Source organism: Choloepus didactylus, chromosome 3 (genome assembly GCF_015220235.1).
Source record: "Choloepus didactylus isolate mChoDid1 chromosome 3, mChoDid1.pri, whole genome shotgun sequence".
Taxonomy (NCBI): Eukaryota; Metazoa; Chordata; class Mammalia; order Pilosa; family Megalonychidae; genus Choloepus; species Choloepus didactylus.
In genome coordinates, this window is record NC_051309.1 from 150,924,166 (window position 1) to 151,068,344 (window position 144,179).

Below are 144,179 nucleotides of genomic sequence, written 5' to 3' on the forward strand. Positions count from 1 at the left end.
GTCCGGCGCCGCCCCGCTCGACCCCTGTTCCCCGGCCGGCGAGGGGAGAAACAAGGGATGAGAGAGAGAGAGATGCAGACCACGCAAACTGACCTGGCTGGAAGTCACGACTCGAGCCACACGGCGGTTGCGAGAGCAAGTCTTTTACTGAAGCTAGATAAGCATTCTCTGTTACAGGTTTCCACGCGGGGCAGAGTGCCTCGCGGGAGAGCAGCCTCGATGTGGCCGTCAGGTACGGCTCCTAGTGGGCTGTCTCCCCGAGGTTCGCTTGGGCAAACTCTTAAGTACTCTACTCATAACCAATGATCTAGCGCCGCGCATATGCACTCAATTGGCAGATAGGAATAGTGAGTGTGCACGTCATAAGCGGAAGCAGGATATGGGCGCCATCTTGGCTCATTCGATGGGCGGGGGGACTTTGGAGCAGGTTTACAGCGCATGCGCTATGCCCGTCCCGGGAGACGGCTCTCCACATCTCCCCCTTTATTATTTATATCGACCCAGTGTCCCCAGTGATGAGTGTGCTCCCGTGAACCCAGATGGCTCACAATTTGTTCCGGTGCTTTGGGGAGTCTGGACTAGGTCTCAGCCATTTAGCGGCGGAGCCTCTAGCACCGACCAGAATGCTCACCTCATATGGAGACAGGAGAGTCCGTGAGCTGGAAACAACATGACTCTCCCTGCAGTGCTTTGCCTTGCAACTGGGGGACAAAGGCGGGGGCAGGGATAGCATTAACCAGAGTCGGAGGCGTCACTAGGCGTCCCTATGCATTGGCTAGAGTCAAGTCTGGCCACAACTATGACTCTGCCTTAGGGATCTACCTGAGACAAAAATTATGACTGCTGGCGTCGCCCGTTATACCCGGGACACAGCTGCGCGCTTAGCTACAAACCTCGCTCCCGAGTGCCCCGCCCGAGGCGGCCAGGATGGGGTATGGCCATCAGAATGGTCGCTGTTGGGGGTATCAAAGGTGGAGGACATAGCCATCATAGTGGTAACACGGTACTGCCGCGCTTGAAACAGGCGTTCTAGCAAAGATTTAACAATGACTAATCCCACCAATAGTCCCACCATCAAGAGAATCCAATTAGTCAAATTGGGCCAAGAGAACCAAGAGGTGACTTGGTCCCACAGATTTTTTACAGTCTCGCCCAGTGTGGAAAGGTCGAAACTAACAGGCTTCAATTTCCTAATGTTCTCAAGTCCCTGAAGGTCGGATTTCACTTGGTCGGAGAGATTGGTGAAGTTGGGGAGATAAGTGTCCTTGAGCCACTCGGCGACATTCAGGTTGTATATTCGTTGGCGTTTCTGACAGCTGTTCCTTGGCTTCTTCAGGTGATGTCACGGTTCTCACCAGTCTTTCCGGAACCCACACTGGTTGACGTCCTGGTTCCTGGGGAAAAACACAAACAGAGCCTCTGGCCCAGCTGAGCACCGGGTCAGGGCCTTTGTGGCAACGGCCACACGGCCTGGTTACTGCACCTGGTTCGCCAAACCGTTGAGTGGCAGGGGGCTGACGTCTATTGGGACAATCTCTCTTAAAGTGCCCTGATTGGCCACAGCCATAGCACCCGTTAGACTTTGCTCCTAAGGTTCTCGGGCCTTTTGTAGCCACCTGTAGGGAGCTAGCTAGCATGGCAGCTAGACCTGCATTAGTTAAAGGGCTGCCAGTATCTCTACAGAGCCTGACCCACTCTGTCAAATTTTTTGCTCTGTTTTGTGCCAGGATAACTTTGCACTCCTTGTTGCACTGCTCAAAAATCATTTGCTTAACCACAGTCTCTGCTACTCCTGGATCTGAGAAGATTCTCTCAGCTGCGGTTTGCATCCTGGCTACAAAATCCGCAAATGGTTCTGTGGGGCCTTGGTGTATATTGCTGAGTGAGGCCTGAGCCTCTCCCTTACCTGTTAGCTTTTTCCAGGCACCCACAAAACAGCGGAAGATCTGGGCGTAGACCTCTTGTGGGAAACCCGTTTGGTTCTGGGCATGGGCGCCTCTCCCCAACAGCATGTCAGCATTCCACCCGCCACGTCTCCCCGCCGCATTCCTTGCGGCCTGCTCTTCAGCTAACTCCTCAAACCATGCTTTCCAATCTATGAATCGGCCTGACGGCAAGCAAGCACGGGCTAGCTGAAAAATATCTGCGGGTGTATGATTTAGAGCAGAGAGGTTCTCGATCATGTTCAAGGTATAAGGGGCATTGGGGCCATACTGATGGACGGCCTGCCTCAATTCCCTCAATAGTTTGTAATCATATGATTCGTGCTGATTGCCACCTTGGGGATTGATAATAACCGGGTACATTTCTGAGACTGGCTGCGGCTCAAGTGGCTGGTAGCCACCCAGCATGCCAAAAGGTCTAAATGTTGTGAAAGGGTTCCATCTCCAGAAATGTCTCCCACCACTACCTAATGGCAAAGGGTCCTGAGGGCCTGTGTACTCGGGCGGGGGGTACGGCAAAGGTTGCCCCTCCCCTGACTGGCCCATCGGGGTTTCCGGGTCTGGCAGCAAAGGATAATTACATTTACTGGGCATGGCCACTAGAGGGAGCTCTCGGCGAGGTCCTTTGGTGGGACCGCCCAAGGCGTCAGTTGGGAGCTGGGGTGTCCCTGGGGGTGCAGCGGTAGACATTGGCGGGGCGGAAGGCCGCACGGGTGTGGCGGGAGGCTCCTCCCACTCAAGTAGCGGGGATGCTTCCGCCTCCTCGCCAGTATCGCTATCTGACTCTGAGTCAGAGTCACTGGACTCCGGCGGTTTGCCCTTATAGGAGCCGTCCGCTGACGAAACTGACTGGGTTTCTTGGAGCGCGCACCGTGCTTCTTGCAAGGCAGAGGACGGGCTTAGGCCGGCAGCCGATTCTAGTTCAAGGACCGCACGGACGGTCTCCCATATGGGTACTAGAATCGGGTCCATACACACGCCCGTCTGGCGCGCTCGGTCTATGTCGCGACCGAGCTTCATCCAAGAGGGTAGGCTAAGGCTGCCGGTGCAGGCAAACCAAGGGGCAAAAGTATCAACATCATCAAGAAAACGCTGAAGGGAGCTTTTCCTGACCGAGATACCCCGTTGTTTCAAAAGGTTCTTTAAGGGAGCTAAGAGAGGTGAACTTCCGGACTGCCCCATGATTGCAGTCGGCACTATACTTCAGTCACTCGGAGAGCTCTTCCGAGTCCCCCGGGGTCACCTGAAAACCCACGGGCCCTAACTATCATGTAATAAGACGCACTCACCTTCTCGCGTTGATCAGGCGCGGGAAGTCCGCCGTAAGCTCGATGCGCAGCGCTGCTCTCCTCACAGAGGGACCGTCGAGAGCGAGGCAGGAGGAGGAGCGTTCCCCGTACGGGCCACCACTTGTCCGGCGCCGCCCCGCTCGACCCCTGTTCCCCGGCCGGCGAGGGGAGAAACAAGGGATGAGAGAGAGAGAGATGCAGACCACGCAAACTGACCTGGCTGGAAGTCACGACTCGAGCCACACGGCGGTTGCGAGAGCAAGTCTTTTACTGAAGCTAGATAAGCATTCTCTGTTACAGGTTTCCACGCGGGGCAGAGTGCCTCGCGGGAGAGCAGCCTCGATGTGGCCGTCAGGTACGGCTCCTAGTGGGCTGTCTCCCCGAGGTTCGCTTGGGCAAACTCTTAAGTACTCTACTCATAACCAATGATCTAGCGCCGCGCATATGCACTCAATTGGCAGATAGGAATAGTGAGTGTGCACGTCATAAGCGGAAGCAGGATATGGGCGCCATCTTGGCTCATTCGATGGGCGGGGGGACTTTGGAGCAGGTTTACAGCGCATGCGCTATGCCCGTCCCGGGAGACGGCTCTCCACAATACATCATGAAAGAACATTCGTATACTTGTACTATTAACTATAGTCTATCAATTACAACAGTATTCTCTTGTGTTATGCAGACCTAATATCTTTTAGTTTTTTCTAGTATCATATGTATGACCTAAAATTTCCCCTTTTAACAACATTTGCATGTATAATTCAGTGCTGAAAATTACACTTACAATAATGTGCAACCAGAATGACCATCTGTTTCTAAAACTTTAAAATCAACTTAAAGAGAAATTAAACATTAACTCCCTCCCCATTCTCTACCCTCAATTCATCCCCTGATAAACTATATTCTAGATTCTATAATTATGAGTTTGCTTGATATAATTAGTCCATATCAATGAGATCATACAAAATGTGTCCTTTTGTGTCTGGTTTATTTCACTCAGCATAATGTTGTCAAGGTTCATCCATGTTGTCACGGTTCATCCATGTTGTCACATGATCAGGACTACATTCCTTTTTACAGCTGAATAATATTCCATTGTACGTACATACCACATTTTGTTTATCCATTCGTCAGTTGATGGACACTCAGGTTACTTCCATCTTTTGGCAATTGTGAATAACATCACTATGAACATTGATGTGCAAATATCTGTTTGAGTCCCTGCTTTCAGTTCTTCTGAAAGTTCTTATAGTGGGATTGCCAGGTCATATGGTAATTCTATATTTAGCTTTCTGAGGAACTGCAAAACTATCTTTCATAGCAGCTGCACCATTTTACATTCTCACCAGCAATGAACAAATGTTTGTATTTCTCGACATCTTCTCCAACACTCGTAATTTCCTGTTTTTTTTTCTGTAGTAACCATTCTAGTGGGTATGAAATATCTTGTTACTGTTTTGAATTGCCTTTTCCTAAAAGCTAGTGCTGTTGAGCATGTTTTCATGTGTTTTTTTAAAATCCATTTGTATATCTTCTTTAGAGATATGTCTATTCAAGTCTTCTGCCCATTTTATAATTTGATTGTCTTTTTCATTGTAAAATGTAGGATTTCTTTTTTTTAATTCTGTATATTAAACCATTATTGGATACGTGGTTTCCAAATATTGTCTCTCATTGAGCAGGTTATCTTTTCACTTTTGTGATAAAGTCCTTTGATGCACAAAAGTTTTTATTTTGAAGAGGTCCCATTTATCTACTTTTTCTTTCATTTCTTGTCCTTTGGGTGTAAAGTCCAAGAAACTATTGCCTGACACAAGATCCTGAAGATGCTTCGCTACCTTTTCTTTTAGGAGTTTTGTACTTCTGGTCCTTATATTTAGGACTTTGATCCATTTTGAGTTAATTTTTTTTATATGGTGTGAGACATGGGTGCTCTTCCATTCTTTTGCATATGGATATCCAAATCTCACAGCACCATTTGTTGAATAGATTGCGCTTTTCCAATTAAGTGGACTTAGCAGCCTTTCAAAAACCAATTGGCCATAGATATGATGGTCTAATTCCAAGCTCCCCATTTTATTCCATTGGTCAATATATCTATGCTTATGCCAGTACCATGCTGTTTTGACCCCTGTGGCTTAGTAATAAGCTTTAAGGTTAGGAGTCCTCCAACAACTTCATTCTTCTTTTACAAGATATTTTGGCTATTCAGGCCCCCTTACCCTTCCAAATATATTTGATAATTGATTTCTCCATTTCTGAAAAGTAGGTTGATGGGCTTTTTACTGGACTGCTTTGAATCTGTAAATCACTTTGTGTAAAATTTACATCTTAACAATATTTTTTCTTTCAGTCCATGCACACAGAATGACTTTCCATTTATTTAGCTATTCTTTGATTTATTTTAGCAATGTTTTGTAGTTTTCTGTATATAAGTCCTTTATATCCTTGGTTAAATTTATTCCTAGATATTTGATTCTTTTGGTTGCTATTGTAAATGAAATGTTTTCCCTATTTTCTTCCTCAGATTGCTCATTACTAGTATATAGAAACACTATTGATTTTGATCTTGTACCCTGCACTTTGCTGAATTATTTTATTAGCTCTATTAGCTTTGTTATCAATTTTTTGGGACTTTCTCTCTATAGCATCATGGCATCTGCAAAGAGGGAATGTTTTGCTTCTTCCTTTCCTTTATGAATACCTTTTATTTCTTTTTATTGCCAAACTGCTCTGGCTAGAATTTCCAGTACAATGTTGAATAACAGTGATCACAGGGGGCATCCAGTCTTGTTCCAGATCTTAGAGGGAAAGCTTTTAGTCTTTCACCATTTATAATAGCTATGGGTTTCTTATATATGCCATTTATCACGTTGAGGAAGTTTCCTTCTATTCCTATTTTTCAAAGTGTTTTTATCAAAAAAGTATATTGGATTTTGTCAAAAGTCTTTTCTGTGTCAATTGAGATAAGCATGTGTTTTTTTTTCCCCTTCCTTTTGTTAATGTGGTATATTATATTAACTGATTTTCTTATGTTGAACCACCCTTGCATACCTGAAATAAAACCCACTTGATGATGATGTGTAATTTTAATATGCTGTTGGATTTGGTTTGCAAATACTTTTTTGGAGGATATTTGCATCTATATTCATGAGAGAAATAAGTATGAAAAAAATTTTTTTTGTAGTATTTTTAACTGGCTTTGGCATTAGGATGATTTTAGCTTCATAGAAGGAGTTAGGTAGTGTTCTCTCCTGTTCAAATTTTGGAATAATTTGGCAGGTTTCATATTAATTCTTCTTGGAATGATCAGTAGAATTCACCTGTAAAGGTATTTGCTCTAGGTTTTCCTTTTTTGGGAGATTTTTGATGACAGATTCAATCTCTTTACTTGTAATTAGTCTGTTGAGACCTTCTATTTCTTCTAGAGTCACTGTAGGTTGTTCATTTGTTTCTAGGAACTTGTCCATTTCATCTAAGTTGTCTAATTTATTGGCATACAGTTTATTTCATAGCAACTTCTTATGATGCCTTCTATTTCTATGCGGTCAGTGGTAATGTCCCCTGCCCCCCTCTCATTTCTGATTTTATTTATTTGTGTCTTCTCCCTTTCTTCTTTGTCAGTCTAAGGGTTTGTCAATTTTATTGATCTTTTCAAAAACCAGATTCTATTTTTGTTAGTTCTATTTTTTTAATTCTCAATTTCAATTATTTCTGTTCTAATCTTTGTTATTTCTTTCCCTTTGCTTTCTTTGGTATTAATTTGTTGTTCTTTTTCTAGTTCCTCCAGGTGTGCATTTAAGTCTTTGATTTTAGCTCTTTCTTCTTCCTTTTTTTTAAATTCAGTTTTATTGAGATATATTCACATACCATACAATCACTCATGGTGTACAATCTCTTTCTTCTTTTTTTAATGCAAGCCTTTAGGGCTATAAATTTTCCTCTCAGCACTGCCTTCAGTGCTTTTTACATGGTTATTTAATTCAAATTGTTTTGTCTCACATTCACTGAAATCTCAGGCAGTACCTATTGGTGCCCCAAATACAATGAAGGGTAGCAGAAAAGTTCACCATAATTCAGATGTACAGTGTACATATTAGAAGACATTGTTGTATAGAGTTTAGAGAATAATAAAGAAGTCATTAATGTGACCTATACTTAACCATTTTGACTATATTTTGGGCATCATTTCCACTTACATTTAAATGGATAAATAACAATGTTTGTAAATAAAGTACTACAATTTGACAATCTTGTTAAATGTGTAAAGTATAGAGATACAGCACATGTTTATCAGTCTTATGAAGGGCAAAAAGTTATTAGGTCAATTTCTTTAACCCCACTCAAATAGTAAACCTGATCCTTAAGAGAGTCCCAAAGTGCACTTGGATTTTGGGAATATATACAACATATATATTCGTAATGATTCATTCTTAATTTATAGAAGGTGTTTAGGATGATTGTAACATATCAGGAAATCTTCTGCAAATTAGAAATTTGTACAGATGCAAAATGGATCTGTTTTTAAGGCTGACTTACTCCAGAGTCAAGGCACAATTTGTGAAAAGCTAGGCTGACAGTTAGCTAAACTGCTTTACAAATCCTTGTAGAATCACTTCTTTCTGTGAAAAATCAGGGCCAGCAGAGAGTTGACAACAGAAGGGTAGATGGGAAAAATCAACACATGGCATACTAGGGACTATAATTGATAGGAATACCATACTCTATAAAAGTTTCACTCACTAAGTTTATTCATCAGAAATGTAAACCCTTCAGAGTGCCCCTATGTCAGCTAAGCTCCAAAACCTAGAGGCAATAGCCTCCTCAAGAACATCAATATGTTCCCTTTGCTTATAAAGTTGACTCCTCTTTTCAACATGAACAAGTTAGAGTGGTCGCTGCCTAGACATCCCTGATGATTGGGAAAGTGATTAAAGGAAGGAGTAGCAACAGACTAGGTGGAATTTAACAAAGGATTATGAATACTGTATCTTTATATGATTTTCTTTTCCTTAGTTGCTAGAGTATTAGAATAGTTAGAAGGAAAAAATTGAAATTGTGGAAATGTAACCAATAACATCCTTTGAAATTTGACATATAGCTACTTGTTAAATTGTAATTTGAAAGCTATACCTTTTTGAATATGTTAGATTTCTGAAACTATGGTACTATAACTCATAATAAATTTGGGATTTCCTATGTATCTACTAGTTAAATCATGTTTTGGAAGATAGTACCTTTTTGTATATATGTTATATTTCATAAGAAGGAAACAACTGGAACTGTGGAATTGTAACCTATTATATTCTTTGAAATTTGCTCTAACTACTTGTTAAATTGCACTTGGATAGCTATCACTTTTATTATATATGTTATATTCTATAATAAAAATATGATAAAAAAACAAAAAAATCAGTACCAGTTATTATTGTATAATGTTGATACAATCTTCTTCCATGTAAAATAAGCATACAATTTTGTCTTTCTCCCCTGTGAAATTATAAACTCTCCAAAGTCAGGGATTATAAAGAATAAAAAATAATTACTTGTTGAATGAAAAATGTACAGTACCATTTTCGAATGAGCATCCTATTTTTAAACTTGAAAATGTAATTACTTTAATTTTTAGCCTTTCATATTTTACTTAAGATTTCATATTCATTATTCTATACAATCCTACAAGAAGCCTATGTTATAGGCAAATTGTATGTATTATTGCAATTATAAAAAAATCACACATTTGGTACCCACAGGAACCAGGTCTATACACCAAGACTTTTGATTACCAGTCAGCTGTGCTTCCCTTTATAACAACTTGCCATGAAAAATCTACTATTAAAACAATGTGACTATTGAAGGATAGTTTTAAATAGTGGTTTTGTTTAGAAAACTTCTTAAAAGTGAATTCAGAGGCAGCTTCTAAGTTCAAGAAATGCTTAACTTTTGATATATAAATTCAGACTTGATGATTCCTTCTATCCTAAAGAAACCCCAAAACAGTTGTAAATGATGTCTAATGACTCAGAGGGAAAGTAATTTACCCCCTAATTTTTAATTGAGAAATAATCTCTGAGGGCTTTATTCCTGAGACAGCCATTTTGTAGATGCATTTGTTTGAGAATTTACCAAGTAAAAAATGCTAACCTGAAATAGGGCAAATTAGTTACCGTTCATATTCCCACACAAAGCATTACCTGTCCAGAAAAGACCAAAATAATGTCCTCCTTTTTCCTCTGATGTAAGCCTCTTGAAGTCACAGATCTCCTCCTATGGATTGTTATTCTTCTACCACTAAAAGAGTATGTGGCATATAGAAAAGACTCAATAAAAGTTTGTTTAAATTAACTACAACTTAAAAACAGCCATTTAAAAAATTTTACCCAAAGTTTTTATACAGATTTTAAGCTTTCACTCTTATTCACAGATGAAAATGGCCTTAATGGGATTTATTTTTATTTTATGATTAATTTTCCCCAAATTGTGAATTACATATAGAATGATTAACTAGATAACTAACAGAATGAACAAATAAAAATACTTCTTTATGTAAAAACTTGGCAATTTGAACTTAATTTTCAGTTGCTTGTTTTCAGCCAAATATATTTAAATTTATACTTTATTTAAACTTTACTTAAGCTTTGTAAGCACTACCTCAAATCACTAATGAAATACATTTGTCCTTCTATAATGCCTTCTCATTCTTGACTGTTCAAGTTCTACTCATCTATCGAATTCCAACAAATATAACTTCTCTGTCACAGAATCTTAAATGAAAGCAAACACCCACACAGTCATCCATTATTTAATGTTTAGATATTCCCATATGACTAACATTTAGCTTTCTAAACTTTTGAATACATTTTAGTTTTTATTTTATGCATAAGTTAAAGTTCTTTACTGCAAGTAACTGCACCAACTCTAGATGACTTCAGAAAAAGAATCTACATGATCAATGAAGGCTACAGTATCAGACTACAGATACTGGCAGAAACCGAGGGGAGCTAAGAAACAGGAAAAGAGCCCAGTCTGATTCCACAATAGTGAATAAGACCCACTCTCTATCTCCACTGCCACAAATATTGTCTTAACTTCCATATACATTTGCTTCAATCTCTCAGGATTCAATACCTCAGCATGCAGTGTGTCCTCTTCCCAGCAATGAGAAGAAGGAATATCTAGCTCTCTTAGCTTCAATATGTTGGGCAGTGGAGCTTTGACTCTCAAGACCATCTATAGGTCTTCTCCTAAATGGTGGAAATGTTCAGATTTGAGGGAGCTAAAAAACCTAGAAATGTGTACCATATTTTTCAATATGTAATATAAATTCATTGAGATTACAGATCAATTTCTAGATCATTCTTTGCATTCCTCACTTTCCTAAAACAATGTTGGTTATAAATTGCATTTCAACATTTGCTGCCAGATTGATGAGGAGGGTAACCTCTTTTGAGACCAAATTCCAGGTTTCTGAAGCATGATCCAAGTAACTGTTCTTATGTCCCTAGGACTTTCATAATCAGACAATATAATATATGCTACAAAATAGCTTTAGTCATTGAAACCTATCTGCAAACATATTTGTGCATGCGTAACTCTAACATGTGCTTTAGGGAATCTGAAGGAAGTATATGACACAGTCCAGAACCAAAGATACAATAATGATACAGAGATGAAACTTCCTTTTGGAAAAAAACTTAAAAAACAGCCCAAGGCAGCAACATGCAAGTGCATATGTGTACAGAGAGCCTTGCATAGGTGCTAAGAAAATACCAAGTAACCAAAAGATTAATGTGAACTGTGTTTACTTCAAGATCATAAGTATAATTTGACTTACACTGCCTAAACACAAGGTCTGGTAACATTCTCAAAAAAAAAAAAAAATCTGTTGACTAACAATATCATGAAGCATTTTGACTTATACAACATTAATCAAAAATCCTTATAATGTGTTGTTAAAATAGGCTTTATAATATCAACTGGCATCCTTTAATTTAATGTATTAGCAATCTTTTTAAAAAAATTAAGACAATAGACTTATATTATGTTCATTACCTGGAGAAATTCAAAGAGCTTAGCATTTTGAAATTGACAGATTTAGTTCATTAATTTGGACTTTTTTGAGATTTTGCTTCATAATGATCATTGCATTTTTAATAAAATAATTTGTTGAAAACACAGAAAAAAATAAAACTGTTACTGAATGAGAAATTATTTGGTTTTTCCATCATTTCACTAAAAAAAAGAAAATAAAGAAAATATTTGTGGTGTTTGAAGAGATTTAAAGGTTGGGCTTTTATCTCAAATTTTCCTAAAATTATCATGTTGGAAATTCTTTGAGAAAGTTGATAGTTTATACTGTGGTTTAGGGCATAAAAGTAAGAAGGAGACTCCCATTTCTATTATGATTCTGACAGTGTCATCGTGATGGTCAGAGAAGACTTGGCTTACTTAAGGTAACTGGGGAATCATCATTACGGCCTCTTGAACAATATTGACAATAATTTCCAATTTGAATACATTACAATTAATAATTTATGAAATATTTACCTTCATTGTTAAGATTAATTAAAATTTGCAGAGATTGTCAAATACTGCATTTAGCAATTAAGTCTATGTTTTCTTATTTGACAAGTTTGTTATTGTCTTCATCTGTACTTAGTTTTATTTCATTTAAATCAGTAATTATACTTTGTTTTCTTATATATCTCCACAACCAGAACTTAAGATAAACATGGGGATTCAGAGAAGGTAATCAATATTCTCCAAAACATCTAAATCAATAATAAATACTCTCTATATTGAATCAAGGAAAATAATGCATTTTATTTATTGAAGAGTTTTTACATATACCACACAAAAGCTTCTTTTTAAAAGGTCCCAATAGAAAACAGATTGAACGCTGACATTAGGGTTATTCTAGAACAGTTTAACAAAGAGGGTATTTATAAACAAGTGTGCAGGGTATGCAGTAGAGAATCCATTAGGGATAGTACAGGACCCCAGGGCCAGTAACATTTGTTGCTACCTGATGGCTAGGCCTGAATTATAGAAGACATTACAGTTGCAAACAAGATCTGTCTTGAGAGGAGCTGTATTTTACTTTCCAAAGACACAGCCAGCCTGAGACAACCCCATAGCTCCATCTCCCGTTCCTCCTCCTTCCAATCTCCTGCTTAGGTTGTCCAAACCCTATTGGAAGCTCTTGCTGTTGTCCACTCAATTCAGCCTTCTGGGAACAGAGAACAGAACAGAAAAGAATGAAAGCTGACATGGAAGGGCAAATGGGATTAATCCAGCATGAAGACACTTACTGAGTTTATTCCACAATTATTGGCCTGTTATCTAGCAAATAAACATGTTGCCAGGGTGTTGCTAAGGAAAGAACCCATGTTAAAAGGATCCATGACAATCTGTAATAGCAGATTTTACTGTCTTATAAGAAAACAGTAAGGTTAATAGACATTAAGAGATTAATAATGAGCCTATTTTTAAATCAGTGAGTAGAAAGAAGAATTTATTCACCTGTATGTTTCCTAAGAGTTTGACAAAGTTTTAAAGATATTTTTCAAAAACCAATTTCAATGAAAAAAATTTTTATGTAGTTAAATTATGTTTCATAATTCTAAATTAATAGCATTATATATTCGCTCAGTTATCAATCGAGAAACATTTAATGTAAATCCACTATGTGTTGAGTACCATCAACCCTTGGCCTTTGGGAGCTCAGTATGGTCAACAGATTGTAATGGAAGGCAAACTTCACTGAACAAATTAAGGTCATTTAAAACTTAGTACTGATTTGGTTAATCCTTCTAAGTGTAAGTTCCTTCAAGTCATTTACCCTTCAAAGGAAAGTAGGACATTTTATTTCCCTCTATATTTATGGCTGATTGATCTGTGCTGAAAATTGGCATTTCAAGGATCAGTTGGGTGAATGGCTTTACCTTTTTTTGTAATATTTTGAGTTATTTGGTCTGTACATCTTCAGAGGTTTGGAGTATCCATCAAATTGCAAATTTCTCAAGGTCAGAAATCATGTTCTTTATTTCAGTTACAAATTTATGCATCCTGATTAAGGAATATGTACTTTCATGTCTCACATTCAAGTTCAGTATTTTATTGATTCATGTGCTAAAGTGATTGAATTGAGTTATGCCTAATCTTTTGGATATATACCAACATCAAGCACACCATTGCCAAAATACTTCATTCTGATTACATCTACTCCTTTAATAAAATTAGATTTTTCACTTTCTATAGTGTTCTACCAGAGAATCATTGCTGTTAAGTTAAATTAGTTGAGTCCATAGTTTTACAAATTTTAATGACTAGAAACTTTCTCAATACAAAAGCTTTAAAAGAATTTGGTTTAATTTATTTACTACTGCATTTAGAACAGAAATAGAATATTCTACTCTCACAGTTGGGATCTGGAAGGAAACACTGCAGCAAAATTCTGGGAATGTATCTCGAAACACATGTGCCTAACCAAGACCATAAGATTTTTCAACTTAAAAGTCACCTGGCATATTATCTTTCAAAGAGCAGAAGTTTTAAATTTTAATGAAGCCCAATTTATATTTTTTATTTTATTTCATTTTATGGATCTTGCTTTTGGTGTTGTGTCTAGGAAATCTTTCCCTAACCCAAGGTCACAAAGATTTTTCTTTTATGATTTCTTTCAGAAGTCATACATTTAGGTCTATTCTCCATTTTGAGTTAATTTTTGTATATGGCACAGCAAATAGATAGATCAAAGTTCATTTTTCTTATATGGATATCCAATTAAGCAAGTAACATTTGTTGAAAAGTCTATCCTTTCTCCACTGAATTGTTTTTACATCTTGTTGAAAATCAGTTGTCCCTATTTATATGTCTCTATTTCTAGACTTTTTATTCTGTTTCATTGATCTGTTTTTCTCTTTTTAAGCCAATATGAAACTATCTTGATGACTAGCTTTAAGTCTTGAAATCAGAGAGATTTGGTCCTCCAATTCTGTTTTTATTTTTCAAAGTAATTTTGGCTACTTTAGATACTGCAAATTTCTATATGAACTTTGGATTCAGCTTTCCAGTTCCTATACAAAATCTGCCTGATTTTAGTTTGGGGTTGTGTTTAATCCATTAATCAATTTGGAGAGAATTAACCTCTTAGCAATTACTTTTGAGGGATTTTTATAATTTATTCATTCATTTACTCACGGGCCATTCATTTATTTATTCAGCATTTACTTAATGAGTACTTTGCGTATGCTAGGCACTGTAGACGAAACGCTGGTGAACAAAACATACCAGTGAATAAAAGAGACAAAATCCCTGCCTTCACGGACTTACTTTCTGGCTTGGAAAGCAGGGATGAGGGTGAAGGTGAGAACCAATGTTAAACTTTATAAATAAGAAAATGATATAGTATCTTAGAAATTTAGAAGTGCTGTGGCAAAAAGAAAAAAAAACATAAGAAAGGGGGAGAGAAGATTAAGGGAGGCTGGAGTTGGGTGTGGATGCAGATTGCAAAGGGTGCTTAGGGAGACTTCGTGAAGAAAGTGACCTTTGAACAAAAACTTGAAGGAGGTGGTGGAATTAACCATGGACGTATCTGGATGAAGAGCTTTCCAGGTAGACAGGAAAGCCAGTGCTTGGTGGGAGTACACAGGAGTGTTTGAAGGATAGCAAGAGCCCTGTGGCTGAAGCGGTAACATCAGAAAGAAAAGGGGTACGCCTCCAGGCCACGCAGGGCACTACAGGTCACTTAAGGATATCAGCTTTTACAGAGTGAAATGGGGTGTCATTGCACGGGAGAAATGCAGTAATGCTAAGGAAAGAGCAATTTTGAGGAACATCACAGAAGAAGTAAAAAAAAGAATAGGTGAGTGACAGGGTGTGGATGTTTAGTAAAAATAGAGAGAAGTAAAGATGGCCCCTCATATCTACACAGAGGTGACCAGCAGCAGTGATTCTGAAAAAGGTCAGAAATAGGAATGCAAGATAGTTTCAAGTAGAGAAATAATATATACTATAGCTATATAAAATCAACAAGGGATATAATTCTGGAAGAAGTTAAGCTTTAAAGAGCCAGGGTACAAATCCAGTGAGATATAGAATATTAATATGCCTGAAATTTTATTCAGATTCTAGCTAATATTATATTGCCACCCTTATACTGTTATTATGAAATGGAAGGTGTATTAGTTAGGGTTCTCTAGGGAGACAGAATCAATGAGAGATGTAACAAACTGTCAACTCCAAGGAAGATGTCCGATGAACTCCTCGGGGAACGAACCGACAACTTCGACCAACTCCTCAGGAAACGAACCGGCAACTTCGACGAGCTCCCCAGGAAATGCTTCACTGGGCAGCCGAAGAAGAAGTGAACATTCTCTAACCGTCCCGCTTATAAGCCTTCAACTGATCACCTGGACCAAATCCAGCCAATTGCATTCTCTCATTGTGGAAGGCACTCCCCTTGATGAATCATCAGTCAGCTGCAGTCAATTGACTGATGATCCAACAAACCAGCCCGTTGGTTTATTAACCAGCCTCAAATATCCTCACAGCAATCGTCAGGCCAGTGCCCGCTTGACCAGACAGCTGGGTCACCTAGCCAAGTTGACACATGAACCCAACCATCACAGAAGGAAAGACAATAATGTGAATAACAAAGTGTTAGTGTTGCAGAATAGCTAATTCATCAGCATTGAAATTCTGCACATTTGAATTCATATTTGCTAGGCTAGTTGTGTGAAAAGAATCAATGAGGAACAGATACGTGGTATTCAATGAACTGATGGGAGGCAAGCACATATAAAGGTATGTGAGTAACTTACTGGGGTACAGCCTGAAGCAACACATCACACTTTGGAAAAGACAGTGACTGCAGCTGAATGAATATGGGGTTGGGAGGCAATCATCCACTCAATCATTTTAGCAAAATCTTTGAGTTTTGCAAAGAGACAAAGAAATGTTATTACTCTCAAAAACAGGCCATGTAACTGAAAGCCTAAGACATTATCACAGAAAATCATCTCTAGACATAGCAATTTTGGAAGTGACTCTGTTTTAATGACAGTAGCACCTTTAGCCATCCACATGCCTAAGCAAAAGTTTTTCACAGAATAAATTTAAACTAAGAGAGACTTCAAATTCTGATGTTATACCCTTACAGCTAGTTTTCCCTTTTACCAACAAATATGTCTTTCCAAGAGGCAAATAAGTAACATTTCAATGTGAGGAACTCACATTTCCATGTGAAATGTAATCGGTATGATTTTAACCATGTTGGCATTGATATTTATGATGCTCGAATATACTATTGGTATATCCTGATTGACAGTAAGCTATCACACTTTCCTCAGTTAAGCAGTTGACTGTTGTGTGTCACTCTCCAAATCAAGTAATGTAATTCTTAAAAGCTAGCCAATGATACTTTTCTTTGTATGCTGGATAGATCATAAATGCATTTTTAAAATATATTTTCTAGCTATGTAGGAAGAAGAAAATTCAGAAATTAGATTTGGAGAATGGTTTGTAGGTTGGTTTTATTTTTAGTCTGTGTACAAATGAAACTACAGTGCTCAAAAAAATCATGTAATAGTTCCAAAAACCATTAAGTGTGGCTCTAATAATTCTAAGTCTGCATAAAATAAATTAAAATTATATTTTTCAATATAATCCCAACCTTAAAAAAGTCTGAAACTAAGAGCTTATCCTCTGTCCAAGAACACCAATAGAATTTATTCTGTAGTATAACCTGTTTTTACTTGATCGAAACTAAATTGAAAAGAGATTCTATTTCCTGGGCAAAGAAAGTTGTGTCAGATGTGAGAATAACAACAGCAAATAAAAGGATCACATCTAACAGATGACATTTGTATCATTTTTATTTCATATCAGTGGAACGTGATAGAAACATTGACACTGGCAAGATAGACTAACATAAAAACCAAAAAAAAGCTAAGCCAGGATATTTGAAATCTGAAATTTTAGGGAAATATCTCTAGTTATCTCCAGACAAGTTATTCATTTTGCAAATTAAAGGGAGAACTACTTGATGGGTGGTGGAGTTTGAGGTATACTTTTCTAATAAAACTTTCATTGTGTTGAAAAATGAAGAAGGCATTTTCTCTCAAACTACATATCTTAGAAAGTCTAGACTCACATAACCATATATTTTCATAATCTAATATTCCTGGCTACCCAAGAATGGCAACTGGCCATTCTTGTTGAGAAACACAAGTAAAATAGTTTAGTCTTTAACTCTTAGTAGGCACATGAGAGCATAATCGTTAGGCTGAAAGAGAGTGTAAAGCAGTATTACTCCTAGTGTCTACCACAGACCAGTGCTGGTCTGATCAATCAATCAATTGATCAATCACATCTACAAGCTAAATTCAGAAATGAGAATAAGCATTAGACTCTTGTAGAGCAATGTGACATTGTTGTGATACTCAAGTATGTTATAGTCAGTAAATGTGGCTTGGAGTTTAAGTTTTAGATAAGAGTCGCTTGTGATGGTTCAGCTACAGGACAGAAAAATACTTACTAGTATACACTCAGATTAAGGAGTTTGCAACAGAATGTAAATCGAAACATTGCTTCCTTCATCAGGAGATTCTGATGAAGGTCACCTAAATTTAACAGGTGTTTTGTAGCATAGTTAAAAAATGTGAATTATATGAAGTCTAATACATGAAATTAAAGATTATGCTCTTTATTATGTGGTAATATGGAAACTGTTCATAAATGACTTTTGGTTGCATGCTGGGATATAATGGTTATTGAGAAAAATTCGAAGGAGAATGTTTGAATCATGGAATTCTTAACATATCTGGAAATAAATCATTCAATTTTAACACAAATAAAAAAGGTTCTTAGCATGTCTGAAAACAAATAAGTTTTGTCCAAATTAATAAACATGTTACTTGGTCAGCAGCACTTTACTTATTTGTGTGATATCTTAGGTATTTTTAAAATTATTTTAATACTTCCATGCGAGGAAGGAATGTGTCACATATTTTTTTTTAGTGCAGTTAATATTGAAGTACTAAAACGGAAGTTAGAATTGTAGAAGAACAGAGATTCCCATCAATTGTCAGTGAAATAAAGAATGCAAATGGAGTAGATGATACTGCAGCTTATGAAAGCTGTCATTGACAATTTTAAATTTTATTTCATCAAAAGAAGATCCACTCATAAGGGATCCAGAATCCACTTATTTCATCTATAGGTAATTTAAATTTAAATATAGTTTTAAAGGATAAATTGTTGGAAATGACTACTGCTAAAGGATTTAAGATGGGTTTTGAAAATATGGCATCACTTGCCCCATTTTGGAAAAAAAATAACAATAATATCTCGAGCTTTCTGAAATTGCTTTAAAATCTCTTCTTGTATTCCCATCAACATCCCACTGTGAGATTGTTTCTCTACTGTCAGTGCTATTAAAACAACACTTACAAAAACTTTGCATTACATGAGTTATGAAGCAAGAAGTTACACTGTGTCATATTTAAAACTTGAAATACTGCTATACAGGATTTTCTCTCAAAGTTCTCATCTAAGCATTTCATAGGAGGAATTGCTATTTTCTTTATAAATTTTTGCTTAGGTGCAATTATGGAAGGAAGGAATTACAAGTGTAATAGTGATCCTCCATGTTAATCAGCTATAAGCATTCTTTCAATTAAAAATCTATACAACTTCTGTAATTTTCATCTTTTTCCTGTGTTTTACCTGTATTAATTACATTTATTAAAATGTAATTTTATGTGCATTGAATCTAATATTACATAAATGAAGCTAATACTTTCTGTATCTTTGGTTTATTTTATTTTTCATAAAAATATTTGTTTGCAATAACTGACAATTAAAATATTGGCGTTTCTCAATAATTTCAGAAGCGCTGGTTTAAAGTGAATGCATGAAATCATACTTTATTACCAAAAATAATATTAATTTTTCTTCCATGCTAAAATTTCTGGGTACAGAGAGTGAAAATCCACTGGCACCTGTCATTTCCAAGACTCATTTCTACAATCCAGGATTTTATGCTATGTAAAATAGCAATTCTGTTTTTGGCGATTATGAATAAAGCTTCTATGAATATGCATGGACAGATTTTTGTGTGAACAAAAGTTTTCGTTTCTCTGGGATAAATGCCCACGAGTGCAATTGCTGGGTGATATGTAATTGCATGTTAGGTTTTTTGAGGAACTGCCAAACTGTTTTCCAAAGCGGCTGTACCATTTTAAGTCACCACTGGCAATCTATGGGTGATCCATGTTCTCTGCATCTTTGTCAGCATTTGGTGCTGTAACTATTTTTAGTTTTCCTCATTCTGAATGAAATGTAGAGATATTACTTTGTGGTTTCAATCTGCATTTTCCTGGAAAATTTTGTACTGTCTTTTCCTACAAGTTTTATGGTTTTACATTTGATATGTAAGGTTGTGATCCATTTTGAGTTAATTGTTGTATAAGGTGTAAGATTTAGATCAAGGTTCATGTCTTTTTTGATTATGGATAATGGATAATCAATTACTCCGGCACATTTGTTGAAAAGGCTGTTCTTTCTCCATTGACTTTTTTTTGCACCCATATGTCCTTCAGTGAATCATGGTGAAACAAACTGTATACATCCATACCATGGAATACTACTTAGCAACAAAAAGGTAGAAACTCATGTAGGACTGCGGCAGAAAATATACAAGATGAACCTAAAGCCTTTTGAAGTGTGGAAATGTAAGGAAGTGCTTAAAAAAACAAACAAAACCCACAATTATAGGGTATGTCAAAGGGATAGAGGAGTGAACTGAAAGTGCTCCAAAGGCCAAAGCTGGAACAGTTAGAGCAAAAAAATAAATAAAGTCTTAATATTGTCAACTATCCAATCAGCTTTGAAATTTCCCTGGTTATCTCATAATTTGTTTTCTTTTTATTTGGTTTCTTTAGCTCAAGATCCAAACAAAGCCAACATGTTGCAATAGATTTATATGTGTCTTAAATCTCTTTTAATCTATCACTTTCTCTTCCTCTTTTTTGCTCACCAGTTATTTTCGAAAGACACCAGATTGCTATCCTGTAAAGTTTCCATATTTTGAATTTTGCTAATTGGATCTCTGCTGTATCGGTTAATAATAAACAATCAGGCAGTATTACTGAGGTATAACTGATGTACAATTAACTGCATATAGTTACAGTGGGGAACGTGATATGTTGACTTGTTGATATATGTATAAACATACGAAACTTCAACCTAATCAAGATAAAGAACACCTCAAAAATTTCCTTGTTTCTTAGTAATCCCTCCCCTCTGTCCCTTTCCACCTCCCCATCCCAAACCAGTGATCTGCCTTCTGTCAATATAGATTAGTTTGCATTTTCTAGACTTTTATGTAAATGGAATCAGTAATACATAATATTTTTGTCTGGCTTCTTTCACAGTGTAATTATTTGGAAATTCATCCATGTTGTTCCTTTATATTGCTGATGGGCATTTGAGTTGTTTCCAGCATGGGGCTATTATAAATAAAGACTCCATAAACATCTTATGCAAGTCTTTGTGTGGATGTAGGATTTCATTTCTCTTGAGGAAATATCTAGCAGTGGAATGGTTGTGTTATACAATACATACAGGTTTACCTTTTTTAAAATTTGCCAAACTATTTTCCAAATTGTTTGTACCATTTTGCATTCTGACCAGCAGGGTGTGAGAGTTACAGTTCCTCCAAATACTTGGAAACACTCGGTTGGTTGGTATGGTCAGTCTTTAATTTTACCCATTCTAATAGATGTACAGTGGCATCTCACTGTGACTTTAAATTGTATTTTCCTAATGAATAACGATGTTGAATATCTTTTGATCTTTGGTGAAATATATTCAAATATTTTGTTCATTTAAAAAAATTGGGTTGTTTCTATATTGTTATTTTGAGAGTTCTTTATATAACTTTTACCAGATAACTGATTTGCAAACATTATCTTCCAATCTGTGGCTTGTCTTTTCATTCTCTTAACAGTGTCTTTCAAAGAGCAAAAGTTCTTAATTTTAATTGTCCAATTTATCAATTTTTTAAAAAATAAATTACATGTTGGTGTTGCAAATTAAATAAATAAATAAAGTTCTATTAGTTTATAATCTAAAGAATAAAATAAACATCCATGAATCAATACTGATATAAGCAAATGATTGAATAAAAATAAATAAGGGAGAAGAGACAAATCACCACTGCAAAAAAGAATTCCAAATAATTTAATTTCCCAATCTTGAAGTGTGGGCTGGATATAAAGACTTCCTTCCAAAGAGTACAAAATAGACATGAGAGGGGTGAAGGCAAAGTGGAGACACCTGACAAACACTACCCAGTCAGGTGATCAAGGTAAACATGAATAATGATAAGTCATGTTGATGGCACGTACCCTTGATATGATGTGATGAGAATAGCACATTCTGTCTCTGGTCTTTCTCCCCAAAATCCATAACCCTAGTCTAATCATTGAAAAACATCAGAAAAATCCCAGCCAAGGGACATTCTACAAAATACCTGCCTGGTACTTTCCTCAAAACATCAAGGCTGTCAAAAACAAGGGAAGTCTGAGAAGTTGTCACAGCCAAGAGGAGCCTAAGGAGACATGACAGCTCACTATATTGTGGTGTCCTGGATGGGATCCTGGAAGAGAAAAAGGGTATTACATAAACACTGAGGAAATCTGAATAAATTTGGATTTTAGTTAATAATAATGTGTCAATAATGGTTCATTAATTATGACAAATGTACTATATATCTATTAATAATAGAGGAAATTGGGTGTGGGGTATATGGGAACTCTGTTCTATCTTTGAAATTATTCCATAAATCTGAAATAATTCTAAAATTTAAAAATTTATGAAAGAAACAGAAGGAAAGAGAGAGAGAAGAAAGGAGAGATTGATTGAATGCTGCAAGTGAACATAAAATTATTCAAATAATCCAATTCAAAATGTCTCTGTTGTTTTTTTTTTAAGCACAAGCTACTGATACATGCAACAACTATGGCAAATCTCAAGGGAATTATGCTGAATGGAAAAAAAGCCAATTGCAAGAGGTTAACACTGTATGAATCCTTTCATATAATATAATTGATATGACAAAATTGAAGAGTTGGCTAGACAGATTATTGGTTGCCAGGGCTTAGGAATGGAAAGAAGAGAAGGTGTGATTACAAAAGGGCAGCTCTAGGGATTCTAGTGGTGATGGTACTTTTATCTTGACTGTATTAGTGAATAAATGAAACTATCCATGTGATAAATTTGCATAGAACTAAATGCACACACAGAAATAAATGCATTAAAATATTAATAAGGTTTGTGTATTGTATTAATGTCAACTTCCTAGTTGTGACCCATAATATTCTTTGAAATTTGTTCTCTAACTACTTGTTGAATCATGCTTTGAAAGTTATCACTGTTATATATAAGTTGAAGTTCACAATGAAAAAATGGATTAAAAAAAAATCCAAAGAGGTTCAAGTCAAAATTTGATGAGGAAGATTCTAGAAAGTTATCTGGGCAACACTGTATGCATTAAGTTGAAAAATTTGAATACAAAATCCAAGATGAAAAGCATGACTTTGCAGTTTACACCCTTCCTCAAACCTTCCAATCCAGTCAGAATTATACACCAAGAATAGCCATATTAACCTACAGTTCAAATTCAGTTATTCTGGTCATTGAGCCAAGATCTCACATGCCTACCCAGAATCTTGGGCCATAACACACATCTGTAACTGTATTTTGGCACCAAATATGAGACCAAAAGACTTTTGCCAATCTGAGATCCTAATTCTAACCCCCTTAGTTGTTTTATAAATCAGTTTTTAATCTCAGACAGTATAGAAATAAATATTAAAATGGTAAAGGAAATCAGATCAATAGTATTAATACTTTCATATTAAACTTAGTAAAAGGTTTTCTATCATAGTGATAAATTTGTTTGTAACATAAACATTTGAAATATTTAAAAGAATGCGACATACATGAAAACTTATCATAAATACACTTCTGATTTAATTAATAATGTATAGGAAAATTAGCTTAAGTTTTCGAACTGTGCTTGGATTGATGAAATAATATTAATTATATCAATGAATTTAGACATTAACTTGTAAGTGGGATTTAAGTGTTTAAGTAGATTTTATTTGTCAGATTTGTATTGCTCTTTTGTTATGGAAAACATTGAGAAATTCAGATATACTAAATCTGTGACTACAGTTGGAAATGTATTGATAAATTTAATCAATTATGTTAGTGGTGCTATACATTTAAGAAGATTTTAATCCTTCAAAATAATTGAGTTAGTTTAACAATGATCAAGGAATAACTGAAAATATTTTTTAATATTTGCATAAAAGTTACCAGATTTATACATTAAAAATGAAAGTTATATGTCATAATCAAACTTGATCAAAGTAGTTATTAAAATCTGCAGCTTTAAAGGTGACTATTAATTTAAACACAGGTAATTGCAAAAAAAATTCTCTTTTTTTTTCTTTTAATTTTTATTGGGATTGTTCAGATACCATACAATTATCCAAAGATCCAAAGTGTACTATCAGTTGCCCCTGGTACCCTCATACAACTGTGCATCCATCACCACACTTAATTTTTGTTCAATTTTTAGAATCTTTTCATTACTCCAGACAAGAAATAAAGTGAAAGATGAAAAAAGAAAAAAAAAAAAAAAAAAAAGGAAACTCGAATTCTCCCATATCCCTAACCAACACCCCTCAATTATTGACTCGTAGTGTTGGTATAGTACATTTGTTACTGTTTATGAAAGAATGTTGAAATACTACTAACTGTAGTATATAGTTTGCAATAGGTATATATTTCTTCCCTATATGCCTCTCTATTATTAACTTCTAGTTGTATTGTCATACATTTTTTCTGGTTCATGGAAGAGGTTTCTAATATTTGTACAGTTAATTATGGACATTGCCCACCACAGGATTCAGTTTTATACATTCCCATCTTTTGACCTCCAACTTTCCTTCTGGTGACATATATGACTCTGAGCTTCCCCTTTCCACCTCATTCACTCACCATTCAGCACTGTTAGTTATTCTCACATCTTGCTACGGACACCACTGTTCATTTTCAAACATTTAAGTTCATCCCAGTTGAACCTTCTCTTCATACTAAGCAACCGCTCCCCATTCTTAAGCCTCATCCTATATTTTGGTACCTTACATTTCATGTCTATGAGTTTACATATTATAATTAGTTCATATCAGTGAGACCCTGCAATATTTGTCCTTATGTGTCTGGCTTATTTCACTCAGTTTATTGCCCTCGAGGTTTTGTCATCAACCCATTTATTTTTTAAGATGGTTTTGTTCACTCACCATACATTCCATTCTAAGTAAACAATCAATGGTTCTATGTATTGTCACATATTTATGTGTTCACCACCTTCACCACTATCTGTATAAGGACATCTACATTTCTTCCACAAGGCAGGAGGGAGAGTCAAAGAAGGTAGAGAGGAAAAAGAAAGAGGGAAAAAAAATGACAGCTAGGAAGTAGCAAAAGGAAAAGTAATCTTTTAAATCAAAGTAGAGTAAAGAGTCAGACAACACCACCAATGTCAAGTGTCTAACATGCCTCCCCTATCCCCCTCTCTTATCTGCATTTACCTTGGTATATTGCCTTTGTTACATCAAAGGAAGCATAATACAATGATAGTGTTAGTAACAGTCTCTAGTTTATGTTGATTGCATCCCTCCCCCAGTGCCTTCCCATTTTTGACACCTTGCAAGGTTGACATTTGCTTGTTCTCAGTCATAAAAGAACATATTTGCACATTTTATCACAACTGTTGAAAACTCTTGATTTCACCAACTTACACAGTCCTGTTCTTTATCTTTCCTCCTTTCTTCTGGTGTCTCACATGCTCCCAACCTTCCTCTCTCAACCATATACATAGCTATCTTTGTTCAGTGTACTTACATTGCTGTGCTACCATCTCCCAAAATTATGTTCCAAACCACACACTCCCATCTTCTCCTATCACTCTGCAGTGTTGTCTTTAGTATTTCCTGTAGGACGGGTGTCTTGCTCACAAAGTTTCTCATTGTCTGTTTGTCAGAAAATATTTTGAGCTCTCCCTCATATTTGAAGGACAGCTTTGCTGGATATAGGATTCTTGGTTGGTGGTTTTTCTCTTTCAGTATCTTAAATATATCACACCACTTCTTTCTTGCCTCTATGGTTTCTGCTGAGAGATCCGCAGATAGTCTTATTAAGCTTCCTTTGTATGTGATGGATTGCTTTTCACTTGCTGCTTTCAGGATTCTCTGTCTTTGACGTTTGATAATCTGATTATTAAGTGTGTTGGCATAGGCCTATTCAGATCTATTCTGTTTGGAGTACGCTGTGCTTCTTGGATCTGTAATTTTTGTCTTTCATAAGAGATGGGAAATTTTCATTGATTGTTTCCTCTATTATTGCCTCTACCCCTTTTCCCTTCTCTTCTCCTTCTGGAAGACCAATGATATGTACATTCTTATACTTTGTTTCATCCTTAAGTTCCTGGAGATGTTGCTCATATTTTTTCATTCTTTTCTCCATCTGCTCCTTTGCATGTAGGCTTTCAAGTGTTTTGTTCTCCAGTTCTTGAGTGTTTTCTTCTGTCTCTTGAGATCTGCTGTTGTATGTTTTCATTGTGTCTTTCATCTCCTGTGTTGTGCCTTTCATTTCCATAGATTCTACTAGTTGTTTTTTTGAACTTTCAATTTCTGCCTTATGTATGCCCAGTGTTTTCTTTACATCCTCTATCTCTTTTGTGAAATCCTCTCTAAACTTTTTGAATTGGTTTAGCATTAGATGTTTAAATTCCTGTATCTCAGTTGAAGTGTATGTTTGTTCCTTTGACTGGTCCATAGCTTCAATTTTCTTAGTGTAGGTTGTAGTTTTCTGTTGTCTAGGCATCTGACCTCCTAGGCCACCCCAATCAGGTCTTCCCAAATGAGAACAGGCTCAGATCACAGAAAGAGGAAATATTCAGTATCTGGTTTCCCTGATGGTTTTTCTTAGAGGATTGATATACCTGTGCTTTTCTGCCCAGCAGTTGCACCTGTCAGCCTGTCACCAGCTGGTGTAAGAGGGTGTGGCCTGTGGCTCACCTCCCCCAGGCTTTGGGGTCTGGTTCTGGTAAGGCAGGCAGTAGAGCTTGGCCCCTCCCTTTCCTCTTGGGAAGCTATGCCCCCTCCAGAGAGGTCATCTGAATATCAATAAGTTCTTTGTTTCTCTGACTCTGCTGATCAAAGTGTTCTGATTTTAAAATGGCTGAGGCTGTCTTTACTGCAAGGTGCTGCAGGCTGAAAATGACTGAGGTTTTCTCCACAGAGAGAGAAAGGGAGAGAAAGCTCCCAGGTTCACCCGTCAGCCAGAGATAGCACCCGATCCTCTGGGCTCCCTGCCCTGAGACAGATATGTCCCCTGACTCTCCCAAGGTCAGTTGTCACCAAAAGCCTCTGTCTGCTTGTTGAGGATTTGCTGTCTGTATTGAGAAGTTAACATTAAAACCCCAGTTGGAGCTGGGCTGAGAGAGTGCTGCTCTCTAGCACCACAAGGCTTCTGTGAGGGAGGGGCTCTCGGCTCTTGGCTCTCAGCGTGGGTCCTCAGTTTTTACTTACAGATTTTATGCTGTGATCTCAGGCATTCCTCCCAGTTCAGGTTGGTGGATGATGACTGGACAGTCACATTTGTCTCCCCACAGTTATTCCAGGTTATTTACTAGTTTTTTGGTCATTTATGAATTATTCTGGGGGGGGACTAACAGTCTTCCACTCCTCTCTGTGCCACCATCTTATGCTCCTCCCTCTATGCTCCTCCCTTGCAAATAATCTTTTTATGCACAGAACTTCTTCTCAAACATGAAAATCTAATTGAAAGGATTTCTCTCACATTGATTTCTATCAGTAAGAAACACAAAGTGAATATTCTTTTTAAAAATAATAGGAAACCAAATTATTAGCTATGAGTTGATAATCTCTTGAGAACTCAAACTTAGTTAATTGATTGAAGACACCAATGAAAGCATCCTGATGTTAAGAAACAAAAACCTGGAGATACAGGAAGTCCAGTAGAGGAAATCCTCTGCCTACATAGTTAATACTTTTAATGTGTATAACAGAGATCAAAGGCGGTATGAGCATGGGCCACACATTCCCATGAAGGCTGCCTTGTGGTTCTGAATTTTCATGGGAAATAATTTTCTTCCTCTTGGGAAAGATTGCCCAGATTCCCCTCTGCTCTCTATAGAGGGGGCCACCCTTTCACTGAGGGTATAGTCCTTTGGGCCTTATTGCATGTCTCTTAGCAGATAGTTTGTCTTGGGTAGAGCTACACTTTGCCTCCTGTAATCTGCACCCCATGCAGCTGTGTGGCTGTGAAAACAGAAGGGCAAAGTGACCAACTGGAGATTGTACATTCTCTCATCTCACCTGCTTATCTCACCAGATCCTGGCTTTTAATTCATTTGTAACCCTAAAGGAGTTTCCTTACTTCCATACAAGGTCAGATATGAAAGTAAAATATATTTTAAAATATTCTTCATAATAAGAAAAATTAAAAAAAAGCATTTTTTACTTGATATTCTCCTCTTCATTGAGAGTCTGACTTATCAAGATGGCAGCTTGTACAATTCAAACTTAAAAAGAGAGAAAAAAAAGGACCAATTAAAAAAAACATATACTTTGGATATTTTTACAAATTTTTACTAGAAAAAAAGGCACATCATTAGTAATTCTACTAGGTGAACTGTTTTTTTTCCAACAAGTAAGTGATGAGAAAACAACTGGTTGATTGTTACTGATGAAGCTTTTAGAGATAAAAAACTAACTCAGTGTCTATGTAGATATTCTGGGCAGAAACCAGTATGTGTGAAAAAGTCAGCCCAAATCTATGCTTGTAAAGCAACCAAAAATACCTGTAACTTAGTCAAAATTTTTTACTCCTTTCTGAAATTACAAGAACAATATGCTAAATGGAAAAACTTCAGCAGGAGGTAGTGGTTGCTATTTGTCCTTACGTATCCAGTGTCTTGGCTATGAGACCTTGGCAAGCCATTCAGACTTTTTGGGACTCAGTCATCCCATCTAACATACAGGATTAAGTTATTGCCACCCTGAGACCAGGATGCAAAACAGAGGATTGATGGAAATCTCTTAAAATTTTCATGCCAATAATGTGTCATAGTAACTTTTCTTTCCTTCTTTCTTTCTTTCTTTTTTAACTCCCCTCTGCCCCACGTACACCCAACTATACGGCAGTGTCTTAATATTCGAGCCCTGTCTTCCAGGACACATTTTGGTTTACAAAGGAATAGTCACCTACAGGCACTGACTCTTTCTGGAAGACAATGGCTGAGCAAAACTCTTACCTACACATGAAATAAAGGTTGATTTCAGATGCCTATGATGACATTAATTTCCTCCGATGAGAAATAAAATGAACAGACAATTACTGCAGGTTTCTACGTCAAGCAGCATTATGACCAAAAGTTCTTAGGGCCTCCTCTGTCTTCAGAGGTGAACAAAAATGCAGCAAGAGACTAAATAAAAAAATCGGGAGGGAGAGAGAAAGCACATTCTGTGTTCTAAAAATATATTTTACAATCAGTTCCTCTGTAATATGAAGTCATATTCTTGGATTTCTTATAACTGGACTTGCCAACTAGAAAGCCCTGGATATTATTAGCTTACTTGAGTAGTTCAGTTTATATTTCATTGCCTTCTCAATCCATTAAACAGAGTAATTTTGCTTAGCCGAAAATGATTTTATAGTGTTTTTTTAAAAAATCCTAATTATAAAGAAATATGCAGTGATTGCTTACAGCTACAGTCTTGTTCATGATTTATTTTACTGGTCTTTCCTCACAGTTCTTTGCTAAATGACATTCTTTGTGTTTTATTACAACTTTCTTCCATTGCGTCATATTCTCAGTGGGATGGTACGCCTGTATTTTATTTTACTTTTGCCATTAATTACCTGTGGGCCTGTATCAAGTCTCCCTCAGACCCATTTATTATAATGGTACCTGCTGGTGTCCCTGCAGCCAGCAGTTTGTCAGCATTTCCATTAGAAACCCCATTTCACAGGGGCTTAAAATTCAGCTGTAAAATTGTGCTTTAGGCTGCACATGTATGGCATACATGGAATGAGCTATGAAAGTCTTTATTTTTATCTCCAAAAAGATAAATTTGGATAAAAGCTGTTTCAAAATTGATGTGCATGTAGGCTCTAATTTTTATGATACAGAGAAAAGGTTTTTTGCCTAAAAACAATGAAATCCTATAAAATTTTATAGAATTTTATTTTGATTTTTACCAAACAGAAACATATTTCTACATAGTTTAAGGGAAATTCAGTATAATCTAGGTGAGAATTATACTTTCACATTTCTTTATTTCTTCATTTTAACATACATCTTAAAAGCATATCTGAATGGTAATTTTTTAGGAATTTTGAAATGTGTGTTTATTCACTGAGAAATCTCAAGAAATATTATATTGACCATTTATCACTGGTATTTGAAAATGTTAACTATGGAGCCATTCAGAAAAAAGTCTTCATGTATGAACATTATTTTCCATGAGAAGCACTTTGGAATTCAGAACTCATAAATTGGTAGAAAATCATTAATCTCAAGAGAAACTAAAATTACCTTTATCTTGAGATTGATAGTAGGGTTGTCAGATGAAATATAGGACCCCCAGTTAAATTTTAAGTTCAGATAAAGAATTTTTTTTTTTTTTACTGTAAGTTTGTGCCAAATATTACATGGACATTACTTATGCTAAAAATGTTGTATATCAGAGATTTCAATTTTGTTGGATGTTTTGTATTTTTATTTGCTAAATCTGGTAACCCCAGATATCAGTGATTAGTTTTTATATCATGTTCTCTGCACCTAATATAGAATCCAATATAACAGAACATCTGAGGAATAAAAGAACAGGAAAATTGTGCTGTGCTGGTATCTTTTTAAAAAGTAGCACAGTCTATAGTAATGCTCCTTCAATGAGTAAGTTTATTGCTTGGAAATAACAGATTCCTGTGGATAGGGGAAAGGGGGAATAATGTGACCAAAGGAAAGAAAAGATAAACATGTCCAACAGAAAGAGATCCCCTAGGGGATGGAAATCGAAACACATGAACACAAAGGCACTAAGGAAAGAAAAGCCAGTGACAAAGAACTAAATCTTACCTGAATCTACAGTGCCCCTTGTGAACCTTATCATAAATATTTGACTTAATCATTGAATACCCAACTGTTTAATATTTTAAGCACTTATTTGCATCCAAGAATTAAAATTAACTTGGAGAAAAGGCTCTATTTGAAAATAAATATCAAACTATTTGACTCACTCATGCAACCAAAAATTTTCTTCAAGTTTCTTAAGGAGGCTGGATGGAAATAAATGAAACTAATTGTCAAGGACTTGTGAGGAAATTTAAGATGAGTTGTGCTGGCATAACAATTACTAGGTATGAAAAGAGCCAATTATAAAATGGTGTTTCATAATTCATTAAGCATTAATATGCCTAAACAATAATATTCACATAGGATATCATAACACAACAGAAGGATGAGAAAAAACTTATTTTATAGCCAGACAGTGTAGGTAAAAACTGTTGTTCTTGAATGTGAATATATGTGCAAGGCAAAAAGAAAAGAAAACCATATGTATAAGAGAAGCGTTACAATGAAACATTACTAAATAAATGTGCGTGCACGATCCAGAAGTATAGACTAAGATATAGCCCTTACTTTCAAGAATTTAAAACATAGTTGAGGCTGTAAGACCTGAACTAATTCAAAAGCATATATAGCCACATATATTCTGTCAGAAAATGGTTGGTTTTTCAAATGATTTTTTAGAATGCCTTCTTCACCAGCATATATTGACCTTCTTCCACTACCACAGAATATTCTCACTTTGTAACAAACCCTTATATATTAAGGGTAGATTTGATTTTTAAATAATGTTTTAAGTTATTATACTTAATAAAGTGATTCTTGAACCATGTAATTCTTTCCTAATCAAAAAAATTGTTTAGAAATTCCATTCCAGTAACAGTGTAGTAGCTTATCTCATACTAATAGTCCTTACAATGTCAGTTAAAACTTTGGAAAAAAAAATATAAAAACAGCTGTTGAAAGTTACTGGACAGTGGCCAAAGTGTAGCAGAAACCTTAGAGGATATGGCTCTTGACAAAGAAGCAGCACACTGGTTGGGACCCAGAACTCTTCAGGCACTCCTGGCTTGATGGCTTGTGGAAGTGAGAGCTCGAGCACAAAGCATTCTCGGAGGGCTCAGAAGTCAGAAGTTGGATATGTTTGCTACCAGAAGTGAAAATCGCAAGGGAAAATCTTGGAAAGCAGAGACCCACAGAGTGAAGAACCCTAAAATCAGCATGTAAATTCCCCTCAAATTTTTGACTGACTCAAACTGTGCATGTGCAGAGACAGCGAAGAATCCAGCTGAAAGCAGTATCCACCCAGTATGGAGGAGGTAGTTTGGAGACCTCACAAGTCCCACCAAATTAGGGAAGCTTGGTAAACAACGTGAGTATTCAACAGTAAACCCCCCAAAAAACAGAGTTAAGAGAAAACAATATATAACTCAGGGCCACCCCATGTTAAGGTGCAAAACTGAAATTGGCCTGCACTAATGAACCCTAAAACCAAAACCAAATGCCTATAGGATGAAATCAATCTTCTTTAGAAGAAAATAATATAACATAAAATCTTTGCAGCATACCATCACAGTTTCTAGTGGAGAATTTGATATTTTAGCCATGCAAAGAAGCAGGAAAATATGACCCATTATGAAGAAAGACTGACCTGCAGAGGAACTAGATACTGGAATTAGCTATTATAACTATTATAAATTTCTTAAAAATATACAGGAAAATCAAAGATATAATAGATTAAGCTATGAGAAATTACAGAAGAGATAAAAGATTTTAAAACCAGAAATCACAGAATTAAAATACAATATCTAAAATAAAAAATCATTAAATGGACCAATAGTAGATTAGACTCTACAGAAGAAAAGATCAATGAACTTGCAGACATATAAAGAAAAATTATCCAAACTTAAGCATATGGAATAGTAATAGTAATAATCATAATCATAATCATAATTGAACATAACCTTAATAACCTGTGAGACAGTAACAAGTAGTTTGATATTCATGTTGTTGGAATCCAGAAACAGAGGATGGAGAGAATATGGCAGGAATTTAAAGAAATACTGGCCAAACTGTCAAAATGTGATGGAAAACAACAACCCTCAGATCCAAGAATCTCAGTTACATCAAGAAAGGTAAAGACAAACTGCACACCCGAGCATATCATATCAAACTGCTGAACACTAAAGACAAAGAAAAAATCTTTTTAAAAACCTGAGTAAAAAAGACATTACATACAAAGAATCAACAATAAAAATGATGACTGACTTCTCATTGGACACAATGGACTCTGACCTCCTCTGCCTCCCTCTGACACTAAGGATGCCTGTGAATACATTGGGTCCACCAGGATAATACAGCATAGTCCCTCTATCTGCTGTATAGTAACCATAACTCTATCTGCAACCTTAATTCCTGCATGCAATGTAACTTAAGATATTTACATATTACAGGTAAGGGAATGACCTCTTAGGGGTCATTATTATGTCCACAAACAGCATAATTTTATACTCCATGGATATTATATTCATAGTTTATATAAAACTTTGTATGTGGAAACTAAAAAAATGACAGAGGCTCTGACCAATTTCTTTGGTCATTCCATGTTTGGTGAATTTTTGCTGCCTATTGCAATTCTGTGCAATGACTTGAATTTGTTAATTCATTTGCAATAAATTAAAATAATGGTTGGAAAACTGAGTATTAATACTATGCTCTAGGAAGAATGAGTCTTTATTGTTTTAATATTTAATGAATATTCTGGGTGTATTATCCCACATTGATTGTTTAAGAGACAGTCTCCAGGATTAAAAAGAAATTAACTCTATAGAATGGTGCATCTATAAAAATGTGTTTTAGAGATATTTCTAAGTGATAATGATACCAAATTCATTAGTCAGTATATGGCTGGTTAAGCTGAAGCAAGAAATACACTCAAAATATCTCTGTGGTTTAAACAGCAAGAGTTAACTCTTCTTTCAGACAATATGTTCATTACAACTCAGCTGTGCATTTTACTCTGAGAGGTTAATGGAGCAAACTTTACCTGGACCGTGGCATAAGGAAAAGATAGCAAATCATTCACTGAGTCTTAAGGTTTCTTCCCATTTATGTTTCATCAGCCACATATAACTAAAATGGGGCAAAGAAATACAATGAAAAAGAATAGAACTAGAATATTCTGAACAGTCATAATTATCATCTCCTGTGCTGGTTTGAATGTATTATGTCCCCCAAAACGCCGTTATCTTTGGTGCAATCTTGTATGGGCAAATGTATTAGTGTTGATTAGATTGTAATTCTTTGATTAAGTGTTTCCATGGAGATGTGACCCACCCAACTGTAGGTGATAATTCTGATTATATGATTTCCATGGAGGCATGGCCCCACCCATTCAGCCTGGGCCTTGATGAGCTCACTGGAGCCCTATATAAGTTCATACAGAAGCAGCAGGCTTGCTAAAGCCAAGAGGGACACTTTGAAGAAAGCACAAGAGCTAAGAGAGAAGCTGCAACTTACAGAGACAATTTGGAGATGGCCTTTGAAGTAGACTTTTGCTCCAGAGAAGCTAAGAGAGGACCAAAGCCCCAAGAGAAACTGAGAGTGACATTTTTTGAGGAGCTAAAGCCTAGAGAGGAATGTCCTGGGAGAAAGCCATTTTGAAACCAGAACTCCAGAACAGATGCCAGCCATGTGCCTTCCCAGCTAACAGAGGTTTTCTGGACACCACTGGCCATCGTACAGTGAAGGTACCCAATTGTTGATGCATTACTTGAACACTTTATGCTTTAAGATTGTAACTTTGTAACCAAATAATCCCCCTCTTATAAAAGCCAATCCATTTCTGGTATTTTGCATCCCGGCAGCATTAGCAATCTGGAACATCTCCATATGTATTTTTTAAAATAAATTAAAATAAAAAGGTAGGCAAAGATTTATTGGTCAAAAACATTTTTTAAATAAATTAAAGTAAATAAAAGGGTAAGCAAATATATTTTGGTCAAACTCACAAATAATATCAAAGAAGGTATTTTTAATGACAATAGAAACCAGAACAAAATCAGGACAAACAGAATAAATGAGACAGACAAGACACTTTATGCCTTTAAAATGTAAAAGCAATTAATGCTACTATAAAAGTAATTAAGTTATTACTATAACTTGAAAATGGCTTAAATGGCAAAACTTATGTTTATATCTTACCACAATAAAGATCAAAATAAGTAAATTTCAAATGCCAAGTTTATGCTAAGAAGCATATAAGTTCTCAAATGATAAATGAAATAGTATCAAAACTTATGAAGCAAAAATTATTAGAAATAAAGTGAGAGATATAAAAAATTTCACTTGTAATGATATCAAAAATATCATGTTACAAAAGAGATAAGGTGAAAAATAACTAATATAATTTGAACACATAATTAAGTCTGAATAATCAAGTCTATGCCAAAATGTGTTCTCTAACAAGCATATACATTGCAAGGGTCTGTGACATATTTTTTATATATAACAGCTTTATTGAGATGCAATTTTCACATTTTAAAATTCAATGTAGGAGAGGGGTGGGGCAAGATGGCAGAGTGGTGAGGTGTGGGTTTTACTTACTCCTCTGGGGAAGCTGGTAGATAGCCAGGAACTGTGTGGTATGGACACTGCAGAGGAATCTGAGTTTGGACACATGTCATACAATAGTCATGAGTGTGTGGAGGAACTGAGACCAGCAAAATCTGTAAGTTCCTGTGGCCAGGGGGCCCATGTCCCTCATTGCCAGGCACAACAGACTGTTTTGCAGCTGGTTTTCCAAGGGAGGAGGGGCTGTTAGTGCTGGGAACCAGGAGGGAGAACTGCAGTTGGAGAACTGATTAACAAACTCAGACTGCTGAAAAAAAAACTCCAACCATAGATAAACTGAGACCAGACACTGGAGAATCAGGGAGCAGTCAGCCCAGCAGAGAGGAGATAGGGCTAGCAAAAACAGCAACAAAACAAGACAAAACAAAACAACAACACCAAAAAAAAAAAAAAAAAAAAAAAACAGAGACTTTTGGAGTTGGAGGTGAACAGTGAACATAATATGAAGAAGGGCTGAGCTCAAACAGAATCAGGCACATATGCAAACCTGGGAAGCCAGGGCCTTTCTCTGAAAAGCCGGTTTTTCTGGTTTCTTGATTGCCCCTAAATTGCTCTCCAAGTCCTTGTCTTTTTGCATTTTAATAGTCAATCAGAACTGCGAGGACAAAATTAAAGTGCTTTTCTTTAAACAGGCTATACCACGCTGTTTTTTTTTTCTTTTTTTTTTTTATCTTTTCTCTTTTTTTAAAAAATAACTATTCTAAGTGGCTCATTACAGAAAGCCTAAAAGGCTTACAATTTGGGCCCAGGCAAGAGCAGAGCTAAGATAGCTCTGAGACACAAAGCAGTAGTCTAGTGCGGGACAAAATTTGCTAAAGACCATAATTTCCCCAAGAAAAGAGGGGCATAGCCCAGGTCCAGTGACAGCCCTCCTTTGGGGAACTCAGACCCCAGGGACTGGAATTCAGAAACCAACTTCAGTCAGCCATGCCCCAGAAAGGGTCAAGGTCACCAGGAGAACTAAAGGCTCCATGCCTCCTTACACTATTGGGGGAGCTGCAGGTTGGCAAGCACCACCTGATGGGCAGGATAGGAAAAGCACAGAATCTAAAAGCCTCACAAGAGGGCCTAATTCTCAAGGAAACTCCATAACCTCTGTTCTAGTTTGCTAATGCTGCCAGAATGCAAAACACCAGAAATGGATTGGCTTTCATAAAAGGGGGTTTATTTGGTTACACAGTTATAGTCCTAAGGCCATAAAGTGTTCAAGGTAATGCATCAACAATCGAGTACCTTCACTGGACGATGGCCAGTGGTGTCCAGAAAAACTGTTAGCTAGGAAAGCACATGGCCAGTATCTGCTCCAGAGTTCTGCTTTCAAAATGGCTTTCTCTAAGGACATTCCTCTCTAGGCTTCAGCTCCTCAAAAAATGTCACTCTTAGTTTCTCTTGGGGCTTTGGTCCTCTCTTAGCTTCTCTGGACCAAAAGTCTGCTTTCAAAGGCCATCTCCAAAATGTCTCTGTAAGTTGTAGCTCCTCTCTTAGCTCTTGTGCCTTCTTCAAAGTGTCCCTCTTGGCTTTAGCAAGCCTGCTGCTTCTGTATGAGCTTACATAGTGCTCCAGTAATTTAATTCAGAACCACCTTGAATGGGTGGGGCAACACCTCCATGGAAATTATCCAACCAAAGGTCTTGTCCACAGTTGATTGAATCACATCTCCATGGAAATGCCCAAAGGATTCCAAATTCTAATCAACACTAATATGTCTGCCCACACAATATTGCATCAAAGTTAATGGCATTTTGGGTAACATAATACATTGAACTGGCACACCCTCCTTCTGACACCTGGGCTTCTCTGGACTGGGAAAAACTGATGGGGGTTGACCGTATCTGAGAAGACCCTCACACAAAAAGGCCACATAGAGGCAGGGCAAGAAACAAAAACAAGAGGTGAAAAACTCCAACCAACTAAATAGAACCTAAGTTAGAGGCCTATAATAAGCAGTACACCAAAGGTTAGAGGACAAAGCCAACCAACAAGAAAACCTTATGTAAAAGAGTGAAAACAATCTCCAGAATAAACTAATCAAGAAAGTCAGATGCCTAAAGAGCTTAAAATAATGAGCCACACTAGGAAACATGAAAATATGGACCAGCCAAAGGAACAAACTAATAGTTCAACCAAGATACAGGACTCAAGGCAACTAATGCTAAATCAATTCAATGAACTGAAGGAAGAACTAACTAAAGATGTTCAAACAAATATCATAAATCAATTCAAAAATCAACTCAATGAACTGAGGGAAGATGTAGTGAAAGAGATGAAGGATATAAGGAAGACACTCAATGACCATAAAGAAGAATTCATAGACATGAAAACACAGATGGCAGAACTTATGGGAATGAAGGGCATAATGGAGGAGATGAAAAAGACAATGGAGGGATACAACAGTAGATTTGAGCAAGCAGAAGAAAGGATCAGTGAACTGGAAGACAAGACATTTGAATTCATACACACAAAAGAACAGATGGTAAAAAGAATGGAAAAATATGAGCAAGGTCTTAGGGAGCTGAGTGACATCATGAAGTTCATGAATATACATGTTTATGGGTGTCCCAGAGGGAGAAGAGAGGTGAAAAGGGGCAGAAAGAATAATGGAAGAAATGTTCACTATTCCCAACTCTTATGAAAGACAGAAAATTACAAATTCAAGAAGTACAGCATACCCCAAACAGAATAGATCCCAATAGACCTACTCCAAGACACTTACTGATCAGATTGTCCAATGTCAACGGCAAAGAGAGAATTCTGACAGCAGCAAGAGAAAAGCAATCAATCACATACAAGGGAAGCTCCATAAGACTATATACAGATTTCTCCACAGAAACCATAGAGGTGAGAAGACAGTGGTATGATATATTTAAGATACTGAAAGAGAATAACTGCCAACCAAGAATTCTATATCTGGCAAAACTGTCCTTCAAAAATGAGGAAGAGATTAAAATATTTTCAGACAACAGAAACTGAGAGAGTTTGTGAATAAGAGACCAGAGCTACAAGAAATACTAAAAGGAGTGCTACAGGCTGATAGGAAAAGACAGGAGAGAGAGGTTTGGAGAAGAAGGTAGAAATGAAGATTATCATGAAGGGTAAAAGGAAAGAGAAGAAAAAATAAGACATGACATGTAAAACCCAAAATACAAAATGGTAGAAGAAAGTACTGCCCTTAAATTAATAACACTAAATGTCAATGGATTAAACTCCCTAATAAAAAGACACAGACTGGCAGAATGGATTAAAAAACAGGACCCATTTATATGCTGTCTATAAGAAACTCACTTTAGACACAAGGACAAAATAGGCTGTAAATGAAAGGTTGCAAAAAATATATTTCATGCAAACAGCAACCAGAAATAAGCAGGAGTAGCTATATTATCATCAGAAAAATTAGACTTCAAAAATAAAATAATTAAAGGAGATAAAGAAGGACACTATGTATTAATAAAAGGGTCAATTCATCAAGAAAACATAACAATCATAAATATTTATGCACCAAGCCAGTGTGCCCCAAAATTCATGAGGCAAACACTGAGGAAACTGAAAGGAGAAGTAAATACCTCTCCAATAATAGTTGGAGACTTCAATACACCACTCTCATCAGTGTAAAGAACATCTAGACAGAGGATCAATAAGGAAATGGAGAAGTTGAATTATACAATAAATGAACTAGACTTAACAGACATTTATAGGACACTACCCCCCACAACAGCAGGATACACATTTTTCTCACGTGCTCTTGGAACATTCTCTAGGATAGACCACATGTTGAATCACAAAGCAAGTCTTAACAAATTTAAAAAATATTGATATTATAAAAAACACTTTCTTTGATCATAATGGAATGAAGTTGGAAATAAATAACAGGCAGAAGATTTTAAAATTCACAAATATATGGAGACTAAACAACACAGTTTTAGAAAACCAGTGGGTAAAGGAAGAAATTACAAGAGAGATTAGTAAACACCTTGAGGCAAATGACAATGAAAACACAACACATCAAATTTTATGGGATGCAGCAAAGGTGGTGCTGAGAGGGCAAATTATTGCTCCAAAAACCTATATTAAAAGAGAAGAGAGAGCGGGAGGAAGAAGATGGCAGCATAGGGAGGAGTGGAAGCTAGTTTGTCCCCCTGGAACAACTAATAAACAACCAGGAACAACTAGTAAATAATCTGGAATAACTGCTAGGGGACAAACGTGACTGTCCACTCATCATACACCAACCTGAATTGGGAGGAATGCCTGAGATTGCAGCATAAAATCTGTAAGTAAAAACTGCAGAGCCAAGCTGGGAGAACACTCCCCCATGGCCAAACTGCAAAGCTTCGCAGTGCTAGAAAGCAGCACTCTGCAAGCAAGCGAATATAGCTCAGCAGACCTCCAACTGGGGTTTTAATTAACAAATGTGGACTGCTCAATACAAGCTATAAATCCCCAATAAGCAGACAGAAGATTTTAGTGAGCCAGAGGGTGGCCACAGACTGGCCCTGAAGGGGGATTCCTGTCCCCTTTTCAGCTCAGTGGAGAAAGCCTCAGCCATTTTCAGTTCCCAGTGCTCTGACCCAGAAAAGGGTGGAGATAGCACAGGCAGAGAGACTATTCAAATGTAAATAACCTCTCCCTAGGGAGTATATCTTCCCTAAGAGGAAGAAAGTGGTGCCAACTTCTAACACATGCTTTCCATTCAGAACCAGACCCCAGAGCCTGGGGGAAAAGAGTCATTGGCCACACCTCCTTTCATCAGTCTGGAGCTACAGGCTGACAGGTTCCACCAGCTGGGCAGAAAAGCACAGCAACTTGAGGCCTCATAGTGTGTACCAATCTTCTAAGACACCCTCAGGCAAATCAGATACTATTCCCTCCTTTCAAGACCTGAGCCCATTCTGGTCTGGGAAAACATGATTGGGGTAACTAAGGAAACCAGGTAAGTACAAGATAACAGAAAAGTACAACCTACCCTAAGAAAAATGAAGTTATGGCCCACTTACATTTCAACTGAGATACAGGAATTTAAACAACTAATACTAAATCAATTCAAAAAGTTTAGGGGACTTCCAGAAGATGGTGGTTAGGAGAGACAGGGCAAAAAGCACCCCATGAAAGATACTAGATAAAAGCCAGAAAGTGACCCAGAACACCAGTTCCAGTGATGCACAGCTGGACAAGGTCTGCTAAATCCACAGGGACTGTGCACTTGGTGAAACTGGGAGCCTGCGTTCTGAAATGAGTAAGCCTGCTGAATATCCAGCAGCCACGCTGCAATGTGGGGAAACCGTGGGTTGGCATTTGGAGTCAGACTAGTTCTTTTTTAAAAATCCAGAAGCAGCTGTGAATAATTCAGTGAGAACCATGCAGTGAAGCACGGCAGGAACGGGCTGTGGGTATGCCTCAATATCTGGCATGGACAATAGCCTTTCACACACCTGCTGCTAATTGTTTTGGAGCAAGGAATGCAGAAGTGGGTCAAAAAGGGAAAATAACCACACCTCTTACAGCTATCCTCCTGGTGGGCTGGGAACACTCCTGCCCAGCGCCAGTGCCACAGCCCAGAGCTGCGCCAAAAACCCAGTGTGACAGAAAGTGTTTCCAGCAGCACACACAAATGTCACAATATCAGGCATGGACAATAGTCTTTTCGTACCCACAGCTAATTGTCCCAGACCTAGGAAGGTGGAGCTGTATGAAAAGGGGAAATTAAAATGCCCCTTACATCCATCCTTTCAGCAGGCTGAGAATGCCCATACACAGCCTGGCAGCCCAGAATTTCCCTTGAGGGACAGTGTGCATTTGTGACATAGCACAGCCTTCCCTCAGCAGAGGCCCTAGGCAGGCATGGCTTGGAAGAGGGGCCCACTCGGATATCCCAGGAGCTATATGCCAATACCAAGGATGTGTGGGTCAGTGGCAGAGACAATCTGGGATGAGACTGATCTGAAGGTTTAGACTCTTGTAACACTCTTAAATCTCTGGGAACACCTGGGAGGTTTGATTATTAAAGCCACCCTCTCTCCCTAACCACTCAGACACATGCTCCACATTCAGGGCATACCACACCAACAACACATCCAAACTTAGTAAACCAATTGGACCCCCACAAGAATCAGACCCCCCCCAAATGACAAAGACAAAGTTGGGGAGAACTGGCCTGAGGGGAATAGGTAGTTTGCAGATGTCATCTGCTGGTTAGTTAGAGAAAGTGTATGCCACTAAGCTGTAGATCTGACAAATTAGAGATCGGTATTTTTTATATCCGGAAAGAACCCTATCAAGTAAAGCAAATGCCAAGAGGCCAAAAACAACAGAAAATATTAAAGCATATGAGAAAACCAGACAATATGGATAACCCAAACCAAAATGCCCAAATCAAAAGATCAGAGGAGATGCAGTACTTGGAGCAATTAATCAAAGAACTAAAGACAAACAATGAGAGCATGGCACAGGATATATGGGACATGAAGAAGACCCTAGAAAAGCATAAAGAAGAAACTGCAAGAATAAATAAAAAAATAGATGCTCTTATGGAAATAAAACAAACTGTTGACCAAATTAAAAAGATTCTGGATACTCATAGTACAAGACTAGAGGAAGCTGAACAGTGAATCAGTGACCTGGAGGACAATAAACAGAAAATGAGAGAACAAAAGAAGGAATGGGGAAAAAATTGAAAAAATCAAAATGGACCTCAGGGATATGATAGATAAAATAAAATATCCAAATATAAGACTCATTGGTGTCCCAGAAGGGGAAGAGAAGGGTAAAGGTCTAGTAAGAGTATTCAAAGAAATTGTTGGGGAAAACTTCCCAAACCTTCTACTCAACATAAATACACAAAGCATAAATGCCCAGTGAACTCCAAATAGAATAAATCCAAATAAACCCACTCCAAGACATATTCTGATCAGACTGTCAAATACTGAAGAGAAGGAGCAAGTTTTGAAAGCAGCAAGAGAAAAGCAATTCACCACAGACAAAGGAAGCAACAGAAGACTAAGTAGTGACTACTCAGCAGCCACCATGGAGGTGAGAAGGCAGTGGCATGACATGTTTAAAATTCTGAGAGAGAAAAATTTCCAACCAAGAATTCTTTATCCAGCAAAGCTCTCCTTCAAATTTGAGGGAGGGCTTAAATTTTTCACAGACAAATAAATGCTGAGAAATTTTGCTAATAAAAGACCTGCCCTACTTCAGATTCTAAAGGGAGCCCTACTGACAGAGAAACAAAGAAAGGAGAGAGAGAGATGGAGAAAATTTCAGTACTAAAGAAATTCAATATTGGTTCATTAAATAACAATAAGAGAGAAAGGGAGAAAATGTGTCTGTCAAGCATAAACCAAAGGATAGGATGGCTGATTCAAGAAATGCCTTCACAGTAATAACATTGAATGTAAATTGATTAAACTTCCCAATTAAAAGATATAGATTGGCAGAATGGATCAAAAATATGAACCATCAATAGTTTGCCTACAAGAGACTCACCTTAGACACAGGGACACAAAGAAATTGAAAGTGAAAGGATGGAAAAAATATTTCATGCAAGCTACAGCCAAAAGAAAGCAGGAGTAGCAATATTAATCTCAGATAAAATAGACTTTAAATGCAAAGATGTTACGAGAGGCAAAGAAGGCCACTACATACTAATAAAAGGGGCAATTCAACAAGAAGAAATAACAATCATAAATGTTTATGCACCCAATCATCGTGCCAAAAAAATACATGAGACAAACACTGACAAAACTAAAGGAAGCAATGGATGTTTCCACAATAATCATGAGAGACTTCAACATATTACTCTCTCCTATAGTTAGATAAACCAGACAGAAGACCAATAAGGAAATTGAAAACCTAAAGACCTGGATAAATGAATTTGATTTAACAGACTTATATAGAACATTACATCCCAAATCACCAGGATACACATTCTTCTCTAGTGCCCAAGAAAATTTCTCCAGAATAGACCATCTACTGGGGCTTAAAACAAGCCTCAATAAATCCTAAAAAATTGAAATTATTCAAAGCACATTCTCTGACCACAATGGAATACAATTAGAAGTCAATAATCATCAGACACTCAGAAAATGTACAAATACCTGAAGGTTAAACAACACACTCCTAAACAATCAGTAGATTAGAGAAGAAATAGCAAGATAAATTGCTAAATATATAGGAATGAATAAAAATGAGAACACAACATATCAAAACCTATGGGAGGCAGCAAAAGAAGTACTGTGGGTAAAGTTTTTAGTGCTAAACACATAGATCAAAAAGGAAGAAAAAGCTGAAATCACAGAACTAATGGAGCAACTGAAGAAGCTAGAAAATGAACAGCATACTAATCCTAAACCAAGTAGAAGAAAAGAAATAACAAGGATTAAAGCAGAAATAAGGACATAGAGAACAAAAAAACAATAGACAGAGTAAATAACACCAAAAGTTGATTCTTTGAGAGATCAACAAGATTAACAAGCCCCTAGCTAGACTGACAAAATCAAAAATAGAGAAGACCCATGTTCTAGTTTGCTAATGCTGCCAGAATGCAAGACACCAGAGATGGATTGGCTTATACAAAAGGGGGTTAATTTGGTTACACAGTTACAGTCTTTAGGCCATAAAGTTTCCAAGGTAACACATCAGCAATTAGGTATCTTCACTAGAAGATGGCCAATGGTGTTCAGAAAACCTCTGTTAGCTGGGAAGGCACGTGGCTGGCATCTGCTCCAAAGTTCTAGTTTCAAAACAGCTTTCTCCCAGGATGTTTCTCTCTATGCTGCAATTTCTCAAAAATGTCACTCTCACTTGTACTTGGGGTATTTGTCCTCTCTTAGCTTCTCTGGAGCAAGAGTCTGCTTTCAATGGCCATCTTCAAAATGTCTCTCATCTGCAGCTCCTATGCTTTCTTCAAAGTGTCCCTCTTGGCTGTAGCAAGCCCACTCCTTCTGTCTGAGCTTATATAGTGCTGAATGGGTGGGGCCACACGTCCATGGAAATTATCCAATTAGAGTCATCACCCACAGTTGGGCGGGGCATATCTCTATGGAAATACTCAAAGGATTCCAATCTAATCAGCACTAAAAAGTCTGCCCCACAAGATTGTGTCAAAGAACATGGCTTTTTCTGGGGGACATAACACATTCAAACTGGCACAACCCACAGAAACAAAACGATGAATGAGAAAGGTGACATTATTGTGGATCCAAAAGGAATTGAAAAAATTATAAGAGGATATTATGAACAACTGTATGGCAACAAACTGGATAATGTAGAGGAAATGGAAAATTTCCTAGAAACATATGAACAACCTCGAGTGACCAGAGAAGAAATAGAAGACCTCAACCAACCAATCACAAGCAAAGAGATCCAATCAGTCATCAAAAAAACTTCCCACAAATAAATGCCCAGGGCCAGATGTCTTCACAGGGGAATTCTACCAAACTTTCCAAAAAGAATTGACACCAGTCTTACTCAAAATATTTCAAAAAATCAAAGAAAATGGAACACTACCTAACACATTTTTTGAAGCTAACATCAATCTAATACCAAAACCAGGCAAAGATGCCACAAACAAGGAAAACTACAGACCAATCTCCCTAGTGAATATAGGTGGAAAAATCCTCAACAAAAAACTTGCAAATCAAATCCAAAGACACATTAAAAAAAATCATACACCATGACCAAGGGGGGTTCATTCCAGGCATGCAAGGATGGATCAATAGAAGAAAATCAATCAATGTAATACAACACATTAACAAATCAAAAGAGAAAAATCAAATGATCATCTCAATAGATGCTGAAAAAGCATTTGACAAAATCCAACATCACTTTTTGAGAAAAATACTTCAAAACATAGAAATTGAAGGAAACTTCCTCAGTATTATAAAGAGCATATATGAAAAACCCACAGCCAGCATAGTACTCAATGGTGAGAGACTGAAAGCCTTCCCTCTAAGATCAGGAACGAGACAAGGGATACCCACAGTCACCACTGTTATTCAACATTGTGCTAGAAGTGCTAGCCAGGACAATCCAGCAAGACAAAGAAATAAAAGTCATCCACATTGGAAAGGAAGAAGTAAAACTGTCATTATTTGCAGATAATATGATCTTATATTTGGAAAACCCTGAAAAATACACGATACAGCTACTGGAGCTAATACACAAATTTAGCAAAGTAGCAGATACAAGATTAATGCACACAAGTTAGTAATGTTTCTATATGCTAGAAATGAACAAACTAAAGAGACACTCAAGAAAAAGATACCATTTTCAATAGCAACTAAAAAAATCAAGTACCTAGGAATAAACCTAACCAAAGATGTAAAAGACCTATTCAAAGAAAACTACATAACTCTATTAAAGAAATAGAAAGGAACCTTAAAAGATGGAAAAATATTCCATGTTCATGGGTAGGAAGGCTAAATGTCTTTAAGATGTCAATTCTACCCAAACTCATCTACAGATTCAATGCAATCCCAATCAAAATTCCAACAACCTACTTTGCAGACTTGGAAAAGCTAGTTATCAAATTTATTTGGAAAGGGAAGATGCCTTGAATTGCTCAAAACTCTCTAAAAAAGAAAAACAAAGTGGGAGGACTTACACTCCCTGACTTTGAAGCTTATTATGAAGCTACAGTTGTCAAAACAGCATGGTACTGGCACAAAGTTAGATATATTGATCAATGGAATTGAATTGAGAATTTGGAGATAGACCCTCAGATCTATGGCCAAGTGATCTTTGATAAGGCCCCCAAAGCCACTGAACTGGGACAAAACAGTCTTTTCATCAAATGGGGCTGGGAGAGTTGGAAATCCATATCCAAAAGAATGAAAGAGGACCCCTACCTCACCCCCTACACAAAAATGAACTCAAAGTGGATCAAAGACCTCAATATGAAAGACAGCACCATAAAACTCCAAGAAGATAATGTAGAGAGACTTCTTCAAGACCTTGTATTAGGAGGTCATTTCCTAGACCTTACATCCAAAGCACAAGCAACAAAGGAAAAAATAGATAAGTGGGAACTCCTCAAGCTTAGAAGTTTCTGTATGTCAAAGGAATTTGTCAAAAAGGTAAAGAGGTAGCCAACTCAATGGGAAAAAAAATTTTGGAAACCATGTGTCTGACAAAATACTGATATCTCGCATATATAAAGAAATTCTACAACTCAATGACAATAGTACAGACAGCCCAATTATAAAATGGGCAAAAGATATGAAGAGACATGTCTCCAAAGGGGAAATACAAATGGCCAAGAAGCACATGAAAAAATGTTTAGCTTCATTAGCTATTAGATGCAAATTAAGACTACAATGAGATAGCATCCCACACCAATTAGATTGGCTGCCTTTAAACAAACAGGAAACTGCAAATGCTGGAGAGGATGTGGAGAAATTGGAACTCTTATTCATTGTTTGTGGGACTATATAATGGTTCAGCCACTCTGGAAGACAGTCTGGCAGTTCCTTGGAAAACTAGATTTAGAGATACCCTTCGATCCAGCAATTGCACTTCTCGGTATATACCCAGAAGATCTGAAAGCAGTGACATGAACAGATATCTGCATGCCAATGTTCATAGCAGTATTATTCATAATTGCCAAGAGATGGAAACAACCCAAATGTCCTTCAACAGATGAGTGGATAAATAAAATGTGGTATATACACACAATGGAATACTATGCAGCAGTAAGAAGGAATGATGTCATGAAACATATGACAACTTGGATGAACCTTGAAGACATAATGCAGTGTTAAATAAGCCAGGCACAAAAAGAGAAATATTATATGCTATCACTAATGTGAACATTGCTGGGGGAGAATGCATGGGGAATTGGGCTTCCCCACTTCAATGGGTGCTGATGTGCTCACAGACATTGGAGACTAGTGGTTTGATGGGCTAAGCCCTCAATCACAGGACTTGCTCTTGGGAAGACTGTTACTGCAAAGGAGAGGCTAAGCCTGCTTATAATTGTGCCTAAGTATCTCCTCCTGAATGTCTCTTTGGTGCTCAGTTGCGGCCCTCTCTCTCTAGCTAAGCCAACGTGGCAGATAAAATCACTGCCCTCCCCCCTACATGGGATCTAACACCCCAGGGTGTAAATACCCCTGGCAACATAGAATATGACTCCCACATAGGAATCTGGACCTGGCATTGTGGGATGGAGAACATCTTCTTGACCAAAAGGGGGATGTGAAAGGAAATGAAACAAGTTTCAGTGGCTGAGAACTTCCAAAAGGAGCTTAGAGGTCACTCTGATGGGCACTCTGACACACAATATAGATAACAATTTTTAGTTCCAATGAATTGGAATAGCTAGTAGTAAATACCTGAAACTATCAACTACAACCCAGAACCCATGAATCTTGAAGATGATTGTATAAACATGTAGCTTATGAGGGGTGACAATGTGATTGGGAAAGCCATATGGATCACACTCTGCTTTGTCCAGTGTATGGATGGATGAGTAGAAAAACAGGGGCAAAAAAAAAAAAAAAACAAAACAAAAAAAACAAAAAAACAGCATTCTTTTTTACTTTAATTGTTCTTTTTTGCTTTAATTTTTATTCTTATTACTTGTGTGTGTGTGGTAATGAAAATGTTCAAAAATTAATTTTGGTGGTGAATGCACAACTATATGGTGGTACTGTGAACAACTGATTGTATGCATTGTATGACTGCAATGTATGTGAATATATCTCAAAAAATTGAATTATTAAAAAATGTTTACGGAAGATATGGCAAAAGAGATGAAGCAAAGAATGAAAACACTGGGCATACATAAGGTAGAAATCAAATGTTTGAAAAAACAACAGGCAGAATCTATGGAAATGAAAGGCACAACACAAGAGATGAAAGACAAAATGGAAACACATAACAGCAGATCTCAAAAAGCACAAGAAAACACACAGGAATTGGAGAACAAGGTACCTGAAAGCTTACGCACAAAAGAACAGATAGAGAAAAGAATGGGAAAATATGAGCAACATCTCCAGGAACTTAAGGACAAAATGAAATGCAGGAATGTACATGTAATTGGTGTCCCAGAAGGAGAAGAGAAAAGGGGCAGAAGCAATAATAGAGGAAATAATCACTGAAAATTTCCCATTTCTTATGAAAGACATAAATTACAGATCAAAGAAGCACAACGTACCCAAAAGAGAACAGATCTGAATAGACCTACTTCAAGACACTTAATAATCAGATTATCAGACATCAAAGACAAAGAGAGAATCCTGAAAGCAGCAAAAGAAAAGTGATCCATCACATAAAAAGGAAGCTTGATAAGACTATATGCGAATTTCTCAATAGAAACCATGGAGGCAAGAAGGAAGTGGTGTAATATATTTAAGATACTGAAAGAGAAAAACCACCAACCAAGAATCCTATATCTGGCAAAACTGTCCTTCAAATATGAGGGAGAGCTTAAAATATTCTCAGACAGACAATGATAGAGTTTGTGAACAAGAGACCTGCTCTACAGGAAACACTAAAAGAAATACTGCAGACAGAAAGGAAAAGACAGGAGGGAGAGGTTTGGAAAACAATTTTGGGAGATAGTAGCACAGCAACGTAAGAACACCAAACAAAGATGACTGTGAGCATGGTTGAAAGAGGAAGGTTAGGACCATGTGGGACACCAGAATGAAAGATGAAAGATAAAGACTGGGACTGTATAACTCGGTGTAACCTAGGGTGCTCAACAATTGTAATAAAAGGTACAAATATGTTTTTACATGAGGTAGAACAAATGAATGTCAACATTGCAAGGAGTTAAAAATAAGGTGGGATTGGGGGAAAGTATAATCAATGCAAACTAGAGACTATAATTAACAGAAACATTGTATTAAACTTCCTTTTATGTAACAAAGGCAATATACCAAAGCTAAATGCATATGGGGTTGGGCGGGGGAGACATAGGGGAAAAGTATGGGACTCCTGGCATTGATGATGCAGTCTGACTCTATTCTACTTTAGTTTAATGCTATCTTTCCTTTTGTTGCTTTCTAGCTGTCGTGGGGTTTTTTTGTTGTTGTTGTTTTTATTGTTGGTTGTTTTTTTTTGTCCCTCTCATTTCTTTTTCTGTCGTCCCTCTAACTTCTTTGACTCTTCCTCCTTCTTTGTGGAAGAAATGGAGATGTCCTTATATAGATAGTAGCAATGATGCTGAATACACAAATACCTGACTATACAGGGAACCAACGATTGTTTACTTAGGATGGAATGTATGGTGTGTGAACAAAACTGTCTTAAAAAATGGGTTGATGAAGAAACCTTGAGGGCACTATATTGAGTGAAATAAGACAGACACATAAGGACAAATATTGCAGGGTCTCACTGATATGAACTAATTATAATATGTAAACTCATAGGCATGAAATATAAGTTACCAGGATATAGAATGAGGCTAAAGAATGGGAGCGGTTGCTTATTATGAGCAGAATGTTCAACTAGGGTGAACTTAAACATTTGGAAATGGACAGAGGTGATGGTAGCATGTTGTGAGAATAAGTAACAGTGCTGAATGGTATGTGAATATGGTGGAAAGGGGAAGCTCAGAGTCATGTATGTAACCAGAAGGAAAGTTGGAGGTTAAAAGATGGGAATATATAAAATAGTGAATCTTGTGGTGGACAATGTCCATGATTAACTGTACAAATATTAGAAATCTCTTTAATGAACTAGAACAAATGTACGACACTATAACTAAAAGTTAATAATAGAGGGGCAAATAGGAAAAAATATATATACCTATTACAAACTATATACTACAGTTAGTCGTATTTTAACATTCTTTCATCAACAGTAACAAATGTACTATACCAAAATTACAAATCAATAACAGTGGGAGGGTGGTTGGGGTATGGGAGGATTTGAGTTTCCTTTTTTTGTCTTTATTTCTTTTCTGGAACAATGAAAATGTTCTCAAAATTGAAAAAAAAAATGTTGATTTTGGTGATGGATGCATGGCTGTATGGTGGTGCCATGGGTGGTTGATTATACACTTTGGATCTTTGGATGGTTGTATGGTATGTGAACAATATGAATTAAAAAAGTAAATTACAATCAATAATAAAAAGAGAAGAAAGAATAAAAATTGAGGACCTAACTCTCCACTTGGAAGAACTAGAGAATGAACAGCAAACTGGACCCAAAGCAAACAGAACGAAAGAAGTAACAAGGATTAGAACAGAAATAAATGTAACTGAGAATAGGAAAACAATAGAGAGAATCAACAAAACCAGAAGTTGGTTCTTTGAGAAAATTGACAAAGTTAAGGGACCCCTAGCTAGGGTAACAGAGAGAGAGAGAGAGAGTGCGTGCAAATGCAAATAAATGCAATCAGAAACAGGAAAGGAAACATAACTTCTTACCCTGCAGAAATAAAGGAGATAATGAGAAGATACTATGAGCAACTATACGCTAATAACTAGACAACTTACATGAAATGGACAACTTCCTAGAAAAGCGTAAACAACCAACATTGACTCAAGAAGAAATAGATGAGCTCAACAAACTAACCACAAGTAAAGAGATTGAGTCAGTCATCAAAATGCTCCCCAAAAAGAAAAGCCCAGGACCAGATGTCTTCATATGTGAATTCTACCAAGCATTCAAGAAAGAATTAGTAACAATCCTGCTCAAAATCTTAAAAAAACTGAGGAGGGAAAGCTACCCAACTCATTCTATGAAGCCAACATCACCCTAATACCAAAATCAGACAAAGGTACTATGAAAAAAGAAAATTATAGACCAATCTTTTTGGTGAATATAGATGCAAATATCCTCAGCAAAATACTCTCAAATCTAATCCAGCAGCACATTAAAAGAATTATACACCATAACTAGGTGGGGTTTATTCCAGGTATGCAAGGCTGCTTCAACACAAGAAAATCAATTAATGTAATGCATTACATCAATAAATCAAAGCAGAAGAACCGCATGGTCACCTCAATCGATGCAGAAAAGGCATCTGACAAAATTCAAAAAGGCATTTGACAAAATTGTTATTCAACATTGTGCTGGAAGTTCTAGCTAGAGCAGTTAGGCCAGAAAAAGAAATAATGGCATCCAAATTGGAGAGGAAGAAGTAAAACTTTTACTCTTTGCAGATGACATGATTCTGTATGTAGAAAATCCAGAAAAATCTACAGTAAAGCTATTAGAACTAATCAATGAGTACAGCAAAGTGGCAGCCTACAAGATCAACATGCAAAAATCTGTAGCATTCTTATGCACAAGTAATGTGCAACAAGAGGAAGAAATCAAGAAAAAATACCATTTACAATAGCAACCAATATAATCAAGTATTTAGGAATAAACTTAACGAAGGCCATGAAAGACCTATACAAAGAAAACTACAAGAAACTGCTAAAAGAATTCAAACAGTACCTAGAAAGAAATGGAAGAACATAACATGTTCATGGACTGGAAGACTAAATATAATTAAAAGATTAAATATAATTAAAATGTCAATTCTACCTAAACTGATTTATAGATTCAATTAAAATCCCAACAATTTCCTTTGCAGAAATAGAAAAACCAATAACCAAATTTATTTGGAAGGGCAAGGTCCCCCAAATAGCCAAAAATATCTTGAGAAAGAGGAATATAGTGGGAGGTCTCACACTACCTGACCCTGAAGCATATTACAAACCTACAGTTCTCAAAAGAGCATGGCTCTGGCATAAGGATAGATACACTGAACTGAGTGTTCAGAAATAGAGCCTCGCATCTATGGACAATTGATCTTTGATAAGACAGGCAAGCCAAAGCAACTGGGACAGAGCAGCCTCTTCAATAAATGGTGTTTGGAGAACTGGATATCCATTTCCAAAAGAATGAAAGAGGACCCCTATTTCACACGTTATACAAAAATTAACTTGAAATAGATCAAAGACCTAAACATTAGTGCTAAGACCATAAGACTCTTAGAAGAAAATGTAGGGCAATTTATTAAAGATGTTGTGATAGGAGGTGGTTTTCCAGACCTTAAACCCAAAGCACAAGCAACCAAAGAACAAAACAATTTTGTATATCAAAGGACTTTGTCAGAAAAGTAAAAAGGCAGCCTACACAATGGGAGACAATATTTGGAAACCACATATCAGATAAGGGTTTAATAACCCAAGTATATAAAGCAATCCTACAACTCAACAACAGAAAGACAAACTTCCCAATTAAAAATTGGGCAAAAGACATGGACAAACACTTTTCTGAAGAGGAAATACAAATGGCTCAAAAAACATATGAGAAAATGCTCAACTTCACTGGCTATTAGGGAAATGCAAATCAAAACCACAATGAGATATCATCTCACACCTACCAGAATGGCCACTATCCAAAAAACAGAAAATTGCAAGTGCTGGAGAGGATGTGGAGAAAGAGGCACACTTATTCAATGCTGGTGGGAATGTAGAATGGTGCAACCACTCTGGAAGACAGTGTGGTATTTCCTCAGGAAGCTAAGTATAGATTTGCCATATGACCTAGCTATTCCATTACTAGCTATACACTAAAAGCAACTGAAATTTGAGACATGAACAGACATTTGTAAATCGAAGTATATCACGGCATTATTCACAATAGCCAAGAGATGGAAACAGCCCAAATGTTCATCAACATACAAGTGGATAAACAAACTGTGGTACATACACATGATGGAATATTACACAGCTGTAAGACAGAACAAAGACACAGAATATATAATAACGTGGGTGAAACTTGAGGACATTATGTTGAGCAAAGTTAGCCAGAAACAAAAGGACATACACTGTATGGCCTCACTAATATGAACTAACATTCATGAGCAAACTTTGAGAGTTAAAACCTGAAAACACAGGCTACCAGGAGATAAAAAGTGGGTAGAGATTGGGCATTTGATGCTGAAGGACTATAGAATGTTCCGCACACTTGATTGTGTAGATCCAAAAATAGATAGCATAAGACTGTGTGATAGTAGCGCAATATTGTAACTACACTGAACAATGATGTCTGTGAGTAAAGCTGAAAGAGGTGGGCTAGGAGCATGTATGACACCTGAAGTAAATATAGAAGATAAAGATTGGGACTGTTTAACTTACAAAAACTGGAGTGGTCAATGATTGTGAATAAATGTACGAATATAAAACTGTTCTTGCATGTGGGAGAACAAACGAATGTCAACCATGCAGAGTGTTGGAAAGGGGATGGTATTGGGGAAAAAATATAATCAAAGCAAACTAGAGTCTATGGTTAACAGTAACATTGTAATATGCTTCCATTAAATGTAACAAAGGCAATATACCAAAGCTAAATGTGTATGAGAGGGGGATATAAGGGGGATTCTTGGTAGTGGTGTTGTTGTCTAACCCTACTATTGTATGATATTTTATTTTTCTTTTTATCTTTTATTATTCTTTAAAAAACTTTTTTTTTGTAGTAATCAATATGTTCAAGTGCTGACTATGGTGATAATTGCACAACTGTATGATGATACCATGAACAACTGATTGGATACTGTGGATAATTCTATGGTATGTGAATATAGCTCTATAGAATTGTATGGAAAAATATAAACAGGAATAAAGTTCTGGAGAAAACATGTAGAAAGAGATCTACATATTTACTGTTGGTTAGGAGGCAGAATGGTATAGCCTTTCTGGAGGACAGTGGGGTGGTTCCACTCGAAGCTGAGTATGTGGGTGCCATAGGTCCTGCAACCTCATTATGGGGTATTTACTTGGAGGATCTGAGAGGAGGGACATGAGTGGACATTTGTACCCTAGTGTTTATGGAGAAAGTATGCATGATTTGCAATGGGTGGAGGTGGCCTAAGGGTACGTCGACTGAAGAACAGAATGGTGAACTATTGTGTGTGCATACAGTGGAATATTGAGCTACTGTGAGAAGTGAAGCTGTGAGACACACAATGAGGGGAATGGAAACTGTAGACAGCATTTTGAGTGAACTACACCAGAAACAAAGGTAAACGCTATAATGCCTCACCCATATGGACTAACTACAATGTGTAAACTCAGAATTGAACCTTAGAGCACAGCTTATCAGGGAAACACTTATTGTAACAGTCCCTAGATTATAAGCTCTTACAGCAGTCATATCTATTCCTGAATTGTAATGACTATCTCCAGGTTCTGAGATGCTGATCCCTTTGTGTATATATTGACTGATCCCTGGAACTTTGGGTATCTGTGTGACACCTGAAACTCAGAGCTAGAATTCAGCAGATATGAATGTCAGTATTAGCACATATAGCAACTGTTTAAAAAGCTGAGAAAGAGTCCTGGCTTCAACTAGAGGTATGAATGAAGCAGATTTGGCTAGGACTAGGACAAATTGTGCCAAAGTGTAAAGGACGATAATGACTGCATTTTAAAACTTCAAATTTCATGTGAGACCAAGGGAAGAGAAGTTTATTTGGTGCAAGATCTTTATTTCCCAAACAATTTAACTCACACAGTTTCTTCAAATACCATAATTACATGGAACTTTTATTAGAAAGTGAGGCCTGACAGATTTGCATAGGTTAGTGTGAAATAGCAACACATCTCAAAATAATTTGGACAAAGAATAAAAATATATATGCAGGGCCCCCTGAGGAGCTGGGGGAAAATGCAGAGGTGTTGGGCTTCCTCACCTGGATCATTGCTGTTGCTCTCACAAACACTGAGGACTGGTAGTTTGATGTACTGAGCCCTCTGTCACAGGACTTGCCCTTATGAAGCTCGTTACTGCAAAGGAGAGGCTAAACCTGCTTATAATTGTGCCTAAGTGTTTCCTTTGAGTGCCTCTTTGCTGCTCAGATGTGGCCCTCTATCCCTAGCTAAGCCAACTCAGTGGGTGAACTCACTGCCCTCCCCACTATGTGGGATCTGACTACCAGGGGTGTAAATCTCCCTGGCAAAATGGGATATGACTCCCAGGGATGAATCTGGACCTGACATCGTGGGATTGAGAACATCTTCTTGACCAAAAGGGGGATGCGAGATGAAATGAAACACAGTTTCCATGGCTGAGAGATTCCAAATGGAGTTGAGTGGTCACTCTGGTAGGCATTCTTACACACTATATAGAAAGTCCTTTTTAGGTTTTAATGCATTGAAATAGCTAGAAGTAAATACCTGAAACTATCAAATGGCAACCCAGTAGCCTTGACTCTTGAAGACAATTGCATAGCAGTATAGCTTACAAGAGGTGGCAGTGTGATTGTGAAAGCCTTGTGGATCACAGTCCCTCTAGCCAGGGTATGGATAGGTAAGTAGAAAAATGGGGGCAAAAAGCTAACTGAAAAATAAGGTGGGGGGTGATTTGGGTGTTCTTCTTTATTTTTATTTTTTATTCTTATTTTCACTTTTTCTGGTACAAGGAAAATGTTCAAAAAATAGATTGGGTGATGAATGCACAAGTACATGATTGATTGTACTGTGAATGATTGTATACTTTGGATGATTGTATAGTATGTGACTATATCTCAATAAAATTGAATTTAAAAAATTCAATGTACAATTCAAATGTATTAATATATTAACAGAATTGCTCAACCATCACTACAATGAATTTTATAATACTCCCATCACCTGAAAATGAAACCCCTTACCAGTCAGCAGTCATTCCCTGTTTTCTTACAACACTCCCAGCTTTAGGCAACCACTAATCTTTTTATGTATTTATAAATTTGCATATTCTGAACATTTTGTATAAATGGAATCATATGATATGTGGTCTTTTGTTTTTGCTTCTTTCACTTAGCAAAATGTTTTCAAGGAAACAGTTGTAGCAGGTATCATATTTCAATCTTTTTATTGCTAACTATTCAATTTGGATGATCAACTAATGATGTTGATCTTTTCATGTGCTTATTGGCCTTTTTTATAGCTTCTTTTGAGAAAGGTATACAAATACTCAAGATGCAGATACATGACTTGCAAATATTTTCTCCCATTCAATGTTTTCCTTTTGCTTTTTTGATGGTCTCCTTTAAAGCACAAAAGTTTTTAATTTTGACAAAATTCAATTTATCCATTTTTTTTTCCTTTTGTTGCTTGCACTTTTGGTTTCATATTAAAGAAATCATTGCCTAATACAGGATTAAAAGAGTTACTCCTATGTTCTCTTCCAAGAGTTTTATAGCCTAGCTTTTATATTTAAATCTATGATCCATTTTGAATTAATTTTTGTATATGATGAGAGACATGGGCCCAACTTCTTTTTTTTGCATGTAGATACCCAGTTACCCAGCACCATTTGTTGGAGGACTATTCTTCCCACACTGAATTGTCATTGCAGCCTTGTCAAAATCAATTGACTGTAAATGTGAAGGTTTTCTCAGCCTGCCCTGCTAGGGTTAGAGCCTCCACCTTATGACTCAGAGCTTGGAGGAAGAAGGGATTCCCCAATTTGGCTTCATTCATCTGGAATTTATTCTTTGTACCGACAGATGTAGGTGGTTAAGAAATGTTAGCCCTTCCTGTGGAGATAACTTTAGCTCTTGTCTGGAAGCTATGGGAAGATGAATCCCTGTCTTCTTAGGCACATCTGTCCATAGGTAAGCTTCCATTATTCTAAGTTGGGTGGCGGTGTGGGGTTGAAGTAAGAAACAGATCATGGCTCAAGTGTCACAGCTAATCTCTGTTCTTCAAGATTTAGATTTTTTTTTTAATAAATGTTTTTTCATTTGTTGTATGGCCTTAGGAGAATTTCCAGAGATTTTTTAGTTGGTTTTTAAATAATTTCTCCATTTATAGTTGTTTAAGTGAGGAGTGGATCCACGAAGCTCCTCGTACCACCATTTCAGAAGTGGTATCTCCTCCATATGTGATGTATTTATTACATATAACTTCATACTGCACTACCCAAGTTTCCACAAAACATTTCAAAAGGCAGAAATTTTACTTCTCTCTGTGCAAACAAACAAATAAAAAAAAAAACTTAGAAACAAACCCATTTAATAATTTGGGTCTTCCCGTTTTTTTCCCCTTGGTCAGTTTTGATAACTTGAAAAATTTTAAATTATCTAAAATAATTAACAAAAAATCCATTTTAATTTTTTATACAATGTGACTTTTCTGAATAACAGTTAAATAAATGATATAACCACACAGAAATGATATTTCTTAGAACAGAGTAAAAATAATACTACATTAAACACATAGGATATAGCCAAATCAGTACAAATCAGTACTTAGGGATTGTTCCTATTAGGATTATTTTCATCTGTACCTGACAGAAACCCCATAATAATAGTAGCTTATACGGGGTAGAATTTTATCTTTGTCATATTAAAGAAAAAATTCTGAAAGAAAAAAGCCAAAATTAGTGTATCTACTTGAGGATCTTCAGGAGCCTTCTGGCTTTTTGCTCCAATATGGTTGTTTTCGAATCTGCCATCATGTTTGCTTTCCAGAAAGCAGACTGAGATAAAAAGCAAGAAGACAAAACACCCACTTCTTTTAAAGGTTACCCAGAAATTCCACATGCTATTTTCATTTGAACACACCAAGCTGTAATGATAGCTGAAAATGTCTTAATTTTGGGAAGTCATATGCTCAGTGAATATTAAAGGATTATTACTGAGGAAAAAAGGCAGAAAAAAAAGTGGGGAAAGAACAAGAGACCAATGTGGGTGAAATTTTAACCTCATTGTCACGGAAAAATATCACATAGAATATATACTAATTTCTAGCTTCGAACCTTCTATCCATGGGATTTTGCTCTAATTAAAAATGAATTAGAAATAGGAACATCAAGGTATCAAGAATGTCCATGGCAAACAATCAACTCTTTTCTAATCAACTTAAGTCAGTCATCGAGTAACTGAAATAATTCACAGTTAATTTTGTTCATGGCATTGTTGAGACAGCAGACAGAAAACAATCTCTGGATTTAAGTCTATCATATTAGGACTCTCCACAAAGAAAAGTAAAAAAGGCCATCTTCTTGGTCAAGCCTTTCCTCCTCTCTCTGGAAGGTGTTCTTACCTGATATAAATTAGCTACTCCTCTCATAGTTTGTAATACATCATGTTAAACAAGGTTACTTATACTTATCTCACTTTGTTTATTAAACAAATAGGTATTCAGAGATGGATGTTTATTTTGCCCCTTGCACTTTTTTAAAGGAATCTGGTAGTTTTTCAAAAACATATTTTAGCTTAGAAATTTGGTCAGTATTAATTGTCTATGAAAAGGAAATCCAATATACCTGACAGAAAAAATGAAGCTACCATGTTATATATTATAACTAAATGGTGACTGCTATTAGGGAAGAATCTTGCCCATTTTTCTCGCTCTTATATCCTCAGATTCCTGGGGCATATTATGTACTCAATAATGATGTTTAGAATTAAATAATCAACATATCAAAATAATCAATATTCTTTGGATAGAGAGACCCTTGTGGTACACCCTAGATGTCCATAATTTGAACACATTTCATCCAAACCAACACTTTGCCCACATGTACTTGGCATGTGTATGGCTGGTCAGGGAGAGCTTAATCTGATCAACAAGTTATTAAACTTCTTCAGCCAGTTTCTCTGGAGAGAAGGTAGCAGTATGAGGAGTCATACATTAAAAATAAAATAATGTATGACAATGTAACATTGTATGCGCAATCTGAATTCACCGTCATACTAGTTACAGTATAGCATAGCATACGTTTATATGAAAAGCCAGGAGAATATAGAACACTTAGGAATAAGGGTATTAAGGATTAGTTTAGAATGTAAATTTCCTAACATTATATTGATAAACAACAGATGTATTTTTCTTTTCATTGGTTTATTTTGCTTTTATTGAATCTATTTTTTATTTTGTTTCCTCCACAAAAGCAGGACAAAAACTTCCCCACACTGAAATAGTAAGTAGACTGTCAAAAATTTTAAAGCAATATCAATACTCACAATATTAACCAAAATATTTTACTATACTAAAAATAAATTGCAAAATAAAATATTAAATTAAAATTTAACATCACATTAGCATCTCGCAGAATGAACATCTGATTCATTCTACTTTCACTATTTTCTTCTGATGTGAAAATAAAGTTGTAGTTTTACTCCTATCCCCTTTTGCTGGCCTTTAAATATTTAGCATTCCTTCCTTTAAAACCATAACAAGCATGTTATTTGAGGCTTTTTTCTATAGCAGAAATTTAGTGGTTTCTTTCCAAGCATAGTCACCCAGGAACACCTGTAATGTGTGCTTATAATGGAGTATGGAAATGGCAAATAATTATTTAACAATGAAAATCATTCTCCTTTTATTCTTGTACATAGATCAGTCAGCAGCTAGCTAATAGTAGAATATATGTTAGCAGACTATGTCTATATTGCCAAAAGAGACCTTAGTGCTTAGTTACATCAAATGAGGACTGAAGATCTTTCATTATTTGTTCAGCATGGCATGTTACAGCAATTCACCAGATAGCTAATGGGTAGGATCATCAGGTTCTGTAATAAGCAGTTGGTTGCATTCTGTTAAGTAAACTATTATTAAATAGAAAACTTATGTATTGGTCCCATCTTCAAAGCAAGCCTAGTAATTACTCAAAACCTATAACTTTAATTACATCAGTCACTTATTGTAAAATTAAAGAATAATTGCATATAGATTAATGACAAAAACATATCCTGATTAATAAACTCAGTGGTTTACCTGATGATCACTTTTTATATGTAGTAATTTTTCAATTGTGGTTAATACGAATTTTGCTACAATTTTTCTATGACATCTGTACAAGACACAAGAGTAAATGAAGAAAAATTGCACTTCTCAGTAGACTATATTTTCCTTTCTCAGGACCCTCATAGTAATGGTTTTTACTCTGGTGCTAAATGCCAGATGCCAGTCTACATAGTAAACCTGCTAAATCTATACAAGCCCACACAGTTCTTCCTTCTTCCTCTCAACTGTCCACTACAATTATAAATCTTACCACAAAGCTATCCAACGAAACATGCCATTGCAGTTTTCTCTTCCTCCCGCCTTCCTTCAGATTATAAATCCATTGAGGAGAGAAACCTATTTTAATATTTCTATCATATTCCCAATAGCACTATCCATGATATAGGCAATCAATAAATCTGTAAAAGTCCTTCAGATCAAAGTGAATTTATTATAATGTCAGAAACTGAAGGGATGGTGACTCACCAAAAATGTGGTAAAGTTTTTGTTTAAAATATGCAATTATTCAGTGGCAGTAGGCTCATTATTACTCACGGAGGAGCAGTAGTTTGCCTTCTTCTAGTCACTAACTCATAAATGTGCTACATTTTTTCCAGAATTGAAAAATGGCAAGTGTTGGGATTCCATTTATTCTGAATTTGGAGATTTGGGGCTTTTAATTCCTTGGCAAATATTAATTAATTTTCTTGGAATTTTAAGAAAGGAGGCATTTTTTTTAAGCTTCTGTATGTTCCAGACACACTGGAGCACGTATTTGACCCTGACCATAATTACTGCCCAAAATAATTTGGTTTGTTTATGTTTACCTCATTATTTCTATCTCTCCACTGGAATATGAACTCCAAGAAAGCAGAGACCTTTTCTATTTCTTTCACTTCTGTATCTGTGAGGCCTGGTTGGAACTGAGTAATAGCTCAATAAGTGTTTTGTTTTCAAATGATGAAGCAAAGAAGAGAAGTGAATTACCATATGCCTAAAATCACAGGTCCTGAAGTCAAACATTCCGGAAGGACATGTACACTGTACATATTTGATCACATTGACAGTTTCAAATCTTTCTCTGCATCAGTCTCTTCAATAGTAAAAGCCTTATGGGGTAGTTGTGAAGATTGAACAAATAATTCCAAGTGAAACACTTAAAAGAGTGTTGTTCATATATTATATACTCAATATATGTTAGTGCTTAATATTTCATATTAAATTTGAAGAATTTGAAGTTCAGAAACTTTTTTTTTCTCATGTTAATTGCCTTCACCAAAATCTCTAGTAAACCTGGAGATATATTTCTAGCTGTTTTAATTTGCTAAAGTTGCAGAAAAGCAATATACCAGAAATGGGTTGACTTTTACAATGGGGATTTAAAAACTCACAAGTTTACTGTTCTGAGGCTGTCAAAATGTCCATATCAAGGCATCAACAGATGATATTTTCTTCCCAAAGATTCGCTACCAGACATCTGAGACTCCTCTGTCACATGGCAAGACACATGGCAATGTCTCCTGGTCTCTCCTTTCTCTCCCAGGTTTTGTTGCTTCCAGCTTCTGGCTTCAGTTGCTTCCTCTCTGTTTCTGTGGTTTCTCTCTGTTTTCTGTGTGTCCTCTTTCAGCTTCTCTCACTTTTCTCTCTCAGCTTCTCTGTGAGCTTCTCTGAATTTCATCTCTTATAAAGGACTCCAGTAAGAGGATTAAGACCCACCTGGGGCACCCCTCAACTAAAATAACCTAATCAAAAAGTCCCACCTACAGTAAGTCTACACCCACAAGAATGGATGAGCTTTAAGAACATGATCTTTTCTGGGGTACATACAGCTTCAAACCATCACACTAGCTGTCTTGAAAAATATAAACTTTGTTCTAGGATCTCAAAGAAAATCAAGCTAGTAAGCCAGTAACCCCTGTCGTCACTTTGCTTTTTCCATAAGCACATAGCTCTATCCCCATACCCTCACCTCTTATTTCTTAGGAAAAAAATAGCTTTGAATATGTACCCTGTAAGACCAACCTTTCCCTCAAGTGTCACAATAACAGGAAAAGAACTCTGAATGCATGCTGTTTCCCACTCCACACACAGGGATGTTGTCCACCTTAAGGTGTCCCTTGTTCCTCATTGCTTTATCTGAAAAAAGGCCATAATGTCATTTCTACCTCACAAAGTCTTGGATTTGAGTATACATTTAACCATGTGATCATACCAAAAGTAAGTTAAGGCACAATTCTAACTTGTCTGGTGCACTGGTACAGCCTCCATGACTCAGAGTGCTGACCCACCTTCCATGACTTTCTTTCCATAATTTTTTACTGTCAAAAACATGTCTGGACTTCAATTAGAGATATGAATGAAGCAGATCTGGTTAAGACTAGAGCAAATCAGGCCAAAGGGTAAAGTTGAACTGACTGTGTGTTAAAACTTCAACTTCCATGTGAGATCAAGGGAAGAAATGTTTGTTTGCTGTAGGGTCTGTATTTTCCAAACAATATGACTTCTACGGTCAGTTTGTTCAAACACCATAATTACATGGAACTTTGAATAAGAAGTGAGATATGGTAGGTCTGTATAGGTTAGAGTGAAGTAATCTGGCTGGAGAATAAAAATATATATTTGGGCCCCCCCCTGAGGAGCTGGGGGAGGATGCGGAGGTGTTGGACTTCCTCACCTGGATTGTTGCTGATGTTCTCACCAACACTGGGGACTGACAGCTTGACATGCTGAGCCCTCTGTCTTGGGGCTTGCCCCTATGAAGCTTGTTACTGCAAAGAAGAGGCTAAACCTGCTTATAATTTGCCTAAGAGTCTCCCCCTGAGTGCCTCTTTGTTGCTCAGATGTGGTCCTCTCTCTCTAGCTAAGCCACCTTGGAAGGTGATCTCACTGCCCGCCCCCCCATGTGGAACCTGACTCCCAGGGGTGTAAATCTCCCTGGCAATGTGGGATATGACTCCCGGGGATGAATCTGGACCCAGCACCATGGGATTGAGAACACCATCTTGACCAAAAGGGGGATGCAAAATGAAATGAAATAAAGCTTCAGGGACTGAGAGATTTCAAATGGAGTCAAGAGGTCACTCTGGTGGACATTCTTACACACTGTGTAGATAACACTTTTTAGGTTTTAATGTATTGGAATAGCTAGAAGTAAATACCTGAAACTACCAAACTCCAACCCAGTAGCCTTGATTCTTGAATCTAACAATGTAGATTACAAGGGGTGACAGTGTGATTGTGAAAACCTTGTGAATCACACTCCCTTTATCCAGTGTGTGGGTGGATGAGTAGAAAAATGGGGACAAAAACTAAATGAAAAATAGGGTGGGATGGGGGGATGATTTAGGTGTTCTTTTTTATTTTCACTTTTTATTCTTATTTTATTCTTTCTGGTATAAGGAAAATGTTCAAAAATAGATTAGGGTGATGCATGCACAACTATATGGGGGTACTGTGAACAGCTGATTGTACACCATGGATGACTGTATGGTATGTGAATATATCTCAATAAAATTGAATTAAAAAAGTAAAAAATAAATAAAAAACATGTCTAGAAATGGTTAGAAGGAAGTTCTTCCTAAAGTGAGAGCCTGTGCTCATTCTGCTAAACCTTTCTGACCACCCAAGACACTCTGATGATATATGAAGAAGACTGTTTTCTAAAAGTCAAGTAACAACAACAACAAAAGATAATTGACTATTTTCTTCAAGCAGAAAATATAGCTATATTATTAATAGCAATGTTTGTACAATTCAGAACTAGACTTAAATTTTGAGAGAATGTCAAGGAATGAGAATTGCATTTTAAAGCACTAATTAGCTTATTATTCCTGTTAGACTATTACTGAAAGGGATGTAACACACCACTAGAGGCAGGTAGCTCTGATCTGCAGAGGAGGTCACCACAGAACTTTTCAGTGATCTAGTGTCCCTCTAAACAGTACATTCTTAATGTCCTTGGTGACTGCTGTGTCCTCTGGCCCTCCCATGGAACCTAATCTTCTGGTCGGTTTTCTAACACATGCATTCTAACACATGCATTCTAGGATGCACACTGAGGCATTTCAACATTTTCTTTGCCTTCTGCCAGGTCAGTACAGGCATTTTTACTTCATTTAGCTTGGGTTATCACTTTCTCTAAGCTTCTAAGAGTCAAGGTAGCAGCAAGTTTGCTTAATCCCCTGGGTTCTTACCAGCATGTTAAACACATGTCCTGAGAAAGAGCCCAAAGTCAATGTAGTTTTATTTGAGTGAAATATTTTTAAAAGCCTTCATTAATGTTTCCTAAATTGTTAAGACTTAGATTTCCAATGAAGCACCTTGGATGATGTGCTGGTTTGAAACTGTTATGTACCCCAGGAAAGGCCATGTTCTTTTAATAGTCTTGTGGATGCAGACTTATCATGGGTGGGACCTTTTGACTAGGTTGTTTCCATGGAGATGTGACCCATCCAATGATGGGTGAGAACTTTTGATTAGATTATTTCCATGGAGGTGTGATCCTGCTCATTCAGGGTGGGTTTAATTAGATCACTGGAGTCCTTCAGAGAGCTGAGAGCCCATGCAGACCCAGATGCTTGGAGACACTGGGAGATACAAACAATAGGACATTTGGAGATGCTAAGCTAAGAGATGAATCCCACAGTTTGTGCCTGAGAAGCTAAGAGAGGACCCCCAGACACTTAGAGAGAAACACCCTGAGAGAACAAGCAAGGATGCACAGAGGCTGAGAGAGAGAAGATAAGAGAGACAGAAGCCCAAAGATATTTTGAAGAAAGCCCTTTCAAAACCTAATTTGTAACCTAATAAATCCCCTTTATAAAAGCCAATCCATCTCTGGTACTTTGCATAATGGCAGCTTTAGCAAACCAGAACAGATGAGACTACTTCAGCAATGATGTTGCACATACTATTCACTAAATAAGCTACAGCAAGCCAGTTAAATAACAGTCCTCATCATCACAAAAGTGTGATGTCAACACTAGCATATATTTAAGAACTTGAGTTTTACAAAGTAGACACACATTGAATATATTTCCAAACTACTGTGATTAATAAATTCATCTTTGTGTTCTCAGTCATTGTGAAAATAATCAAAGCACAGTTTTTCTCTGCACCAAAGAGAGAAGTTATGAAAACAGGTATAATTTCACTTGTTCTCTAGTTCCTATTCCTATTGCCCACCCCACCTCCAGTTGACTCTATTTAAAGTTTAGCTTTTATTGTTTTGTTGTGTTTAACTTCTTTTACAATAATTTACTATAGGTGAGACAAGATAGATTGCAATAGATTATACTTCATTAGATAGATATACATCAAACTTGCAAATGAAGTAGGATGATACAATACCAGATCTGCTGCAATCTCTTCCCCCACCCCCCATTCTGAATAATATGACTCACTGCTATCAGATAAATCTGATGTATGAACATGTTTCCAAGTTTTATGTTTTGGGTTATATAGTCAGCCTACAACCTGAGATGTATAAATAGATTATATCTCTGTATGTATCTATACTCAAGTGCAAAGAGTCAAATGGAATAAACCTTTCTACACATTAATTGTTTTTTGTAAGGGTAAATTGGGGGATTTTTTTCTCTTAGTATAGCTTATTTTATTGTATATGCATTGTTTATGTAATCCTCAGTGTTCAGTTTGCTAAAGCTGCTGGAATGCAGAAATGGATTGGCTTTTATAAAGGGGATTTATTAGGTTACAAATTTACAGTTATAAGACCATAAAAATGTCCAACATAAGACATCAACAAGAGGATACCCTCACTGAAGAAAGGCTGATGGTGTCTGGAACACTTGTCAGCTGGGAAAGCACTTGGCTGGCATCTGCTGGTCCTTTGCTCCTGGGTTGCATTGCTTTCAGCTTCTGATTCCAGAGGCTTTCTCTTTAAGCATCTGTGGGTTCTCACTTAGCTTCTCTAGGGCAAACTCAGGGTTTCATTTCTTGGCTTAAGATCTCTGAATTTTTTTGGCTCTGTGTTGGCTCTGAGCTCTCTCTCTCTCTCCCTGAGCTCTCTTAAGGTCTCCAGTAAACTAATTAAGATCCACCTTGAATGGATGGTGTCACATCTACATGGAAATAATCTAATCAAAAGATCCCACCTTCTCCATGGAAACAACCTAATTGAAAGATCCAACCCACAATAGGTCTGCACCCACAAGATTGGATTAAAAGAGCATGGCTTTTCTGAGTGACAACAATTTCAAACTGGCCCACTCAGGTCACCATATAATTTATCATCAAACCAAGACTATATTGAGATACTATGTGAAAAGTGACATAAAGTAACATAAAGTGACATAAAGCTAGATTGTCCTGGGCAAATAAGGATGTGTCTTCACCCTGTTTAATCCTCTCAATGAGAAAGTCTCATCCACATGTTATTAATATAGAAACAAGTGAAGGAACTTGAGCAGTCCCAGGTTACACAACTTGTATTGGCACAGCTGGGATTCAAATCCTGCTCCTATGTCATCAATTACTTCTCCTTATACAATATCTCATTTGCCTTTTCTAATGCCTATGGCCAGAGGCTCAATTTGCTCATTCTTTCAAAGTTGATATAAGATGTTCTGTGAACTTCTCTTCTGATACTTTTCTTCCTTGACCTTGTGTTATAGATATCTGTGCACTCTTTGTATATTTATTCCTAAGTTTTATGAGCAGTGACTTGTTTCAAACACAACATTTAAACCTTCTGTTGTGTATTAGTTACATATTGCTGTGTAACAAAATTGCTCCAAGACTTAGTGACTTCAAACAACAATTTATTTATCCTTTCTATTTCAAGAAAAATAGTGCATGCATGTTTGCAGCTGAGTAGCTTTCTCAGTCTGCATGCAGCCAGTAGATTCTGGGGTTCAATGGATTTCTTTTCATTTTATACTCTCCCCTGTCCCTTTCAACCCAAAGTGGTGGTGTTTCTGCCGATATAATTCTCTCAAAAACATTGTGGGCCTTCTGCGAATCACACTGTGGTTCAAATTGGTTGGTGGGGGGGCAGGGAGAAGGGGAGTGGAAAGCCACCTAAATCTTTGAAAGGCTTTACTTAATTGTGTATTTAATTTAGCTATCTTATGCTAGTATTCTTTCTTCTGTGACTACAAATACTTCTGTCTCAATTATAAGTTTCTGAATCAGCTGGATAATCCTATTGACACCATTATTAATGAGTTAAATTTTTTTGACTCATGCTCACTCAACTTCTATAAGAATCAACTTTGTAACTGCTTTGAAAATTATACTTGGAGAACAGATTGTGAAAGAAAGCAAAAGGTTTCTGCTATCAACATAATTTTGTTAGTAAGATTGATGATATGTTACGTTTTCTTTTTTAATTTGAAATTATTCTTGAAATTATGTTTTAATAATGCTTACAAATGATACCTAGAAATGAACATGAGTACAACTACTATTACCGCTATGATAAAATATTTGATTTAATTAAGCTGATAATTGGTGGGTTAAGTATATTTTCTCTTTTTCTTCATAAAATCCTGTGAAATTTGGACATTGCTTTTAAGAAAGTATAGCTGGCTTCTAATAAAACCTTTATACTGTCAAGTTCCATTTATTTGAGAGTGTGGTAGAGGATTCAAGTCTCCATGTGAGGCATTATAATTTTTTTAAAAGTTGCTTTTTCTCTTCACAATTTAAACTTCATCTTATTTTTAGTAAATTAAAGTCCATCAGTTGACAACCAAGTATATGAACATGGTTTGTTTACTTAGCTGGAGAGAGGCCATACTTAGAAATAAGAAATCAAATTTCATTTCTTCCAGATTAACTGAAGGCTCTCTCTTAGTTCAGGTATGCAGAGCTTAGGCAACTAGAATAAACTTTGATTTAAAACTTTTTCTTAAGTGGTAACCCCAACAAAGCTATAGGTTCAATTTTATAGCATTTTCTGTGTTTTGCCAGTTCATGGAACAATTGCTTCAAAAACTCAGGCTCCTAAGCTCAAGGACAGTTAATTATGGTGATAGAAGTCATATTTTATGGAATTCATTTTGACAGATGGTAATCTGATGAAACACCAATCTCAAAAAATTAAAGATTTCTGACCAACCATTTTCTTAATTGCAGAATATGGAGATGACTAGGTGTCATCATCTACAGTTTATGAAATTTTTGTCCATGTTCCTTTCTGTTTCTTGGGAAAACAGCCCAAAAAGTTAACTTTAAGGAATTCAAAAAAATTTCTAAAGACCAATTCTTTTGACATTCTATGTCTTATTGCCCTTCAGTCATGTTCTAGCTCCAGACTGTATATACCCTTAATCCAATGTAATGTCATAAAATAATTTTTCTCACTGAAACAAAAGGGACTTTACTTGAAATGTTAGCATGGCATTGGAATGGTGGGGAGGGCTAATATGCAATTATACAGAATGCCTGTCTTTTACTTCTTTCTTCCTTTATACCTGAAGGAAAAATTTTTAGCACAATTAGCTCTAGCATTGCATCAAAAATGAGATTAGAAAGTACTGATTTATAAAGAGAATTATATTTGGAATAAGAAATTCAGATACAAAAATGAATTAAAGACTTTAAAATTTTTCTGTTTTACTCTACTTTGTTCCTTGCTATCCATTTTAAGTTATATAATAATATTAAGAGTTTTAATATTTATGTTTCTCTACACCCCATATATGATTTTACATTCAGTTTCATCTGTGAAGCAAGAGAATCCTAGTATGTAGACATAACAATCATGCTGGTAAATGACCAATGTTCTATAGAACGTTAGGTCCCATGTTCTGGTATGGAAATGAGTAGCCTTTGAAGGGTATAGCATTCTTATAGCGTACAGCTAACGGTGAGAAGTAGAAATCTTTATATAGTTGCTCTTACCTTCCCAACATAAGTTGACTTTACTGAGTTTACTTTAAGACCAAGAAATTCTGATTTCCTGATTTTATTTATTTTTTAAACATGCAATCAAATAGGTTAGTATCCAAGCAAGCTGAATGTCATACACATCTTGCTGCTGCAAGTGTGAAACCTTTCTAACCCACAGCACTTGGACATTTCTTGTATTCCAGACCACATTGTACGAGGTGCAGAATAATTATTAGTTGGCAGAGCAGTGCCATACTACCAACATGATTGTTTTGGATTGAAAATCAAAGTATTTTGTGTTGTTGTTAACACAATCTGTTGAGAGACAGACGGTAACGCAGGTGTAGGAATTCATTCAATAGACACATACAGGCTTCCCTCTGCATAGAAATTACCACCCAAAATGCCAACAAGCAAAAGAATGGATGGGCAAGGGTTTAATACACCTGAAGAGCATCTTTAAATTTATAGTATATAGTTCTAATATGCTGTAACCAGCAAATTATACTAAACTTAAGTAACGTAATATCCATTGTGAGTTATTCATATTTCTCAACACATCTAAAAGAACCAATCTACCTTTCAATCTTTTTGATAAGATTAACTCCTAATTCTTTGAATTTTGCTCTTTCCTGCTAGGGAAGACTTGGATTAGAGTCATGGCTCTCTAACCTCAAGTAGGGCAAATTTCCTCCCACATTTAGGAAAATGATTCTTCTGTAATGAAAGCAGAGTAAAATGCCACTAGAGTTACCATAAATTTAATTTGTAATTATGAATTATAATTTTCAAATTATATGTGAGCAAAAACTCTAGTCCCCATTGTCTGAGCCTTATAGATAAACACCCAGTAGGTGCCCTAGTAAACATGAAAAGTGAGATCTGAAATATGAAAAATGAAAAACATAGAAATTTTTTAAAAATCAATCTTAGAGTTGAATCATTTACCCCACAAAATACATGTTCTTAATCTGCAGTCCTGTTGGTGAGGATCCATTTGCAAATAGCATCTTTTCATTTCAAAGATGATATTTCATTTCAAAGATGATACTGTTGGTCAACATGTGGCGAAATTTAATCAGGGTAGGTCTTACTCCATGTTACTGGAGGCCTTGTAAAGAAAGGAAATCCAGACCTAGGGAAGCCAGAAGGCAGAGAAAGCCACAACAGGAGAGAATTCAGCAGATTGCCACATGACAGAAAGATTATCATCTGAATGCTACTGGCTCTGGGAGAAAGCATGGGCTTCTCAACATCCTAATTTTAGACTTCAGGCCTTCAAAAACATGAAACAATAAACGCTTGTTGTTTAAACCAACCCATAGTGTGGTATTTGTCACAGAAGTTCTGGCAAACTAAGATAGAGATCATTGAATCCTACCCCCTTAAAGCTTCTACCCAGAGAAAGTTTAAATTGGCAAAGGCAACAGAGCATTTAAGTATCCAGTCATTTTCAACAAAGTCAGGACTGGGGAAAAAAAAGACAAAACTGCTCACTATCTTGAAATGATGAATATATTTGCTCTAAATCATTTTGATGTAATAGTAGCTGTGGCGTTCATATTTGGATCTGATAGCAGGTAAACAGATTCATATTTCCTCTCAACTAATTCAAATGACAGTCATTGCATTACATACTAATCTAAATTAAAGCCATTCTGACTAGCCTCGTTTGCATAGGAAAGAGCCTGAACTTAAAAAGAGATTTGCAAACATGAGCTAGTGTTGACATTTCTAAATTTAGTGCATAGGAAATTTAGGAATGAAAAGCAAACTCATCTTGTTCTATCTTGTTAACCCTAAAAGAGCAACGAAGGTCACCAGGGGTCTTATTTACATGGAAAGTCTGGAAGTTTTGTGATAGGGATAGGAGAAGAAGAAACTGAGGTGGAAATTTTAACTGAGGACCAAGAATGAAATCATGAAATTCAGGATTCTGAGATAAAGGCAGATTAAAGCATCTTTAGCTCTTCAAAAAGATGCTCCAGGACTATGAGAATTTTCCCATGGTTAGTTGGTAGGGGAAAGACACTAGAAGGAGCTTGAAGAAGGTAAAGTAATATTTATTGGGGCCCTACTGCATGTCAAGCACTAGGCTAGATTCTTTTTCCTTGACTTCTCAAAACAATCCTATGATATAGGTATTTGTATCTGAATATCGGAGTTTAAGTTCCTTTGCAAAACCACACATGGGATTGGGGTTCAACATATGTTTGTTGGTGGGTAGCAAAGATTTTGATCCTAATAAGGGCCAAAGCAATTATTAAGTAGTGTAGTGATGAGACAATCTCTGGAGCCAGACTAAATGGGTTCATTGCTGGCTCACCAGCTGTATGATAGTGGAGGAGTTACTCCCCCTAAGCCTATCTCCTTCCCCATAAGATGGGTCTTACAGGATGGTTGTGACAGTTAAATGAGGTAATGTATGTACAAATCTTAGCACAGTGCCAGGCACACAGTAAAATCTCAGCCTCAGCTGTCACAAGTATTATAAATCTATCCAGCAGGGGGAGCAATAAACCTAGAAAAGCAGGGTTCCTTGACCAGTCCCAAAAAGGCCCAGCCCCAATGGCCGAAAAGGAATGTCCTACTGTAGGGAAAGACTATTTCTTCGTGGAGAGTAAATTACTATAGCTCTTAGTAAAGAATTTGGAGGTTGGAAACAACATCAAGACACTTGGAAAAACAGAAAAAAATTCTGGAGACTACAGAAATTAGGAAGAAGTACACTGATATTTGGTAAGTCCAGAAGCACACTGATATTTGAAGTGGGGACCTCAACAGTCACAGCTTGAGCTAACTGGAAAGGGCTGTCTGAGGAATCTCCTCAGCTTTTCACAAACTTCCCAATATGGAGGGAATGTGAGGAGCTGAAGGGTGCGGGGGAATAATGGTGATAATAGCTAGCATGATCTTTTTAATCCTTAAAACAGTTTTATGAGTTAGAAAGAAACAGAGATACAGACTGGTTTAGTAACTTTCCCAAGGTCTCAAAATTACAAGTTGTAAAGCCAAAATTTTTACCCATTATGCATGTCTGTGGAAAAGTTTCCATTAATCCAAGTGTGTCTAGTACTACAGGTTTTTTTGTTGCCTTTGTTTTGTTTTGTTTTGCTTTGCTTTGCTTTGCTGTGTTGTTTTTATGGCTCATCTAGTTCAGAGCATCATCTTAGCTCACTGATGCTCTGCCTGGGTCCAATGAATGAGCATCTTGGTTTCCCCAAGGGTCATGTCCATGAGAAGATTGTTATACAGAAGGGGGATGTGGTTTTTACAATGTTTTCAGTGACATTTCTTTGCATTCCCTTTACAACAAGGATATTCTCTACATCACACACTTTGTCCCTTTCCATTGTCAACCCTGCAAAAGATTTTATTTTTGCATAATTATATATTGGAGTCATATTTGGAAAGTTCTTCAATGTAAACCAGAGGAAAGTCTGTTGATATTTGAATCATTTAGGATTCAGAGAAGCAGAAACACTAGGATATACATACACACACTCTTATGCATGCATACATACATATTTTTACAAAAACTGGAATTTTTCCATTATGCAATTATGAGAAAGGTTAAGCAGTCCCTTTAAAGCTCTTTCCTTCATATCTGATCCTATCTCTTGAAGAATAAGGCAGATAATTTGATGGGAAGATGGATAAAATTGAGGGAGAGCAAGAAAAAAAACCCACTAGAATTTATAAACACAAGCTAGAGCAGTGAGCAAAAACAGAAACCCATGTCTTGCTGCCTCTAAGCTCGGTGGAATCAGTGTACTACAGAAGCTGAGGCTCTTTATCATGGATCTAAATACACACACCTGATCTAGGACTCAGCAAAACTAAAGGAAGATCCAGAGAAAGGTAGAGCAGTTGTGGGTCTGGCTGCTGCCTCGTAACAATGAAGTTAGCAGCAAATAACCAACAATGTGTGTAGGTACAAAATGGTTGTTGTATTTCTGCTCTCCAAATATCCCACAAGGATCTCTTCTGTGGCCCACCTTAATAACAAACACATAGGAAAGGGAATTCTAGGAAATGCAGGGCAGCCTAACCAAGTGACACAATATAAAATAACCGTGATCAGCCCATATGCAACTTGGTATCCATGTACATCTCCTTAAACCATACTTTATCTCCAACTAAAGATAATAATGAGGTCATACCTCTGCCTAACATGATGCAATATCCCCAGGACAATCCAAAGTAAGCTAATCCTGGGTATCCATGTCCAACTGTGTGAGATTTGCAGACCAGCTCTATGGTAAAACAAGAAGCTTTTTTTCAAGAAAATCTGTTAAATTTTGGTAATACCAGTGAGAGACTATGGCACTTGATCCATGACCAGCTTATGCCCCAGTGCATTGTTGAAGCCAACAGAGCAATCAATCAGATTAGTGGAGCCTAATAACTGTAGTATACCAACAGAAGCAGGCAGCTTATAGTGAGATCACGAAAAATGACAAAAAGGAAACTTCTAAAACATCTGTCATCTTACAGTAACTGTGCACATGCTCAAGGCTGCCCCCTCTAAGGAGTGATATAAGAGGCTTCAAAGTTTGGGGAAAATAGACTTCACTAAATTAATATAGTCACATCATTAAACAAACAGGCAAATAACAACAATAAGCCCTGGGAAGGAGAGGGAGAGGGGATCCCCGTGTCCAGAGTTATTAGAGTATGTTGCATGATATGTCCATTTTCAACAAAAAATTTGAGATATGTAAAGAAACAAGAAAGTATAACCCATACTCAGGAGGAAATAAAGTAGGCAAAAGAAACTGTCCTTGTTGGACTTAACAGGCAGAGACATCAAGCAGCTGTTACAAAGACATCAAAAGAACTAAGTGAAACCATGCTTAAAGAAGTCATAAAATGTATAATGACAAATATCTCATCAAATAGAGAATATCAAAAAGAAATAAACATTATAAAAGGAACAAAATGGAAGTTATAGAGTTGAAAAGTACAGTAAATGAAATTAAAAATTCACTAATAAAGCTCAAAATAGATTTGAATGGCAGAAGAAAGAATCAGCAAACATGGAGACAGAGCAGTACAGAGTATGCAATCTGAAGATGAGAGAGTAAAAGAATGAAGAAAATGAACATAACCTCAGAAGAATGTAGCAAACCATGAAGTAAACCAATATATCTATGATGAAAATACCAGGAGAGGTAAGAAAAGAACAGAAAAATTATTCAAAGAAATAAAGGCTGAAAAATTCCAAATTTGATTTTTAAAAAGTTAGACTGCAAATCTGAGCTCAACAAACTTCATGTAGAATAAACTCAGAGTGATCCACACTCAGACACATCATAGTAAAAATGTGGTAAACAGCAAAAGAAAAATGGTTCATTATATACAAGAGTATCCCAAGAATATTAACAGTAGACTTCTCACTAGAAACACTGGAGGAGGCCAGAAGGCAACGGGATGACATGTTCAAAGTGCTGAAAAGAAAAATCATCAACCAAGAAATCTGTATCTTGCAAAATTCTTGCAGAATTCATTCAAAAATGAAGGCAAAAGACATTCCAAAATAAACAAAAGCAGAGAATTTTGTCCTAGCACATCAACCTTACAAGGAATAATAAAGGAAGTTTTTCAGACTGAAAGCAAGCAAGTGACCCTAAATGGCAATTCCAATACATACACACCCACAGAGCTCCTCTGGAGAGGATATCTCAGCATGCTTCACAGCACCAGATACCCAGAAATTTCACCAAGCAAGAAGATCATTTCATTTTTGGGGGGTTTATTTTCACCCTCTGCTATGGAAGTGTTTTACCAGTGTGTCTAGCATAGTTGCAACTGCCTGCCTGCCAGGCCTGACCAGAAATATATAATCAATGTAATGGATGGGCTTGATGGCCTGTGCCAGGGAACTATGATCAAAATCCTTAGGGTGTAAATTATGACACAGAACTGGAGAGTTGATATATCCCTGTGATAAGGTAGTGAAAATGTATTGCTGGTCATGCCAGCTCAAAAATTACTGCTTCTCATAGTCTTCATACAGGTCAGTAGCTATGTACCAGGTGGCAGGGGATGTTTTGCTTTACTCCGGCAATAAAATTACATATGCAACAACAGTTGCAATTGGAGTCACCACCTGGTTAGGTTTATAATGATCTACTGTCAATTTCCAAGTTCCGTCTGTCTTCTGTGTTAGCCAAATAGGTGATTGTCCTTGATGTTGACACTAATCTATGCCATCCCTTCAGGTATGTGGTATTGTTTTGGTTCACTATTTTTATAGGTACAGGCAATTCAAGTGGCTTTTTCTTCCTTTTAACTATAGCCCTTTCTCCATAAACCACAGAACCAGTTCTTGAATATGTCTATTCCAGGTATGCATTTTATTACTGAGGAACTGACCACAGGGTGGGTTTGGGGACCAACTGGGCTCACTGTGTGAAGAAACTATGCCCAAATCCATTGATCACTTGGCTACCATAAGCTCCTGCTCTCACTGGTGGAACACAGTAACATTTTGGATTTCCAGAAATTAATGTGTTGCAGAGCCAGTGGCCAGTAATTCTTCAAAATGCACAATTTCCTAGTCAATGACTGCAGGTCCTTTTGAGGAAGGTTGGGAGGGAGATCAACATTATAAATTGTTGACAGCCTAACAGACATCTTTCCTCAAGGAGATTTGGTTTCCCCTTCTTTTAAGAGATTCAGGGCCTGTAAACTAAACTTAGACCTAAATTTTTCTGCTTACACAGATTAAGTAAGACTTCAGTGCCATCTATATAGTTCTGGGGACACCAAGATCAATTAGCCAATGCCCACAAGCTCTGCAAGTCAGAGCCTTGCCTTTTATAGATACTGGATTACAATTTTCTAAAAATGATAATTTAAGGGACTCCTTTTCCATTGCATGGCATAGCCTACCAGTACCCTCTTAACCAGTAGAAACAGGCACAATCTATACCTTTGAATTTACTCACATTGGAAAACCAATTCTAGAAATCCCAGAACCGATTCATAGTAGTCATCCTTAAGTTTCTGTTCTTATGGAACTACTTCTGGTACAGCATTCCCTATCAGAATAGAAAAGAAGAACCACCAAGATAGATGATATAGACACACACACCGACACACACACAGATATAGATAGATACTAAGGGATTCATTAAAGGAATATGATCTTATGAAATTGTGGGAACTGATTAAGCAATTGTCTTCATATTTGACTTTGGAGCTTGAAGTCCACAGGGCAGGAAGTTTGGAAGGAAAGATGGATTTAAGGTTGTAGAGAGTAAGAACAGGTTGGAACTCACAAGTGAGCTGAAACCCACAAGGACAAATTGAAACTTGTGTCGGTTCTTGTCACCTGTGACCTTGATGGTTATGGGCATCCTACAGAGGCTGGGGCCCTTCTTCAAAGAGCCAAGCACATTCAATTATTTAAGGATCCAGAGAAGATGAAGGATCTAATGAAAGGTAAAACAGTTGCTGGCCCAGAAACTGCCTTACACCAACAAGGTGAAACAGATTAGCCACGTATATGAGTTGCAAAATGGCTGCTGCTTCACTTGCAGCCTCTAAATCTCCCACATGAATCTCTCTTGAGACTCACCTTAACCAGAAAAATATAAAGAATGCAATTTTAGGAAGCAGCACAGTATTATAAAAGCTCCACTCTGAAGAATGTGACATTCAGAACAAAATGAGATTGCTGATGCTGATTGGAGAGGATACAGCAAAAATGAGACATGCTGGCTTAATTACAAGAGAAGTGGGAGAGATGAAACAGGCACCTCATAGATGGAGACATATAAAATACAAGGAAGGATTCAAAAGAAGATAATTCTAGGCACTAATTCATAATTGTCTCTACACTGACTAAATATGAACTGAGGGGAGGAGTAAAGAAAGGTTTGCCTTCTGAACTCCAAATGTATATTTCATCAGTTTGAGTAAGACTGGGTTCTTTCTGGTGATGAGTTAAATCTGTAGGCTTTTTCTATCCTTGAAGAATTTTAAGAGCAAATTTATAATTAGAGGTCAGAATTTTTTCTTTTATATAAAGCACCTCTGAAAGCCTGCCCTCAGAGGTATTTTTCAGTCAGGGCACTAGCTTTGTGCAAAACTTTATACACTATCCAGGCAACTGCATGCCCCTACTAGTAATCTTACTGGGAGTAGGGTTCCTGCACTAGTGAGGGAACTGAGTTAAAGCAGTTGGTTCACAGAGAGATTTAGAAGGAGGCTAAAACTGCCTTGCTCATTAAAGAACTTTGAATACAAAGAGAGTTGCCAGCAGGTGAATAAGTGGGGGAGCTCCCCAAATAGAAGCTCTGATCATAGTGCTTTAACCCATTTTCAGTATCTCCTTACCGACTTGGAAACAAGAAAGCCTGTTTGATCAGTATGGAATATGAGGATATTAAAGCGAAAATTTTATTATCAGAAAGCTTACGGAAGCAAAAGTAATTTAAGAACAGTACTTAAAAAATTTCAAGTTCATGGGTCCAAAATTTTTAGAATGAAACTCAGCTTCAAAGATTAGAAACATTGACAACTTAAAGGAGAAATGAACAAAAAAAAATAAATGAAAAAATGTACAGCATGTTTTGTCAGACCATTTCAATAAGCTCTATAATGTGTCAATGGAAATGACATTCTCAGATATGTATTGTTTTGTACCCTCATGCCCAGATGTGGAAAGAACAACAGTTTGGTGGGATATCTTTAAGACTGCTTAAGGAATGAGCTATGACTCTCATGTGGTCTTTCGTTCTGAGTTTAACCTGCAGATGAAAAATAGGTGCTCCCAAACTTATAGCCAACCATTCTATTCAACCACATCACCATGGTCAATGGCTACCCTATAGACTATACTCATCAAAGTGATTTGCTAAGAAAAGACACTTTTTGTCACCAATATCCTTCTTCAAACTCATCAAACTGATTTAAAAAGGTGTTTCAAGTCCAAGTTGCCCTTTGCTGTCATCATATTGGACCATCTCGTTGAACAGCGAGAAAGTAACTGTAAAAGAGCATTTAACAATCTGCTTCACATCCACCTCTTTACCAGCCAAATTACACCTATAAAGTTAAAACAGAGCCTCTTTGGATTCTCAACAAACATGAACAGAATTTTTTATGGTTTGTGCAGTGGTTACAGTGTGCTGCTGTTTCTTAATTAGCATATATATGGACGCCTTTTTTTCATCCCACTTTATTGTTGTTGCAGTAATTCAATACAAGTATCCTAAACATTTACATTGAGGAGCATATTTATGATTTATTCTGAAGGAATGGCACACACAGTGTTGTACATCTGCTTTCAAAGTCATTGCTTCATTTCATAATCTCATACACCTTTTAAGAATGAGAAATATTGCAGTTTTGGAGCATGCCTTTATTTCTTTAGCATTCCTGCCTCTCTGTGAATTTTATTCTTTAACATACTCCATTCCCCATAATGATGCTTAAATCATTTTTACTGAATGGTGGTAATTTTTTCCCTGAAATTTCTCACAACAGAATAATGAACTGTCCCCTTAATCCACTCTACTGGACTTTTATTATTAAAAAAAAAAAAAAAACAACATTTCCTCCTATTTGGTAACTGTCTAGAGTTACTCTCAGCTTCTTCAAAATTATTTATGTATAGTCCAAAGCACAAACCTTCCATAAATAAGCTAAATACATGTATATATGAACCATTATAGTTTCTTTAAAGTGTGATATTTTCCTAAACCATTTACATCTTAAAGGGTCAATAGAAAAGGGTTTAATTGAACAAAACTGTCATTAAAAAATCCCTTTAGGTCTTCAAGGTGTTTTTCTTTGCATTATATACACCTATCTTGACACAATAAAGTTGTAGTGATCTGCTTTAGTTTCAAAATGCAAGGCTCTGCGACTTCTACATTTGCAATAGCTCCGTCATGTTCATGTTCCGCCTTAGGTTTTGTCCTGCCGGTATCTCTACTCTGCCTCCTTTACATATAGAAGGAGCAAGTTGCAACTTGAGAGAAATGATAAAGAGCTGCTTTGATGTAACAGTTGGGGCTTATAGTATCAAAATTATGAATTTCAAATGAAAGGTTGGAGGAAGAATAGTCATTCCTTTCGGGTGTGGTCTGAGTGATCAGTAAAGGTAACTGAGATGGGAAGTACTGGCTGAGCCCTCTCCTGGCTCACCGTCATCCCACTAGCAGAGTGCAAGTCATCTGTGAATACAGCATTCTATGCATCCCCACTTACTATTTTCCAGCTCATTCCTAGGGAATCTTGCATGGCTATCCATAAGAAAAAGGGAAAGATGAATACATATTACTATAATATCAAAAGCATTGTAATAAACCAAGACAGCCAGGCCTCCTTTAAGTCTAGTCATGGGGATTGGGAGAGCCTTTCTCTCAGCTTGAACGTTTAGAGAGGAAGAAGGACAAGGACCACACAGGGAAAGGAACACCAGAGCAATGTGGTTCAGATCAGTGGTAACTGTCAGAGTTACATGAACAGCAGATAAGCACACCACTGACCAGACCTGGAAATGGGGAACTTCATTTGTAGGAAGTTAAATTTAAAGGCGACAAAAGAGAATGGATGAACCATTCAGGATTCTGCATAAAGAAAAATAAGAATAAGAATAAAAAGAATAATGATAATATCTGCTGATATGTAGAAAAATCTTCAAATTCCAAGCATTTTACATATATTATCTCATTTAATACTTAAACATTCCTATAAAGTAGGGGCAATTATCCTCCATTTACAGCCAATGAAATTGAGGGATAACTGGCTTAAATGACGGTTTACACGGTTCTACAGCAAAACAGCATCATGCTGAGCTTTAAAACAAACCAAATATTCTGGATCCAGTCTGTGCTCTCAATTACAATGGAATTCCTGGCAGGAAAGAGGGAACTCTTGGGTTTCTATTTACAGGGGCTCCATCATAAGTGTTCAAACTCTATTTTTGCTAGAACATTGCTGTGGCTACCTAGATGCAGCATTTCCTTGGTTGTATTTCACCAGTCTATTGAGAAAACTGAAAATAACACAGGTGAGTAACAGAAAATAAAACTCAATCATGGTTCTCAACAACAGCATTGGTTATTCTCTCATTTTTCATTCATTCATTCAGTTACTCATTCATTAAATAATGAATTTATCCATTCATCCTCTTTTAGCCCTGAGTGGATATTGTACAATCCACAAATACTTTCAAACCCAAACTTTACTTCATTTGCCAGAAGAAGCCATGTTTCCATAAGCTCATAACAGCACATGCCTTGGAAATTTGCTTCCTAATCCCTAAAACAGAAAGAAATTCTGTCTTGAATTCCTTCTACTATTACATATAGCTATATTTTCAATAGTTCTGTGTGTTCATAGTGTAAATGCTTCCAAGAAAGTTAAAAGGCACAGTTCCATTGGAACTAATATGTTGATAATTTGTATTTAAGAAAATGGTTGATCAATATTTTGCTGAAGATCCAAGCTGCATCACATAAAACACATGCACAAACAGATATTGCAATGCGTTTTGAATTCTCATCATGTATTTCGAGTGAAGTCTAAATGAATAAACATCGGTGTGTAAGAGAAAAGAGTATAATTCTCTAGGGGAGCTAGCAATTCTGCAAATGCTGATGCCATTCAGACTTGGTAACATATAAAACACTTTCACAAGGAGATAAGAAATATCCTTTTTGTCATTACATACATATTAATCTGTAAACAAAATGAATATAGGAATAAGTTTGCTAAATATTTAAGCTGCTTTATCAGCAGATGACTTCATTGATCTGAAATGGAAATATATTTACAATCTGACCCTTCATTTTGCCTCACACCACCTGATGTTGAAGATGCACAGTAAATTAAAGGTCATTCAGTGACTCACATCTAACAACTGCATGATTAGTCCTGAACACCTACCTTCTGATAGATTCCACAATCATTAAAATGTGCTGGAGCCTTGAATCCACTTAAGTGTTTTTAAATTAAGCCAGTATAACTCTTCCTGCAAGTGTTGCCTTGCTTTTTCCCCAATGTGTTAGCTCTCCAGGGAGCTGATACAAAGTAGCTGTTCCAAACTTCAGAAGGGAAGTGCTAGTTGCCAGACTTGAAATTGTTGCTGAGATTACAACAAATTCCCAAACCACCCCTCAGCAGAAACAAGCAGATAGTCTCATATGCTAAGATAGCAAGATGAGATTTAAGAGACAGAAACTTTTACAGGGAAGAATCCTTTGTAGCAATTGTGAAAATGCCACTTACCAACCGCTTTTCAGGGCAGCCTCCCCTCTCCCCCCTTACCAGTTTGCAGAAGTTTTTCTACTTCCCTCACATTCAAATGCCCACCTCCTCATGTTTATTCATAGGAGTCTGGCTGCACCACAAATTAAGTTAAGCTATTTCCTCTCCCTTTACAGCACCTGCTAAAACTGGCTCTGACCAGCTGTAACCTCCATTTTAAGACCAAGCATGGTTTGTGACAGGGCATGCTTCCATTAGCCCAAGTCCTCTCACCACATCCTTAGCCATTCCCTTAAGCCTGCCTTCCCTAGATTGTATAAAACCCAGACACCATTTTGTTTGAGGAGACTGATCTGAGGCTTTTCCTTCAGTCTCCTTGCTTGTTGACTACACATTAAATTCTTTCTCTTCTTGAAATCCTGGTGTCATGACATTGACTTCTATGTGCTTCTGGCAATGAGCCCACTTTGGGTAAAAGGTGTGTTGTAACATTGAAAAGACTTGTAGGTAAGGGGATTTAGCTCTATTAGTGGCTGGGAAGAAAGGTAAGAAATTTTAAGTAGAACAAAAGAAATGAGATGACTGATAATTTTAGAAAATTTCTAAATGATTAATTAGTAAGTCTTTCTTTATTACATATTGTCTCATAGTTCAGTTATTTCTGCAATAATTTGCATTCAAAATCACATATAAATAAAGGCAACTACCCCAACCACATTATGCTCATCTTTGTATCTCTTCAAATCCCAATATTATTAATATTATTAATAATATTAATACTATCCCAATAATATAAAATTTGATAAACATTTGTTAATTGGATCTTACCAACTGATAAAAATTTTTCACCATCTTAAAAATGGCAAGCCTTGAATTTAGGAAAGTGGCCATGGAGCTAACTTAAAAATTACAACTCATACATTTCTTCATTCTATAGAGACTAATCAGTCATTGCATATTATTGCGCACAAGTCCTTGAAAAAAAATTTCCCCTTCCCTTGGCCTTAAAGTAAGCATTCAGCTGAACTATCTCAGACAAATGTGAATCTATTCTATTTCTACAGAACTCTAGGGAAGTATTAGGCACAGTCCTCTTCAGTAAACTATTCCACCAATAATATTACCCTTTGTTAATATTGTTGGAATGAATTTATTGACTAATTGACAAAATGCCAATGGGAGAATTTAACCTTATATGTATTCACAATACAGCAGACTTTTAACAAAAAGTCAGAAGTCCTCTGGGTATATTACAAATGTCAGTCAAAACTTTAAAAAGTTAATAGGCAAAGCTCAAGACTCCCTTTATGGATTGCTTGAGGGTCACTATTATATTGCTTCAAAATCAGATATAGTGTAGAAAAATTAAACTCTGGTTAAGGTCCATTAATTATAGTGCAATGCCTCAGCCAAACAACAGCTTGGCTTTAAATCAATACTCAATTAAATACTTCCTGCAGTTCTCGCCATTAATTGCCCTGTAGCTTAGAAAATAACATTCTAACTGCTTGTAGAAAGGTAATCAAAATTGGTGTGTGAACTTGTTTGGTTCCTTTGTGGTTATCTTTTCTCAACAAGCAAAATAAACTTTCTCTGTGACTTATAATCCATACCTGTCAAATCCTCTCAAAACTATTGAAAATTAAATATAATAACAGGCAAGAGATTTTTGATTGTGGAATAATACTTAGTTTGTCTTTAATTAAAGAACAAACAACATAAAATTCCTTTCTCGATTGTCATTAAAAAATGGCATCATTTCTATATAGATCTTTAGTTGGGGACATTCAGCATTCTTGCTGCCTATACAATATTGGATGGGAAATATTTAGGGGGGGTAACATCTTCCAGCTGCTGATGGCAAGGAGACACGTAATGATTCAGCAGGAAATGTTATCTTGCTATGCAATGAAGAATCATTTTTCAACTCAACTCTGAGCACAGAGTGACTCATCCTGCCAAAGGTGATTTACAATGACCCTCCCACTGATGCATCATCTAGAATGCTGATTGTGCATCAGGACATACAGGAAAACAGAGGAGGGAGATGTGAGATTAAGAATGCTCACATTAGACAGGGCTACAGAACCTAGCCATTTTGCAAAAACCATCACTGCATCTAAAGAATAAGGATGGTGAGACACAACTGAGGCAAAAAATGCAAGTATAAACACCAATATCATGCAATCAGCAAGCATCAAGTATTTACAAATGTGATGACAATAATTTAGAAAATACATTTTTGAAATGAAGTTATATTTCAGCTTACACAGCCTGGGGCAAGACACTGTGGGAATGAGAAGAGAAACAGCAGAAGAGAAACAATGCATCTAGAAAAGGAGACATGTCGTGAAAAAGGAGCCCTTTCCTTAGCCTCAGTTAGTCAGGTTTTACTGTAGAGGACTTAGAAGTATGTGTTGTGTAGTATTTGAAATTGTTTTATTTGTAGCAGGCTTGAAATCTGCCCATTATGATTCAGATGTGCAAAAACACAACTTTCCATATTTCTCCCCACTGGAAGCAAATTGCTCCCTGAGCCTCTTTTTAAAAATGCAATCCAGGCCCATCCAGGTAACTCAGTCACATCCTGTTGAAAAGATGTTTTTGAGTACTTATGTACTTAATAGAGATATCAGACTCAGATCATTCACTGTTCAAACTCCCTAACAATGATAATCCCTTGAGCACTTACCTCTTTGCCCATCTCATCCTTGGAAAGCTTTTGAGAATAAGAAGTTGCTGGCAGGGGATCACAATCAAGAGGTAGAGGAAGGTCCTTTATAAGGATTTTCCTCAAGGTCCATGGGATATATCAACATCCCATTAGTCTTTTGTGTTAGCATTTGTGCTCTCTGTATCCATAGCTGATGTCCGTGGTTCCGTCTAGCCTTTGGGCACATATTAGCATCCTTTTGGATGACCAGAGCCCTATCATTGCCTTGATGTCTATCCGCTAAATCCCAGGCCCCAGTATGACACATCAGCCTTCTTTGTAATTCCATGTTCTCCATGAGGTCATGCAGCAATTTCTTGATTTTTTCCACACCAGGTATTAGAGAACTCTGGGATGCAGTGGGAGCCACCATCCCACATCCTCTTTCTGGCTGAAAATGTATCACCTTCATATAAAATCCCTGAATACCACATTTGAGGAGCATTATAAAGCTTTGCTCCCCAGTGTTCCAGATGCGAATAGAGGACTTGCTGCTACTCCCTGAAATTACCAAAAATATGACAGTATCATCCACATTGAAGCCTCAATGCACTCTTCTCCCTCTTGCTTTTAGGTTTTCATCTAACCCTGGTGTTCTAGTTTGCTAATGCTGCCAGAATGCAAAACACAGGAAATGGATTGGCTTTTATAAAGGGGGTTAATTTGGTTACATAGTTACAGTCTTAAGGCCATAAAGTGTCCGAGGTAACACATCAACAATTGGGTACCCTAACTGGAGGATGGCCAATGGTGTCCAGAAAACCTCTGTTAGCTGGGAAGGCATGTGGCTGGCGTCTGCTCCAAGTTCTGGTTTCAAAATGGCTTTCTCCCAGGATGTTCCTCTCTTGGCTGCAGTTCCTCAAAAATGTCACTCTTAGTTGCTCTTGGGGCGTTTTTCCTCTCTTAGCTTCTCCAGAGCAAAAGTCTGCTTTCAAAGGCCATCTCCAAAATGTCTCTGTAAGCTGAAGCTCCTCTCTCAGTTCCAGTGCATTCTTCAAAGTGTCCCTTTTGGCTGTAGCTCCTTTTCAAAATGTCACTCTCAGCTGCACTGAGTTCCTTCTGTTTGTCAGCTCATTTATATGACTCCAGTGATTTAATTTAGAACCACTGTGCCAGTTTGAATATATTATGTCCCCCAGAAAAAGTCATATTCTTTGATGCAATCTTGTGGGACAGACATTTTAGTGCTGATTAGATGGGAATCCTTTGAGTGTTTCCATGGTTATGTGCCCCACCCAACTGTGAGTGATGACTCTGATTGGATAATTTCCTTGGAGGTGTTACCTCACCCATTCAGGGTGGGCCTAAATTAAATCACTGGAGCCATATAAATGAGCTGACAAACAGAAGAAACTCAGTGCACCTGTGAGTGACATTTTGAAGAGCAACTGAGAGTGATGTTTTGAAGAGGACCTACAGCCAAGAGGGACACTTTGAAGAATGCAGGAGTTGAGAGAGAAGCTGCAGATGAGAGATAGTTTGAAGATGGCAGTTGAAAGCAGACTCTTGCTCTGGAGAAGCTAAGAGAGGACAAACGCCCCAAGAGCAACTGAGAGTGACATTTTGAAGAGGAGCTGTGACCTAGAGAGGAATGTCCTGGGAGAAAGCCATTTTGAACCCAGAACTTTGGAGCAGATGCCAGCCATGTGCCTTCCCAGCTAACAGAGGTTTTCGGGATGCCATTGGCCATCCTCCAGTGAAGATACCTGATTGTTGATGCATTACCTGGGATACTTTATGGCCTTAAGACTGTAACTGTGTAACCAAATAAACCCTTTTATAAAAGCCGATCCATTTCTGGTGTTTTGCACTCTGGCAGCATTAGCAAACTGGAACAGATTTTGGAACCGAGAGTAGGGTTCAAACCCACGCAGGCACTAGTGGGGTAACACCTCCATGGAAATTATCCAATCAGAGTCATCACCCACAGTTGGGTGGGGTGCATCTCCATGGAAACACTCAAAGATTTACAATCTTATCAACACTGATATGTCTACCCACACAAGATTACATCAAAGATAATGGTGTTTTGGAGGACATAATACATTCAAACCATCACACCTGGTCAGCAGAAAAATGCCCCTAAATCATCCTTCCTGCTTGATAGTTTATAATTAAATCTTGTGGTCAATTCTCCAACCTTTGTTCCTGAGTTATTAAAGAGAAGATTTTGGAATTAAGAAAACTCTTTTCTGTTTTCAAGTGTTTGTTCTTTGCCATTGAAAGTCCAGACTTCAATAATATAATCTCTGAAATGGACTTCAAGAGCATATTTTGAAGGCCAAAAGGTCAACATTGACTATATTTTTCTTTCTATTCTAGCCATAAGAATCCTAATGTGGTAATGTACCATTGGAGAGTGTTTCTGATACTTTAGCATGTACTTTGTTAAGTACTTTGCATGTGTTACCCATTTTATAGTCACAACATTTAACAAATGCAGATACTGAGGTACAAAGAAGTTAAGCAGAATACCAAAACCACATGGGTGGTGAAGCAACCAGGAGTTGAGGCCAGGCAGCTTGTGTCCAGAATCCGTTTTCATTTTCTGTTATATTACATTGACTAAGACAAACTATGAGGATCCCTCCACCTGGATTGTGTAAATACTGAAACCTTGGGCAGCACAGGTACCCCTCTCCTCTGCTGCCAATTGGAGCATGTAGAGCCACCATTCACTGAACCTGACCTGAGCAGTCAACCTCCCAGGGACACTAGCATGATGGGACCTCTTTCCCAGCCCTTTTAGATCCTCTGTGCTGTGAACTGATAAAGTGGTCATTTGTTGAAAATCTTTGTTGTGTCTGATACTGTGTTCCCATGACATACCATATAACAATTCACTCTGAAAATATGGGAAACTTTCCTAGATAGAGGAGTGCACCAGAATGCACAAAACCAGATGAGCAGAAACTCTAGGGATGGTGGAGTACGGAGCTCCAGGATCCAGTCATCCTTCAAAAACTGCTGGTGGACAGGCAGAAACTCTTTGAAACAAACTGTTCTGGGGCTCCAGAGGCCAAGGGAGCACTTTATACAGCATCCAGGGAAGAGTGGGAGAGAGATTGAGAAACTGCAGTAAAAACTGGTCCTCCAGGCTGCAATCCAGTTTTTTGATAGAGCAGCAGAAGAAAGATCTCCTTCCAATTTCCCTCAGGTTATTAGTAGAAGTCATCTCTGAGACTGCAGAACTGAGAGGCTGCTGTCTAATGTCCAAAGTTGCTATTGTGTGGCCCTCTCTACAGGCACTTCACAACATGGCAGTTTGATTCTTCAAGGACAGCAGGAGAATCTGCTAGCAAAACAACAATGCAATATAATGTAACACAGTCACTGGAATGATATCCCATCACCTTTGTCATATAATGTAACACAATCATGGAAATGACATCTCATCACTTTTGACATATTTCATTGGTTAAAAGCAAGTCACACCCTAAGTTAAACCATGGACTATAGTTAAAAGTATAAAATTATAAAATGTGCTTTCAACAGTTGTAACAAATGTACCATACAAATGCAAAATGTTAATAATAGGGTGGTATATGGGAATCCTATATTTTATGCAATATTTTTCTGTAACTTCTCTATAAAAGCAAGTCACAGGTCCCATCCAATGTCAAGGGCAGGGGATTACACCAAGACATGAACACCAGAGGGTAGGAATCATGAAAACCACCTGAGGGTCTCTCTACCACAAAAAGGCAAAACTATAATGACAGAGAACAAATTGGTGGTTGCCTGTGGTTAGGGGTAGGAGCAGGGAGCAGGGATGGACTGCAAAAGGGAAGTTTTGAGGGGTGAGGGAAGTGTTCTACAACTGGATTTTGGTGCTGCTTACACAACTCTATAATTTTTCATTGAACTGTATATTAAAATGGGTGAATTTTATGGCATGAAAATTATAACTCAATAAAGGTGTTAAATACAAAAAAAAAAAAAAAATTGATGAACCTGTCCTCTAACAGCACCATATCATAATCTGGTATGTTTCTCTCTTGGTGTATCCCAGGAGTCACTAGAGTTAACGTTCATAAACTAAAATTATGTTTTAATTCTTCATATGTATTATATTTCTCTCTGTAATTATATGAAAAACTCATAAGTATGCATAATGAATCACCTCATAAACTCTAGAAACCCAATGGAGAAACAAGCTATCATAGTTCAAACAATCAGGAAATACAATATTTGTTAATGGGTTCCTTGTGACAAGTCATAAAAAATCAAAATGTTTAACTTGGATTCTAATGAACAGCATTAGAACAGATTTTCTAGTCTGAAAGTATAATGATAGTTTTTCTCTGTGTGTGCCAAATGAAGAACATTTAGGAGAAAGAAATTTGCATTCACTTATCATGTGCTTCCTATCTTGATTTAAGTGATGTTATTATTTATACAATATATGTTAAATTCAAGAAAGACTTAGTATACTTTAATATATAGATATATAAAATAGGAAATTTAATATTTATCCCTTTATTTAATATTCTTATTTTGATTTGAGATATATTTGATGGTGTATGTATTTATACATTTGTATTCCCCATGTATTAAATCAAGGAATGATTTATTCTATACATGTAGTATTTAAAAATACAAAATTCTACATTAAAATTAAATTAAAATCAAATAAATTAAATTAAATATGAGTATATGTGCAAGGAAAGATAAAAGAACAACTGGTTTTATTTACATACTTCTGTGCTGTAATGTTTTACTGTACTTTGCCCAGTCAGGAAAACAGAAACCACAATTGGAAGAAATTTAATATAGGGAATAAGTTATAAAAGGGTTAGTAGGATGGGAGTAATCAGAGGGAAAATGTAAAATTTCATGATTTCTATCTGTAGTAAACTACCACTGCCCTTGACTGCATAGCAGAAAGGAAAATGGCATTACCCAGAACTCTCTGCCAAGCTGAAGTTGCTATAATCCCACTTCAGATGTTTGGATGCTCTACTGAAGCTGCTTTGAAGAAGTCAAAGGGACTATTCTCTTGTTGATACTGCAGAAATCCTGGGACCCAAAATTATGTGCAGTTGTCGCTGCCAAAGATGGATGCCAGGGTTGATGAAACACTTGCTGCTACTTCTGCTTTGCTATAGCCCACAAAACCTGTGCTCCTGCTGGAAACATTCTGCCTGATCAGGAACTGCGGTGCTCAGTATCACCCTTTATGACTGAAGCTGAAGCCTAAAAGATGGGGGTTTGGCTTTTTCCTTCCTCCCGTCTTCCAATCATCTGCCAGTGTCTCCATCGTTAGAGCCAAACAGAAGCCAACGGGCAAAGAAATCCAGGAAAAGGAGTCTTCAGACTTCCAGCCCTCAGTGACACAGAGTGGTGCACAGAAGCACAATAGTGGAGCTGAAAGAAAATGAACAAATGATCCTGTCCAACTCCTAAATCATAGCTAATTTGTGGTCTCCTTTTCCTAACATCAGTCTTTGTTAGTCTGCAAAGATTCCTTACATTTTTTCTGTTCTTCTTTTCTGCTCATTTTGAAACTAGAAAATGTATTTCTATTCTTTAAGTGATTATGTGTACCATTTTTACAGATGTTTTTACATAAATATTTTACCAACATTGCTGAAATTTGCACGACATCTCTATCCTTCTCCCTGAATAAGGAAAAAACACATCTTCATTACTCAATGCACTCTCTTTCCTCCACTTTCCTTATTACTACTATCTTGAAATTTAGTTACATTTTTTTGGATTAAGAATCTTTACACTTTTTTGTTTTTCTTTAATTCAATTTTATTGAGATATATTCACAAGCCATACGATCATCCACAGTATACAATCAATTGTTCACAGTACCATTATATAGTTGTGCATTCATCACTACAATCAATATTTGAACATTTGTATTACCACAGAAAAAAGATTAAGAATAAAAATTAAAGTAAAAAAGAACACCCAAAACATCTCATACTCCCACCCTTCCCTATTATTCATTTACTTTTTTCCCTCAAAAAATCTTTACGCTTCTAATGGTTAATATATATTACAAATTATTTTGCTTATCATATTTTCTGTGCTTCCTGATTTTCTCTCTGTTTGCTTTTCTTCTTGATAGGATCCTTTAGATTTTTCCTGAATGATAGTTTAGCTTGGTATCAGTTTCTACACACTTTCTCTTAGTACTTTTAAAAACATTTCTCCATTATTGTCTAAAATTTATTGTTAATAATTAGAAGACTGCTGTAAATTTAATTGGCATTCCTTTATATTTAGTCTATTTTTTCTCTTATGACTTTTAACATTTTTAAAATAATCCCACATATTTGGTAGATTTATTATTGTATAACTAGATCTGTAATTTCTTATCCAGTTTGACCCTTGGAGTACTATTTTGTTCTGAGGACTAACAGCATTTGTTAAAGTGAAAATATATTGAAATTATCTATTCAAATAATTAAAATTTCTGCACAATAACCACTTATTAGATTTATGGCTTGCAACTATTTTCTCCCATTCTCTCTGTTCTCTCCTTCTGGAAATACTACCTAGATCTTATGTCAGCATTTTTTTCTATACAGGGCAATTTATAAATATTTTATGCTTTCTTTGCAGGCTATTCAGTCTTCTTTGCAACTATTTAGCTCTGCATTATAGAACAGAGCAGCCATAGATGATCTGTAAATGAATGACTGTGACTGTGTTTCAGTAAAGCTTTTTTTGCAAGAACAACCTGTAGGCCAGATTTGGTCTATAGGCTATGTTTGCTGACCTCTGACTTAGACACAAGTTGATTTTTCTTCTCTTTATCTCACTCTACTATGTTTTGCGTCAATTCTCAGAACCAGTATCCAATTCATTAATTCTCTTCTTGACTGTGTCCAGTCTAGAAATATTACCCAGTGGATGACTACCTCATTTCCAGGATTTCCAACTCTTCTTGGCTCATATCTGCCTGTTGTTACTACACAATTTTAGCTTCTTTTCCTTAAATTAATTTTTATTCACAAACACTATACCCACTGAGCAAAAACTCTCTCTTTCCCATTTACCCCACTCTCTGGTAGCCTCTAATTTACTTTCTTCCTCAGCAACTTTGCAATTTCTAGATATCTTATATAAGTGATATGTGTCCTTATGCACCTTGCTTATTTCACTCAACATAATGTTTTTAAGGCTTACCCATGTTGCAGATTTTCTCAGAACTCCACTGCTTCTTGTGGCCAAGTAACATACTGTTATGTTTGTGTACCACATTTTGTTTATCCATTCATTTTTGGATGGGCACTGGGTTGTTTTCACCTTTCGACTATTGTGAATAGCACTACAATGAGCTTTGGATTGGAGGTATTTGTTGGAGACCCTGTTATGTTTTCCATTTCATTAGATATAGGAGTGGAATTTCTGAGTCATGTGGTAATTCTATCTTTAACATTTTGATCAAATCCCATAATGCTTTCTACAGTGGCTACACAATTTTACTTTCCTACCAGCAATTCAGTGGAGTTCCAATTTCTCAACATCCCCTCCAACACTTACCTTTTTTTTTTTTTTTTAATAATAGCCATCATTGTGGGTGTGAAGTGGTTTCTCATCATACTTTTGGTTTACATATTCCTAATGGCTAATGTGTTGAGCATCTTTTCATATGCATGTTATCCATTTGTATATCCTTTTTGGAAAACTTTCTGTTCAAGTCCTTTGCTCATTTTTATCTTTTTGTTTTTGCATTATAATGTTCTTTATAATTTCTGCACATTAACCACTTATTAGATTTGTGGCTTGCAACTATTTTCTCCCATTCTCTAGGTTGTCTTTTCACTTTCTAGATGAGGTGGCTTGGAGTTGTGTACACCAGAGAAATTTGTTTTTAATCTTAATTCATTCCTGTGGATGTTCCCATTGTAAATAGTCCTTTTGATGAAGTAACTTCAGTTAAGGTGTGGCTCAGCTGAATTCAGGCTGGGTCTTAGTTTTATTATTTCAGGCTTTATAGAGAAGGCCATAAAGAGAGAAGCACCTGGGAGCAGCCAGAAGCTGGAAGTCAAGAGAACTCAGAAAAGAAAGGTAAAGATGCTATCATGTGCATTGCCGTGTGATGGAAGAGATAAAGGTCAGGGATTCCTGAAGTCAACCCCGGAACACCACAGGATTCTGGGAGAAAGCATAACCTTGTTGACATCTTGATTCTGGACTTCTTCTAGACTCAAAACTGTGAGCCAATAAATCCCTATTGTTTAAGCAACTTGTTGTAATTGTATGGTATTTGTTTTAGCAGCTGGGGAATTAAAATACTTCAGAATGTACTCTGATGCACAAATATGTTTAATTTTGATGAAGTCAAATGTATAATTTCTTTATTTTGTTACTTGTGTTTTTGGTGTCGTATCTAAAAATCTTCTGCTGAATCCCGGGTCTTGAGTATTTGCCCATATGTTATCTTCTAAGTGTTTTATGGTTTTAGCCCTTACATTTAGGTTCTTGATTCACATTAAGTTAAATTTTGCATATGGTTTGAGGTAGGGAGCCAACTTTATTCTTCTGCTTATGGATATCCAGTTTTGCAACACTGCTTTTTGAAAAGACTCTTTTCTCTCCGTTACATGCTCTTGGAACCTTTCTCAAGAGTTAACTGTTGACAAAAGGGGAGTCTGTTTCTGTATGTTTACTTCTATTACATTGTCTATTTGTCTCTTTATGTCACTACCACACTGTTTTTTATTGTTTTGGTTTGTAGTACATTTTGAAATCAGGAAGTGAAAGTCCTAAACATAGTTCACCTTTTTCAAAATTTTTGAGGCTATTCAGTGCCCCTTGCATTTCCATATGGATTTGAGGACAGGTTTTTCCATTTCTGCAAATGGAATGCCTGCTGGAATTTTTATAGGGCCTATGTTGGATCTGTAGATCACTTTGGGTAGTATTGACATCTTACTAGTGTTCATTCTTCCAATCCATGAATGTGGATATCTTGCCATTTATTTGGGTCTTCCTTAATTTCTTTCAGCAATGTATTATAGTTTTCAGTGTCCATGTTTTTTTAACATCTTTAGTTAAATTTATTCATAGATATTTTATTCTTTTAGATGTTGTGCTAGTTTGCAGCTGTTATGTACACAAGAAAAGGCCATGTTCTTTTAATCCATTCTTGTGGGTTCAGACCTATTATAGGTGTGATCTTTTGATTAGGTTGCTTCAATTGAGATGTGACCCACCCAATTCAAGGTGGGTCTTAATCCTTTACCAGAGTCCTTTATGAGAATAAAATGCAGGAAAAAAGCAGAGAGAGCTCAGATAGAGAAACACCCAGAGAGCTTGGAGAGAAAACCCCCAGAGGAGCCAACAGAGGGAGGCAATGAAGCTAGAAGCTGAAAGCAATGAAACCTGAGAAAGAAAAACCAGCAGACGTCAGCTATGTGCCTTCCCAAGTGAAAGAGGTACACCAGATGCCGGTGGCCTTTCTTCAGAGTCCAGGGATCATCTTTTTAATGCCTTAATTGGGACATTTTCATGGCATAAGAACTGTAAATTGTAAATTAATAAATCCCCATTGTAAAGCCAACTGATTTCTGATATAGTGCATTCTGGTAGCTTTAGCAAGCCGAAACAGATTTTGGTACTGAGAAGCATCTTTTTGCAAATGGAATTGTTTTCTTAATTTCTTCACTGGGTTGTTCACTGATAATGTATAGAAACAAAATTGATGTGGGATATTAATCTTGTAGCCTGCCACTTTGCTGAATTTGTGTATTAGGTATGATAGTGTTCTTGTGGATTCCTTTGGATTTTCAGCATACAAGATTATGTTATCTGTAAGTAGAGATAATTTTACTTTTTCCTTTCCAATTTGGATATCTTTTATTTCTTTTTCTTTCCTAATTGCTCTGGCAAGAACTTCTAGCACTATATTGAGTAGCAGTGGTGAAAGTGGGCAGCCTTGTATTATTCCTGATGTTAGAGGGGATGCTTTCAGTTTTCCACCATTGAGTATGTTGGCTTTGGGGTTTTCATAAATGACCTTTATCCTGTTAAAAAACAGCCATGATCTCTAAATTCAATGTTTTGGGGTGGGACCTTTTGATGGAATGCTTTCGTAGAGATGTGACCCACCCAACTGTGGGTGAGGCCTTTGATTAAATTATTTTCATGGATGCGTGAACTCACTTATTCAGGATGGGTCTTCATTAGTTTATTGGAATCCTTTAAGAGAGTTCATGGAAAGAAGGAGCTCAGAGAAGTCAAGAGAGACATTTGGAGAGAAGCTAAGATACGCAATCCAGAGTTTGCCCCTGGGAGAAGCTAAGAGCTGACACAGATGCTTAGAGATGCTGGGAGATGCAGACAGAAGGACATTTGGAGATGCTAAGCTAAGAGATGAAGTCTTGAGTTTGCCCCAGAGAAGCTAAGAGAGGAGTCCCAAATGCTTAGAGAGAAACACCCCAGGAGAACCAAGCAGAGAGCTGAGAGAAGCTAAGAGAGACAAGCCCAAAGGCATTTTGGAGAAAGCCATTTTGAAACCAGAACCAGGGAGCGAATGACCAGCAGACACCAGCCACATGCCTTCCCAGCCAACAGAGGTGTTCCAGATGCCATTAGCCTTACTTCAGTGAAGGAATCCTCTTGTTGATGCCTTGGTTTGGACACTTTTATGGCCTTAGAATTGTAAATTTGTAACCTAATAAACCTGCTTTATAAAACCCAATCCATTTCTGGTATTTTGCATAATAGCAGCTCTAGCAAACCAGAACACCCATTCAAAAAGAAAGGTGGACACTTTCTCCAAGTCTCTTAGTAGATGCCAGTGGAAGTCCAGAAGCTCCTGCTGCAAAGAGGGCTGAAACTGAGGCTAGCATTGGCGCTGGTCCCTCAGTGATCCACCATATCAAGAAATACACACACACACAGAAGAAAGAAAACCAATCAAAAAGGTCCACTGGCTCTTAACAACATGATGGATTCTGATGGGAGGCTAGAAATTACTGTGCAGAAAAGGTCAAAAACATGCATCCACTTTTCAGGGATTTGCCAGATCAAAAAACCACTAAAAAGAAAGGGTGCACTGACTAGCCACATCCAGGTCAGTAGTGGATGAAAACTGCAAGCTAGTGTTGCTGAGAGTGCCAAAATTTAGGATAGCATCCATGTTGATCCCTCAGACATCTGCCAGTTCAACCTCAATTTCCAAACCCAACTTTTAGAGGACAAGGTTTTCTCTGCCTTCTCTGCCCCTCACTGGCCACTACCAGAATCTAGACCACATTTTTGTAGCCACTGCTGTTTCCACATCCACTTCTAAAGGGCTGAGGAATGGGGCTGTTCACTGGATGGTGAGCCTTAATTTACAGAAGCTGAGAACTCTGACAGCCTCTCCCTTCACCCAGGACTACTGTGGTTGTTCTAAGTATATGTTGTGGTTCCAGGGTTACCACCTAGTTAATTCCAATCTTTTTCTCCAGCTCATTCATTTTTCTGATGGGAAGAGTGATCTGTAAAAATTCCTACTCTGCCACTTTTCTTATTTTTCTTTTAAATGGGGGTTCCAGCATTATAGAGGGTTCCAAATTTCCACACCCTTAGCAACACACATTATGATCTGTCATTTTTATTTTAGCCTTCTCATTGTATGTGAAAAAGTTATTTCATTGTGGTTTTGATTGTTATTTCCCTAGTAATAAATTATGTTGAGCATCTTTTTCTGCTATTATTGGGTATCTTTATATCTTCTTTGGCAAAATATCTAATCAAATTCTTTGACCATTTTTTGATTGGGTTTTTGTCTTTTTATTATTGAGCAGTAAGGGTTTTTTATATATCCTAGGTACAAGTCCTTTATCAGATATGTGATTTGCAAAGGTTCTCTGCTCTTCTAGGCTGTCTTATCACTTTCTTGATGCTCTCCTTTGAAGCACATTTAAAAAAATTTGATGGTGGCAAATTTATCTGTATATTCTTTTATTGCTTCTGCTTTTGGTGTCATATCTAAAAAACTTGTACTCAACCAGGGTCTCAGAGATTTACTTCTATGTTCTCCTCTAAGAATTTTGTTGTTTTAGCCCTTATATTTTTCTTTGACCCATTTTGACTTAAATTTTGCATATGGTATGAGGAAATGTTTCCATTTCATTCTTTTGAATCTGACTATCCAGTTGTCCAACGACAACTGTTGAGAAGACAATTTTTTCTTTCTCCATTATAATGTCTCAGCACTCTGGTTGAAAATCAATTGACCATAAAGGTGGGGTTCTTTCTGGACTTTCATTTCTGTTCCATTGATCTTTATGTCTATTTTTATGCCAGAACCACATTAATTGATTACTATAGGTGTGCAATAAATCTTGAAATCAGGACATGTGAGTCCTCCCATATTGATTAATTTTCATATCAAACAAACTTTGCATACCTGGGAAAAATTCCACTTAGTCGTTGTGGTAGTCTGAAGCTGTTATGTACCCCAAAAGAAGCCATGTTCTTTTAATTCACTCCTGTCAGGTTATTTCAAATGAGATGTGACTCACCCCACTCAAAATAGTTAATCCTCCTACTAGAGCCCTTTATAACAGGATAAAAGCCACAGAGAAGCTAAGTGATAAAACTCAAAAGAGCACCAGAGAAGCTGAGAGAGGGAGCCACTGAAGCCAGAGCTGAAAGCAACAAAACCCAGGGGAAAAGGGCCAGCAGATGCCCCCATGTGCCTCGCCATGTGACAGAGGAGCCCCAGACACCAGCAGCCTGTCTTCAGAGTCCAGGTATTGTCTTGTCAATGTCTTGATTTGAATATTTTCATGGCCAAAGAACTATAAATTATAAGTTGATAAATCCCCATTGTGAAAAGTCAGTCTATTTCTGACATATTGCAGTCTGGCAACTTTATCAAGCCAAAACAGTAATATTTAATCCATTTTATATGAGTTGGATTCAGTTTGCTAGTGTTTTTTGTTTGTTTGTTTTTTGTTTTGTTTTGTTTTTACTTTTGCTTGTATATTCATAAGGGATACTGCTCTGTAGTTTTCTATCCTTGTGATAATCTTTTTCTGGTGTTTGTAGCAGGGAAATTCTGACCTCATAGAATGAGTTCAAAAGTGTTCTCATCTATTTTATGGAAGAGTTTGTAAAGAATAAACATTCTGCACATTTCTTTATAGGGGAATTTTCACTGAGTAAAGAATTTTAGATTAGAAGTTATTTCTAGTACTTTTGAAGATGTCATTTTTATTGTATCCTGGCTTCCATTTTACTGTTAAGAAATTAGCTGTCAATAATAGTGTTGCTACTTAGAAGATAAGATCTCTATTTTCTTTGAATATGGGTGGTTGAATTGTGTACCCCAGGAGAAAAAAAAAAAAAAAAAACATGTTCTTAATCTTAATCCATTCCTGTGGATGTGAAACTGTGGTAAATAGGAGCTTTGAAAATGTTATTTTTAGTTAAGGTGTGACTTAACTGAATGAGGTTAGACCTTATTCTTGTTACTGAGGCTTTATGAAGAGAAAGCCACATGGAGGAGCAGAAGCTGGAAGTCAACAGAACCTGGCAAATAAAGGAGAAGATGCTGCCATGTGCATCGCCATGTGACAGAAAAGCCAAGGACCCAAAGATCACCAGCAGGCAATCCCAAAGTGCCACAGTCTTCAGGAAGAAAGCATGACCTTACTAACTCAATTTTTTTTACTTCTCCTAGGCTTAAAACCATGAGCCAATAAATTCCTGTTGTTTAAGCCAACCCATTGTACGTTATTTGTTTAGCAGATAAGAATCTAAAACAGCTACTTTAAGATTTTCTCATCTTTGGTTTTCAATAATTTTCATAGGAAAATTTTTCATATTAAAAATATTATTCTATTTAGAGTTCTTTACCATTACTAGTCTTTTATTTGATCAGTTTTGGAACATTTTCAGCAATTATTTGTTTCCATATTGCCTCTTTCTCATTCTGTCTCCTTTCTTCTTGGAATTCAAATCATACATATTTTGCTATATCCCATTGCAGTCAATTTTTTTTCCTTTCTATCCCTCTGTCTTTTCCTACTTTATTTTTGGAGAGTTTGCTTTATTTCTCTTCATTTGCATCTAATATGCTGCCAAATCTATGTATTATATTTAAATACATTTTTTATTTATGTAATTTTAATTTGCTTTTTTAAAATAGTTTTCAGTTACGTGCCTACAATTTCAATCTTATCCTTGAACATAGTATGTATGGCTAATTTAAGGGTGGAATCTGTTAAATGTATTATCTGGATCATCTGTATTGAATGTTCTCCTGGTTTTCTGTTGTGTTGATTTATCTTCTCATGTGTCCAGATTTTTTTAAAAAAATTCAGTAGTAGACAGTACATATAAAACACCAAGATGGTAATTTGAGGCCCTGAATTTTATTATCTTTCTTTGGGGAGAATTTACATTTGTTTCTGGCAGAAAGAAAAGGTTATGACTATCTTAGATCACTTTGATCTAATCAATAATTTGAAATAATTTGAGTTCAGGTCTCAAAGCCTGCTAACGCCTATCAATCTTTGGTTCAATTTTATTCTATGGAGTAATCACTTGTTGGACCCCAGACTCCAAATTTTGCTTCCTTATTCTCATTAGTCTCTGAAAAACCACTAGAGGAAAAGTTTCTCCAAATCCTGCACTCCCACTCTGCATTCCCTTCTCCAGGATCTTGGCCTGAAATCTTTACTGCCTTGTTGATTCTCTCTAGCCTTCAAGCACATGTTATATAACACATTGAGAAGATTTTCCTGTTTTCTCCATGGGAAGGATTGGTCAAATTCTGTAGTCTACTATTATAGCAAAAGAACCCTGTATATTACTTTTGAAATCAATCAATCAGTCATGCATTCATATGGTATAATTTATAATGATAGTGTTTGGTGCAAAAGTGGAAGAAGGACATACAAAAGTGGAGTTGACTTTAAACATTGCTAGGAATTCAGGGTTTAGTCAAATGCTGAACTTTATATTAGCTATACATATTATGTTCAAGGACAAGATTGAATTTCCAAGGTAAATTCAGAAGAGAGGACGTGGACAGCCAAAAATACAGTCACCACAGTTCACCACAAAAGAGATTCATATACAACAAGCATTTATTGATCATCCATTCATTATGTTATAATCACAGTGTCAGGAAATGTACTTACATAGAAGAATCAGACATGAAATCTGTCAGGAAGGATGGTACATTACATAATGGAAATGTTAAGAGATTACCTGATGTTCAAATGAACTAAGTAAGCTTCTAAAAGTAATTAGGAGAGAGTTAAGCAAGAAATTCACTTAACTTTTGGAGGAGTTTTGGTGGAGAGGTGGAAAGGGGAAAGTTAAGTGATATAAGTAATTTTTCTCATAAACAGCAATCGAGAAAGGAGATCTAAAGTTGGTAAATCAAGTAATATGAGAATAAGCAAATTATTTCACATTATTGGGTTACCCTACAGAGGAACCCATACTAGAAATAGTTTAAAAATATTTTACTCTTGGGCTGGACAATATTTCAAATTTAAAGACCTTTCATATTTTTTGACCATATGCATTTAATACTTAATTTTTAAAAAGCACATCTATAAAATGAACATGAAACCTCTATATAAACATCTTATGATACTATTACATATATTTCATTTTTAATTTTTAAGTATCATTATCTATCAATCTTACTTTTTTAAGAATAGTGTTCTATATCCAGAGCAGCTATCAAAGAAGAAAATGAGGTTTTGAAAATTATTTTATTAAGCTTTAGTTTTAAAGATAATGTAATAATGATACACAACTCCTTAAAATTCTTATATTCACCTCTTATTTCTTATATTCAAGTAATTTTTTGTCATCTTCTTAATATTGAGGTCAATATGACTAACAGAGTGATATTTCTGTGCTACCCATTCAAGTTAAAGAAAATAAAACTTTTACAAATGTACTGTTTAATCAAGATGAACCATTTACTTTATGCCCACTAAACCCCTACCATTACATACCTAACATAGCGGCAAAATAGATTGATATAAGCCCTAAAAGAAAAACCTGGGGTTGCCAGCAGGGACCAACTGATAGCAACACTTACACTAATAATGTTTTGCATGATCTAAAGGCTATGAGGAAGAGTATCAGAATTTAAATAGCATTAATCCAAATCTCTAAGCCCAAATAAACATCTGCATCAACTAAAAAAATCCAGAAGAATCATTAGAAAGATCAAAATCAAAGAATTCTAGTTAGAAGTAATCTTACAGGATATTTAGGTCATTTCATTTACAAATAGGAAAACAGAGGCCCGCTTCTTAGTGTCAGAGTTCAGACTCAAATTCACATCTTCTGATCAAAGATCATTCTACTGTTTTTTCTAACTATTTGTGTGGGTTTGAAACTAGACCCCAGAAGAGCCCTGCCCTGATCTTTAAATCCAATCTTGTTGGGTGAAAACTTTGATTGAATGTTTCCATGGAGATGTGACTCACCCAACTGTGGTGAGACCTTTTGATTAGATCATTTCCATGGAGCTGTGGCCCCACCCATTCTGGGTCTTCATTGGATCACTGGATTCCTTTAACAGAGCTCACAGAAAGTAGAAGTGCAGAGAAGCTGAGAGAGACATTTGGAGAGAAACTAAGAGCCAGTATAGACCCAGACACTTGGAGACACTGGGAGATGCAGATCAAAGGAAGTTTGGGATCACTAAGCTAAGGGTTTGCCCCAGAGAAGCTAAGAGAGGATCCCCATGTGCTTGAGAGAGATGCCCTGGTAGAACAAGCAAGGATGCACAGAGGCTGAGAGATTGAAACTAGGAGATACAGAAGCCCAGAGACATTTGGGGGAAAACCATTTTGAAACCAGAACCCAGGAGCAAAGAACCAGCAGATCTAGCCACATGCCTTCCCAGCTGACAGAGGTGATCCAGATGCCATTGGCTATTGTTCAGTGATGGTATCCTCTTTTTGATGCCTTTGTTTGGACACTTTTATGTCCTTGGAACTGTAAATTTGTAATCTAATAAATTTCCTTTATAAAAGCCAATTAATTTCTGGTATTTTGCATAATAGCAGCTTTAGCAAACCAGAACACTATTGGACTCAATTTAATGGCTGTGCTTATAGATTGTTGCTGAAAACCTAAAACTTAATTTCCTGGGTTATGTTGGGATACATGAGGGCACATCTTGGTAGCTGTTTGCTTCTGTGATTTTTTTTAAATGTATAATCTGAAAAGCACTGTTTTATATTTGTGACTTCTAATTTGATAAATTTCCTACTTCTTCACTGCTATTTTTTAAAAACTCTATAATTTTGATTCTATACATTATGCTGTCTTTATCAAGTGGAATATTATTTTGTGGTTTTATCTTTTTCAGTACATTGTTATTATGGCTTTATTATAAGTGGTATTTGCAATAACAATTTATTAAACTCCTCAAAATGTGTTGACTTGATTTTTTTATATCCTTTTATAACTAAGGATTATTGAACAAGGCATATAATATTATTTTCCCTTAATATATTTTTCCCAGTTGAGTACAAAGCTCTCTATCATTACCTTTCAGTTTATAGCAACTTAGTCTCATCCCAGCTAAAGAAATACCAAGCAATACTTTATAAATAAAATTTCAGATGAAAATAAACTCAGTTGTATTTCATAGGTTCCCTTTTCTCTCCTATACCATTCTTTTTTTAAAATAGAAAATGTTGGCCTTCATTCAAATGTTCAAATTCATTTCCTACTTAAAGTTAGACAATGACCTCTTACACTAACTACCCAGAGTTAGGCCAAACTTCACAGGTCAATGGCACAGCCCTCCACAAGACCGCCCTCACTTCAGACCTCAGTGGCAATTTCAGAGGTTCTCAGGGTCACCCTCACCTCTGGCCAAAGGGCTACAAATTCACAGATTCCCATTACCTCCTCAAGTTCGATAATTCACTAGAACAACATACAGAACTCAGGAAAGTCTAATACTTTGGTTATGTCACTGGCTTTGAGTTTCTAGGTTATTGGCCGTGCTGTGAGAAAGAATTCAAGGGCACAGCACAGTTAGAGTAAGCAGGCAGGAAGTTGATTAAGCACACATGCAAAGAGGAGCATGCAGGCTATCTCACAAGAAAAGAGAGGCAAGAGGCCCTCAATGTTCAGGGCAATCTGCTTTTATTGCTTAGCTTTACTTACTCCACCCCTCCCCTCCTTGTTCAGGGCTCTTTCTCCTACTTTCCCTTCTCTCCAGTGTGGCACTGGGTGGTAGAGAGTGCATTTGGGCGAGTCAGCTGCTGCGGAGTGTTTTGCATAGGTAGGTAGCCCCAGGGAGGGTGACTGTGCAGTCAGGCTCTCCTGACCTTGATTAACTGTCTTGCTCAAGGGCTTCTTCACGGTGTCTTTTCTGTCTTCTCAGGTCCCTGCTCTAGCCTGCCTCAGTTAGTTTTATTATAGCAGAAAGAATGCTAGTCTGTACCAGACAAAAGAGGAGATGCACAAGATGAGGTCTAGTCCCATTCCAATGCAAAGTTTCTGTTGTCCTCTACCCATGGAGTCATGTTGTGTCATCTTTCTTGTACATCGATGTGTGACAATATTGCTACCCATGGAAACTCACTAAAGTTTGATTTTATCAGGGTTACTTTATGAGGCACGATTGATTGCATCAATACCCATGTAACTGAACTCGATCAGTCTCCAACACTCTCCTTCCTCCCAGAGGTTGGGCTGATGACATGTGGCTCAAAGCTCCAATCCCCTAGTAAGGTGATTGATCTTTCTGGCATGGCCAGCCCCCATCCTAAGACTATCTATGTGGCTTTGCTCCACTCTCATTAGCATAAACTAAGCAGAAACTATGAATAACAAAGATACTCCTATCACTCTGGAAACTCCAAGTGTTTAGACTTTATCCTCTGGCCCCCAGGAGCTGGGACAAAGGCCAGATCTCAGTTTAGGTAAAGTTAATTCTTGGCAACACAAATTACAACCACCCCACATGACTTTAGATTCAGTTTTTTTGCTCTCTTTTGTTCTGTGTTTTTCTTTCCCATAACATTTGTCACCTTCTGACATATTTTTTTCCTTATTTATTGTAATTATTTGTTTCTTCCTATCCTACTGCTTAAATATAAACTCCATGTGGGCAGGGATATTTCTTTGATTTGTTCACTGATTATTCAATATGACTAAGACAGCTTTTGGCTCTGTTGAGTGATACAACAATTTGTACTAACTGCTTGCTATAGTTAAGGCATCATGCTAAGCTGGTATAGGAAAAAGTTGGTTGCAATCCTTAAGATATATGGATTTTAAATGAATTTGATAAGCCTAATATTTATAAGAGCACTATAGCAATTTTCCAGTAATAATAGCAGGCATGGGCCCGTTTATTATCAAATTAATTGAAAAGGATTTGTAATATTACCTGCATTAGGAAGAGAGCTAATTATCTCTTGGTATAATGCTAAAAGATGGAAAACAATTATCTACAAAGTATAGGGTGTTAGAATTTTTTTTCTTTACTTACATGGAAAACAATCTATCCATCTAAGTAGGCTCATCTGATGACCCTCCACTACTTAGTGGATCACCCCTTTTCCCAAATTGGAACAGAAATCCAGTAAAAACACCTTCAACTCATGGCTTATTCTGGAGAAAGAATGTATTCATTCATTTACACATTCATTCAACCAATCTTTCCTAATTCATTTCTATGTGTTGGTAACTATTCCAGATTTGGGGAATATTCCAGATTTATAAGACACAAGAGTGCAAGTGTGGACTTGGGACTCACTGATTTCCAAAAGAAGGGTAAATTATTTGGGACAAGAAAGGGAGACAGGACCCTAGGATACTGCAAAACTCTAAAAAAGACTGAAAGAGAGCCTAAGGAAAGAAAAAGGAGGTAGAGTTAAGAAAAAGGGTGTGTTCACATGGCAATATCCCTGGAACTTTATGTGGCATTCATGCAGGACTCCCTTAAAATGTGTAAGACAGCATTGTCCAATATAGTAGCCACTAGCCACATGTGATTATGACTGTTAGAACTGTATGGCTGAGGTCTAGGCAGTGAAGCCCAAGACTACTAATACAGGAGCCATTAGATTAATAATTTATGCCCATTCTGCATAACTCAGATTTATCCCTGGAAGTGGTTGCAAAAGGCCAATGCTTTTAGAGAGACTGAATTAAAACAGGGTCTGGAAGGCTTATGACAAACTCCCTTTTGCCCATCATTGATTCCACTTTCAAAAGCAGTAACATACAAAAAAACTGCAATCATTTTGCTAGCCAAATAAAAGACATGTTATGGTCATGCAGGGATGCATTCTGAGACCTCTGCTTTAACCTCTCTCAGAATACGAGCATGCTTGTGTTTGTTTCTAGATAGCTGCCAATTGGTACCTGAAAGAGGCAAGTACTATAGAACCTCCCTCATCCAACATTAATAGCTAGCATCTGATACACCTCATCCTGACCTACCTGGGAGCAGTATAGGTAACCATCTATTTGTAAAAGCCACAGTGAAGACACAGTACAGTTAACAAGTCTTTACCCTATAACCACCATCCCCATGTCACCTTATCTCAGAAGATACACAGATATACCATCCTATGGAACAAAAAAAAACAAACATTAAATTGGTTAAACATAAACTATAAACTAGACCATCTCAGCAGGCAAGTTAGGCAAGCTATTAGCCAAAGCAGGAAACTCTCCATCATCATCCCTAGCAAGTAGTTATCTGATAATTTACTGATTCCATTAATCCTGCCTGTCAGCACAGCTCTGGACCTCGCAAATCAAGCAAGTCTACTTTTGAACATTTTGTATTGCTAACATCTTCCCAACATTAAGCTCCAATGTTTCAACCAGAAGATTCCACATATTACTCCAATTTTTTCACTTAGTCACCTTGGAGCGACACAAAATAAATCTAATTCATCTTCTACAAAACACTGCTTCAATATGTCATATATTATACACACTGCCCCTCCTTAATTTTTACATATCTACAAGAATCATCTTCCTCAAGTTAAATACTCTTTATTCTTTCAAATTTCTTCCGTGATTTTAACATACAGGTGTCTAGTGGGCAGATTTTGGTTTGTTAGTTTTTGTCTCTGATCTGTTGATAATCCAAAATTGAAGATTTGCATTTGCTTTTTTGGATCTGAGTGTTAGGCTTTATTTATTTCTATTGATTTCTTACCACATTTAATATAAGTTGTCCTTTCAGATATTTTAGTATCTCTTCTTGAATTCTGCTTTTATCATTCAATAGATTAGCTATAGCTAGATTTTGCAACACCCATAGGTTTTATTCATCGCCCTCTCTGTATTTCCAAGCTGTTGATAATATGCTGAATAGAACATGCCAATAACTGAGAACTGAAAAAATCATACCACAAGAAATCTTTCACTCTGAGCAGCAAAGGTACATTATTCTCTCCATTATAAACTGTTAAAACTTGGAAGATAGAACTTTGCATTCATTTATTAAATTTTGCTAAATGTTTACTATGTGCGGGGTACTCTTCTAAGAATACGGATACCAGGGTAAATGATAAGACAATCTGTGCAGTGTGAAGGAACTCATTCATGCTGCCATGGGATAAGTAGAAAATTAAATGAATAACTGTCCATTCTATAATAAGTGCTATCATGAAGAAATACACAACACTGTGTTCCACTTAGGGTCTTATTAGACTGAAGGTAATTAAAATATGACTGTAATGAAGTAAACAATTAAACACCTTTCATGGTTGTTGTTGTTGTTCCTTAAATTTATAACAACTGTGGTGAGAGTTGTTGCTAGGTTGGTTCATCTGGTGATGATAATCAGAGACCAGGTGTTCTAGTTTGCTAATGCTGCTGGAATGCAAAACACCAGAAATGGATTGGCTTTTATAAAAGGGGGTTTATTTGGTTACACAGTTACAGTCTTAAGGCCATAAAGTGTCCGAGGTAACACATCAGCAATCGGGTACCTTCCCTGGAGGATGGCCAATGGTGTCTGGAAAACCTCAGTTAGCTGGGAAGGCACATGGCTGGCATCTGCTCCAAAGTTCTGGTTTCAAAATGGCTTTCTCCCAGGATGTTCCTTTCTAGGCTGCAGTTCCTCAAAAATGTCACTCTTAGTTGCACTGGGGGTATTTGTCCTCTCTTAGCTTCTCTGGAGCAAGAGTCTGCTTTCAACAGTTGTCTTCAAACTGTCTCTCATCTGCCGCTCCTGTGGTTTCTTCAAAGTGTCCCTCTTGGCTGTAGCTCCTCTTCAAAATGTCACTCACAGCTGCACTGAGTTCCTTCTGTTTGCCAGCTCATTTATATGGCTCCACTGATCAACTTAGACCCACCCTGAATGGGCGGAACAACACCTCCATGGAAATTATCAAATTAGAGTCATCACCCACAGCTGGGTGGGGCACATTCAAAAGAAACACTCAAAGAATTGCAATCTCATCAACATTGATTATGTCTGCCTACACAAAATTACATCAAAGATAATGGTGTTTGGGGGACACAATATATTCAAACTGGCACACCAGTTCTTTGGGAGTCTCTGGTCATTTCCATATTGTAACACGATTGCTGGTGCATCCACAATCATTTTGTCTGTGTTCAATGCCAAAAGGAAAATGGGGAGGTGGGTTCCTGTTTCAAGAAAACAAAAGCTCTCCCCACATCAACATTTGCTTGATGTCTCATTGGAGAGAGCCATGTCATATGGCTGTGTTAATGAAAAAAGAGGTTGGAATGGGAGTTGGATGAACTTACTAACAGTGACTATGGCATTATGGGAACACAAAATATGGCACCCAACTTTACCTGAATTACAGGTAGGGGTTAGAGAAGACTTCGTAGTGTTGCTGAACTGATTCATGAAAAAATGAATGGGGGTTTTCCAGGTACACAGTGGACAAGAGTGAGATGAGCAAAGATTATTGCAGGAGGAAATGTGACAATATTTGCAAAACATAGAAAAATATGAAAGACAATGTCTTGGAACAGGTAAGTATGAGGGGTGGGAAGATATAAGCCTTTATTTTCTTCCTGTCTCACTTTGCACATGGCACAGTCTTTTGATTTAATGCCAACAACAGACAGCGCAAGAGAATTCCCCTTGATCCCAACCCCCATCTATCCTGCTTTTTTTTTTTTTTTTTAACTTATTCATTTGCCAGTTCTGTTCCCAAGGGCTATTTGAAGTTCATAACTCTCTATTTCTGTCTTATCCTCTTTTATTTAGTGTATTAATGGTTTGCTGAAAAGACTCTTTCTCCAATCCTCATGGCATTGTTTTCAGTTCTTCTGTCTATAGTCCTGGTTAATCCCCGGACATTTTTAGTTCCGTGAGAAAATAAAATTACTTTTTGTTTACTTTAGTAGATGGGTTGATGTGGTCTCCTGTCACTTGCATTCTGTTACATGAAAAAGATTCTTGATGATTACAGACTCATTAACACCCAGTGAAGTAATCTGGTAAACACATTTTGGGTAATATCAATTGTGGTAGGAAGAATTCAAAGATGACTTCCATGTTGTCCACCTATTGTCGATACGCTGTGCTTTGCATATGGCAAAGGTGATGGGATGTAACTCCCTTGTTAAGTTTCCTTATGTGGCAAAGCTAATGAGATGTTGCTCCAATGAATATGTTATGTTGTTTAAGACTCTGTCTTGACAGACTGGCAAGAGAGACTGCTCTGCTAGTCTTGAAGAAACCAGCAGCCATACTGTGGACTTCCAATGAGGAGGGCCATGAGGAAAGGGACTGTGGGTGGCTTCTATGACCTTGGACAGCCTTCAGCCAACAGTCAGGAAAAAGGTTAGGGACCTCAGTCATAAAGCTGCATGGAAATGAATTCTGTCCACAACATGAATGAGCTTGGAAGTGGATTCTTCCCCAGTCAAGCCTCCAGATGAGAAAACAGCATGGTGATAACTTGATTATAACTTTGTGAATACAGATTATGTGGGCTTTAGGGTCCTTCATATATTCAAAATTGAGTCACACATTTGGTTAGGAGATTTCTAGCAGCTAATGTGGTAAGATGAACATTTACTTCCTCATTTGCATTGTACAAACACACTATTTCTTATATATACAAGTAGCAATAACAGAATGGGAATCAATGTACTTCTGTATAAATGCTGTGCAAGTTCCTAACTCTCAAATTCAGAAATCTGATAAAACTCTAAACTGGGGTACATGGTCTAAGTGTTCCAAACTGAGCCACCTAATCCAATGAATCTAAAATCATGACAGTGGCACACTAATGCATGACTGAGAGAAGATGAGGAGGAGGTAGAGAGAAAAGGCGAAAGAGAGAGGAAAGGGAGGAACAGAACAGAAGAAAGTTCCATGTCTTAAGAAGAGCTGTCACTCAACTGACACACCCAGCTGCATACAGCCAAGAAGTCAAAGAGAGATACCAAGCTGCACTTGGATGTGCCCAGGGCTTTAGTGCACAGTAACTCCACCCTCAAAACAGTGCAGTCCAGTGACATGCTCTGGGCACTGACTAATCGAGCTAGGATCTCTTCCTCCCTTAGAGGCAATGAGAGGGAAACTGACAGAGATGAGTATGGCCTGAGGAGATCTTAGTATTTCCATCTTCCCCTAAAATCCCTCTTTTGTGTTATCTCTTAAACTATAGCCAGTAACAGTTAAGTTGAAGTTCAACCAGGTATTTCTCTTAAGAGAAGAGCCCTTTGCTCTTTTTGTTGCCTCCTGGGCCTAGTGAAATGGGAAATTAAGTTCTTGCCCACTGAGTCTCAGAAATAGGTCAGAACAGGACATCAGCATTAATTCCAAAACATATTTAATACTAGATTAAATTCTCCCCTTATTCTGCTTCCAATCTCAATTTATGCCCAGTACATAGTCCAACATGGTTCAAAAAAGGGGGTTATCTACTATGAATACCATGTGTTAGAATTCTGTCTATTGCACGCAACAGAAAACCATCCTCAACTGGGTTTAAACAAAGAAAGGAGTTTATTGTTCCATATGGTTGAAAAATCCAGATATGGCAACAGATTCAGACATGTGCCTCAAAGGATGACTTCTGGACTTGGTCAGTCTCCATCTTTCAGTTCTGCTACATTTTGTGTTGGCTTAATTCCCAGGTAGGATCTTCATGCCATTGAAAAGAGAATCAGCATCATCTTGGTGTATACTTCCTTCCATTTTAGCAATCCCCAAATCCCATAAACCTGAAGGTTTATGCCAAATGCCTATCCCTGACACAATAATGCCTGTGATTCTGATTGGCCATGACTTGGTATCATCTCAGCCCTGGAATCAGCAAGTAAAGCAGCCCTTCTAATCCATGAACTAAGAACTGAAGAAAAAATGGCTCAATAAAGTAAAACAGGAATCTTTTACTGGCAAAGGGAGTGGATACCCAACAGGCATAAAATAAGAGCTGTCTCAGGCACACAATAGGCTATCATATTCCAAATACAAGAATAGAAAATCTCCCCAAGTTTAAACATAATGAATACAAATTCCATTATCATTTTACCACACAGAAATTAAAATGCCAAATAAAAAACCCAATCTCCGTGTAAATTAAAGTAGTAAAAATATTAAAACTCACTATTATTCTCTTTACAATTTTTTTTTCAGTTTAGCTCAGCTCAACAGATTTCACTCAGAAATCAGGGAAAATCTGAGTCTTTAATCTGGCATTGGAAGACCTAAAAAATACATCATTCACTGAAATATGTCAAACTTTTTCAACACTTCCAAAGTTGAACAAATCTAATGCAAGCCTCTCATATATCAGGAGACATTTACAACAATCCCTCTGTAATAATTTTAGAAAACACAGTTCCTTACCAACTGGCACATTGTTGCCTGAATCAGACTGGATTTCTATTGCTAAGGAAAAGGAGAGTAGATATTGGGGAAAGGAGCAATCTCTGCCATGTGTCATCATATTTATTTTCTTTTATGATTAGTAAGGAGAAATGAAAATCAGACCCAAGGTCTGACATATTCTTCTGATCAGCAAGAAAATTAACACAGTTTTTATATTGGTTGGTTAAATAAAGACAAGACCGTGAGGTTCTAACCTGTGGGCTAATTATCACAGGGTTAGTGAGCAAATTCAATTACCAATGACAAATACTGTCTATAAATTTAAGTGATCAAATACAATTTCTAAACACATATGTTTTACAAGCCTTGCTTGCAATCATAGCTTGCAGTTAAAAGGTTATATTTTAAGGGAAAGCATAACAGAACATTTGTAGCTAACAGCTGATCATGACAGGAGAGCTTCCTGCTCTTCCTGGGAAAAAAAATTAGAGGAATGCAGATCCATAAGGATAAATTACAGAATCTGTGCAGTTTAAATCTAAACAAAGCTTTTGACCTTCTGAGCAGTACTCTAATGCATTTGTGGTCATTGGTTGGAGATTATTTACAAACATTATTTTATCACCCCTCCCTCCAAGATTTTATTATAAACAATAATAACATGTATTTTATCTAGGAAGGAATTAAAGTTTCTTCAGGTTTATGATTGTTATTTTGACTAGAGGTAAACTGTGCGGCCATTCACCTTTCCGTAAACCTTGAAGAAGCCCCGGGATATCTTTGTGTGCTGCTTCCCTAGAACTCCTCAAGCTAGAGCTGTAAGACACCCAATGAAAAGCAGCTACTTTGGCCAGATGTTCCACCCCTGAATTTTGCCTTTCCTCAGCTTTTAATCCCCGACAGTTTGAATAACTTTCCATTACCCTAGCATCAGCATAAAACTTCCTTCCTACCTTTTAGTTTGTTGCTCCAGCACAGCCTGACTTCACCATTTCTCCAGCCAAGGTTAAGATACAGAATAAAATGTAAAAGGCTAACACAATCCACATCAATAAGATAAAGATGGGTGGAATCTTTAGCAGCTAATCTGGTGATCCTGACTAAGGTTCCGAACTAATAATCCAAAATCCAAAATTTTCCCACAATGGAGATTTTTTGGTATTTATCCTGGCCTTTGAGGCTTGACACTACAGTTGAGGAAAAGCTTGTATTGAGATGAAATATTCCTTACCTTAGCTAGAGCCTTGCCATGTATGTATGGAACTCTAGAAGCTGGTCTTACAGTCGCAGGTCGCAGCCTACAAGGAGGCTGGCCCTGATACCTGGGAATCTCCATCCTTGGCCCTATTCTGTTTGTAGTTGCCATCTAGCCTGCAACTACAAACTAACACCCAGACCTCTCTCTAGCAACTCCATAGCCAGGGTTGTGTGGAAAAACCACCCACTGCTGCAGCAACCATCTCCCTGTTTGGAATATTGCCCAAATGATAGTCTCCCTCAAAGCCTCCCAACACACTTGGAGTGCTAATGTGTTAGGGATGATTTGCATATGTCTATAAAACTTCCTTAAACCTGTGAGATGTTATCATTATCTAGTGAACAGAACAAGGAAATAGAAGAGAGGATCATGTTTTCATATCTTTTGTCTGCGTAAACCTGACAAATAAGTACACATCTAGAACAATGTACCTCCCTTCTAGAGCACTTATCATAGTTATATGTTTACATTTATTTGTTTTATTACTTATTTTATGTCTGTCTCCCCCTATTAGACTCTATGCTCTTTGAGAACATGGAAAATGCCTGGTTTTGCTCACCATTGAATTTCAGAGACCTAACATCATGCCTAGAATATAGCAGGCAGTTAATACTTAATTGCTGCATGGTTAAATGAATAGCCTTTAGTAAAACGAGGGTCCTGGACAAATCAGACTAACAAATTATTCTCATACATGGGTGAGATGTGTTGAGCCTAAAAAAATAACTTGCAAAAGAGGGCCTTCTCAGTTTGATGTGCTGAGCCCTTGAGCATGGGACTTGCCCTTATGAAGCTCATTACCACAAAGGAGAGTCTAAAGTTGTATGTAATGGTGCCTAAGAGTCTCCCCCTGAGTACCTCTTTGTTGCTCAGATGTGGCCCTCTCTCTCTAACTGAGCCATCTCGACAGGTGAACTTGCTGCCCTCCCTGCTACGTGGGACCCGACTCCCAGGGGTGTAAATCTCCCTGGCAACACAGAGTATGACTCCCGGGGATGAATGTGGACCCGGCATCGTGGGACTGAGAGTATCTTCTTGACCAAAAGGGGGATGCAAAATGAGACGAAATAGTTTCAGTGGCTGAGAGATTTCAAATGGAGTCGAGAGGTCACTCTGGTGGACATTCTTATGCACTATATAGATAACACCTCTTAGGCTTTAATGTATTAGAATACCTAGAAGTAAATACCTGAAACTACCAAACTCCAACCCAGCAGTCTGGACTCCTGAAGACAATTATATAATAATGTAGATTACAAGGGGTGACAGTGCGATTGTGAAGACCTTGTGGATCACACCCCCTTTATCTAGTGTATGGATGAGTAGAGGAATGGGAATAAAAACTAAAGGACAAACGGGGTGGGATGGGGGGATGATTTGGGTGTTCCTTTTTCACTTTTATTTTTTATTCTTGTTCTGGTTCTTTCTGATGTAAGGAAAATGTTCAGAGATAGATTGTGGTGATGAACGCATAACTATGTTATCATACTGTGGACAGTGGATTGTATATCATGGATGATTGTATGGTGTGTGAATGTATTTCAATAAAACTGAATTTAATAAAAAAAAAGCTTAAAAAAAAAAGAGGCCTTCTCTCTGAAATAAATTTGATTCTTCACATGAATTTTCAAAGGAGAGGCTACTAAAGAAGAATGCCCTCCCCCCAAAAAAATCCTGAAGGAAATGCAGTACTTGTGTTTAAAATCATTTTTATAGCATCTCTAAATATGACAGGGACATAATTTGTATTTATATCTATTAAATGATTCTGCCAGCAGTCAAGGCCCTGTTTTTCACATAGTCAATGTTTGATGATCTGGCTTAAACCAGGCCAAAACCAAACAAGCAAACAAAACCTGAAATATATAGATGATATCTAGATGATATAATGATTTCTTCCATTTGGACTTTTTAAAAATGCAATTTTATTGAGATATATTGACACCCCATATAATCCAACCAAAGTATACAATCAGTGACTCACACTATCACCATATAGTTGTGCATTCATCACCAAAATCAATTTTAGAAATTTTCATTACTCCAAAATAAAGAAAAAAATAAAAATAAAAAAGAACACCCAAAACAATCCATGTGCCTTACCCCCTCTGCATTACTTATATATATATTTTGTCTTTATTGTGTTATTCATCTGCCCATACACTAGATAAAGGGAGTGTCACATGATAAAAGCTATATAATTATACAGTCATCACCAAGAATAAAGTCTACTGGATTACAGTTCAAGAGATTCAGGTATTTCCATCTAGCTATTCAAATACACTAGAAACTAAAAAAGAATATCCATATAATGCATAAGAATAACCTTCAGAATGACCTCTGTACTCCATTTGAAATCTCTTATCCACTGAAACTTTTTGGTTCATTTCTTTTTCCCCTTTTGGTCAAGAAGGCTTTGTCAATCTTATGATGCCAGGGCCAGACTCACCCCTGGGAGCCCTGTCCCATGTTGTCAGGGAAACTTACACCCCTGACAGTCATGTCTCTCATAGGGGGGCAGGTAATGAGGTTATTTACTGAGCTGGCTGGGAGAAAGAGGCCACATCTGAGCAACAAAAGAGGTTCTCTAGGGTGACTGTTAAGCATAATTATAAATGGGCTTAGCTTCTCCTTTTCAGTAATAAGTTTCATAAGGGCAAGCCCCAAGATCAAGGACTTGACATTAAATTGGGAGTCCTTAATGCTTGTGAGAATATCAGGAATTCCCCAGGTGAGGAAGTTTAACTTTTACACATTTCTCCCCAGTCCCTCAAGGGGACTCTGCAAATACATTTTTATTTTCTGCCCAAAATACTCTGGGATGTATTGGTCTATTACATTAACTTTCACAGAATAACAAGGTCTCATTCATTATTCTAGATTCCATGTAATCATGTTGCTTAAATAAACTGACCATTCAGGTTAAATTAGATAGTGTACTACAGAGAAAATAAATTTTGTAACAAATAAATACTTCTTAAATAACAGTTAAAGCTCAAGAATAGATGTGACTACTATAAGAGCTTACAATCTGGGAACCTTTACAATAAGCCTTATTGAACATTCGGTACTCCTTAATCATTGATCGCCCAATCTCTGCCCCCATTCTATCCCTGGATAAGCTATGCTATTGAATTTAATGCTCAGTGTGTGCTCATTACAGTTAGTTTATATTAGTGAGTCCTTAAAATATTTATCCTTTCATTTCTGGCTTATTTCACTCAACATAATGTCCTCAAGTTTCATTCACCTAGTTGCATGCCTTACAACTTCATTCCTTCTTGCAGCCATTCAATATTCCATTGTATGTATTAACCACAGTTGCCCTTCTGATCAATAAACCCTTTGATAGGCCACCTCCATTCATTGCAAATTATAAATACTGCTGCCATAAATACCAGTGTGCAAATGCCTATTGATGTCCCTGCTTTCAGTTCTTACAAGAATATACCAAATAATAGGGCTGCAGGATCACATGGCAACCCTATACCTAGCCTCCTATGGAACCACCACAATGCCCTCCAGAGGGGCTGCACCATTCTACTTCCCTACTAACAGTAGATAGGTATCTCCCTCTCTCCACATCTTTTCCAGAACTGGTATCTTTCTGTTTATTTTTTAAACCGTTCACTCAGACACCATATAGTCATCCTAAGTGTATGGTTTGTATATATTATATTCCCCAGAAAAAGCCATGTTCTTTGATGCAATCTTGTGGGGACAGACATATTAGTGTTGATTAAGTTGGAACATTTGGATTAGGTTGTTTCCATGGAAATGTGCCCCACCCAACAGTGGGTGATGACTCTGATTGGATAGTTTCCATGGAAGTGTGGCCCCACCCATTCAGCATGGGCCTAGATTAGTTTACTGGAGCACTATATAAGCTCAGACAGAAGGCGGGAGCTCACTACAGCCAGGAGGGACACTTTGAAGAATGCCCAGGAGCTGAGAGGAACAGCAGATAAGAGACAATTTGAAGATGGCCGTTGAAAGCAAACTCTTGCTCCAGAGAAAGACAAATGCCCCAAGAGCAACTGAGAGTGACATTTTGAAGAGAAACTGCGGCCTACAGAGGAACATTCTGGGAGAAAACCATTTTGAAACCAGAACTTGGAGCAGACGCCAACCATGTGCCTTCCCAGCTAACAGAGGTTTTCTGGACACCATTAGCCATCCTCCAGTGAAGGCACCCCATTGTTAATGCATTACCTTGGACACTTTATGGCCTTAAGATTATAACTGTATAACCAAATAAACCCCCTTTATAAAAACCAATCCATTTCTTGTGTTTTGCATCCCATCAGTATTAGCAAACTAGAAAACTAAGTGAATAATCAATAGCTCCCATGTAAACATATGATTATGCATTCATAACCACAATCTATATGAGAACATTTCCATTTCTCTGCAAAGAAAAAAGAAAAGAAAAGACAATAATAAAGAATTTAAAAAAACAAAAAAAGAGGAACAACAACAACAAGAATCCATTACCCCTCGATATATCTCCCTCTCTTGACATTTAACTCTGTTATATTGTGTTTATTAATTTCACAGAAGTATATTACAATGTTACTGTTAAGTATAGACCCCAGGTTGCATTGATTGTATTTTTTGCATATACCATCCCATTTTCAACATCTTGCAATGTTGACATTCAGTTGTTCTTTCTCATGTAAGAACTTTCTTGTATTTTTACATTTAGTCACCATCATTGTCCACTCTAGGTTTTGCTAATTTATGAAGTCCTAAATTTTATCCTCTGTCTTTCCTCCTGGTGTCATACATGACCCTAGCCTTCCTCTTTCAACCATACTCACACTCAGCTTTGTTCACTTACTTACAATATTGTGATATCATCAGATAATATTGTGCTATCTGTTTCTGGATCTCTACAAACAATCCTGTTGAACATTCTGTACTTCTTCAGCATCAAATGCCCAATTTCTACCCTCTTTCTACCTCCTGAAAACACATGTTCTTAACTTTCACCCTCAGAGTTTTCTCATATAGTTAGTTAATATTAGTGAAACCACACAGTATTTGTCCTTTTGTTTCTGGCTAATTTATCTCAACATAATGTCCTCAAGGCTCATCCACATAGTTGCATTGGCATGACTTCATTCCATCTTGCAGCTGTGTAATAGTCCAACATATGTATCTACCACAGGTTGTTCACCCACGTGTCCATTGATGGACATTTGGGCTGTTTCCACCTCTTGGCAAATGTGAATGATGCTTCTATAAACATTGGTGTACAAGTGCCCATTTGTGTCCTAGTCTTAAATTTCTCCAAGTATATACATAGAAATGGGATTGCTGGATTATATGGCAATTCTATACTTAGCTTCCTGAGGAACCACCAAACTGCCTTCCGGAATGGCTGCATTATTCTACATTCCTACCAGCAGTGAAAAAGTGTACCTCTTTCTCCACATCCTCTCTAGCACTTGTAGTTTTCTGTTTTTTGTTTTTGTTTTTGTTTTTGTTTTGTTTTGTTTTGTTTTGATAATGGCCATTCTAGTAGGTGTGAGATGATATCTCATTTTGGTTTTGATTTGTATTTTGCTAATAGCTAGTGAAGTTGAGCATCCTTTCATATGTTGTTGAGCCATTTGTATTTCCGTCTCAGAAAAGTATCTGTCCATGTCCTTTTTCCATTTTTGAACTGGGTTATTTGTCTTTTTGTTGTTGAACTGTAGGATCTCTTTATATATATTCTGGATATTAAAACCTTGTCTGATATGTGGCTTCCAAATACTGTTTCCTATTGCTGAAGCTGCCTTTTTACTTTCCTGACAAAATTCTTTGATACACAAAAGTATTCAATTTTGAGGAGAACCCATTTATCTATTTCCTCTTTCACTGCTTGTGCTTTAGGTGTAAGGTCTAGGAAACCACCTCATACCACAAGATTTTAAGATATTTCCCTACATTTTCTTCTAAAATCTTTATGATATAGCTCTAATGTTTAGGTCTTTGATCCACTTTGAGTTAATTTTTGTATAAGTTGTGAGATAGGGGTCCTCTTTCATTCTTCTGAATATGGATATACAATTCTCCAAATACCATTTGTTGAAGAGGCTACTCTGTCCCAGTTGAGTCAACTGTCTAATCAAAGATCAATTGTCCATGGATGAGAGGGTCTATTTCTGACCACTCAATTTGATTCCATTGGTCAGTATACCTATTTCAATGCCAATACCATGCTGTTTTGACCACTGTAGCTTTGTAATTTGCTTTAAAGTCAGGTAGTGTGAGACCTCCAACTTCATTTTCTTTTTCAAGATATTTTTAGCTATTTGGGGCACTCTGCCCTTCCAAATATATTTGATTATTGGTTTTTCTATTTCTGCAGAATAAGCTGTTGAGATTTTAATTGGTATTGCATTGAATCTATAAATCAATTTAGGTAGAATTAATATCTTAACTATATTTAGTCTTCCTATTCATGAACACGATATGTCCTTCCATTTATTTAGATCTTCCTTGATTTCTTTTAGCAATGTTTTGTGGTTTTCTGTGTATAGGTCTTTTATGTCCTTGGTTAAATTTTTTCCTAAATATTTGATTCTCTTGGTTGCTGTTTTCTTCCAGATTTCTCCTTACTACTGTATAGAAACACTACTGATTTTCATGTGTTGATCTTCCAGTCTGCCACTTTGCTGTACTCATTTATTAGTTCTAGTAACTTTACTGTAGATTTTTCCAGATTTCTACATATAGGATCATGTCATCTGCAAACAGGGAATGATTTGCATCTTCCTTTCCAGTGTGAATGCCTTTTATTTCTTTTCCTTGCCTAATTGCTTTAGTTATAACTTCCAGCATAGCTTAGCATCCATTGATTTTATTGATTTCCCTAAAGAACCAACTTCTTGTTTTGTTGATTCTCTCTATTGTTTCATGTTTTCAATTTCATTTATTTCTGCCCTAATCTTTGTTACTTCTTTCCTTCTGTTTCCTTTAGGGTTAGTTTGTTGTTCTTTCTCTAGTTTCTTCTGGTGAGCAGTTAAGTTCTAAATTTTTGATCTTTCTTCTTTGTTAATATGGATATTTAGGGCAATAAATTTCCCTCTCAGCACTGCCTTCACTGCATCCTGTAAGTTTGATATGTTGTGCTGCCATTTTCATTTGCCTCGAGATAATTTGCTGATCTCTCTTGTAATTTCATCCTTGACCCACTTCTTGTTTCAGAATGTATTGTTTAGCCTCCATATATTTGTGAATTTTCAAGCTTCCACTTTTTATTAATTTCCAAGTTAATTCCATTATGATCTGAGAAAGTGTTTTGTATAATTTCATTCTTTAAAATTTATTGAGACCTGCTTTGTGACCCAATATGTGGTCTATACTTGAGAATGATTAATGAGCACTTGAAAAAATGTGTATCCTGCTGTTTTGGGATGTAACATTCTGTAAATGTCTGTTAAGTCTAGATAATTTATCATACTATTCAAAATCTCTGTTTCCATATTTATCTTCTGCCTAGATGTTTTATCTGTTGATGAGAGTGGTGTATTGAAGTCTCCAACTATTACTGTAGAAGTGTCTACTTCTCCCTTCAGTGTTGTAAGTGTTTGCCTCATGTATTTTGGGGCACACTGATTCAATGCATAAATGTTCATGATTGTTATGTATTCTTGATGAGTTGTCCTTTTTATTAATACACAGTGCTCTTTGTCTCTTTTAATTGCACTTGAAGTCCAATTTATCTGATATTAATGTAGCTACCCCTGCTCTTTCCTGGTTGTTGTTTGGGTGAAATACCTTTTTCCAGCCTTTCACTTTCAACCTAGTTTTGTTCTTGTGTCTAAACTGTGTCTCTTGTAGACAGCATATATGGGTCCTGTTTTTAAGTTCATTCTCCTAGTCTGTGTCTCTTGATTGGGGAATTTAATCCATTCACATTTAATGTTAACACTGTAAAGGCAGTACTTTCTTCTACTATTTTGCCTTTTGGATTTTATATGTCATATCTTATTTTTTTCCTCACTTTTTCCCATTATTGATAATCTTCATTTCTACGCTCTTCTCCAAACCTCACTCTTGTCTTTCCTATCTTTCTGTAGCACTCAGTTTAGACTTTCTTGTAGAGCTAGTCTCTTGTTCACAAACTGTCTCAGTGTAAGTCTGTCTGAAAATGTTTTAAACTCTCCCTCATTTTTGAAGGAAAGTTTTGACAGATATAGAATTATTTTCAGTATCTTAAATATATCATGCCACTGCCTTCTCGCCTCCATAGTTTCTGCTGGGAAATCTGCACACAGTCTTATAGACCTTCCTTGTATGTAATGGGTCACTTTTCTCCTGCTGCTTTCAGAATTCTCTTTGCCTTTGACATCTGACAATCTGATTAGTAAGTGTCTTGGAGTAGGTCTATTATCTATTCTGTTTGGGGTTCACTGTGCATCTTTGATCTGTAATTTTATGTCTTTTATAAGAGTTGGGAAATTTTCAATGATTATTTCTGCCATTATTCTTTCTTCCCTTTTCCTCTTATCGTCTCCTTCTACGACATCCATGACATGTATATTTGTGTACTTCATGTTGTCATTCAATTCCCTAACACCCTGTTCATATTTTTCCATTCTTTACCCTATCTCTTCTTTTTTGTGTAGGATTTCAGATGCCTTGTCCTCTAATTCACTAATCCTTTCTTCTTGCTCTTCACATCTGCTGTTGAATGTCTCCATTGTGTTTTTCATCTCTTCTTTTGTCTCTTTCACTCCCATAAGTTCTGCCATTTCTTTTCTCAAGCTTTTGAGTTCTTCTGTATGGTCAGTGAGCATCTTCTTTTTATCCTTCATCTATTTTGCCACACTTTCCTTCAACTCATTGATTTAATTTTGAAGTTATGCTTGAACATCTTTAATTAATTGTTTCAATGCTTGTATCTCATTTGGAGTGTTAGTTTATTCCTTTGACTGAGCTATATCTTCATGTTTCCTCTATGACTGGTGCCTAGGCATCTGATTTCCTTGATTTGTTTATTCTGGAGGTTTTTTTTTCTCTCTTTTACATAGGGTTTTATTGTTTGCTGTCTTTGTTCTCTATCTGTTCTTTGACATTCAGTTTAACTTATTCTAGACCTCTAGCATATGTTCTGTTTAACTGATCAGAATTTTTCAGCTCTTATTTTTCTGGCTCATTCCCTGTGTACCAGTTTGTATATATTATGTCCCCCAGAAAATGCCAAGTTCTTTGATGCAATCTTGTGGGGGCAGACGTATTAGTGTTGATTATGTTGGAAACTATTATTTGTTTCCATGGAGATGTGATTCAATCAACTGTGGGCAAGACCTTTGATTGGATAATTTCCATGGAGGTGTTACGCCGCCCATTCAGGGTGGGTCTGAATTAAATCACTGGAGCCATACAAAAGAGCTGACAAACAGAAGGAACAGAGAGCAGCTGTGAGTGACACTTTGGAAAGCAACTGAGAGAGATTTTTTGATGACAGTCATTGAAAGCTGACACAGACATTTGGGAGAATGCCATTTTGAAATGCAAGCTGGGAGCAAGCAGACACCAGCCATGTGCCTTCCCAGCTAACAGGTTTTCTGGATGCCAACGGCCTTTCTCCAGTGAAGGTACCCTCTTGTTGATATCTTACCTTGGGCACTTTATGGCCTTAGACTGTAATTTTGTAACCAAATAAACCATCTTTATGGAAGACAATCCATTTCTGGTGTTTTGCAAAATGGCAGCATTAGCAAAGCAGAACAGTCTATGTATATTGTTTTTATGGTCCTTGCCCTGTGTATATTTTTTTTGAGTGGGGTATCCCAGATAGGATACCCCACATAGATTTTACCAGATAAAACAGGCCCAGCACTCAGGCAAAGGGTGTAATCAGTGTCAAGATTCCCAGAGGATGAGACCCAACAAGTTGCCAGTCTTTCCTGTGAAGCCTCTTGATTCTGTGTTTTTTCTATCCTGATCAGCAAGTGGTGCTTGTCAGCCTGCAACTTCTGACTAGTGTAAAGTGGTACAGTGCCTTTAATACTCAGCAGACCCTGCTCCTGCCAGGGGCATGGTTGAGACAGAGGCTGAGGCAGAGGGTGGGCTTAAACTGTTTCTGTTTTCCAGCCCCTGGGGTCTGAATTCTCTGAATGAGTGCTGCCATTTGTGCTGCCATTTGTGTCTTGGAGTAGGTCTATTATCTATTCTGTTTGGGGTTCATTGTGTATCTTTGATCTGTAATTTTATGTTTTCCATAAAAGTTGGGAAATTTCCTGAGGAAGAAACATGCTTCAGGTAATTATCTCCTTCACCTGACTAGTTACTTTGTCTCTTATATATACCTTAACTCTGCCCTTGACAGGGGCAGTGCTAACAACTGAAACAGCCTGCTTCTGCTTCCCTCATGCTAAAAAGTAAAAAGAAATAAAAAGTCCTCTTCAGAGCTGGTTGTCACCCCCCCCCAGTTTGCCAATCAAGAGCCAGAGTTGGTACCCAGCTCTAAGTGCCCCTTTTTGCAGGGAACAGCCCTTTTTTAGTATTCTGTACTCAGCCAACTCCATATGCTTCTGTTTTTGTTTTTTTTTTTTATGCCATCCCCACATTCTCTCTGCTGTTGAGAGGCCTGCTAATTCCTTTCCTGCTTTTCTCCAGGTTTATCTATGCTCAGAGCTTGTATTCAGCAGTCTGAATTTGTTAATTAAATCCACAATTGGAGTTTGGTTGCACTACCTTCCCTTGCTCCTAGTAGATATGGCTTCTTTTTCCCATGGGGAAGTGACTGCCAAATAGCCTGCCTTGCTCATAGGGAAGGTGCTAGCTGCCACAAATTGGAAGAATTACTTACAGTTCTGCATTGTGATCTCAGCCCTTCCATCCATTCCAGACTGGTGTAAGATGTGTCTGGTCATGGAAGTCCCCCAAACAGTTGTTCTAGACAGTTCTTGGCTATTTACTAGCTGCCCTCTAGGACAAATGACTTTCCACACTCCCCTACACCATCCTCTTGACCTGCCTCCATATAGACTTTTGATAGAAGTTGGATTCCAAGGTTATATTCTTTGGCAAGGCACTAGATTAGAGGCTCAGTATTCTGTGGTATAAAAAAAAAAAAATGGTAGGTTACATTAGGTAATGGTCTTGTTTACATCCTTTTGCAGAAATCCAAGTCCTAACCAAAATTCCATCCTCAGTGGATAAATATCCCACTTCCATAAAACAGGGTTGAAAAATTGCCTCCAGGGAGAAATGAGTCTTTTCTGAACATATATTTTAATTTTGCTACAGTATGGGAACAACCTATTAATCAACCTCTTAAAGTTCTACACTGTGATGGGTAATCTTATGTGTCACCTTGCCTAAGTTATGGTGTCTAGTTGTTTGGTCAAACAGTAGTCCAGATGTTGCTGTGAAGGTATTTTGTAGATGGCATTATTATCTATAATCAATTGATTCTAAGTAAGGAAGATAACTCTAGCTTCTGTGAGTGGGCCTTATCCAATCAGCCTTAAGAGCAAAAAAATGTGGTTTTCATAAGAAAAGAAGAAATTCTGCCTCAAGACTGCACCATCTACTGTCCTGAGTTTCCAGCCTGTTGTTCTCCAGCATACATTTTTGACTCAAAATTTCAACATCAACTCTTACCAGAATGTCTAGTCTATCCTGCTGGCTTGGCCTACTGATTTCAAATTTCTAGCTCCTACAATCAGGTGAGGCAGTTCCTTAAAATAAATCTCTCTCCACATATGCACACATACACACAGACACACACACCTCCTGTTGATTTGGTTTTCCTGGATAACCAAATAAGCCATAGACAATTGTCTTGATTGGTGTCATTTGACATGTGGTCTGTGGTCCACAAATGGCTACTAGTCCACAGTGAGGGAAGTACAGAAATTGAGAATTATCATTAAGAGTCTTATACAGCAATTTGATATTGCCATGCCATCCAAGCACATGATCAGTGTATTTACAAAAGTAATGGTCTGTGACTATGAGAAAATTTAGGAAAAACAAGCAACAAAACTGGTCTTTCATCACAGAAAACTTGGGGTGTGCTGGCCTAGATAGTTTTAGCTGGGAAAATTTCCATAAAAGTTTTAACAATTGTTTAAAACAATCATAAGAAATTCTCATTAATAAAACTATATGAAACATCATTTTGCACAAGAAGGTTTTCTGGAGTATCTGCTTGGATTAATTATTTGCGTAATGTGTCCCTAAGTAGCCCAATGAATTGACCTATTTTGGAGGATATTATCAAAAACAACGAAGCTAATTCAGATTGATTCATCTAAGGCATTCCTCTGACAGTAAAAGAGCAGGAGCAATTGTTTATTCAAGCTGAGCTAAACCATAAATTAGCAGAAATCTGGCATAAACTTTATTTGCTGTTGGAAAAATAAAGTTCAGGATTTTTATTACTACAGCCCTTCTCTCAAATTGCCTTATAAAAAGGGCAAAAAATGCTTTGAGAGATAGAGGAGAGAACAGTAGTTGGTAGTGGAGGAAACAAATTTGGGAAAAGATGTATAAGCATGATTATTTGAATGAAATTTGGGAGCTTTATGTCTCCATTTCAGTAAAATCTGTATCTCTCACTAATGACTTGTATGGTGAAAGAGAAAGGATGCTAATATTTGGGAATGTAAAACAGCACTGAATCTTGCTTCAGGGTTGACAAAGGTCAAGCAACAAACAACAGCAAAAAGAAATTCTGAAAATGGAGCAGTTGCATCGTGTTTACATATAAATGGACGTTTGTCAGTCTCTTCTCAAAAACTATGCATGAAGTGAGGTCAAAAGATTAATGTGTCTTAAAATTAAGACAGAATTTTAAAAAGGAGGAGTCAGACACCTCAGAAATGCGATTGAATCTGTCATGAGAGCATTTCTACCAAACTCTCTCTCATAGTTCTGGCTGACATTCTGCGGAGGCAGCAGTAATCAGAAGTCCACATTGAGTTCATAGACGATAGCCAACTACAAGCTCCAGTTCTGAGCTAGAAAGACCCATAGGTGTTCTTGTCATACATTCTACAGAGAGTGATAAATAGAGTAATGCGGGACAACATTTTAGTAGGTGCAATAGACTAAAACTTACTTCTTCCTCATTTTACACTATGAGTTGAGATACCCATGCTTGTAATTTGTCAAAGAGGAAACTCACACAGTTTAGATAGAATGCTTGAAATATTAATACAGTTAAGACTCAGAGAAGTTTGTGTGAACAAGGGATAAAACATACTCTGTTTCTGTGAAGTGAAAGGAGTTTACATCATATAGTTCTCAGAATCACATTCAAACAAACCTCAGTAAGCAAATAACTGAAGATCTAAGCCCTTGAGAGTTATCTAATTAATTTCAATTTTTTTAAGTCAACTACAATATATGAAGCAGTGTTGAATTGTTCCAAATCAGGGGAAAAAACAACAACTTTTGTTTTTATTTGGGGTTTTGGTATGGCTCAGAGAACTTAATAGATTTATCTTTGCCATTTATTTTCATTTTACAGTTGAGAATAAGAGCTTGAAACTTGGAACTTGAAGACAGTTATTTTGTAAAAATCCAAGTTCCCTATTTTAGCCTATAATGTTAACCTATAATGTTAAAATCCATTTAAAAAAAAAAACTTACACATGAATCTTTTACATTAACTTTCCCACCAAGCCACGCTTCTGGAGAGAAATCTTTGAATTTGGAAGGCAGTCTCCATAGAGCCTGCCAAATACGAAAAAATACAATCATTATTCTCATATGCAGCTTAAAGTTAAATCTGTTGGTGTCACTTGAACACCTTAATTCACCTGAAGCCAGGGAATCACAAATCCAGCAAGTTTTCTGAGGAAAGAGAGTTTGCTGCCTTTCTGGAAGATGCCATTTGCATAGGTCCTGGGTTAGCTGGAGAGGGAGCCAAACGTGTATCTTGAGCTATCACTGGAAAGAGTAGAACAGGAAGTTGACTGGAGACAGCCTGAGGGTTCAATTATCTACCACTTTATAGCATTCTAATTAATTGGTGTTAATTGGTTTGGTCTGCAAAAAAAGAAAAATTGTAAACTCCTAAGGGGGCTTCAATTTATGCTCATTTTATTTTTTAAAGTCTAATACTCTGCATAGCATGGTGCTGTTTACAGGGTACACCCTGTTGATCTCTGGTTAAACTAAACTGTACACATGGTAATCTTTGAGGGAAGGGAATTTTTTAAAAATTACAAGCATTAATCATGCCAAAGACTATGAAGTCTAGTAGATCATTTTATGTAACAGGAGTTTTAAATCAAACTTCTAGTTTGGAAATTTCCATCAATATTTTTCTACAGTCCCACTTCTACAAAGACATTCTTCAGTTTATATTGGAGCCCAGTCACTTTAGTTAGCTTGTATTGGAGCCCAGTCAAATTCTTTCACACTCTTCCTGCATTTCTTTGTATAATGACCCACATTCCCCAAACTCAATCTCTGTTGTTAATTTCCTGAGGATTGTATAGAATGCTGCCTAAATGAGAAACATCAGTTCTAAGGATGTAGGCATTGCCTTAATTGATCAGATAAACATGGTCCATTTAGTTTTGCTTTAACTCAGACTTTAAAGTACCAAGCTGTATGTTTGCTTCATTTTGGCAGAGGCAAAAAGCCGGAAACTCTTCAGGAGGTAAGGAAGTAATGGAAATTAGGCATCTGCCCCAAATCTAGGATGAAGAATAAACACTTAAAACCTATTTTTAATTTCTACTTTGAACAGAAAAGAAAAGGACTCCTGAGAACATCTGAAGATAGGAAAAGGACAATTTTCAACACCATGAACCCCTTTATAGCAAAGGATGCTATCTCAGGGCCACAGAATACTGGTCTTTCTTCATTAAAGTCCCATCATCCCTATCAAGATGAAAACACAGGTTCTAAATTCTCCTTCGCTCTTCTAACTGCTGTTATGTTAGCTCTAACCATGTTCTTGCCTGGGGAGGGTTCCTATATGACCTTTTTGAACTTCTAATGAAGTCTTTCTTTTGAATAGCCTTGTAAAAATGAGTCAATTTGACTGTATATTTTTCCTGATACCTGCAGCTTTCTAAGTTTACTTTATTACATTCTTCCACTCCAGCAGAGGGCTAAAGCTGCCCAGGTCACCTTCAGATGTAGGAGGAAAGAAGGAGGTATTTATATACTCACGTAACTGCTTGGAGTGTCTTGGGAATGACTGATCTCTGACTTCCATAGCTGCCCAGCAACACTGCCTGAGCAAATGTTGCTCAGGGATCAACTGGGATATGTGATAATTCAGATGAGCAACATGAGCCCTCCACTCACCTGTCCTTGTTAGGAGCTTAGGGTTCATTTGGGTTCCATCATCTACTTACACCCTGTTTCTGTTTCATTCTGAATTTATTGATAATAACTCATATTTCATAGTAATCGGTACCAACCTGCTTTTTGAGAACCATTTGTGTTATTCTGTAATCTAGGTATGATTTGGGATTTACTTAATTATCATTTCAGAGTCTGATCTGCTCTTAAATCTATGTTTACTCTAAATATTATTTTTTCAGATAAAATCACATCAATGGCAATTAGAATGAATGACATGAAACAAATACGTCAATCCCTGCTCAACAATTACATCATGTAAGACATCAGTATATATAAGATTCCGTACTTTTTCTTTTTATTGGTAGACTTTTGGGAGAAGAGAAAGAAACATGACAAAGAGAAGCAGATATTAAAAAAAAAAAAAAAAAGGTAAAATCAGCATTTCATCCAGGTACTAAAGAGTTATTCTTCTTAAATGGAAAAAGAAATGTACTGCTTTACAATAACTTTGGTTCTATCAATTGTTAAAGCACAGACGAACGTGGTTTTATCTCTTCATAACTGTGTTGTTGCTTTAGCCAGGATTTTGAGGCATTTTACCAACCTTTCTCTACACAGTCACATTTTTTACAAAAATGAAGAAAGGAAACAATTTTTAAAGCAATTCCTTCTTCATTTTGCTGTGTTTTTAAACAATGCTAGTATATGTCCATCTGGCTGCCGGGTTTGCTGCTCATTTCCCTGGGCCTCTAAGGCTCCCCGACTGCTTGGATAGGGGGAGCCAGAGAAGGGCTGTTTGTGATTTTTCCAGATTTGTTCTCTCACCGACATGACAGTGCACAGCAGTCTAGCCTATTCTTTTATTTTTCACCACTGTGAAAGTGTGCAGTCACTTAGCAAAAGAAACTACCAATGGCTACAAGGGAGCAAAGAGGAAAGAACGGAGGAGGCCAGCCTGGCATTTCTTTTTGGCTTAAAACTGTCTGAAGTTAATTGCTCCCATAAGAAGAATAACTGGTGGTGCCATAATTGAATTTTTATGGAAATAAACAGGTGGCAGATTTACTATACCTGTGGGGATAGTAGGAGGCAAAATGCTGTAGCCACATTAACCTATTTAATAGCTTCAGTACTCATAGTAAAAAAAAAAAAAAAAAAAAAAAGGTGGTGTTCCTCATTCAGTCAGTTGGATGCCAAATGTAAATAACTACAAGTACCCTAGCATGCCCATGTGGTTGAGCAAAAAAGGGCATTGTGCCAGGTTCTACTTGTTTGCATGTTTATTAATTAAGCTCCTGGCAGTTTCAAAAAACAAATGTTTTAAAACACAAAGGACTCAGGAAAAGAGGAAGAAAAAGAATTTGAAAAGAGGAACTAGATAGACAGACAAGCGGACAGATAGAGAGACAAAGGCTCGGCTTACATTAACTGGCACAGCACGGGTCTTTCAGGTTCAAGAGACGTTACCAAGACTTCTGGGCCCCAGAAGGATGAACTGAACGCTAGCTTTGCACTATGCTTCCCCCCAGTGGTCACATTTTAGAAATGCATTTTGAAACGAAGAAGGAAAATTGGGAACTCTGATGAGATATGCAAAGAACACTATGAGCTTATTAGGGTGCCTGATGTTTACTTCTGAGCCGAATATAAAAATAAGATTTTGCGTTTAAATTTTGCTGACTTTCCTTCAGGTAAAAATAACATGAGCTATTTTATTTCATGGAAAAAAATAATATAAGAGACAAGCACTTACTATCAGGGAGGCACCTCGCCAGTACTGTGAACACAAAGGTAAATGAAACACAGCTGTCCTCAGACAAAGTTTCAAGGTCTGAGGGGTGGACAGATTCTCAGATAAGTAATTTAAAAATACAGACAAAATTGCTAAGTGCTAAAAAAATTCACACAAATGTGTCATACAAAGAGAAATGGGTATGAGTGAAGAAAAAAGCTTCCAAAAGTCATTTTTTTAAATAAGGAATATTTTAGACTTTGTTTGAATCAGCTGGTCAAATACCTAATAGCCAAAATTATCAGGAACTGAGGAATCTAGCAAAACATTACTATCCACCTTGGAATGTTTCATGTTTTTACTATTTTACAGTTTAGAAGTGTCAGAGATTAGAGTTTAGAAGTGAGAGGACCTAAAAAGCACTCTCCTTTTCTACCAGATTTTTTTTTTTTTGAAGCCCATGAACTCAATAAACCTTTGGTGAATCCTTCCTAAGTGTGTCACACTGTACTGACTACATCCCAGGAGGACCTTTCTCTTTATAAGCTTGGTTTTTCAGAGCAGTCTCGGGCACTTCTACCCTCACTCAACATTTTCTACACATCTTTGGTCTCACCATGTATGGACCAATGACTTCCACATAACTTTCATCAAGCTGGTCTTCACTCTCATGTCTAATTTCTTCTGGACATTTTCACAGGAATGTGTCAGGGCTTTCAAAGTCTACATGTCTAAGAATGAACAAACTCAATGTCTTTGGTCCCCATTTGATTCTCATTCAGTGGTTCTGCTTGTTCTCTTCCCTTCATGTGTGTTTTGTGTGTGTGTGTACATGTGCATCACACATACATTCATGCTGTTATGCAACCAGAAACCTAAGAGTATTCCTTTACATTTCCTACTGTTCTGTGCCGCATATTCAATTCATCACTAACAATCCATACCCAACTCTATTAATATCACCTCCAAGATATCTCATAAATCTGCTTACCTGTTTCTACACCCATACAACAGTTTCACACTTGGATTGCTGCAAATGCTTACTAACATCTCTTGCCAATCTCTGATTCATACCCACACTGTAACCAGAGGAGTCTTTTAAATATCTGACCATGAAGTACCCATGATCAAAACCATAGTTAATTTTCAAAAGCTCTTAAGATAGGGGTAAATCCTGCAAGTTTAGGGTCCTGTTTCCTACTCCAACCTCCTCTCTCTCCACTTTGCCCTCACATTCCTCAATCCAGACACAACTGCCTTGGTTCTGTTCCTCAAGGACGCTGTTCTCTCCTGCCCTGGACTTGTCACAGGGATTCCCTGTCCAAGGTGTTTTCCCCTTCCCCTTTGCCTATCTAACACCTACCTATGTCCTAGAGCTCATCTGAAGTGTTGCTTGCTGAAGGAAGGTTTTTTTTTATTTTCACATTCCCTGTTCCCTTCTCTAACAGCCCTCCAACCTCCAACACAGGACAACACAAGGATCCTCTGTAAAACAAGCTCATAGGATTTTCTTGGAAAATGCCAGTCTCTTCCACTGAAATATCAGTGCTACAAAAGCAAAGGCCATGTAAAGATATGTTCATCATAACCTTGAAGAAATAATACTGAGCAAAATAAGACAGGCAGAAAAAGAGAAGTATTATAGGCTACCACTAATATGAACATTGAAAAATGCAAAACAAATGGTTTATTATGTAGAATGTAGGGGAACTAGCGATAGAGAGCAATTAGTGAAAGGGGAATGATAACCCAATAAGAACAGATAAGCTATCGTGGATAAATTTAACGTTCTGAGAATGCCCAGGAATGACTATGGTTTGTTAATTTCTGGTGGATATGGTAGGAACAAGTTCACAGAAATGTTGCTATACTGATTTATTTTCTTGTGGTAGAGTAGGAACATGTTGGAAGTAAAAGTAGTTATTTTAGGTTAGTTGTCTTTTTCTTACTCCCTTGTTATGGTTTGTTTGAAATGTTTTTTAATTGCATGGTTTTTTTTAAACTTTTTTGATATAGTTAATTTTTTAAAAAAAGAGTTAATTTAAAAAAATAAAAAAACAATGAAAAAATATGCAGAGCTCCCCCTGAGTAGCTGGTGGAGAATGCCAGGGTGTTGGGCTCCCCCACCTCGATGGTTGCTCACGTGCTCACAGACATAGGGCACTGGTGGTTTGATGGGTTGAGCCCTCTACCATGGGACTTGCCCTTGACAGGACTGTTGCTGCAAAGGGGAGTCTAGGCCTGCCTATAATTGTGCCTAAAAGCCTCCTCCTGAATGCCTGTTTGTTGCTCAGATGTGGCCTTCTCTCTCTAGCTAAGCCAACTTGGCAGATGAAATCACTGCCCTCCCCCCTACGTGGGATCTGACACCCAGGGGAGTAAATCTCCCTGGCAATGTGGAATATGACTCCCAGGGAGGAATCCAGACCCAACATTTACGGGATGGAGAACATCTTCTAGACCAAAAGGGGGATGTGAAAGGAAATGAAATAAGCTTCAGTGACTGAGAGAGTCCAAAAGGAGCTGAGAGGTCACTCTGGTGGGCACTCTTACACACAATATAGATGACAATTTTAGGTTCTAATGAATTGGAATAGATAGTAGTAAATACCTGAAACTATCAAACTACAACCTAGAACACTTGAATCTTGAAGACAATTGTATAAAAATGTAGCTTATGAAAGGTGACAATGTGATTGGGAAAGCCATATGGATCATACTCCCCTTTGTCCAGTGTATGGATGGATGAGTAGAAAAATGGGGGCAAAAAAAAAAAAAGGCTCCCAGTGGTCTTTTTTACTTTAATTGTTCTTTTTCCCTTTAATTTTTATTCTTATTACTTTTGTGTGTGTGGTAATGAAAATGTTCAAAAATTAATTTTGGTGATGAACGCACAACTATATAATGATACTGCGAACAATTGAATGTACGCTTTGTGTGACTGCATGGTATGTAAGTGTATCTCAATAAAAATGAATTTAAAAAAAAGATACGTTCATCATTGTACCCCTAACACATAGCAAGGGTGTGAATCTTGGTTGGCACTCAATAAAGATTCGCTAAATGAGAACTAGGAGTAGAATTTATAATCATTCAATATCTCACACTTCAAGGCCTGTACATCTTCTGCACAGGTCTAAATAAAGAAATTAAAATAATCATCAACTTTACATCTTTAATGCTTTTGATGACATCTTTAATCTCTGTAATTGACCTATGTTGCAATATTGCTTTGGACTGTAGTATTTTAGAAGGCAGAGACATCTCCAGAGTTTTGGCATTTCCTATCATAAAAGCCCTACTCCATGATTCAGGGACCAAGTGGGGGATTCAGAGATCTATTCCAATTATATACTAGAGGCATACTTAGATCAAATGTCAATTGATAACCTGAGGTACAATTTGTCATTTTGATCAGTAGACCATAGTAGTATTCTCCATCTCTAGGAATTAGTGTAGTTTTAGTGTTTTATAATCTCTCAAAGCTCTGTCTATTTTCCTTTTCTCAGGGCATGTTTACAATATGTGGAGGAACTTGACAGCTGCTTTGCATTCAATTCACATATAGATATTACCTGGCATGAAATGTCTGTTTAGCAGATTCTAGGATGTGTTTGTATCAGCATGACCTGAAATGCAAACATTCTATTTTTTCAAAAACTGAAAACAATAACATTTGGTACCTGAAAAATGTTTATTTGATTGGTGATCCCTAAAAGAACATTCCCCTTAGAATATAATATCATTGTTCATGTAGTTTGTTAGATCATTGATATAAAAGAGCAGTAACTCTTCAGCATTCTTACTGAAAAAATACATTTCCCTACCATTGAATAAACTCAGAATAAAGTACATACTAACCAGATAAAGGCTCATTTATCTGCCAAACATAGTAAATGGCCATAGCTCCTTTGGCGAAGGCTAAGAGGAAGATTTATCACACATACACATGATATAACTGCAGAGTCTATTATCAGAGGACTCCTGATTACGGCAGTAGCTCAGGTTTGAGCACTGGATGAGAAGGAGCAACTCTATAATGACGGCCCAAGTCAGCCCTATATTTACCAGTTGTGGAGTGTTTTCTGGAACATTAGTGTACTAACACCCATTTCAATCAAGGGACCTGTGATGTTTGGAAGGTTTTAGGGACCCCCAAAAAGTATGTTCTTAAAGTTAATCTATTCCTATGGGTGTAGACCCGTTGTAAGCAGGATCTTTTGGTGAATAGAATCTTAAGTTAAGATGAGACCCACCTTATTCGGGGTGGGTCTTAATCCTTTTACTGGAGTCCTTTATGAGAAAACCACAGAAGGTGAGAGAGAGAAAGCCCTGGGAGCCAGAAGATGAGAGCAAAGAAGCCTGAAAGAGAAGGGAGAAACCAGCAGATGCAGCCATATGTCTTGCCATGTGACAGAGGAGCCCAGGATCGCCAGCAACCTTTCTTCAGGAACAAGGTATTATCTTGATGATGCCTTGGTTTTGACATTTTCCCAGCCTCAGTACTGTAATCCTACAAGCTAATAAATTCCCATTGTTAAAAGCCAGCCCATTTCAGTAGCTTTAGATGACTAAGGGAAGACCCAATGATTGGCCAAACACTACCAAAGATTCCATAATATTCTAAATTATGAGCTTGCAATGCAGCATTTTATGGTAAGCATGACTTTCTGGCCTCATAACTTGAATGCTGCCACTTGGCCTAAGTCTCTGTGCTCCTAGAATGGTTTCATTCTCATTTTAATCAAGCAACACATTTCAGCCATAGCATCTGTCACCAGTGTCTCCAGCTTACAGAGAATAGCAAGACCAACTGTTTCCAAAACTGTTAACCTTCCCCTACCAACATATTTCTCAATTCTTTGGTAATGAAATAATCTTCTAGATCCCTTGGGGGGCATAATTCGGGTGAGGGTGGTTTGAATATGATTGTTCTCCCCAAAGTTCATTGGTTCCGTTCTCTGCATTTAAGGAATTTCTAGGCTCTTACCTTCACTACTCCAACCTCCTAGTGAGTTCAGATTATAGGTAAACAAATGAGTCAAGAATAAGACCCACACCAACCACTCTGGTTAACACTCAATATGGCAGCAGTAGCTCCAATTAATAATGCATCCTGTTACAAAATTGTGCCTTACCTCTCCAAGGCCATTCAGTCTTAGAAATCATTATCATTCTCACACATATTCCCAAGTTTTGCCATTATAAAATAGATGAAATAAAACTTCTCCACCCAGGTTTTGCAGTACAGTTCAATCCTCTGGGACATGCTGGGAGCTGACCACTAGCTAGAAGTCTGGAGATAACGGAGGATTTGGTTATTCTGAGTGGTGAGCTGACTCCCCCTCGCAAAGTTACTCCTTCCAAAGAAGAAAAACAAAGCAAGAGAAAACAGCATCAAACAAGGGAGGAAGTACTTTTGCAAGTTCTACAAACCGTGAGGTGCTGGTAAAGGTTTAACAGCCCACTCTCCAGCTTTATGACAAAAAACTTCAAGTTGTCACTGTGACACCACTGAACACACAGTGGGAAAAGATGAACACAATTAGCTCTCATGAATGAGAAAGAGCCGGGTGCAGTATACCACTGCCAAGGATAAGAGGGGGTAGGAAGTCAGGATATTCCACATCTTTGGAACCATCTCATATGGTCCAATTCTGATTCTTATGTTTCTGCCCTTTTCTGATCAGTGTTCTCACTTTCACATAAAAGTGTCAGAAAGACTGTAACTTTAACTAATATTGTAAATTGGCAACTGCAGTATCAAACTTTGAGTTTGATTTTCAACTACCTGGAAGTCAAAAGAAGCTGAGAGAATTAAAAAACTCCTTCAGCTTGGTTAGAGAGAGTCCCTGAGATTTGGTCTTTGTTATAATCAATAATTTAAGAAGGTGAGCTCATCATTCACCTTTTTCAGCTATTCAGTGCTTTCAAACCCAGGCCTGTATGCCTATGGTCTTTTATTTTATCTGTTTAATGACAGCGGCAACTTGGTTCCTCCAAAGCCTTGCCTTGAATAGCATTTCATTCCAAAGGAGCCTTTCATGCCAGAGACCAGAGGCAGTGTTTAATTAGCTCTTTCACCACTGCATGCAATGGGCTGCCAATCTTGGCCTTGAATAATAATGGGATTTCTGTCGCTTTCAGCTCCATCCTGAAAATGAGTCCCACATCCTCAGCCATAACCCCATTCTCCCCAAGGTTTTAATATGTTAAACCCTATTCCCGACCACCATTTTCTGTATCATGAGGTCTTCAATTCAAAGAAACATAAACCAAATATGTCTAAATTAAAGGAAAAAATAGATTTATGGGAAAGATAACTAGCCAGCTCACAGAATTCTGTGAAATGTGGAAAACCAGAACGTGTATGGGAACAACGGAGTTTAGGCAGCAGGAAACCCTCCACAGGAAAAAGTTTAGTTTTTCCGGCTCGGTTCCAGGGTCTGCTGCTGCCTTTCTGCTGCGCTCCAGTGAATAATTTCTTCCCCATCCCCAGGCAGGGCCATCTAACCGGCAAGCCAGGAATGCACGCCTGAGCCCTTGCTGCCTGCGCCTGGAAAGATGAAACACTGGATATCTTCATCCTTGGAGGCAAAGCCTGGCCCCTACCATAACTTGGAAACTGTGATTTTCCCCAATTAGTAAGAATGTTGAGAAGCCAAATAGTCTAAAACTATGGCAACTATCTCCCTTAAATAGGAACTGTGTGTTTTCATGAAACAGTTTCAAATATAGGGGGAACTGAAAGTGGTAGTGCGATAAACAGAGGAGTGAATTAACAGAGAGGAATGGTAACAGAAATTGTGGGTAGTCTATTAAGAAATTTGTCGGAATAGAAAAAATGAAATGGAAATGCCGGTTTGAAAGCAGTGCTTTGTTTCTTTTCCTTTGTAAGAGGTAAATACAAGTCATTAAGAAGGATGCATTCAAGGCAAAAGGCTGAGTATTGAAGAAATTAAGGGGAAAACTGAAGAGCAAATGGAATTGGGTAAAATTAAAGCACATGTGTTTGGGTTAAGTTTATCAAGGCAGAGGGTAACTTTTCCCCTGAAATAGAAGGGGAGGAAAAAATTAACAAAGACACAGACACATTTCAAATTGGAAAGGGGGCAGGTTGCAGTTGTTTATTAAAAGATTTCTCTAGGGCAACCTTGATTTCTCACTTTAATGGGAGATAAAGGCATTGTTCCAAGTTGAAGGAATGAGGCACAGTTGGGAACCTGGCAGAGGGGAAAACATTTATAAAAGCTACCATGAAAAGTGATAGTGAACTAGGGATGAGTAAATGATCTACTAGTGGAATTGAAGACCACATCCTGAGTTCCTAAAAAGCTGTTTAATAATAGTCACTGAAGTTGGGCTGATAGATTTTTCCATCGACTAACTCCAGCTTTTTCAGCCCTTAGAAACAGCCTTCAATATGATCATACATATAATAGAGCAGAGGTTTTTAGCTACACACCCATACATGTAAACTACAGACACACTCACCTTCTTGTAGTTCCATTAAGTGGAATAAAACATTGCAAGAAGATGAAATAATTGTGATAGGTGTTAAATGAGTACCAAATTTTAGTGCCTGTGGCAGCTTTTTATGTGGCTTTGTGATATCTTTGATGACTATTTAAGGCAACTAGAATTTAGTCACTCAATAATAAGAGTCCAGATCAGGCCTTTGATTCACCTTGGTCTTCTGAGGTATATTCCTTTAACACAGAATCTTCCAGATGCATTTTGTAATGATGCTTTATCAGGCCATTCAAATCAATTGCCAAATCCCAATCTGGTATAGGAATCTTCCTAGAAGAAAAGGATATTTCATCAGAGACAGACATTCATGCTAGCGCACACCTCTCCTGCTTCTTATCTTCCACTGTTAAAAACATAACACACTGGAGGAAGATTGTGCTATATTTCATGAGTGCTCTGTGCCTCCACCAAGGGACAGTTCCATCTGTTATTTTCTCTCAGCTTTGCTTACTGATAAAACAGGAAGGACAGCTTGCTGATGGGCTCTTTGAAGCAAATGGTTACTCTTTCCTGCAATTAATGTTTATAAATTATTTCTACAGTAGACAATGTATATGGTACTATGATTTCAAAATTAGTTTTGATAAATTAAGGGCCTGCATTCATTACAAGAGTAGCTCAAACACAATGCAACTCATGAAGTTTAATGTTTTCTCTACCTAGTGTGAAATTGCTGCCTGAAATCAAACACTGTCATTAATTCTATTGATTATCTTCCTCCTATAAGCTCTTAGATCATGTGTTCAGTTTGAAACTCCATTTTATATACAGTATATGGTAGAGGTTTAAGTGGTCATAGAAAACAGGATTCATAGCACTTCAAAATTTCAGAAACTAGTTAATAGCTCTGTGGCTGCAGCAAAGGGGAATGGCTTATGAGAACAAAGCACATATACAATTACTGTGATTTCTTTTTCTGGAATGATTCTGTCATTCCGATCATATACCATTCTTAGAATAGAGAAATAGTTGTATATTTTTTGGCCTCTGCACTATTTTAATGATGATTTCTACAGATCTAGAACATTAATTTCTTTTTTAAATTAGAATACATTCGTTTACCTGAACTTTCCACGTGTTGCCTTTATTTCCTTAATTCATCATCGCTGGCCAATTTTGCCTATGTTTTCTTTATGAACTAATTATTGTTCTATATTATGCAGTGGTATATTTTCTAGGTAAAAATGAACATGAAATTTATATCAGGATAGTCACTTTTAAAAGTTTGGGCTAGGAATTTTAGCTTTACAAGCAACACCTATCAGTTCAAAGTACAAACAAGAAAAACTGGAATCATGATTCTAAAGACGGAAGACTGGGGAGAAAGGCTATTGAGCAATGCAAGAGTAATTTAAAGACTCTTAAAAGTCCAAGGAGGTAACTATCTCTTCATCCTTGTATGAGACCAATTGAGAAATAGAATTCCTGAGAGGAGGGAGGATCAAAGGAAAAATAGGAATACAAAATTGCTAATTGAGAAAAACATATACAGTGCTATGCTTGAAAGAGCTACTCCCTAGTATACATTAATAGTAGTGAATTGAAAGAAAGACTTACTGGGACGTGGAGGAATTAAAACAGGTACAACACATCCCCTGTACCATTAACAGAAAGCATTCATAAGAAGCAATTCTATTAAAATGCAGGCTAGTGGTATTGCATACATCAACTATGGCTATTTCATTTTATTTCTTGATAACACTTAGAAAACAAGATTTGTATCACTTGTACTCATGACACAATGAGAGTAAGCTAGAAAGCATGGCAGAGATCTGAAAGTAAAGACTAATCACATAATATACAATTTATTTTTTTATTTTCAAGATTACCTTTCCTGGGAATTTGAATTAAACATTTTTGTCAACTTCACTTGTTCCAGTTTGATAATGCTGCCATTAAGCAAAATACCAGAAATGGAGTGGCTTTTATAAAGAGGGTTTATTTGGTTACAAAGTTGCAGTCTGAAGGCCATAAAGTGTCCAAGGTAAGGCATCAACAATTGGGTACCTTCATTGGAGGATGGCCAATGGCATCTGGAAAACCTCTGTTAGCTGTGAAGGCACATGGCTAGCATCCGCTTGCTCCCAGGTGGCATCTCAAAATGGTGTTTTCCAAAATATCAGTGCCAACTTCCAATGGCCATCTTCAAAATGTGTCTTCTGAGCTGCAGCTAGCCATAGCTCCTCTGTCTGAGCTTTTATACGGCTCCAGTGAACTAATCAAGGCCCACGCCAAATGGGCGGAGCCACACCTCTAAGGAAATTATCCAATCAGAGCTATCACCTACAGTTAGGTGGGTCACCTCTCCATGGAAACAACCTAATCCAAAGGTTCCAACTTAATCAACACTAACATGTCTGCCCCCACAAGATTGCATTTAAGAATATATCCTTTTCTGGGGGACATAATATATACAAACTGGTACACCACTATTGTGTTAAAGATAAAACATAGCTCCTTTAAGATGAGACACACATATAAATAAGGAATATATTAAAATAAAATATTCAGGGATGTTTTAGATATTATTAATTCTGTTTCACTAACTTTATTATAGAAGTTGTGGTTTACAAAACAATCATGCATAAAATACAGGATTCCTGTACATCACCCCACCACCAACATGTTGCACTGGTGTGGGGCATTTGTTACAATTAATGATATCACTTTCTAAAATAATTTTATTATTTTTTAGCAGTAGTTAGCATTTGTTACAATTGTGGTAAGATTATTAAAACAGTTCTATCTATTGACCATTATTTACATTAGGTGTTTTTTTCCCATATACCACCCTATTATTACCATCTAGTGTTAGTATCATACATTTGTTATAGTTCATGAGAGAACCTTCTTATACTTGTACTTTTAGTGTAATCCATTATTCACAATAGTGTTCTCTATGTTGTACAGTCCTATGTTTTATCTTTTAATTTTTGTTCTAGTAATATGTACAACCTAAATTTTCCCCTTTTAACCACATTTACATGCATATTTCAGTGCTGTTGATGACACTCATAATAATGTGCTATCACCACCACCATCCATTTCCCAACCTTTACCATCAGCCTAAGTAGAAATACTGTATAAGTTAAGCATCAACATAGATTCTGTAACCCCAATCTATCACCTGGTAAACTATATTCTAGATTTTAACTCTTTCCATTTGCTTATTATAATTCACAACAGTAGGATCATACCATATTTGTTCTTTTGTTTCTGGCTTATTTCACTCAACATAATGTCCTCAATGTTCATCCAAGTTGTTGTTTGCATCAGGACTTCATTTCTTTTTATAGCAGAATAATATCCATTGTAGGAATATACCACATTTTGTTTATCCATTCATTGGTTGATGGACATGTGGGTTGCTTCCATTTTGAGCAATCGTGAATAATGCAACTATGAACACCGGTGTGCAAATATCTGTCCAATTCCCTGCTTTCAGTTATTCTGTATATACCCAGTAGCAGGATTGCTGGCTCTTCTGGCAATTTTATACTTAGCTTCCTGAGGAACTGCCAAACGGTCTTCCACTGCAGCTGCACCGTTTTACATTCCCACCAGCAGTGAATGAGTGTTCCTATTTCTCCACATCCTCCAACACTTCGTAGTTTCTGTTTTTATAATAGTGGCCATTCTAGTAGGTGTGAAATGATACTCTTTGTGGTTTTGATTTTCATTCCCCTAACAGCTAGTGATGTTGGGCACATTTTCTTAAGTTTTTAGTCACTTGTATTTTCTGTTTAGAGAAAAGTTCATTCAAGTCTTTTGCTCATTTTTTAATTGGGTTGTTTGTCTTTTTATTGCTGAGTTGTAAGAATTATTTTTATATTATGGATATTAAACCCTTATCAGAGAGATGGTCTCCAAAATTTTCTCCCATTGAGTAGGTTGTCTTTTCACTTTCATGACAAAGTCCTGTGATGCACAAAAGTTTTTAATTTTGAGGAAATCCTATTTCTTTTTTCTTTTGTTGCTTGTGCTTTGAATGTAAAGTCTAAGAAACCATCACCTATCACAGGATCCTGAAGATACTTCCCTACATTTTCTTCTAGGAGTTTTATCATCCTGGTAGTTATATTTAGGTCCTTGATCCATTTTGACTTAATTTTTGTGTATGGTATGAGATAAGGGTCCTCTTTCATTCTTTTCCATATGGATATCCAATTCTCCCAGCACCATTTGTTGAAGAGACTATTCTTTCCCAGTTGAATTTACTTGGTAGCTTTGTCAAAACTCAATTGGACATAGATGTGAGGGTCTATTTCTGAATTCTCAGTTTGATTTCACTGGTCAATATATCTAGCCTTATGCCACTACCATGCTGTTTGCCACTGTAGTTTTGTAGTATGCTTTAGAGTCGGGAAGTGTGAGTACTCTAACTTTGTTCTTTTACAAGAGGTTTTTAGCTATTCAGGACCCCTTTACCTCTGAAATAAATTTGCTAATTTTCTTTATAATTTCTTCAAAGTAGGCTTTTGAAATTTTGATTGGGATTGAGTTGAACCTGTAAATCAATTTGGGAAGAATTGATATCTTAATGATATTTAGTCTTCCAATCCATGGACATGAATGTCCTTCCATTTATTTTTAGATCGTCGTTGATTTCTTATAGCAATGTTTTATAGTTTTCTGTGTACAAGTTGTTTTCAAACTTGGTTAAATTTATTCCTAGATATTTGATTTTTTAGTTGCTATTATAAATGGAGTTTTTTCTTGATTTCTCTCCTCAGATTGCTCATTACTAGCAATAGAAACACTACTAATTTTTGCATTTGACCTTGTATTCCACTACATTGCTGAACTCATCTATTAGCTCTAGTAGCTTTGTTATTGATTCTTTGGGATATTCTATATATGGGATTATGCCATCTGCAAATAGTGAAAGTTTTACTTCTTCCTTTGCAGTTCAGATGCCTTTTATTTTCTTTCCTTGCCTAACTGCTCTAGCTAGAACTTTTAGCACAATGCTGAATAACAGTGGGAACAGTGGTCATCCTTGCCTTGTTCCAGTTCTTAAAGGGAAAGCTTTCAGTCTTTCACCATTGTTTATGATATTAACCATGGGTTCTTCATATATGCCCTTTATCATATTGAGGAAGTTTCATTCTATTCCTGCCTTTTGAAGTGTTTTTATCAATAAAGGATGCTGGATTTCGTCAAATGCTTTTTCTGTGTCAATCGAATCATCATGTGGTTTTTCCCCTTCAATTTGTTAATGTGGTGTATTACATTAATTCATTTTTTGTTTTGAACCACCCTTGCATACCTGGAATAAACCTGACTTTATCAGGGAGTATAATTTTTAATGTTGCTTTTGGATTTGATTTGCAAGTATTTTGTTGAGGATTTTTGTGTCTATATGTATTAGAGATATTGGGCTGTAATTTTCTTTTCTTGTAGTTCCTTTATCTGACTTTGGTGTTAGTGTGATATTGGCTCCAAAGAATGGGTTAGGTACAGTTCCCTTCTCTTCAATAGTTTGGAAGAGTGTGAGCAGGATTTGTATTAATTCTCTTTGAATGATTGGTAGGATTCACATGTGAAGCCATCTGGGCCTGGGATTTTCTTTGTTGGGAGGTGTGTGATGACTGATTCAATCTCTATAATTACAATTGATCTGTTGAAGTTTTATATTTCTTCTACAGTCTGTGTAGATTGTCTTTCTAGGAATTTGTCCATTTGATTTAGGTTGTCTAATTTGTTGGCATACAAGTTTTTCATAGTATCCTCTTATGATTCTTTTGATTTTTGTGGGGTCAGTATTAATGTCCCTCTCTCATTCTGAGCATAAAACCAATTGTAAAATGCCTGTTAAGTTTCTGTTTCTCAAGAACCACTCCCAGTACTAAGCTCTAGTAGTTAGGGTCCTCTAGAGAAACAGAACCTACAGGAGATATCTGTAAATATGAGATTTTATAAAAGTGTCTCATGCAACTGTGGGGATGCATGAGTCCAAATTCCATTGGGCAGGCACTGAGCTGGCAACTCTGATGAAGGTCTTTGATGGACTCTCCAGGAAAGGCTGGCTGGCTGAAGAAGTGAAAGTTCTCTCTCCTCTTCCTTAAAAGTCATCAACTGATTGCATTAAATCCAGCTGATAGAATTATCTCATTGTGGAAGACATGCCCTTCATTGATGTAATCAGCCACAGATGCAATCGATTGACTGATCATTTAATAAACCAGCCTTCTGGTTTATTAACTAGTCATGAATGTCCTTGCAGTAATGGTTAGGCCAGTGCTTGCTTTACTAGACACCTGGGCACCATCACCTGGCCAAGTTGACACATGAACCTAACCATCACAATGCCTCTACTATATTTTTAACTTCTTCTATTTTGCCTTTCATCCCCATAATTTCTCTTAGGTTTATTTTTGTACTTTCAAAGTCTTCTTTGTGCTCACAGATTTTCTTCCCAATGTCCTTTATCTCTTTAGCCATATTTTCCTTCATCTCCTTGAATTGATTTAGATTTATTTGAATATCTTTGATTAGTTGTTCCAAATTCTGTGTCTTCTCTGAAGTTTTAATTTGTTCCCTTGGCCTGACATATCTTCCTGTTTCTGTATGGCTTGTAATATTTTCTGATTTCTAGGTATCTGATTATCTTGGTGAGTTTACATTGAAGTCCATTTCTCTCTCTTGCCTAAGGTTTTATTGTTGACTGGCTTTGTTTTAAGTCTCTTCTTAGGTGATTGGTTCAACTTATATAGACCTTTAGAATAGCTCACATTTAACTGATTGGATTTTTTTCAGCTCTTCATCTGCTTCTTTCGATATGTGATACAAATTTTAAGATTGCAATTTTTGTGCAATTATTTCACCTCCAGGAGAAAGCTTCCTTTTCTTTGTTCCTTCTCTGGGAATCGTAATATGTTCTGTTTGTTTTTCTTTTGCCTCTATAGCTGTTTCTATTCCTTTTGTTGTCTCTAGCTGCTTTAGACCCAGAGAGGACTTTCCGAAGTCTATATTCCTCAGCCATAACAAGGCCAAGGACTCACAAAAGGTTGCAGACCACCCTGGGAATCAGGAAAGATGCAAAAAAGCCTCTATGATATCTTCCCACAGTGGTTCTTTCCTGGCCTGCCCAGCAAATGCAGCCCTGCAGCTAACTGTTCCCCACATCCCTGAGGGAAGCACGGTGTCTAAATCTCCACTGTCTCTGCCCCTGTTGGGTGTGGGGTTGAAACACTGGCTGCCACTGGCTTTGTCCAGGGTGGGTTGAAAACAGCAGCTCAGAGCCTGGTCCCAGAAATCTGTCTTCACTTAATCTGTTCTTTTTAAATGGAAAAGTGATAGGAAACTCAAAGACTACTGCTATGAAGAGACAAGATAGGGTATAATTAACTTTTTAAATTGCCATATAGTGGCATTAAAAGCAATAAGAATTCTGGTAAGAGAGTGAAGAAAATATACTAAGTTAATACCATTTTCAAAAACAGCAAGATTATGACTGGTCTCTCTGTGTCCAACAAGATAAAAGAAATAATTTTTCTGTTGAATATAATCATCTTTCTTTGGGAACATTTAGACAAGTCTTTGGCCACTGGTATGTTTAGAAATTTGCTAAGTCATCAGGGATATTGAAACATTCACAGAAGTTAGATAAGAGATCAGATTCAGGTGTAAGATACTTTTTTTTTTTTTTTTTAAATAAAGGAACATGGTTCATTGAACCCAGAGAATAGTTTACCATGTAACAACTTCAGCATGATAAAAACAGGAGATGATAACTATGTGGTATAATTTCTAAGAACTCACAGTTTTAAAATTGAGAATGTAATATGAGATACTGAAGTTAGATCTTAGGAAATATTCACAGAACTTGAGACACCAGTCTTTCTTCTGAGTCTTTATAAACACATGGACTGTCATCTGTTGCAAATAGTTTAATACTTTCTTTCCCATAGGCCCATCCATCCTGCTCAGTCCTATGATCATTCCCTTTGATATAGTTTAGAAAATAATTTATACAATTAGTAAATGGACTCAGTATCAGCAGTAAGCCACTGCTTTTTACTCCAGATTTTGATGCTTTGATTACTCCTATGCTTAACTATTCAAGGTGAGGGAAACCTGTCTTTTCCTTTTTTTTGAAGGAAATTAAATTCTTGTGTTTAGAGGACTAAAAATAATCAAGGCATCCACTCTGTTATTTTCATATGAATTTTGGCTAATGTTTGAGAGTGAATAGAAACATAATCAGTGGCTACTAACAAGTAATTTTCTTTGATGTGGAATTTAAAAGTCTTTATTGCTTTATTTCAGATTTTTCTTTTTTCTAATGAAAGGGCAGAAGGAAAATGGGTAACACAGGACTAGTATCCAGGAGAAAAACTAAGTTCTCAAGGAAAAACAACATGGTATATGACTTCAAAGGGACAAAAATATCATTCAAATGGGTGTTTTTCTTCAAAGTAACCGCCATAAGAAGCTATTATGCCAATGATAATTATGTCCCAAATATTCTGAAAGTACCACTTTTGGGAATTGCCTTTTTACCCTCATCTTCAGCCATTTGAGATCAGGCACTTTAGCTTTAGCTTTGTAGTCTGATCTAGTAGTTGGAATCCGGCTGCCAACACAATACATCAAAATTAATATTCTTTACTCACAATATTTGCTGTCTCCTTATTTTATTGACAAAGCCATTTCATTAAATTGCAGAAATAAAAAAAGGAAAAATTTATAATTAGAACTATTAATTTAAATCCAGATTAATGGTCCTTGAAATTTTGTTATCATGTATTAAATAGACTTTCTTAGTGGTTATGAACTAACCCACTAATCCACTCCTATTTGACTATTGATTTGGTTACATGACGATATACTGTATCATCAGATAAACATTTAGGAAGAAAAGTTGCTTACCCGGTCCAGCTGAAATTTCAGAAGCTAGTTAATATATTTTGGTCCTCAGTTGCCACTTTAAAACAGCTCAATACTAGTGCCAAATTCTGTGGCTGGCTTCGGGACTATTACTCTCAGCCTAGTTGTTAGCAATCCAAATGGTCATGTTTCCCCATTTAGGAATGTGAAAATTTGAGGATCAAATTCCTTAAATTATAA

General features: G+C 37.0%; 1 long non-coding RNA gene across 1 annotated transcript; it reads right to left on the bottom strand.

The window, feature by feature from the left end:
* Positions 1–12,052: 12,052 nt before the first annotated feature.
* On the bottom strand, positions 12,053–80,568 carry LOC119528847. The gene is made up of 3 exons (XR_005215771.1): positions 80,519–80,568; positions 21,768–21,893; positions 12,053–12,458 (listed from the first exon to the last, which is right to left on the bottom strand). It is a non-coding gene; the product is annotated as an uncharacterized LOC119528847 (long non-coding RNA).
* Between the last annotated feature and the right edge of the window lie 63,611 nt (positions 80,569–144,179).